The 144,179-nt window shown below is 40.3% G+C and overlaps 1 protein-coding gene across 3 annotated transcripts; it reads left to right on the top strand.

The window, feature by feature from the left end:
• The first annotated feature begins 69,802 nt into the window (after positions 1–69,802).
• Positions 69,803–143,330, top strand: Cep162 (centrosomal protein 162). 3 transcript variants are annotated; one of them, XM_048435802.3, is made up of 27 exons: positions 69,803–70,066; positions 71,215–71,330; positions 74,646–74,757; positions 77,682–77,828; positions 78,100–78,283; positions 79,978–80,045; positions 86,288–86,406; positions 87,844–87,874; positions 88,295–88,411; positions 90,944–91,141; positions 91,989–92,064; positions 95,685–95,967; positions 97,760–98,021; positions 104,880–105,010; positions 105,288–105,515; positions 106,005–106,145; positions 107,902–108,014; positions 109,940–110,045; positions 116,123–116,249; positions 117,346–117,509; positions 118,262–118,366; positions 121,790–122,002; positions 126,668–127,320; positions 129,624–129,765; positions 131,375–131,473; positions 140,611–140,745; positions 141,860–143,330. In XM_048435802.3, exons 2-27 carry the CDS (start codon positions 71,274–71,276, stop codon positions 142,064–142,066), a joined length of 4,218 nt encoding a protein of 1,405 aa, XP_048291759.3. In that variant the 5' UTR covers positions 69,803–70,066; positions 71,215–71,273; the 3' UTR covers positions 142,067–143,330. The 3 variants fall into 3 exon arrangements, with proteins under 3 accessions (XP_048291759.3, XP_085545620.2, XP_048291758.3); XM_085689494.2 differs by having other exon boundaries at positions 71,211–71,330; positions 90,944–91,135; XM_048435801.3 differs by having other exon boundaries at positions 71,211–71,330.
• Positions 143,331–144,179: the final 849 nt, after the last annotated feature.

Below are 144,179 nucleotides of genomic sequence, written 5' to 3'. Positions count from 1 at the left end.
GTTATTCCATGAGCCTAGCATAAAGGTGGGACTGTAATCGGTACCACTTACAGAGAATTTGTCCAGTGGTGGGCACTATGCCAGTTGCTTTACATGAATTACCTCATTAAATCCTCCCAGTAACCTTACAAAAGTGATCATAATTATCTTATAGAATAGTCTAGAAAAGAGGGCTAAAGCTTAGAAATGTTTGTGTTTGATTATTTCCCCAACTATAAAATACAAATCTGGAATTGCAACCCTGAAAGTGTGATTTGGGAGCATGCTTAACTTCTGAAGCTGACCTTCAACAAATGTGAACTATTTGTTTTTTTTATTAAATAATTTTTGCCTTCTCCTTTTGTATTCATCTCGCCATTCCAAACACAGAAAACAGACAGTTATACTTGTGTTTGATTTAAATACATTTTACCACCTTAATGTAAATAATAAGTTATACATTACATTAATTAAATAGTGGATCAATTACACAGCTAAACACTGTAGTCCTATGGATAATACTTGAATTTAGGTGGTAAAAGAAAAGAAAGCCCATTCCTAGATTTGAAGACTTCAGTGAAATCTCCAAATGACTCTACCTCTTCAAGTGCTCAGGAGTTCTCATATTTAAAACTAGATGGGCAGTATTTGGCTTTTGGCTTTCCAATACGAAGTGGTCATCACTAAAGTCAACAAGTAATGCTTATATATTTATGCTTTTTTGTTTTCACAATAATAACAGCTAAAGAGCATGGGTTATAAATTTGAGTGGGAGAGAAGGACATGGGAGCAGTTGGAAGGAAGAGAGGAAAGGGAAAAGTGATATAATTATATATTTTGAATTAAAATTAAAATACTCCAAGGGGAAAACATTTTCCACTCAGCACAACACTGTTTCACCCAGCTTCCCCATAGATATTCAAAGAAAAAATCCTACAGGTACTATTAGTGAATAACAAATTACCAAGAGGAATGAAGGCTCCCAAAGTAACTTGATTTGTAGCTGTTGAAAGATAAAGCAAGCACCATTGCTAGAGCAGGTAACACGATTAACAAACAGTTGATGCTTTGCTTTGTTAAGTCATGAGGGAAGAGAAGAGGTGGCAAAGCTCTGTTCTAAAAGTCAGGAGTTAATTATGAGTAGGCATTGCTGTGACTGGATTTCAGGAGAACATACAATTTAAATAAACATAAACACTATATTCAGAACTTCTTTTAGCATATAATAATTTTACAAAGTAAGAGGATTCATTGTCATGTTTCCATACAGAACTTGATGAATTGTAAGAACCCTTTAACCTTAGTTAGTAAGCCTTAGGAATTTCTATATGTCCAACAGTGGGTTCTGCAGGATATGATGATGGTTACTGTGGACTATTCCTTTACACTGTGTGAATATATGTCATTGTGATTGGTTTAGCAAAGAAGCTGACTGGCCAACAGCTGGACAGGTAGAGGTTAGGCAAGACTTGCAGGCAAAAAGAGTGCACAAAGAGAAACAGGTAGGATTCTCAGAATTGCAAGGAGATGCAGAGAAAAGAAGACTTGCCATACTGAGAAAAGGTATCAAACAATGTATCAGAGTGTACCTAAGAGATATGAGTTAATTTAAGTTATAAGAGCCAGTTAAAAACAAGTCTATGCTATTGGCTAAGAGTTTATAATTCATGATTAGTCTCAGTGTGGTTATTTGAGAACTGGTTGGTGGCACAGAAAAGTCACCCTATATGATGTTCCAACTTGGGGTTGGAATTTCTACATAAGACCTAACAAAACTTAAGATTCTAAGCACACAAAAGCAGAGTAAAACATGACTCCCTGATAATCATCTTTTCTCAGGTAGGCTCAGTTCTAGTGACAGACAGAGGCATGGCTCCTTTAAGAAGCAACTTCCTGGATCAGTGCCAGTGGCAAGCATGGGAAAAAGCTCTGTTACTAAACACTTAAATGGGGTTTATGAGCAGTGATTGAGCACTACTAGGTGGCAGCATGGGCCCAAAAGCTCCCCAAACTTGGGGAGGTCAACAGGGCTCACTGATACCTCCACCATGAAGCTAGGCTCTCAGGGAACCAAGGGGAAAGGAGCTAGCTGCCAATGCCATTCACCAATGTGTGTGCCAAGATGAGCCATGCCAGAAACTAACATAGTAGTTTAATATTCATCTGATGTGATAAAAAAAATACAGACACTCAGTAAAGACAGACCTAGATGGAAAAAAAAACTTCTAAACAGATAACAGTGTGTTTAAAAATATATATAGACTTGCAAGAGAAAAGAAAAAGGATATATACAGTTATAGAGTAAAAAGTAGCTTAAGACTATAAAGTCATTTAAAAAGGAGTAAAGTAATTAATAATAACAATAATAAGAAGAAGCCACATAAAGATGAGAAATATACAGAGTCTGGGTCTTGTATGTTATTGTGATGTCTTTTGATTTTCTGGTGGCTGTAGTATGAGGGCCGGATTGTTGGGGTATCTGTTCCTGCCCAGTACCTCACAACCAGCAAGTCCCAGAGAAAATCAATCACACAAAGATCTCTATAAGTTATAAACTGATTGGCCCATTAGGTCAGGCTTCTTATTAGTCCTTGTAACTTATATTAATCCATTATCATTATCTATGTTAGCCCACGGCTCAGTACCTTTCTCAGTGTGACAGCTCACATGTTGCCTCTTCAGTGGTCTGGGCAGGAATGGCAGAGGGAGCTTCCTCCTCCCGAGCCTTCTCCTATTCTCATTGCCCCGCCTCTTCTTCCTGCCTGGTTGACCCACCTATACTTCCTGCCTGGCCAATCAGCGTTTTATTAAAATACATGATTGACAGAATACAGACAATTCTCCCACACCATTTCCCTCTTTTTTTAAAAACAGAAAAATACCCATAGTCCATTTGTTGGGAATATGGGCATAGTATTTCAGACTACTTCCTGCTGGTTGGGGACGCTGATAATCTTATGGGGAACTAAAGAAAATTTAGAGTTATAATCAAGTCCTGACTGGAGTATCCTGTGAGTCTTGATCATCTCAGGCAGGTGTCTTGAACCAGTTCTGGATGAAGAACTCAGACATCTGGGCCATCTGTTCCTATCGGAGATTTCTCAGGTGGTCTTCCTTTATCGAACCTGATTTGTCTTAACTCAGAATGAATCCACAGCCTCTCATTTTCTGTGGAAACAAAAGCAAAATCTCTTCTCCAAAGTAACATACCTTTTGACTTCAGTTTTGAAGCCAAGGTATTTTCAAAATACCTATCTTGGGTTAGTTCAGCAGCATTTATAAACAAAAGTCTTTTAGCAGCTGTTGCTCCTTCTTCAGCATTCAAACAATTCAAAGAGAGCATAATAGCATACAGTATCAAGATTCTCTGTGTATTTTCCATCTTTATGTGGCTTTATTTCAACCTCTATTTCTTTCATTTTTACTTTTACTTTTTGAGACAGGTTCTCTGTATATCTTTGTCCTGAATAACTCCTAGACCAGGCTGTCCTTGAACTCACAGAGATCCACCTGTCTCTGCCTCACCAGTGCTAGGATTAAAGGTGTGTACTACCACACCTTGAACTCAGAGATCTGTCTGTCTCTGCCTCCCAGACATTGGGATTAAAGGGATGTGCTACCACACTTTGAAGTCACAGAGGTCAATTTACCGCTGCCTCCCAAGTGTTGGGATTAAAGGTGTGTACCACCACACCCAACTACTCTCTTTCTTTCTTTTTAACTTTAAGAACTTTAACTTTTATCCTGCATATATTTTTAACACACTGTAAACCATTTAGAGGTTTTCTTCCTCTTTGAATCTCTCTTTACTATATATCTCTCTTTTTCTGACAACATGAATCTTTAATTTACTAAGCAATATGGAGTGCCATAGCTTTGATGGCTGGATCCAGCCCATTCCTTAGCTTTCCAGGCTCATGGCAGAGAACCGCTGGAGCCATTTTTATTGCCACAACTCCTGTGGCGTTTCAAGGTCACTGCCAGCAAGCAAGCTACAGCATTCTCCTCACAGACCACACTCAGTCGGACTGCCTGCCTGAAAGAGTCAGAGATTGCCCTGGCAGGACAGCCCAGAAAACCGGCATTTTAAAACAGCATGGCTTTTTTCCTGCTATGACTGAAAACTGAAAGGCATGCGTTCAGCTTTTCATCAACACCGTTTAAGTGTTTTGTGGCAGGACCTTTTAAAAGAGCTACGAGGTTTTGCAGCTAAATCTGAGTCAGGAAGCCTCTCTTAGATGAGAGCCTTGTTTTCCTCTAACAAGCAAAGTAGACCCGAGAAATTGCTGCTACCAAGAAAACATGATGTACTCTATTCTGTCCCAAGCTTTCTCAAACTTTCTGTGGATTCAGTTATCCACATGGGCGCCATCTGTAGCGAGGGGGCCAGCTGTGGGGATTTCCATCCACCCCAGTACCCCACAGCTGGCAGGTCCCAAAGAAAATCACACGGAGTCTACATTAGGTTATAAACTGATTGGCCCTTAGCCCTGGCTACTTATTAGCTCTTATAACATATATTACCCCATTATCCTTATGTACATCAGGCATATGGCTTGGTACCTTTTTCAGCTGTCAGCGCAAATGTTGCCTCTTCGGTGGTCTGGGCAGGAATGGCAGAGGGAGGCTCCTCCTCCCTAGCCTTCTCCTATTCTCATTGCCCCACCTCTACTTCCTGCCTGATTGCCCCGCCTCTACTTCCTGCCTGACCAATCAGCATTTTATTAAAATACATGATTGACAGAATACAGACAATTCTCCCACACCAGTTGGCTAATGAAGGAATGATAGCTGCTAAAACACACTTGAATATGAAAACTGCTAGATTAAACCAGACTAAATATTTCAAAAATTTTAGAAATTCAAAATTGAAGTTGAAAGATACGTTACTTTAGGGAAGAGATTATACTTTTATTTCCACAGGAAATGAGAGACTATTCATTACATGTTGATATGGATCAGGTTTGATCAGGAAAGAACCTCTGAAAATCCTGGCTAAAGTTTTAAAGAAACAAACCTAGAAATACTAAAAAACATATAACATATAACAGTATATTTTTACCTTCTCAAAAATAAAACAAAAAAAATCATCTTTGGTTAACTTGTGTACAACACACAGTCTATACTTGTATTAATATAGAAATGTATGTTACCTTTTAAAGTTTATGTATTTTCAGAACAAGGAGACCAGACACCATGAAAATGGATGGCCAAGGTGATTCAGCATTTCAAAATGCCTCTGCTATAGTCTCCTCAGAATTCTGCATCTGAAACAGCTAAAAAGCTGCTGACTAAGGTTGTCCAGCCTCATAAACTACTCCAGCCAAACCTTAACATTATCTTGTTTTTCTCAAGTTTCCCCCAAAGATATCAGTATCCACAGACAACAGGAAGTAATATAGAAAGTAACACCCACATTTCCAAGAGATGGAATATAGGTTGATTTTTGTTATTCAATGGATTATAGATTTTTGTCATTGTTTGGGGGGGGGTTACTTAGAAGTTGTTTTTGGTCATAGTCAGAAAAAAGCAAAACAAAAGAGTTAAATTCAAAGTTCTCTTTCTAAAGAAAAAATGGGAAATGTAATATAGAAATGATGAGACAAAAGAACTGCTTTAATTAAATTATTGGATCTGCTTTAATAAAAAAACAATTAATTACAAAGTATTTTACATTGGTTTGTTGATACAAATTTAAAGCTAATTTTTATATGTATGTTTCTACTCTTGTTTGGGGTATTATGTTTATACAGCTCATTCAAAATTTAATGTATAATTAACATATACAGATTTATAGTCATCTACAAAAGTCAAACTTTTTATATTAGTAAAACTTATATTCATGTTAGATATGTTTTCAAGGTCATACACAGATATATTTTGTCTTCAAACACTTAAAACACCTACAGAATATGTCATTTAATATGCTTAATAACATATTATGATAAAAATAACATTTTTATGATAGTGAGACACATCTGCTCCTGACAGTACCAATTTACTTCAAAAGAGGATAAAGGGTATTAAAAGAAATCCACATGGTGCTTGTTTTCTTTATGGAAAAAGTTAGTCATTTTGACAAAGAAGCTTCCCTTGCCTCAATTGCTGATAGTATACTACCCAAACTGGACTAACAGAACTCAAAAAAAAGTGACTACCAAACTTTACCAAGACAAGGTAGGACAATTCTTCAAAGCTCGCTGCTTCTCAAAACTGTCTGTCTGTTATACTAGACCTATAGTTCAAAGATAGATGCTCCAACATTACAGAAGAATTTTGGGTGACTGTCCAGGCAGCCAAATGCCCCATCATTAGGTAACATTATACCCTTCTGGGGTATTTGATACAGTTAAAGACTAAATAATAAGACTCAAAGTTTTCCTTAGTTATAATAAAAAAGGTAAATTAGGTATAATACTTTAGATTCACAAAGGTAAGATAGATAGTATTTTATCTAAATTTGACAAATACAAATGGACTAGATATTGTACCTGTAAATTTTACTTGATAACTGTTTTGTTTTTTTATGATTTTACTATGTTAAGGTTAAAACCTCCCTTTCTAATTAGACAAAAGGGGGAAGTGTGGAATATTACTTTACATTGTGTAAAAATATGTCACTGTGATTGATTCAATAAAGAAGCTGACTGGCCAATGCTATGGGATAATGTTTTTGTACACTGTAAAGATTTGTTATTTGTATTTGTTTAATAAAATATTGATTGATCAGTAGCCAGGGAGTAAGTATAGGTGGGGCAACCAGACTAATAGAATTCTGGAAAGAGGAAAGGCAGAGACACAGTCACCAGCCAGACACAGAGAAAGCAAGTTGAGAACGTCTTACTGAGAAAAGATTCAAAGCCACATGGCTAAACACAGATAAGAATTATTGGTTAATTTAAGTTGTAAGAGCTAATTAACAATAAGCCTGAGCTAATAGATCAAACAGTTTATAATTAAAATAAGCCTCTCTCTCTGCTTCTTTGGGACTAAACAGCTGTGGGACTAGATGGGACAGAAACTTGCATCTACAGGCCAATAGATGGACAGGGAGAAGTTAGGCAGGACTTGCAGATGAAAAAGACAGCATAAAAGAGAAAATGGTAGAAGTCTCAGAATCATGAGGAGATGCGAAGAGAAGGAAATAAATTGAGAAAAGTACCAAGCCACTTGGTAGAGAATGGATTAATTTAAGTTATCAGAGTTAGTTAAAAACAAGTCTAAGCTATCGATCAAACATTTATAATTAGTAAGTTTCAGTGTGATTATTTGGGAATTGGTTAGTGGGACAGAAAAGTCTACCTAAAGGTTACATCATATATTTGCTATGACATGTATTGCTGTTAACTGTATTAGAAAACAATTGCTTTTTGTTATTATTGTTGTCATTGGGTTCTACCCAGTAAAGTTCTGTGTGAATTTTGTTACTGCAGTTTCCAGATTTTAAAAATTAACTTGACTCTCTGAAGACAGAGACAGGTGGATTTCTGTGAGTTTAAAGCCAACCCAGCCTACAGATTAAGTTCCAGGACAGCCAGGACTACACAGAGAAACCCTGTCTCAGGGGGAAAAAATTAACTTGACTCAAAACATCAGTCTATTACACCACAATTATTTTTTCTTAGTTTCTCCCTTTCTGCATCCTTTGCTTCCTCAATCCCCCTCTCTCCCCCTCTTCTCCCTTTTTGCCTCCCTCCATCCTTTCGGTCTTTCCTTGTTCCCTCCCTTCCTTGTTTCTTTTCTGCTATTGAACAGACAACTATTTTGTCACAACACAACCAAGAAAACTCTTCCCTCGTGTTGCTGGACCTTGAGGGAGCCATAAACAAGGCCCCAGTGAACGTCACACAGTAGGATATTTGCTAAGGAGACACAAGTATCGATGGCTCTCGAACACAAGCAAGAAAGGTGAGATCAGAACACTGCGCTGAACATCAGCATCATTGTCACTTGAAGCCACTACTCCAAAGCCCGTAAGTGGGATCTACCATTTCCCATAGCATTATCTGCAACCAGACCAGTTTCTTTCCACAGCCTTCAGCTTAAAACTCTCCTGAGCTCATCTCCCTTACTTAAAGCACCTCTTTACAAATGTTGCCCCTATAGGACTGGGATCAGGAAACTGACAGCTCACAAAACAGCTTGCTGGCACAAGGGTCTAAAGGAGCAGCCGCTAGAGCAGAGGCTCTACTCGTAGTCCAAATACAACTTGCTGTAAACCCTCTGCCTTCTGTGTGTTTGTAATACAGGCCTTCTTCTATTACGAGACACTTTGAAGATCTCACCTTCTCCCATTACTTTGTCTTCTACATAAAATGCCCACAGATGTGAGACTGTTAGAACGTGTGAGACCTGCAGCTGATAATTTATAAACCAATTGGGCTCAAACTTTGTTAGGATTCCATGTTGGTAGGAGGGCCTGTTGCTGCAGGAGCAGCCCCTGCTGGCTATAAGGAGAAATGCTATGAACTGGGGACAAAAACTGACAAGCTTGGAAACATCAGTCAGCCCATACCATCTAAGTAAAAAGCAGTAACTGTTGATGCTCTTCCAGAAAAGAACAAGTTTGTGTATTCAAATGGTCAAACTAGGTCTCTTAGTTCTGTCACTTTTCAAACTAATACATTTAATAATTTTGCATCTTGTAAAATAATTATCACCAACGGATCCGAGGTTTGACTAAATTCTAAGGTCTTGGAGGTATTTCACCTTGATTTTCTTGTTTTGGTTTGGTTTCAGTTCTTCAAACGCAGTTAAAGTTGACTGTGTAACAACTGAGCAAAATGAAATGATGCAAAGAAAGATTTAGACAGATGCTGTTTGTACATAAAAGGACTCAAAGATGTGAAATTGGCAATTGTCCCAGGTACATCTATAAGTACAAATACGCATAATCAGAAACAAATTTGGTTCCTTAAAGAATATCAGTTGATGCGAAGCTCATATCTAAAGAAGTAAGCAAGACTTGTCTTGTTTGATATGTCAAATATCAAGCGCAATACAAAAGTATTGTAACTGAAACATAGCAAAACAGACCCAGGTGTTTCAAGGGAGACAGAATTGGTAAAGGCATCTTGGAAGTTAATTGAAAGAAGATTAAATGAAAGATGTTGAGAAAATCAACACAATGCCTTTCTTAAGATCTATATAACAAAAAGTTATAACTGGGGTAACAACCTAAGCAAAGGAAATCATAAAAGCAACAAGGAGAAGTGTGGGGTGGGATTTTGGTCATTCTAGGGAAAGTTAAGTGTTCCCAAACCAGACATAAAATGAGCCACATAGTTGGGAAGAGAAAGGGGATTGGTGAGAGGGGCAGGGGGCAGGGGGGAAGAGAGGGAGCTAGGAATCATACGGTGAAAATATCTTAGAGACATGTATAAAAAATGTTGTGACTAAACCCATTATTATGGATACTTAACATATGCCAATAAAAAATACTTTAAAGATTTCTTTAAATGAGCCATAACTTTAGGCAGCAAAAGGAATGCATTATCTTACCATTTTATTTAGCATGTTTGTGTTCCTCCTGTTTAGTTCTGATTTTTCAACTACTCTTAATCCATACTTTGTCATTGTAACTCAATGCAAAAATATTGTAACTGAAACATCACAACATTAGCAAAGTGAAGTGGCCAGAAACAGACCCAGGTGTTTCCGGGGGGGGAGGGAGACAGCAGAATTGGTAAAGGCATTTTGGAAGTTAATTGAAAGAGGATTGAACGGAAGATGTTGAGAAAATTTTATAATTTTCTCCTTTTTTTGAAGGTAGGGAAATTGAGGCATGTGGGGCTAAAGTTACTTGGCTCCCTGGAGAGAGTGTATGGGGGGTAAAAGGCCCTCGCTGTAGGAGAATGGGTTTCAAGCTGGTGGGGACAGGTACATTACCAGCCAGGCTGGTCTGTGGAGAAGACAGACAGATTCCACACCCTGTTGAAACTGGAAAGGAATCTGCTGAAGATGCTGCTGCTTGCAATTTAATGCTCCAGTAATTGTTCCATTAAAAAGACCCATGAGCCTTCAGTGTATGAAGGAAACGGTCTAGACACCAGTGGTCCAAGAATGTGCCCTTATGTGGATAGCCAGCTTCGTTTACACAGTCCTCCTGAGTCACAAAGGGGATCCAGAGTGCCAGTGGGGCAGAGCCAGGATGTGGTGGTTAAACATGGGCTCTTAGAGGGACTCTCCTGGCTGCCACCTCATGGCACCAGCTGATGAGCAAAGGCAGAAGTTCTGAATGAAGTTAGACAAGAAGATAAATTGGCCACATTCTTTCCAATAAGCAAAGGGTGGCACCCACCATACTTCCACATTTCCCCAGACTGTCAAATTTCCAGGCAGTCCTGAGTAACTACCAGTGTTTCTTGTGAGCTTCGCATGGGAAAGACCTGTCTACACCAATTATCCATTGGAATTTTTGACTACACACACACTACTGTACTTTCCAAACTGCCTTTGTGATTTGACTGCGCTTGCAAAGCTGCCACTGCATTCCACTTACGGTCAGATGGGAGGAGGGAAACGGAAAGCGGAAACAATCTACATGTTTCTCCTAGATTTGCAGGGTAGTTTTTTTTTTCCCATAATGGATGACAAAGGTGCCTTAAAGCCCACCTCTTTCACAAAGAACTTCATTGCTTAATGAAAAACAGTTGTCAAATTTTCCACACCCAAAGCTGTTCAAACTCATTTCCCATGATTGTCTATTTGACTATCACACGTATGTAAAGGGATGTATTATTTGCCTGTGAGTAACGTGTTTTTCTATCTAGGTGTTCAATCATATAATATCCATTATAATTTTCATACTGCACCAGAGATTTTGCAAAAGAAAGTGAAAAGTATTTATATAAAAATCTCTCCACAGTTTACCTTTCTGTAGCAATCATGCTGACATCACAGGCTTGGTAATGTAAAGTTTGCCTCATCAGGATAAAGAATTGGATCAAAGGTGTTAACTTGGCAGCTTGCCTTTGGCTGGGACAGGAAGAGGAGAAGCAGGCAGAGCTTACTTTTGGACCCACTCCTTTTATCTTCCAGCCAATGCCCCCCCATGTCCATCTTCTCCACATGTTTCTCTCCTACCCCTTTCATGGTGTATACATTACTAACATTCCATCGGTTTCAACTTCTTTATTTCCTACAACACACGGAGTACATCTCTCACACTTTCTACCTCCTGGAAATTAGGTGTGTCCGTGTGACTTTTTCTGAACAAGGCAATATGAACAGCGGGGATGCCGAGACAAGGGAGGACTGGCCCTACAGCTAATGTGATTCTGAGCATAGACCTTATGTTGACCTCACTCTGCCTGCCAACAGTCAAAACATTACCAGTAGACTTACCTTTCACCTAGAGTGAAAGAGAACTGTGCACTGTCTCAGTTGGAGCTCAACCAGAGAGACAGAGCCCCAAAGTATTATGAGAAATGACAGGTATATATGTAGAAGATAGGTAAGTAGGTAGATGATAGATAGATAGATAGATAGATAGATAGATAGATAGATAGATAGATAGATAGATAGATAGATAGATAGATGATAGATTAGATAGCTAGAAAGATGGTAGGTAATAGTTTCATTGATTCATAGATATACATATGGAAAGAGGTATTTGCTACAGACTCAGCCTTAAGCAACAACGGGAACTGATAAGGCTGTCTTTGAGGAGCTGCTGCTTGCAGTGTGATGTCGGATCTTGAAGAGCAAAGGATGGACCGTCAGAAAAGGAAGACAAAAGATGAAAAGGAACAAGACTCACTGAACTATAAGAACAAGCTACCCTCCCCAAACAGGACTGATGCCCAGGTCAGCTCGCAGTGCCTCTGTCCTTGATCACAAAGGTACTGTGGTAGGTAGAATCACAACTCCCAAAGATGCCCAGTCCCTAAGACCTGTGAATATGTTCCACATGTTGTGAATGGCAGTTGGGACGTCAGATGGAATTGGAAACAGTCAGGTTGCTTTCAAACATGAGAGTGATTTTTTATTTCCATGAAAGATAGAAATTGTCTCAACCTCATTATACATAAGAGGGAGTTCATATGTTCAGCATGTGGGTCTGGTTTGAGTAAATTTGTCCTCTTTGGATAGAAATCATATGTAGTCCCAGGCTGTGGCCTGCACCATTTGCCTGTATGAATTGGTTTTCACTGAAATCAGCTGACCATAAGATAGGAGTTTATCCTGGCATCCATGGATCTCCCATAGACAGGCTCCTTGAACATAGAATAAGAAGGCAGAAAAGTGAGGGTCAGAGCCACAAACTATAAGAGAGATCCATCATCCATGGCTAACACTGGTGGAAGAGGAAGGAAATCTTGAGCCAAAGAATAGGGAAGCCTCTCCTGAAACTGGAAAGGATCTAAAAAGCAAGGAGAAAAAGACAAGATCTCCTGAGTAAATTGGGAGCATGGAGATCACGGGAGAGGGTAGAAAAGGAGAGGGGAGGAAGGAAGGGGAGCAGAGAAAAATGTATAGCACAATAAAAACAATAAAAAATCAAATCCGAACTTAAACATAAGAAAAGAAAAGAAAAGAAAAGAAAAGAAAAGAAAAGAAAAGAAAAGAAAAGAAAAGAAAAGAAAAGAAAAGAGTCTCCTTCTAAAACTGAAGGTGAATTTGTGAATAGCTTGTTTTTCCGTTTTCCCCAGTGAGAATATTTGTCAAAGAGGGCTTGAAGCCGCATGACAAGCACAATACTAGAGTGGCAGGAGCAGCTTAAACAGGTGCCTGCTGAGGGGGCCAAGGTACCAGAGACACTGAAGGGGGGCTAGGGAGAGGTGAAACAGTTTCAGGCCAAACGTCTTTGCCGAGACAATGGGATGGATCAGAGAAGGTAAAGGTACGTAAGGCACAGAAGCAGCGCTGTTTCCCTGATAGTTCTAAGAACTTCCCTATGGCCCACACTGTGTAGAAAAGAGGACTGTGAGACCTGCCGTTCGGCTGCACCAAGCTAATACTCTGCAAAGCCATGGCAGAGCCTTCCAGCCCTGTGGAATTCACATCTGATCTTATTTTCTTCTTTCTTCTCAAGGAAAATAATGCCAAACTGACTGCTGTTGAAATTTCACTTAATAGTAAAATGTCTGAGTGTATTTAAAATAATTTCTTTAGGGTGCATGTATAAAACTGCAAAAAAAAAGTAATCTTTATAGCTAGAGTTTCGAGAGTATCTATTACTTTTACATGTACATTTATTTGTGGCCTAGGAAGGGAATCTTTATTAGATTAACAATAAGCTCCTAACTGGGAGTCATGCAGTTTCACAGATGAGCAGTTTATGAACGTGTATGGAAATACGAAAATTGTTCCTACCACATAACAAAGAATTACTCAAAGGGTCAGTATACCTATTGCAATATGGAAAAACAATGAAGAAACTTAAAGGCTTTTACACCGTCTCCTCTAGGCATGGTCAGGCTTGAGAACAGCGCCTATTCCTCTGTGCTGCATTTGCTTTATCAGTGAAGAGAAATGATTTTTCAGCTACCTTCAATTCCATAGCAATCACCTGAATTATCTATGACTTTTGGAGCCAAAGTATACGGAAGCAATTGTTAAAATGAGTGTATTCTTGTCAACAGATCTCTTAACTAACTGATAAAAATGGCTTGTACCCACAAGGAAAACAACCCTATGTATGAGTAGATCCACAGATGCCATCAAGACATACTTTTAACCTACCAGAGAAGCATTCATAAGGCTCCCAAACATGCTGACATAGTCTCTCTTATGGGCAATCCTAAAGCTCTGAAAACACATGAAAGAGAGCAATACCCTGTCTTCCTGAAGAATACTTATCTTAGAAAGTAGGAAACAATATCGACAATGCAAAACGATGCGTCACCAAAACAAAATGGGGGAGCACCAGTTCTTTGCTGTATAGTCTCAGTCAAGGGCTTTTGTCATGCACAATCTCAGAGAACAAATTTTGGCTGTGAAATGTATTAAGAATTTAACGTATTCACCACGTGTTACCTGAAACAAAGAAGAAAACAAAAAGCTGCTGTGAAAACATTTTTAAAAAAGAAGTGGACCACATTAAGAATGAGACTCCAAAGGACTCAGGGATAGTGACTGTCCTCCCTAACTCCTGGTCTGAAGATAGTATCCCAAAGGTTCCTCTTACAAAAGTCCCAGATGGTTAACCCAGCTGAGGGAAAACAGCCAACTTGATTTCAAATGTGAGAGTGTCTTTTTTTTTATTTATTTAAATGAAAGATAGAAACTGTCTCAACTTCATTATACCTAAGAGGGGAGCTCAAATGTTCAGCATGTGGGTCTGGTTTGAGTAAAAGTTTGTCTCTTTTGAATAGAAATCATATGTAACCCAGGCAGCGGCCTGGGCCATTTGCTAATACTAATTGTTGTCGGTTGAAAGTGGAGTAGGGGATTGTTAAAGTCTTCCCTGGCAGAAACCCGATCTGTGGAAATGTACTTCACAGGAATGGTGATGAGGTTTGCAGCTGGCAGGAGAGTGTGACAATGTGGCCACATGTGTCTCCATTTTCTCTTTTCCAGTGGCAGAGAAACTCACACGAAAGGTGCAGGGAGTGAGGTGCCTCAAGTTCAGATTTTGGCTTCCTCTGCCTCCTACCCCAACCCACCTATCCAGGTCACGACTCGACAACAAAAACTGAATCAGGCGTGTTCACTGGTTCTAAACACATGTTTGTTTGTTTAAAAAAAAAGATTATTTAATGATGTGACTATTTTGAATTATGATTAATATAAGTACATTTAAGGTAGAACATTGGCAAGGTAGAAAACCACCAAGTGAGGCCAGATGTATAAACTGGCTTGATGTTTTAATTTAAAACAGTGGGACCAAGTTGAAAGGCCTGTTATAATATGAGCCAAAGCATTGCAAATTCACATACGCTGTTTATCTGTTATGTTCATACCTGAACATCATTGCCTCATACATTTATTACTAGCTGATCTATATGTGATCAAAATAAATGTGTTTTTGAAGGATAAACAAGCTAGATGGGCGAGCCTTTGATCTTAGCTTAATCATGAGAGTATTTGAGAACTCAGTTGGGTTTGGTAAGCTATAACATGAATTATCTTGTGTTTTAAATGGTTATGGGTGCACCAATGGTAAGTTGTTGCTGCCTCTTTTCGGGTCTATCATTCACCTCTCACCATCATTAGCACTGCAGGACCTGGCATGAACTGGCATATCAGTCAGTTTTATCGGGCATCGCCGCAGCTCATTTCCAGTTGTGGAAAAGGGTATCTGAGCAATATTCCATCTGTAAGAAGCATCTACACAGGGGCTGGAGAGATTGCTCAGTGGTTAAGAGCACTGACTACTCTTCCAGAGGACCCGGGTTCAATTCCCAGCATCCACATGGCAGCTCACAACTGTCTGTAATTCTAGTTCCAGGGGACCCAACACCCATGGCAAAACACCAATGTACATAAAATATAAATAAATAATTTTTTTAAAAAAATAATCATCTACACAATATCATATCAGTATTCTACCTCTGCCGTAGAGGCTAAAGATTGACGCAATGCCTACACTCCTCATATGCACGTTAATCATTTGTTTAGTAAGCATAAATCCACGTATGATTCTTCCCCTGTTTTCTAGAACCTAATCCTCCAAAGACTTCAGTCTCCCAACCAAGCGTTCACTATTCCCCTTGCTCAGACATGGATGTCCAGGGCTCAGGGAGCCTAAGCCAAGCTGACCTTACCACCTGCTCTCTCTCCATGACACCCAACCATGCAACGGAGAGAAGAAAACACAGTCACACATTCTAGTTTTGGGAAGGTGTAAAAAAGCATAGCCCATGGAGGAAACATAAAGTAAGTCTCCATGTGGCTAATCCTCTGTTTTCCAGATATAAATCTCAAGTCTCCTACTGTCTTCACAGTATTAGGTTAAAGCCCCAGGGCTAGAGACGTGCCTCAGCAGTTAAGGAGCACTGACTGCTCTTACAGAGTCCTCAGGTTTGATTCCAAGCACCTACGTGATGGCTCACAATTACCTGTAACTTTAGTTCCAGGGATCTGACTTTCCCGGGCATTAGGCATGTACATGGTGCACAAATACACACACAGGCAAACCACTCATACACAATAATTAAAATAAACCTAAAATTCTAGTTAAATGCTATAGATTATTACCCCGAAAGTCCAACTTGGTAAGACAATGAGTTTATTGGGTTACTTCCAAGTTTATGGGTGAGGGGGTTCCTTATGATTCAAAGAGAACTGTATTATCAAAGTCCCCCTGCCCTAGCATGGTTGACAGCTCACAAAAACTGGGACCCTGAAGCACACTGCACAACCATCAGGCACTTCAACAGCATGTGAGTGTCCTTTCCTGATGACCCAGTTGGTCTAAACCTCTTCCAGGCAGCTTGACTCTTTTCTGCTTCTTCCAACCAACTTGTCGAGTCTCAGAATGCTCTTTACAGCTCGGTAGTTCTGGGTTCCGCCACGCCCCAGCACGATGGTAACAGACTAATTCTCTGAAACTCTACGCCACCCCACAATTAATTCTTTTTAAGAGTTGCCTTCATCGTGGTGTCTCTTCACAGCAATAAAACAGTGACTAAGATATTCTCTGAAGAAATTTTGAACTGAACAGAAACTTGAGTGATTGGCTCTTGGTGTTTACATCTGACAATGTCTGATAAGAATGGGATGGGGTGTCAGCAAGCCCTGAAATGTTTTATTTGTTTCTGTATTCAGTGAATTACTTGCCAGTTTTGTAGATTTAAGCACAAGACTGAGACACATACACAAGTGTTTCTTCTCAGCCAAGAATAGCTTCTAATTCCATCTGGAACCCTACACCAAACACAGAGAAACAAATATGCCTTTTTATTCTTCTAAGACCTTGAAGCTTGTAAATCTGGGGTCTGCAGGGTAGTAAGAAGAGAGATCCAAAAATTAAGGCCCTCTATAAAACTCAAGTCCTCTGCCAAGACTTCAGATCACAGAGACCGTGTTGACCTGATCTGTGGCCCAGGCACAAAACACAGTTGCTGCAAGTTCTGAACAAGCCTTGCTGTGATACAGTTTAAGGATCAATGAGGCCCTGTAAATGACTGTGATATTTTCAGCGATGCTGTGTCGGTGGATCTACACTTCTCCATTCGAACAGAAGCATGTTGTTGAAACGCCTATGATGCTTTGGCACACTTTAAAAGTGCTTTCTAGAAAGGTGACGTGAAAGTAATGGTGTGTTTCAGTCAACACATCCTGCATGATGTGTTCTCTTCCCTTCATCAAAGCCACAGAATTAAATAGAGTGGGGCCACAGGAGACCCCCAGACTTCTTGCTGACGGTAAGAACATGTGAGTAGTGAGGGATGAAGCCAGTGTCATGCTCCAATGTGCACATGGCCAGCATTGAGTAATCCTTTATCATCCAGTTTCATACTAGGAAAGTTTTAGGTATGAGCGCCTCTAGAGTCATTTCTGCGGTGTGCTGGGCGTGGGGTGTGGTTTTCTTCCTCTTTCTGCACCCTAATCTTTGTCTGGGTGGGCTCCAGCCTGCCTCTTTCCACCTCTCTTCGTGGCCCATTCAGAAACTCACATTGGCTGTGCCTACTCCCCTCCCACTCCACCCACAGCGTGTTTTCAAGGCTGTTTTTCTACCACACAGCAGTTTCCAGGCATCCAGCTTATAATTGTAGGTGTACATTAGCTTGGAAACTCATACCCCGCCCTTGGTTATCTTATCCATAACATGTATAAATATTACCTCATTCATACTTCCCCTGGCTCCAGAGATTAACTCTGAAGTGTCATGATAAATGTACAATTTAAAAAATAGTCATTTCCTCAAACTTGATCAGTCTCATTTCAAACTTCATCCCTGTCGTGATGTGGCTACGAGAACTTGTCATCTTTTACGCTACTCCATTTCCAAAGACTAGAGCCAAACATGATGTCATATGTTCTGGTAGCACGGCACTTATCTAAAGGAAAAAGCTTACCCAGGGCTCTTAATAATGTTTTTATTTGTTATAATAACAGAGAGAGCACACATTGGAAAACATATTTTTAAGGGAAGTCAGTGAGACAGGCTTTAACCTTTAGCCATGAAAAGAGTTTTTTTATAATATTTCCAACATAAGACAGATTGTACTTGTCAGATGGAATGAGCATCGATTGGCAGGGGTTTTAGTCATTAGCTTTTAATGTTGGAAAAACATTCTGGCCAACGTAGCACTGTGCAGAGGTCACTGAAGGCGTCAAGAAGTGAACTATTTGTTCCTACCAAACATACCTGAATATTTAATTTTTAAAAGGGAAATAAAAAAACATTAAGATTCTCTTCAGTTCTAACTAGCACTCGTGGTGTAGTTAGGTCACTTTAAAGAGAGGCGATGTCATGGGAAACAGAGCGGATTTGCAGAGAGAGAACAGGGCGCAGACTTGGAGGGCAATGATCCCGAGAAAATATCTTCCTTGAAGATAATCAGCTCCCCCTCAAACCTGGGGATCCCCAAACCATTCATGTGAAAGTGCTTGGAAAGCATGAAGAACAATGCAAATACATCGTACAGTTTGGCCAGTTCCATGTCCACTTTTATTGATAATAGATTCTTTTCAAATACACTATATCCCGATAATAGTTTCCCCTCCTTCTGCTTCTCCAACTTCCTCCCTGTCTCCCCTCCCACTGGATCCACTTCCTTTCTGTCACTCATTAGAAAAAAAAAAGAACATGCTCTTAAATGATAAGAACAAAACATAACAAAATATAATAGGATAAAACAAAGACCATCATATCGAAGTTGGATAAGGCAAACCAACAGAATAAAAGAGCCCAAAAGAAGGCATAAGAATCAGAGAGCCATTCATTTATACATTCAGGGGTCTAATAAAAACATTAAACTGAACCCACTGATACAAGGGAACGGATCTAATGAGAGTTTACCAAGGCCAGTTGGACTGGGACTGAACGAGGACGTGATCTAACCAGATTCTCGGAATTTGGCCGGATTCTCTGAATGTGCCTGGCCCGAAGTCTTTCTGAAAAGCCATTGACTATGATACTGGGACTTGTTTCCTCTGCATATACTGGATTTTGGGGATCCAGTCTGTTTGGATACTCACCTTCCTGGACCTGGAGGGAGGGGGGAGGAACTTGAACTTCCCACAGGGCAGGAAACCCTGACTGCCCTAAGGGACAAAGAAGGAGGAGGAGAGGGAGTGGGGGAGTGGGAGGGTGTTGGGAAGAGGGGCGGAAATGGAAACTTTTATAATTTAATAAAATTTACTTTCAAAAAAAAAAAAACATTAAACTGAAAACCTACTGCAGACCCGTGAGCTTGCTGCTTCAGTCTCTGTGAGTTTATATGAGCCTTGCTTAGTTGTTTCAGAGAACCTTGTTCTCCTGGTCTCCTCCAACCTTTCTGGCTCTTACACTTTCTGCTTCCTCACCTGACAGGTTCCCTGAGCTCTGAGGGGAGAGACTTGAGAACATCCTTTTGGTATTGTCACATTTCATACTGTTTACACCTCCCAGCCTCTCCTCCCTGACCAGCCTGTGCTGCAAATAGATCTACAGAATCGACCCCAGGAAATAGATCTACAAAACTGCCCTCCCCCACTCATCTGCAAGTTTCTGAAATTCAATTCATTATTCTATCTCCAGAGTCTAGGACAGTCCTGGGCTGCAAGCCTGTGAATGATTTATTTGTTAAGTGAGTATGTTGTTGGTCCCTGAGTTTTCCATAATTCATGTCTCATTTCCTTTCTTCCCTGGAAGCCCAGGCTTATTGTCCTTGCCTCATTACTATCCTGTCTACTTAACATAATGTTAAATTTTGACCAATGTACTAGGGTTTCCATTACTGTTATTTTTTTCCCATGAAGTGTCCACCTTAGACAGGGCATAAGAATGAATACTATACATAAAGAAGTTACCAAAAACAGAAACTTTCTCTTCATTCTTTGGAGTTAATCTTTAACATCATGTACATTTTGATAGAAACCTACACTATAGCTGCATTTAACTTAATCAAAACAATATTCTCCTAAAATCCTTAATTAAATAAGTGCTCCAGAAAAGGAACAGATTCATCTTGCATAATCAAAGACCCAATAATTATAAAAACATGCTCCAAAATCCAGCAATAACTTATATTGAGTTTTATTTTAATATATTAAAATTAAGGGGGAATCTGACCTCACAATTTAACTACATCTTGTGAACCTCCCATTACCAACAAATTACTGTGATTAAAAAGTCCAGAGGCCATCCTCATTGTGCCTGGACTTGATACTGGTTGGGGTGACCTGAGTTTCATTTTTACATTGCCTAGGGAAGTGTCTGTTTCAAACAAGATTCAACAAATCCATTGTTGAACATCATAACAGTAATTTATGAGCTCCCAAGATGCTTCTACTGTTCTGACAAAGTTGAGAATTTCTGAAATGTTTTCAGTTAAGACATACCAAAGGCAGGATAGCTGGAAACCTTAGAAATGAAGAACAAAAAGCATCTTCTAGAAGTTAATCCAAAAGCAGAATCCAAAATCAGGTCTAGCTTTGCTATCAGAACACAAATGTCTTGCTTCATTGAAAATCAGCTAAGGAGCATTCTGCCTTTGGAAGTAATTCAGTCTCAAAAATAAGGGAAACACCCAACATTGACCTCTGGCATTCGTATGCACATGGACAAACATGCACACACACACACGAACATGCACACGTGTACACCCATGCACATACACATGAACATGCATACCCATGTACACATACACAAACATGCACTCATGTACAATCATACACATGTACACCCTTGCACACACAAACATGAACATCCACATATGTATACCCATACACACATACATGAGCTTGCACACATGTCCACCCATGCCCATGAACATGCATACATGTATACCCATGCACATGCACACACAAGCATGTGCACGCACATGAGCAGGCACACAAGTATACCCATGCACCACACACACTTACATGAACATGTACACAAACACGAACATGCACACAAGTACACCCATGTGCACGCATGTGATCATGCATACATGTACACCCATGCACACACACACACAAACATGCACATGAAGAATTCATTATGTGCAGAAGAAATATAGTGCAATCCTAAGAACAAAGATGAGAAAGATGACTGAGGCATGACAACTACACTGTTGTTCAAAAAATTACTCTGTCCTTCAGACAGTGTCTTGTGGAAAGAGAATCACCATTGGGCAAGGCTGTATAAAGCATACCAGTATTAGATTCAAAATGACCTTTGCTTAAATCCTGACTGTGTGTCAGCTGTGTGACCTTATAGAAGTCATTGAACCTCTCTGATCTTCATATCTCCATCTGTAAAATAATATAACATATATTAATACAAATATATCTAAGTAAGTACAATGCCTGCTCTGGACTAAAAGCTTGATGTTATCATTATTATTAGACATTAGATATTAGCTCTACTATTATTATTAGATAATAGACTATTCATGACAGTCATTAAAATTATTCAATTCATACTCTTTTTTTTGCACTTACTAATTACTTAGAAATTACCTCTTATAAAATGTATCTATTGAGAAAGAATATAAGGGTTAGGAATCAGAAGTGTATGCTCTACCTCCAAGCTTTGATCCCCATCATATATAAAAATGCCAGAATCACTATTCTTATATACAAATCTTCTGTTAAAGGCATTGGTCAATTCCTTGAAATAAAACAACTGCACTTATTTAACTTCAAATGCCTCTTTAATGTTGGGTTCTTCCTTACAATCTTCCAGGGATACCAAAGCAATCAGGAAGTAGAGAGATCAGGAGTTCAGGGTCATCCTCAGCTATACAGTGAGTTTCAGGCCAGCCTGAGTTAGATGAGACCCTGTCTCAAAACAAAACAAGAAGGAGGGGAGAAGGAGAGGTAGAGAAGGAGAGAAAGAATGATTAGCCCTTCTAACGGACTTCCTGCAAGGCTGTTTGGCCTGTGCCAAGCAATGACTCTTCTCTTCCTAATTTTCTACTCTCCTAGACAGTAGCATAAGGGCTTCATTGATTTTCCTTTTGAAAGGATTATATGATTATATTTTTCACTGACAAAGACAATAAAGAAGGTTTCAGGGTAGCTTATATCAAAGTAGTTATAACTTGAAAAGTGGTGTTGGGTATAATTGAGAGCCCGTATGTGTCAGGCATTGTCCTCAGCATCCAGCAGTACAGGAGAAAGAACCCTTAGCATCACTCTGATGGAGATCATCAATAATAATAATAATAATAATAATAAACACTATTGTAACATAATCTAAGAACTGTGAAGAATAATGGAGTTAGTTGAAGAGGATTTCATGACGATGACATGAGAAGACCAGTCAACGTGATCCAATCACTTGAGCAGACACCTGAAGAATGAAAGAACTGAGCATATACATGCAAGAACAAAGCAAAATCTCAGTGCCAAAGACCTAGGATTGAAAGCCAGTGAGTCAGCCAGCCTAAACACTGACTTAGGGAAAATAAGAGCAACATCCAGAAGTATCCTTGGAGAACAGCAACAATGAGAAAACACTGCACCTTGCATTTTATGGCAGTGTGTGTTTGTAGAAGATATCAGGAAAGCAATAAAGACCGAGCTAAGGGTGAGGATGTGACTGCAGCTTGAGAGACCACGTGGTTTACAAAGAGACAGCACACAGGGCAACCATGGCTTTGATCTAGCTTCCTCTTCCTCATATATATATATATATATATTACCCCTGCCCCATGGACCAATGGACACTCATCCTAGGGAAGCAGAACTTGGAGTATCAGGCCTGCCATACAAGTGGTCACAAACATCTGACATGGGTAGGAAAGAGACTGAGGGAGGCAAGGGCTGGCTGCCATAAAGAGAAAGGACAGTTGTTGGTTGGTATGCATCACTTTAGCTACTCCTGTCTAGTCATTTGTATGTACACACATCGAAAATGATAAATTATGGCATGTGACAGGGTTTGGGGTTTGCTGGATTCCTTCCCAAGTGGGGGTGCAATTCTTGAAGATCAGCATTTAATGCTGCCTTGGGTGTGTGTCTCTCTGTGCCCGTCTGAGAAGGAATGGTGTTTTCTCCCAAGTGGTGAACTACATAAATAATATGAGTTAATTCTGAGAACTTCAACAGCAACTATCCATTTCCCTCTTTGATAACACACTATGAGAGTCTGAATGACTTTTGGGCTGAGAACAAGAAGTCCAAGCAGCCTGGTGTGCCACTGGCTATGGTGAGGGCCTTTTGACAAACAGCTACGGTGGGACTGCATACAAGACAGCACATGGCAACGAAGGAAGCCAAACTCTGGGAAGACCTCAGACTTACCCTTCTTTAACAACTCTCTTCCCAATGCTAGTCAGAACAACTTTAATCCCTTCAGAGAGCTAAGGACCTCTCACAAGCTCTGCCTCCTTTTTTCTCTAATTATTCTCTATAATATTATGTTTGTTTTCCATTTGCTAAACTCGTGTGTGTGTGTGTGTGTGTGTGTGTGTGTGTGTGTGTGTGTAGTACTCATTGATCTCTTGGTAATTTCTTTGGTTCTGGAGCAGTATACAGAACAGGAATATGAAGACAATGTAGAGTCATCATAGATATTACCTGCATGGTTGTGCATGGTATCTTCAGAGTCGTGCTAAGGTATCTTCCTTTTTCAAAATACTTTCATTCTTTGAGAACTTCATACAATGTGTTTTGATCATATTCACCCTTTACTTCTTCTCTAAATCTTCCCAAGTCTACCATACCTTCCTCCTTCTCAAAAATTTGTGTCCTCTTTTTTGTTCTTTCTTGATAACCCACCAAGTCCAGTTTGTGCTCCCATTGACTCCAGGATATGTGGACATCTACTGAAGTATGGTCTACCTACCAGGGGCCACACCTTTCTGATTTTCCTTTCCCAAGAAGCCATCGAGTGTCGATAGCTCCTCAGATATGGGGGCACTTATGAACTCCACACCTATCCATGTTAGAACATTGACTGACTTGTCAATATTGACTTCTACAAGTCATGTGTAAGCAAACACAGGTGCTGTACGCTATGGGAGAATGCTCTTGGACACTGTAAAGATTTGTCACTCATATTGGTTTAATAAAGTGCTAACTGGCCAGTAGACAGGCTGGAAGTATAGGTGGGGCAACAAGTCTAGGACAATTCTGGGAAGAGGAAAAGCAGAGAAGCAGTCACCCACTAGGTGCAGAGGAAGCAAGATGACAACACCGCCCTGAGAAAAGGTACCAAGAATTATGGGTTAATTTAAGTTGTAAGATCTAGTTAATAATAAGCCTGAGTTAACAGGCCAAACAGTTTATAATTAATATAAGCCTCTGTGTGTTTCTTTGGGACTGAATAGCTGTGGGACCTGGTGGGACAGAAACTGTGTCTACGGCTGTGAATTTATGGTTGCAGAAGCCCTGTCATGTCCACAAGACACTGGTCACTCTGGTCCTCCTCTACCTCTGACTCTAGACTATCTCCACCCCTTCCTCCACAGTGATCCCTGACCCATGTAAGGGGAGGTGCACATCACAGATGTACTGTTTGTAGCTGAGCACCCCACTGACACAGTTCCTATACTTCGGTTGATTGTGAGTTTCTTTGTTAACCATCATCCACTCCAAAAGACACTTCTCTGATGAGAGCTGCACTAATCTGTGAATGTAAAGATATGAATGTAGAGGTCAGCTTGTTACTGTGTCCATTTAGCAAAATAAGAATAGTAGATTCACCTTTGGCAGGCCAAGCCTCTTAAATATTCTACCCCATCGTAATATTACCATACGGAGAAACAAACTTCTCATGTGTGAACCCACAGAGAATGAACCACATTCAAATCATAGCAGAATCTACTTATGAATGATATGTGAATCATTTGAATTTTCTCTGGAAATATCATATCATTGGGTGTGCTGCATTACTTGTTAAGAAGCGGCTGAAGGAGTCTATTATTCTATGTACTTATTTTAAGTATACACAGAATCTAATCTTGTTAATCTTTGGACATCAAAAGGAAGTGGCCATCTCCATATTGATGTACAACACCCTCTGCAGGCAAAAAGAATAGAATTATTCACAAGGAAAACATTTTAAAAAGGAGTTTGTACATGAATTTCTTTATTATTGTGTTTTTTCCTGTCATTTGACAGATAATAATCATTTCTGAAGAAAGGAAAATGGCAGCATGGAAGGCAAGTCAGGCATCTCTTAACCGTCTCTATTGTGGAGTCACAGACTCTGATGAATTGTTCCTTTCATCCACAATTAACAGACACAAAGGTTTGTGGTCAGTTTCTGGGCTTTATGAACCTTAGAGTCTATGGATGTGCAGTAAAGCTAATGTTAAACATTTCTGCCCTAAAGGACTTCGGGCCCAGCCAAGGCAAGTTCGTGATCTTCTATGACAATGGTATCAGATTCCCAATACTTAAAAACTCATATATTTTTATGGGACTCAACATGTAGTTAAAGATACATAACATGACAGAAGAGATAGTCACTGAATGAGATGATTTCTCCTAAGAAGTTCAACTACACTTAGAAACCATCGAGTGCCCATGAATTTGGAAAAATAACAAAAGTCTGTGAGAACCATTTGACAAGAGATACATCTGTATTTACAAAACTATATGAATAGACCTAATAGATTGTATTTAAAGAACCTTTGATCATTATAACCCCCACATTGGTAGGAAATTCCATAATATAGAAATATTGTTATCTAAAGACAAAGATTTAAATTGTGTTACACAAGAACCAGGTGATGGTTGCTGCATTGGCCCTTGCTTATAGTTTAATCATGTTCATCCAAGACCTGAAGAGATACAGTTAGGACTAGAGAAAAGAGAATTATGAGATTGTGGGGTGTAACTTCCTGGGAAGCATTCTATTCTCATACACCCTGTGACCTTATAGAAATGGGAACCGTGAAAATATTTTCTAGCTTGGGGGTTAATCTTATAGTTCACTTTCTCCAATGTGCTCCACCAAAGGCCAGATGGGATTCTAAAATGAACTGGGCTCTCACTACAAAGCACCCTTGTAGCCTGAGGCATGAAGAGGTATTGCAAATATGCATGCTATGTGGAGGTCCCAGCAGGATTTCCACAGAGGGCCCCTCTGAAGAGGCATGGCCACTCTGGGAAGTACAGCACTTTGAACTTCTCAGTTCACTCTGAGCACTGACCCTGCAGCACGGGTAAGGAGGCCAATTCAAACCATGTGTACAGAAAGAGGTCAGGGCAGACCCAGTACTCCCACCCCTCCGCCTGGTCAAGGGCCCAGCTTCAGACACTTCAGAGATCCTTGCTGGCAGGCCATGCCCTCTAAGTGCACTGACTTCGTATTGTGGCAAAAGCGTACTTCTCACAACGAGAAAGCATGAGGAGTTTGGGCATCACTTGTCCCTGGATTGAGTTGTGGCACGACCAGAACTCTCCCAGAACATCTCCACTGCACAACTTTAGACAAATTGCTGAGTCTCAGAGCCTTAAGGGCCTTCACACATATAAGAGGATGCCTCCACCTAAGTTGTAGGATGCTACAAATACTATGTAAAATAACAAAGCACACGGGGAAGCAGTCTAGTGCCAAGATCAATATCTGTCAGCTTCAGTTTCCTTATCTGTTCATATCAACAGCAGAATATTTTCCCAGTGAGATCCCCATGAACACCCAGCAAAGGGCAGCAAAAAATATTAAGCACAAGATTGCAGTCCAGTGGAGGCCCCAAAACATCTGTGCAATTTCCTTTCTGTTTTTCCTATATACAGCACACAGGAAAAAAACTATTTCTTCCTACTGTCCTGTGGTCAAATTAAGAATGCTTAGTGCTTTGGGGGCCAGTGAGTTGACTCAGTGAGTCTTGACGTGGACCACCAGAGCCTGACTGCCTGAGCTCAGCCTCCAGAATCCACACGGCTGAAGGAGAGATAACCTGACTCCTGAAAAGTTGCCCTCTGACCTCTGTAGGCTGTGGCGTGGGAGATCATAGGCACAAGCACGAAGCAAGCAAAGAGACGAACAAACAAACAAGCAAATGGAAAAAGAAATGTAAGAAATAAGAAATATAAGAAAGATAGTGATCTCAAAACGGTATTTCTACATGCCCTGACCATTTTTGCACAATGTCTGTATTCTCTAAAAAGTGCTAGCACATGTTGACTACACATATATCCTAGGACTACAAAGCAGAGGCGGGATTATACGGATTCTGTGACACCTAAAGAAACTCACGCAAGGAGAGTGTCAGTTTGGGATCAATTATGTGGGATAGAAAAATCTGACAATCTTACCCCAAACATATCCGGGTACTTTTTCAAACTCTCATCTCAAGTGGTGTTTAAAAGAAAAGTTTGGTCATCAAAGGATTTATGTAACATTTTCATACAGCAGTTTTCGTCCTGCAGCCAGGTTACCCTAAGGAGGAGAAAGCCAAGTGTGCATGCTACCGTGAAAATAATTCCAGGAGCAACCAGACCTCGGGATTTAGAGAACTCAGCTTACAATTTATTTCCACTAATCCACTTGATTTTCTCAGCATCTCAATTGCCAGAGCATGTGTCTCAATAAAGGCTGTGGTTCCACCAAAAACTCAAATTAGGGGCCGGGCATGTGCCTTCCAGGTGCCCAGCAGAAAGTGGTTGGCCTCTCTAGAAGATTTATCTTCACTTGACAGGTGCTAATGTTCTGCCCGCGTGTATGGACGTGCACCACGTGGGTGCCTAGTGTCCTCAGAGGGCAGAAGAGTAGTTACAGATAGTTGTGAGCTACCACGTGTGTGCTGGGAACTGAGCCGGATCCTTTGCAAGACTAGTAATAAGTGTTTATAATGGCTGAACCATTTCCCTAGCCTCACGTAGAGCTATTAGTAATCATCTCCCTTGTGATATTTCCACTGAGAAAGCAGTAGGATTTTAGGGCTCGCTCACTTCCAACTACATGAGACTGTACATGCGCATGCGGTCACTAAAAAGCAGCATTGCCAATCTCTGTTGTTACCTTCACTCCTGGATTTGGGCACAGGGGAAGCATTGATGGCAGGAGCTGCTGTGTCAGGTGTCACATAAGGGACATGGGTGACAGCTGATGACTCAAAGCCCAATGCATCTCCACAGAGAGATGCTTCTTTTAGAAAAAAATGACATGGGAATATTGCCAAGAGGTTCAGGGCTGTCATGGTATCCACGTCAGGAGCAAACCAAGACGAAGTCGTCCCAGTGAACACCAGGAAAATAAGGTAAGTTTCAGTGAGCAAACCTTCAGATTCAGTCACTAAAAAATCAGTGTTTTTGAAGGGAGTAAAGGCTTCCTGTAACAGAAATCCTGCATATACACAGGCCTACTAGTATTTCCTCACATGGAAAAATTATTTCTTGCAAACAACTAAGCAAACAAAAAGAACTATGCAAACAGAATAGTCTCCATTATATGTTTAAAAGTATATTTACAGAAAGCAAACTACATGAATACACAATCAGATTGACAATATTGCCATGTTGCTTTAAGAGAACTGGGTAAGTCTCATACAAGAAAACAATGATAGAGATTTTTTCCCTTTTAATAGTAAATAGTAATTTAGGCCTTTCTCTCTTAAAATAGCAACCTCTATCTATTCTGCACCATTGGGTACCACAGAAAAGCCCATTCAAAGTCCCTTCGTTACTTCCTGGTGACATCTTTGAGCCTTTGGAAATACAAGCAAGAGTCACTTCTCGTTGTACAGTCGGTGATGATAATTGACTTTCTAGGATAGAACATCCATCTTAGCAACTTTGCACACAATGTACAGTGATCTTCATGTCAACATCACGCAGAGGAAACATGGCTTATAAGCAGGGGTTAAACAACAGCTAAATCATGTCCTGCACAGCGCACGTGAAATGCTCCACTTTTCATGTGCGATATTGGCTTTGTGCTGTCCCGCCGCTGCTGCGGCTTAAGCCGTCTTTCTTCCCCTTTCTTTAATATGACTGCCAGCATTTTGATGTCATATGTTTTGCCTTATTGAGCCATTTGGGCCACAGGTGTGCCACTGTGTTTTTGACGGAGTGTTGCTATTCCAGAGTGCTCCATCCAAAACACAGCCCCACACGTGTAATCCAAGCCCAAAGATGAGTCAATCACTGTGTTTGCTGTGGTACTCACGAGAACTTTCTGCCAACTTTACAACCCTAGTAACATGTATACTAGCAAAAGGACAAGCCTGAAACTTTAAAGACTTACTCTCATATGAATTTCCAAGAGGGAATTTCCTTGTGTGCATCCACTCTCTTGGAGTTAAACTGTTGTCAGATTGCAAAAGCCTTTTTTAATGCCTTTTCCCACCCCTTAAATAGGAACATTCCAAAACGCCATGTGAACAGTCTTGTAAGTCAGGACCAAGAACTTTAAAAGAATTTCTTAACATTGAAAATATTCGCTAAAATGCCAGTCAAGATTCTAGCAATCCTGATAAACACAAAACAAGCTTCATGAATTGCTTTCAAAAGGCTTTGCTTTCTTACTGCATTAAGGAAATGCCCACTCTGAAAAGGCTCGCAACAAAGAGAACAGCCCGGCTGGGGAGGTTTAATCTGGGTATTATGTTCAAGGCACACTTTGAAGAGAGGATTTACACACTTTGAACACTCCATCAGATGCATAGACGTGCCTCTGCCAGTGTTTATTTCTTGAACTGATTGCGGTTACAAGATGATTAGTGGGAAAGATGCTGGGAGAGAGGGAGTAAATCGAAGGACAGGTGTCATATCCTCGGCACGCTTGCTTAGGGCTTGCATAGCCAGTTCCACGGTGGCACATTTGGCACTATGTGGGTGGCTGCCTGATTTCAAATGCTCAGCTGCTCTGGCTCCCAGGGCACTGACAGTCTGTCTCCTCCACTTCAGAATCCTCCGGTGATGAGTCTCCGGCCCTTTAAACAGAAAAATCTGACAGCCATATGGTGATTTAAAGAGTGCTATCTAGCGATACGAGGGCTTTATGAAGCACATTCGTACGTCACTCCACTGCGTGCGGTCAGGATTGTCTGTTGTTCTGGTGAGAAGCCACCTCCCGGTCTGGATCCTTTAACAAAAGCATTGGCCTTCACTAATGGAAGGGGGTAGGGAGGATGTGGCTTGCAAAGCATCTATCCCAAACTCCTTAGAGGGGAAAATGATCATGTGTGTAAACAACTCATAATGTTAAAACTTCTTCCTCCAAAAGCAATTATTTTTTATCTCAAAGAAGGGGGTAGCTACCAACAAAGCTGTGACTTCTCTGTTGTACCTTTGGTTGGTAGACAGCCACATAATCAATCCTAATGCTTGGTTGAGAAGTTTTAATTACAAACTCTTACCGTGTTTGGAATGAGTTCATGAGTTCTGTGCCTTCTGTTTTGGATTAGGGGTCCAGAGACCAGTGCACATAGCTGGCCTGGCCATACACGATAACACTTTAAACAAAATAGTTGTCAGCCAGATAATGTCTCTGCAGAGGCAGGTGTTCATACAGCCAATATCACACATCTCCCAGGACAGAATCAAACATTGAACCAAGTTGTTTACCTTTGGGGAAAGCAATGAGCTTGGTGCAAATTCCTGGGTCGTGTTTTAATACCCGAAGTTTCCCACCGTCATTCAGAGCTATTACTTCCGGGAAGCAGAAAGGCAGATGGAACCGCGCCTTAGGCCCCTCTAATTCCAGCCTGGTTTCAAGCCTCCCAAGGCTGGCAGACCCAATGTGGGAATGTGGTACCAAGCAAGTACCAGGTTCATGTGACATCACACAGGGAGGCTCCAGAGAACTGTCTAAGTCAAGTTTGCTTCAAGTGGACATATTGGAAGCTTCTCCGACATGGAAGTCAGGAAGTGTGCCTGCCTCTACCACTAGGCCCTTGGCCGTGGCATTCACAGGTTTGAGAGAACTTCTTAGTTCATTAATTCGGATGTTCACAGCACCCTCAGTTGCTCCAGCATAGGGACAGTGCACCAAAACCAGTGGTGCCCCAGGGAACTGCCCAAAGAGGTCTAGGTGCCCACAAGGGAATCAGGGCATCTCAGGTGCACTGAGATGCCGGCTGAGCCCCCCTCTCCATCACTCCTGTATCCTCAGGATGCCTGCAGCCCTCTGCAGACTCCAGGGTTGCCTGGCCTAAGCACATCACACTTCTTCTACTGGAACCTTCTCTCACATCTGCTCCCATGCCTCTCAGCTTCTCATAGCAGATTAAAGAATGTGCATGTTGTTGGAAAAGGAAGGAAGCTAAAAGGTTCTGAGAGAACATAGGAAAGACGTTTAGCAGGGTTGACTTTACTCGGACCGAAGAAACAAATTAAAAACCTGCTTAGATTTTTACCACTTTGTAGTTTCACAACAAATTTAAACATGAACACTGTCAATGTTGGAGAAAATGGGTAAGAATTCGGAGTGATTTCCGAGTTGGAAAATGAATGTGACATGTAAGATAATCCCTGTGTCCTAAAGAGTGTGGCTGGAATACACAGTATATTCCAGCAACTTCCAAAGCAGCAGAGATGCCAGATGTCCACTGTCTTGTATTTCAGAACCTGGGGCCTTTTTTATTTGTTTTCTTTTACAATGTGATGATGCTGGAGATGCATCCTGTTGTATGAATTCTGTCAAAAGCCACAGACACAAGGGTCAGTACTGCCCACTCTCGCCTTCTTAGTTAGACTGTGCCTAGTACTGGCCAAGCAAAAATCTGGTATGCTGTTCTCAAAATTCAAGCAGTCAAACAGGGATGAGCTTTCTTTCCAACTGGGGAGGGGGAGACAGGGAAGTGTCAGTCCGTGGGCTTATTCCCATGGTTCTCTTCTGTCTTAGCTAAAGGAGAAGCTTGCAGTACATTACCCCAGTATTATACTGGGAATTTTTAAACAAATAACCATTTTTATAACATAAGGTGTGTCCCAATCCACCCCCTGAGCCCATAAGAGAAATGAAAACGGCTTAGTAGAGAGGACAAATGCTACTAGAGAAAGAATCTCCCTCCATGTGCTGCTGAGAGCAAACACACATTCACATACTGTTTATTATACTTTGGGAATTAAAAAAGTTTCATGGGGGGAAATTTTTTCTAGCTGTATTTAGAGAGTGATCTGAGATGTGGGAAAGTTGTCTATTGCTTATGTTATTTTTTTCACCCACTTTTGAATTCTTTGAGGCTCCATTTCCCCTGAGTTCAGCGGATTGCCACCCACCTTGGCTCTTCCTGCCTCTGCCCCAACAGAATTTCTTTGTTGTTTTATCTAATCAGATTCAGAGGCCCTGCTAGGGTTGGCCCACTTGGACTTTGCAAGGAGGTTATATTTCTGATTTCCCAGGCTTCAGAAGAACTAAAAATAACTGAGTTGAAATCTGAAAGGCAAAGCTGTTTTATCTGCCAGTATCATCAGGAGATAGAATTGGGCTGAACCAACAGAAAGGGGCTCTCTCTGCTCTGTGCAAATTGTAGCTCACAGCAGCCTGCGTGGCTAGAGCCCCAGCATGTCTCATGCTCATATGTGATCTATTTTCCTTACTTTCATCCATTAAAATTATCCATATTAGGAGCTGGGGAGAGGGTTCAACTGTTAAAAAGTGCCTCTTGCTTTTCCCGATGACCAGAGTTCAGTTCTTACCATCAGTGTAATGCCCCACAACCACCTGTAACTCCAACTCCAGGAAATCCGACGTTCTCATCTGGCTCTCTTGATTATCAGCACCCATGGTGGTACACGTTTGCACAAACATATACATGTTCTCATAAATACAAATAAATCGTTTTCAAAGCACCTATGCTTCTATGACCATCTTAAAAATAAAATTATTCGCGGATCATACTGACCTTTCTCCTAATTGAGTCATTAGACTTGGTAGACAAGGTATTCTCCATATATGAGCTAAGCCCCCACAAAAAGCTAGTCTTAAATGACACCAATGGAATGATTGTCCTCTGTCTGAAGGATTAATATTGCCATCTAGAACCACTTTCTATGTTTTAGTCTCACATTAATTCTTTTCTTATTTAATGTAGAACCTCACAGAGAAACTTGAACAGTGTGTGCCCCAAGACTCATTTTGAAGGATTTGCTAATCAACACAAGCAGGATTCATTTCACAAGCCCCTCCTGGCCAGGACTTCCAACCCTGTGTTCTCCAAAGATGGATTATGCCCATGAAACATGGTGAGGGAACATCTGTCATACATGAAAGATAAAACATATCTGGCTTTGCTTTTTCATGTTTTATTTTTTAGACTCATAAAAATGGAAGAGACTAAGTCAGGGGGAAATTTAAAAGGGAGTGGGAAGTGGAGTTTGTACTGTTAACTCTGCTAGGACTTCAGAAAAGATATAGAATTTCAGTTCTGAACGCATATGTGAAACTAGAGATTGTGAAAATAAATATTTAGCCATATTCCTAGTTACACTTTTGTAAAGGTTAAGAGTTTCAGATTAGATTAAAAGTAACAAACAAACATTGTTGGACCTTCTTTCTCTGTCATGTTGACTATGGTAGTCCTGTCTTAACTAAGCAATAAAAGAAAGTGACAGACACTCAAGATAACATTAAATAGTATCATTATTATTAATAATTGAAAGTATTGAAATGTTACATGGAAATTTTAGTAAGTAGGGAGTAACCGGTGTCCTTGGTGAATGTGTACTGTATGGCATCAGCGTAGCCATGTAAAGGACTCCAATGCCTCAGACTCATGGGAATGACAAAGCCCAGAGTTGGGGAAGACTCAGAGGGGTGGCAAACTATTCCTCTTGTCCTAGGGAGAATGTTGACAGTGTGTGCAGAAAATGTCCATCATGCCCAATTGTCTGGGGCCTGAAGATTACTTTCCTACAGAGTTGGCTATTACTAAGATCAGCTAAACCTGCCTCTTTGTTCAGTTGTGCAGAACCCTGCTTCCCTGTTTATCTGTATGCACTAACTTCTCCCTCCTGATCAATTGTATCTAATAAACACACCGAGCTTTGACAACCCCCCACACACACACATACCTAAGAGTCAACTGACTGTTGTTTCCCCATGTCTGCGCTAAGTCCCAATAAGTCCGCTGAAATAATAAAAGTCGCTAGAGCGGGAGGACACAGATAAAGACTGTCAGTGTACAGAAACAGAAGTGAAATTTCCCACGTTGAATCATAAAGCTTTAGAAGAGATTCCGCGTTCTCTGTGTGATTTTGTAAACATTTTCCCAGTTCTGGCGGTCTTTCAGCAGCACTAGGACAAGGATGATATCTAAAACAGTACTAACTGGCCTCCAAGACCCAGCAGCACACAGTAGGTACCTGCAAAATACTGCTGAATGATGAAAAATAGGTGAATAGACACGGTCTCATTTCCATGATCCTTTTGGTGGGAAATATGAGATACACCAATATTTCCTGTGAGCCTTGGCCACGTTTCACTTAGCTCTTTGCTAATAGGGCTTTCCAATGTAAAACTGTGCAAGGGTTGAAATAGAAATCCGGAGTCCTTTTCCTGCAAAACTGAATCCTCTGTTACTATATAGCTATTCCAGACAGAATTTTGTTTGAAATGAAGAAAGGCTGAATAGATTAGGGAGGAGCAGGAAACCCCTTTGAAGAAGAGCCTGTGGTACAAAAAGGCCACAAGCCACAAGCATTGGCATTTGGTAAGAAAATAAAAATGATCAATATCTCCACTCTCTTTCCTGCTCCAGTAGCTTTACTGTTTCTTTTCAGTCCAAAAGCTTCTTTCGCTGAATGAAAAAAAGAAATTTTAAATATACAAATTTATCTCAACCATGTTAGATGTTTGGAACATTAAAAAACATGAATACTTTTGCAAAAGTATTTTCATAGGTCTGGACTTTCTCACACAATAATATATACATACATATGGTAATAACATACATATTATTAATATATTATTATTATTTATAATAATATATTTAATTTTATATAGTATAAATTACACAGTATTGCTAATAATGTATTCATTGTTGTTACATAGATAGCTAATATTTTATTTTATGTAGTGCAAGTCACTTTGAAGTAGAATCTTGCATGTGTAGAATATTTTGAATACTTAATCTCCATCATAAACAGAAAAAAAGAGATCCCCACATATATTAAACTTCACACATTCAAAACTTCTTTCTTTTAGGCTTTTGTATGAATCTCTTGTATAAAACACCTATTAGCATAGCAGAAATCTATCAGAGACAAATGTGAACTAGGGTACCAGAGAGAGACAAAGAGGTGCCACAGATGAGCACAGGAAAGGGATTGATGGACCATACTGAATGGGAGCTGTGTGGATCTGCTGGGTAAGTAGAGAGCAGTTTATACTTGGAATCTTAAACATTTTAGGAGGTGCCTACGGGCTAACTGGGAGCCAGGGAGGAGACCAACAGGCATATCCTGGCTTCTTTTGAAAGTTTCTTTATTTGTATGCATTGGTTCTACATGTTGATGGGGTACAGTGTGGTTTTCCTGTACATGTATAAAGGAGTCTGCATGTTTCAACAAAAGCACACTCATTTTCCAGGGCTTCGATAAAATGGGTCATTTAAAGAATTAACAAAACTAAAGTTTAGTACCTTTTTCTCCCATTAAAATTACACAAAATACTTTACAATGGATGTAGAAATTTCAGAGTAACTTTAAGACTAGTTGCTAAGGGCAGTGTTATGGAATTTCTTAAGTTACTTTCAAAAGATGCACAAATTCAGTTATCCATATGAACCTACACACTCAACATCTCCAACTGGTACTTACATCCAGTAACTCAGTAGATGTAAAACTTTCTGGATTATGTGGTCATTGACTATATCATCCATCTACCCACCCCTCCCTCCACCCATCTATCTGTACATTTATCCCAACTACAAATCTTCAAGTTTTCATCAACTTCTCTCTGTACCCCAGCCCACAGGTCACCAAGACCAATACAGTTTCTTCTAGACAAGCTCGTGAATTGATTTTTCTCTCTCTTTATCAATATCCCATTCTTTTCATATTTCTTGCTGGACCATCAAGGTACCTTCAATGTGGAATTTTTGCCATCATTCCCATTTTCCTAACCAAGCTCAGTTCAAGCACAAGAATTCTCAAACACAAATACAGTTATATAATTCATTTAAAGACTTCTATGTGACAAATATTACCAAGGTTTATTAAGTCTTTCACATTCTACCCCTAACATTTTCAACTAAAATATGAACATCTGCTGATCCATACAACATTTTTAATTGAAAGAAATATTGCTGAAAGGGCAGGAAAATAATCTGTGACAAGATATATTCTGAGTAGCTCACAGAAATTTTGTTAAGGTTGGAAAACCAAACTGAAAAATAGGTGGCGGCTAAGGGAATTATCTGGGGAGAAAAAGGAAAACAGCATCCATAAAAACCAGCCAAAAGCAGAGTATGCAACCAAGCTGTGTAAGAACACCATAGCTACCATAGTAGAACAATGGTCCTGAGCTTCAGAGACAGCACTGCTAGGCTCTCTAGACACAATCTGTGGTCTAGTGCCACCCATCCTGCCATGACCAGCACCAGAAAGTGAAAACCCTGTGACACCATGAACATCAGAAGATTATTTCTCTTCTATGTGCTTTTATTCTTTTTTGTCCCGTTAAATTAGCAGACCTAGCTATAGGACCACCCTTTGCCTAGGGAGGAAATCTAGGGTGTGCAAACAAGAGAGGCATTTCCCTTTCATTGAGAACATAGAAAGGCCATAGAAAGTGAACTCAGATGCTCAATGGTAAAGCAATCACTGCTTCTACTACTCAAACTATGCAACGCCCCATCCCCCCAAAAAAGACATGCTCCTTTTGCCCTCTTTAAATGGCAAGACAGGTTCTATTGGGTAGTGTGGGGCAGCAACCCATCAGTGACCTAGTGCTGTCTCCTCTGTGGAAACACTGATTGGTACCTCTGAGCAGAGCAGGCACCTCCTTTGGTTTTGGACCATGGCACTTAAATACAGCACTATTTATAATCAGTTGTCACATGTCACTCCATGTGTTTTCCTTTTCTGCAATGAGTTCCTCTCTCTAGGGATTATGTGTTTCATCTCTGAATCATCAAAAATCAGCCTAGTTCTCTGAGCTATATATGCCCTCCGTTACATTTGGTGAGCAATTTTGATGGAAGTCCTTAGAAAAATACATTGGACTCTGTGGTCCAGAGCCCTAAAGACATTGATCTTAATGCTCAGTAGCCAAAGTACCATAATCTTCCTTTTACCCAGTGACAGAAACTAATGGTTCACAAGACAACTGCAAGATGGAGGTGCTCTTGTTCTGAAATTGACCCTCAGCCTCTTAAACAGCACTCCTCCACTCCATTCTCAGTCCTGCATCCATTATAGTATGTTTTTGTGAGACAGTTGACTGCACTGTGTAAAGATGCATCACTAAATGGCCAATATGTAGGCAGGGGGTATAGCAAGGACTTCTGGACAGAGAGAGCTCTGGGAAGAAGAAAGGTGGGGTCACTAGTCAGATTCAGAGGAAGCAGGATGGGCAAAATGGAGAGGAGGCAATGAGCATGTGCAAGAATGTACATTAAAATATATGGGTTAATTTAAATTAAAAGAGCTAGTTAGAAACAAGCCTAGGCTAAGACAGAGCTTTCATAATCAATAATAAGTCTCTGTGATGCTTTTGGTGAGCTGGCATCCCAAAGAAAATTCTGTTTACAAACGGCATCTAATGGGTTCAAGTATCCAAAAATAGGGCCTGAGAAAGCTAAGGAATGTTCTGGACAAGGAGCCGGATGTGACTTTCTCATATTATAGTCTTTCAGGTGGGCCAGGACTTGGCGTACAGAGGCATCATTACTGGTCACTGCCTGTGGGTGGGAGCCAGAGACCAGTCCTAAACTAAGCTGAGCCACACTGGCAAATAACATAGCAGTTTAAGATTTATCTCAAACCAGGTAGTGGTGGCACATGCCTTTAATCCCAGCATTAAGGCAACAGAGACAGGCAGATCTTTGTGAGTTCAAGGCCAGTCTGATCTACAGAGTTCCAGGACAGGCTCCAAAGTTACAGAGAAACCTTGTCTTGATAAACAAATAAACAAAAAAGATTTATCACATGTAATCAGGGAGAGCTGCAAATGCTCCATAAAATAAGAACAAAACATCTAAACACTTTATGTGCTGTCCTGAGGCTTGTTGACCTCATCTGCATACTACCCGTCCTGCTCATTCTGCATCTCATGGCTTCTCCTTTAACTCTGCTCTCCTTCCTGGCATTCTCTCTACCCCTAAAACCCTGCATAGCTATCAGCCAATCAGCATTTTAGTAACAACAGAGCAGCACATCTTCACAGTTTACAGAAGGATTATTCTACAGCAAGTCTGAATCCTTTATGGTATCCTGTTAACTTCACACCTTTTGATTGCTAGTGAGTGAATAGTTGCCTAGGGACATTGACTTATGGAAACTACTAAAATAAACCAACCTATAAATTTTTTAAATGACTTAACTTTAAAATGAAAGTCAAAAAATATGTTGCATTAGGGAAGAGGTTATGCTTTTGTTTTTACAGAAAATGAAAGGCTATGGATTTGTTCAACATAAAGAGGATCAGGTTTGATCAAGGGAGATTCCCTGAAAATCCTGGCTACAGACATAAAGAAATAAACCCACAAAAACTACAAGACAGGTGACATATATATTTACCTACTCTAACATAAAACAAAAAGAAATCATCTTTGGCTGGCTTGTGTATAACACACAGTTTCATACTTGTGTTAATACATATATAAGATATATATGTTACCTTTAAAAGTTTGTGTGTTTTCAGAGCAAGAGGACCAGACACCTATAATAATGGGTGGCCCAGGTGATCCAGCTTTGCAAAGTGCCTCTGTTGCAGTTTCCTCAGAGTAATGCATCCAAACAGTTTCAAGGCTGCTGGCTGAGATGGTCCAGCCTCACAGACTTGTAGCCAGGACTACAGATAAGCCTTATGCTTTTCCACTGCACAGATTGGACAACTAATGTTATGCCTAACTCTCACAGGACTTGACCATTTTCTTAGTCTTCTCAGGGTCCCACAAAAAAGCCATTGCCCCAAGACAGCAGAAAACAGTCTAGAGAACACAACACCCACATTTCAAAGGTATAGTGGGTGGTTTTTGGTCATTTGGTGGGTTATAAATATTTGTCATCATTTAGAGTAGTTGCTTATAAGTTATTATTGGGAATGATCAACAAGAAAACTAAACTAAGGAGATTAGATTCAGGGATCTCTTTCAGAATGGAAAAGGGGGATATAGTATAGGCATGTTGGGATAAAGGAGTGGATTGTTGAATCTACTTTTGAATAACCATTAGCCTAAAATACTTTACATTAGTATGGATCTTTATATATTGATACAAATTTAAGGTTTTGTTATACTGTATATATGTTTCTATTCTTGTTTAAGGTAGTGTACTTATGTAACTCATTTAAAAATGTAATGCAAAGTTTTAGTCCTTGAAAGCTATTTAGGATAATAAAAGAAGACAGGTTAATAGTTAGTCATCTATAACAATCAAACGTATACTTGCGTTAAGAATGTTTAAGGTCATACAGTTGTATGTTTTAGATATATAGGTGATCTTCAAACATGGCAAAGACATATAGAACATGACAATTAAAATGTTTTAATAACATAGGCTTTTCATGACAATGAGACATGTCTGCTCCTGGCAGTACTAAGTTACTTCAAAAAAGGATGATGGACATTTAAGAACATCCATATGGAGTTTACTTTCATTGTGACAAGGCTAGACATTTGGACAAGAAACTGCCCTTAGCTCAATGGCTAAGAGTATAGTGTACAAACGGGACAAGTAAGATACAAAGGAATATGACTGCTGAACTTTGCCAAGACAAGGTGGAACAGTTCTTCAAAATACCTGCTTCACAGAAAAGTCTGTCAGATATTATAGGTAGGCCTGTAGGCCAAAGATGAATGCCTCAATATTTCAGGGGAACCTTAGGGTGACTGTTCAGGCAACTAGATGTCTCTGTTGTTTCTTAGTTTTGGAAGTTACTTGTTCAACACTTCTTGTTTACTAAGATAATATTATATCCTTCTGGAGATTTTGATGGAGTTGAAGACCAGATAGTTATAGCTTTCTTAGTAATGATAGAAGGTAAATTAGGTACATAATTTTGGATTCACCAAGATAGGACTAATAATGGAGTATTTTCGCTGAATTTTCCAATGCAAGTGGACTGGACATTATAAATGTAATCCTTACCTCATAATTGTTCTTATTGCATAGAGTTTTACAATGTTAGAGTTAAAACTCTTACCTATTTGCTTAGACAAAAGGGAGGAAATGTTGCGAGTTATTTGAGTACACTCTGTAAAGGTACACCACTGTAATTGGTTTTTTAATGTAAAACTAAATGATCAATAGCTAGACAGGAGGTATAGCAAGGACTTCTGGACAGAGAGCTCTAGGAAGAAGAAAGGCAGAGTCACAAGCCAGACTCAGAGGAAACAGCATGGGGAAAATGGAGATGAGTTAACAAGCACATAGAAGAATGTAGTTTTATAATATGGGTTAATTTAAGTTATAAGAGCTAATTCGAAAAAAGCCTTAGCTAAGGCCAAGGTTTCAAAATTAATAAGTATCTGTGTCATTTTTCTAAACTGGTGACCCAAAGTAAAATCTATTTTCAGTATGTACTTTGGTATGCCATGAATGTCATATCTACACCAAGATTCTGGGTATTTATTTTATCATTTCAAATAGTTATGAACTGGGTGGTGAAGCATCTTGTGAAAAGTTTTTCCTCATTTCACAGGTGACACTTAAAACAATTTCCAAACTACTCAAATCCTGTTGGATAATTCACATGCTCAGTAACATATTGTTCTTCTTGTGGTATGAAAACAACAGCCTGCTGTTTTTACCCATAATTCACAGGAAATTAGATAAAATTTTAAACTCTTTAAAACAATATTTCACTATACCAGTATAACAACATGAGTGTGTAACTATTTTCAGGATGTTATATGGCTTCCAAGTTTCTGAAGTTAATAAACTTTATGGTAAACATTGAAATTTTATCAATAATAGAGACCAAATCCCCCAGTCTCATCCCTATCTCTATAACAGAATACCACTGCAACCTTCCCTCAGCCTTCCCCACATCTCTTGTGGATCTCATAGACCATCCCTTTCTACCTCCCTCCCAGTCCCCAACTCCAGCAGGGACCCCTGGCTAACCCAAGGGCAGCTCTTCACAGGGCAAAAAGTTGGCTGAAGGCAGACTTCCTCCCCTCCTCCCACTTCCCTCTCACTCCCTCACTCACCCTTCTCCCTCCGCCTCCTTCTTTAAGAGAGAGCAGGGAACCCTGCCTGTGGGAAGTCCAAGGTCCTCCCCACTCCATCCAGGTCTAGGAAGGTGTGCATCCAAATAGACTAGGGTTCCAAAAGGCCAGTACATGCAGTAGAAACAGGTCCCAGTGCCATTATCGATGGCTTCTCAGTCCACCCCCATTGGCAACCACATTCAGAGAGGCCATTTTGATCACATGCTCATTCAGTCTTGGTCTAGCTGGATTTGGTGAGCTTCCATTAGATGGGGCACACTGTCTCAGTGGATGGACCAACCCCTCACAGTCCTGACTTCCTTGCTCATCTTCTCCCTCCTTCTGCTCTTCAACTGGACCTTGGGAGCTCAGTCCGTTGCTCTGATGAGGGTCTCTGTCTCTATCTCCGTCCATTCCTGAATGAAGATTCTATGGTGATATTCGAGATAATCATCAATGTGATAGTGGGGCAAGGCCAGTTCAGGCACCCTCTCCTCTCTGCCCAAGAACATATCTGGGGACATCCCCATGGGCACCTGGGATACCCACTAGAGCCAAGTCTCTTTCCAACGCTAAAATGGCTCCCTTAAAGTAGATATCTTCTTCCCTGCTCCTATATCCACCCTTCCTCCACCTCCACCCTCCTATTCCCCCAAGTTCTCCCCAGTCACTCCTCCCTTCTCTCTCCCCCTCTCCCCTTCCTCCAAACCCACCCCCACCCCACCCCTATCCCCACTCCCATGCTCCCAACTTTTGCCCAGCGATCTTGTTTGCTTTCAATTTCCAGGAGCATCTACATATGTTTTTCTTTGGGTTCACCTTGTTAGTTGGCTTCTCTAGGCTTGTGAACTATAGGTTCAATGTCCTTTGTTTATGGCTAGAGTTCACTAATGAGTGAGTACATACTATATATATCATTTTGCGTCTGGGTTATCTCACTCAGGATAGTGCTTTCTATTTCCATTCATTTGCATGCAAAATTCAAGATGTCACTGTTTTTACCACTGAGTAGTACTCTAATGTGTATATATTCCACACTTTCTTTATCCATTCTTCCTTTGAGGGGCATCTAGGCTGTTTCCAGGTTCTGGCTATTACAAATAATGCTGCTATGAACATAGTTGAACAAATGTTTTTGTAGTATGATTGGGCATCTCTTGGATATATTCCCAAGAGTGGTATTGCTGGATCCCAGATATTAACCCACAAACCTATGAACACCTGATTTTCGACAAAGGAGTTAAAATTATACAGTGGAAGAAAGAAAGCATCTTCAACAAATGGTTCTGGCATAACTGGATGTCAACCTGCAGAAGAATGAAAATAGATCCATATCTATCACCATGCTCAAAACTCAAGTCCAAATGCATTAAAGACCTCAATATAAACCTGACCACACTGAACCTGATGGAAGAGAAAGTGGGAAGTAGACTGCAACACATGAGCACAGGAGACCACTTCCTACGTATAACCCCAGTAGCACAGACAATAAGAGAATCAATGAATAAATGGGACCTCCTGAAACTGAGAAGCTTCTGTAAAGCAAAGGACATTGTCATTAAGACAAAATAGCAACCTACTGAATGGGAGAAGATCTTTACCAACCCCGCATCTGACAAAGGTCTGATCTCCAAAATATATAAAAAACTCAAGAAACTAGATATTGAAACTCTAATTAACACAATTAAAAAATGAAGTACTGAACTGAACAGAGAATTCTCAACAGAAGTTCAAACAGCCAAGAGACACTAAGGTCATGTTCAATTTCCTTAGCAATCAGGGAAATGTAAATCAAAACAACTTTGAGATACCATCTTACACCTGTCAGAATGGCTAGAATCAAAAACACCAATGATAGCCTATGCTGGAGAGGATGTGGAGAGAGGGGAGCACTCATCCATTGTTGGTGGGAATGCAAACTTGTGGAACCACTTTGGAAATGAGTGTGGCGGTTTCTCAAGAAATTGGGAATCAACCTACCTCAGGATCCAGCAATTCCACTCTTGGGAATATACCCAAGAGATGCCCAATCATACTACAAAAGCATTCATTGTTCTTAGGAGTAAGACTTTCAAGGAGTATTGTGAATGATCAGGATTATCTCTTAGGAAGGTCTAGGCATCTGATAAATAGTGGACTTGGTACCTTATGCTCCCTATAGTTTTAAAACTTGATAAAATAAAATTGGACTGAAACAGCTGACATTGGCATAGAAAGAATACAACAGTTGAAATTGGAAGACCATGTGAACAACAATTATGCCTAAATTCAGGGGGAATGTGATAGTTCTTCCACGCACTCATGTTATCTCTCTTTTACACACACACACACACACACACACACACACACACACACACACACACACACACTTGCTGCTTTATTATACAAATTACAGATTTCATCAGTATGCTTAGAAAGCATTGGCATCAAGGCCTAGAAATTTATTACAGTATTTCTGAAGTGGTGTTCTGGGCACCTTTATATTGCGAATATTCTGGCTCAGATCTGTCTAACTTTGTCCTGCTGATGAAGATGCAGATAGTATTTTGATAAAACTATTAAAGTATATTGTTTACTTTAGTGCATGGGGCCTCCTGAATTAGACCCAACACACCAAAAAAAAAACCCTCAAGTTCCACTTTATGACCTAGATAAATTTTGTTCTAATCCTCAGTTGATATCTTTACCATTCTCACCTTTGTATTTATTTCATTCTAGGCAGCTATTATTTTAGTTTTTTTCCACAACATGAAATCTTTATTACTAACACAAATAACTTACTCTATCTTCATATATCCTAAAACAGCTCTATAAATTACTTATAATTCCTTATTCTGAAGTTTCCAATATAAAACCCTAACATTTATGATATATCCAAGGAGTAGGGCATAAACATGAGTGCAGCTCTGTTGGTAACATCTCAGAAAAAGCTGTTGTTCTTTTTATGATTATGAGAGGAGTTAAGTGGCTGGATAAAGGGCTCAGCAGTTAAAACCATGTACTGCTCCTGCAAAGGACCTAAGTTCTGTTCCTAGAATCCGTGGTCAAGTTACTCAAGGGGACCCAATATTCTCTTCTGCACTGGATGGGCACCTGCACACATGCACACACAATTAAAAAATGAAACAAATATGCTTTAAGTAGGTGTATTTGTGTGGAAATAAAATTAGAATGCTTAATTCTTGTCTATTTTTATTAATTTTATCTCTAATAATTGATGCTACCAAAAATAAATCTCAACCAAGAATAATACATTGTTAACCAAGGGTTTATCTATACAGTGGTAAATTGTGTTCTAGTCTCAGTGTTTTCATTTTTTAAGCTTCATAAAAGGTTCTGGATCAATAGAGATAGCTAAAAAATGATAAAATACAAATAAATTAAATATTGTTTCCCATTTCAGAGAGTCTTGATATATACTCCATGCATTTTCCATGACATTCTACATACATACTTAACAAAAATTGGAATTATAATTCTAAATTTAATATTTGAAATTTTGCCTTATTCTCAGGTTTCATTTCATAAGGCCTGGGGAACTTTTTGAAAGAGAGAAACTGCTTTTCCTCCCTTGAAAAGTTGCCATCGCTAAAAAATGTAAGATGGACACCGAATGCTATATGTTGATGGTATTATCCAGGCTTTAAAAGGCTGTTGATTTGAGCCAACACTATTCGATCCTCTGAAGTTCAAGAAGCTACTGTTCCTGGTAGCCTGCTCCTAACTGGCTCGCATCCCATTTCCTGAGAATTCCTGCCAACTTGACCCCTACCCACATCATCTACCAGGCTGTGGCCTCCACAACAGGCAATGCTGGGAACTCTCAGACCAGCCTACTTAATCCTCCATGACAGCCCACATCACTGGAGGCTTGTCTGCCACTACTGGTACCAAAACAAACCCACTAGATGTTTAGGTTCACACAAAGCATATGCATGATGATGACACATCCACGCTCGATAAAACGAGGTCTGTGTCTATAGCTAAACCACAGCTGACACCCTCCCCTAAAAGGAACCCACCGTCGGCACCACAGAGCTGCACAAAGGAGTGAGTTTCCAAACCAGGGTTCAAGTCTGTAATGTTATTATATGATTGTGCTTCTTTTTTCCTTTTTCTGCAATAGTTCTGTTTCAGATTTTTTTTAATAGAAACTCTGTTTAAGGATAAATAAAATAAAAATGTCAAGACTCAGGAAACACTTCTAAATATCAAAATCTCGGTGTTTTTATTCTATTTTTGAAAGAAAAAAAAATGAAGTATTGGCATCTCTCTTGTTTGGGGGTAAAGAGTGGAGCACAAATCTTGCATGTTTACATAAAGTTTCTAGAACTCAGATTCACAGTATAGTGGCTGTATTTTTCAGGACTTAGAAGGATGCTGTTCTGAGCCCGAATTAAACAACGGTTTTTCTGATATCCAGGCACTAGTGTTTCTGGTAGCCTGGTCCTAGTTTGTTCTATTTCATTTCCTGTGAACTCTTGCTAAGTTGCCCCCTACTCTGCTAACCTGTCTCCCACCCTGCCACCCTGCCCTTGACCTGTGTAATCCACCAGGTTGAAGCACTACAACAGGCAGAAATGGGGGCTCTTAGGCCTTTCCTTTCAATCCTCCTTGTGTAAAATAGCTTTCAGAACAGGGGCTTTGTCAAATCGTGCTTCCTGTAAAGAGAGGAAAAAAATGAATCTGATGAAGAAATTTGTTTTTATTCAAGTTACAATCACTTTTAAGAAAATCATGACATGGGGCTGGAGAGATGGCTCAGTGGTTAAGAGCACTGACAGCTCTTCCAAAGGTCCTGAGTTCAATTCCCAGCAACCACATGGTGGCTCACAAACACCTATAATGAGATCTAGTGCCCTCTTCTGGCCTACAGGCAGGATACTGTATAAATAAATAAATAAATAAATCTTTAAAAAAAAAGAAAAGAAAATCATGACACAAAGAACCTTCTTCAAAGACACAAGAACCTTAGCTTGAAGGCCATCACGAGCAGTTATCCTTACTTGACTCTGAGAAACTCTCTACAAGAGTAGTAGAAAATTAGTTAATTTTTTAAACTTATTACATGCTCTTCAGAATCAAGGCCCAAAATGGAAGAATCTTACCATTGCTAGAGCATTGCTCAGAGTAAAAGAATCATCTTTATTTGCATATTTATTAGATTTTGGAAATTAAGAGAACTTGTGGGTTCAGAGACCTGAGCAACTACAGAGCAGGTAAAATAGATTCTATGGTTCCTTCCTCTCTCATTGTTCTACTTTAGATGGCCATCACTGCTAACATTGAAATTACGGAGAGTGGCAATAAATTAAATTATTTATAATGCAGCTCAGACTCTCAAAGATCAAGGTCTCCACCTATACACAATGATGGTTGGAAAGTAGTAAGGAAGAGAAAGAAAAATGGAAAGATTATTCCATAAATAAGACATTTGGTCAAGATGTAAGAATATCTTTGAAGTATTCATTTATAACTTAACCTATCAAGTAATAAATATTCGGCCAACAGACAATGAAGTCAACAATTCCAATAAAATTCTTCTTATATAAAACACTGGTGAGATACAAAATACAAAAATTAATAGCACAGTAGCACTCTGAGAGAATTAATGATCTGATGAGAAATGAATAAAATAAATAAAGACAGAAGTTAAGTAGATACATAAATAAAATTTGGGGAAAAAAAAGAAAGAATTTTTCTACCTGCAGTGGAAGCAATCAAGTGTCGTCTCCAACTTCAGGAGTCAAGAGGACACTGAAAGAGTAGCGTTAGCACAGAATGACCCCAAACTGATTAGTTCTTTTAACTGTTTAATCTGTGTATATGTTCACATGAGTATGAGTAAACTTGGGGTGTCATTCCTCATGACCCTATATTTTGACATAAGTCTCTTACGGGATCTGAGGCTCACCAGTTTAGCTAGGCAGAGTGGCTGCTGCACCCTGGAGATCCTTTCCTCTTGGCCTCCCCAGCACTGGGGTGCTAAGCACATGCTTCCGCACCTGGGTTTTTACGTGAGTGCTAGGGATTTGAACTCAGATCCTTGTGAGTACCTTATGGACTAAACTATCTCTGAGTTGCTCTCCAACCCCTTCGGACACTTTCCCAGTGTCTGGATGCCTCTAACAGTCAATGGTGTCACACGGCAGGGCTGCTCTCATCATTTATGACGGTTGGGTATGGAATAATGGGAGTGATGGAGTACTCAGAACTTTTCTTCCTTTGGCTGCCACCCTGAGCACCACTCCCTGGCTCATTAAAACCTCCTGCTGAGGGCAGAGGAAGGATGGAGATGAAATTCATTTTGGAACTTGTTAGAAGCACTGATGAAAGGTTTGCTGGAATTGTGGAAACAAGCCTCTTTACATTTCCTTATTCTTTTAAAGAAACCTTGCTTTTCATCAGTGAGATTTATATGGTGACTAGGGAACACATGTGTGCTTTGGATGTCTGCTTAAAGTAGTCCTTCAAAGACTTCCCGGAAAAGTTCAAGTTTTCTCTCAATCCATATGAAATATTTATTTATACTTTTTCTGTTAAAATTGACTGCATAACTACAAACAAATACCTGAGCAAAATGTTTCCAACCAACTGAACACACCAATATTTGTGTAGGTAGAATCTGCTTTCGTGTTTAAATGGAATGCTTTCAATGCCAGAATAGATGGACTCTATATACACTTTTTAAAAAGCCAAGCAGGTATGAGCAAAGCAGCTCTAAAACTATTTTGTAAATAAATACACAAAGAATTAAGAACAGTTGTTACTATCAAGAAAAAGCCATGAATTAAAATGATGAAGCCTGCAGCCGAGATTTTTTTCAATCCTAGGTCTTGCCGGGAGGTTATTGGCTTCCCTACTGTACCTATCTGAGGCAAGGAGACCGACTCCAGATATGAGTAGGCTGCCCCTAGAAACAAGATGAAGGCAGCCCAGACCTGAGAACTGTGATCTTGGATAGTAATCCCAGCAAGACAGGGCTGACTGGAGGATGAGGATGGAACTTGGAAAGGGGATATAATCACATGGATGTTTATGATGACTAAGTTTTGACTGTTTAGGCAGTCAATAAAAATTAATTCCATCAAGTTTGTCTCTGAGTTGTTATGAAGGTTTTTTGATACCCATGAGGCTTCCAAGACACAAACATTAAAAAGTCTTTTATAGCACTTATTAGAAAACAATAATAATAGGGGTAGTTATCAAATCATTGATTCCACATACACTATGGGGTGTACTTCACAAACAGTAACTTTGTTGTACAACTTGTCAGTAGGTACATGGTTTTGTTCAAAATTTTTATGTGTTTTAGGGCATTTAGAGCTCACAATAGGGTCGTGTAGATGGTAATCTGCCTGATGAATTCATGAGGAGTTTGGAATGGTCTCAAATTTCAGTCTAAATATCTTTTCTAGATCAAACATAATTTCTTTCAACCAGACCTCAGCCCTTCGGGGGTTCCTATGTCTACTGGTGGCTCCTTAGTATGGACAGAGTTGAGCTAAACAGAGCCGGTGTTGCTGAGAAATACAAGCAGATCACAGGCAGTAAAAACAATCATAAAATTCTAGACAAAGGGTTCTGGTAGTCCAATATCCACTCATAGCCAAACTCTTACTAGAGTTTGGTTTTTGTTGGTTTTAGATTTCTTTATTTTATGAGTATGAGTATTTGCCTGAATGAATGTATGTGTGATATGTGTGTGTATGGTACCTGAGGAGGCCAGAAGAGGGCATCTAGCACCCTAGAACTAGAGCTACAGACAGGCAAACCACCATATGGGTGACTAGGACCACATCCTCAGGACAAACAGCAAGTGCTTCTAATCACAGAGTCATCTCTCCAGGCCCTCCCTATTCAGCAGGGTTTTTTTAAAATGAATTAAAACATGTATCAGCTAATGTTTGCCATATTGACTATTTTTAAGTTTGCAGTTTGATAGAAAGTTATTTTCACACAACTATGAAATTGGTCTTCAGAAATTGTTTAATTTTGCGAAGCTGAAATTCTACATTCTTTAACAACGCTATAATCTCCCTATTCTAGTTCCTGTCAATCACCACTCTGTTCTGAGTCCACTACATGTACTTCATAAAAGTGGAATCACACAGTAGACTGTTTGTGACTTGGTTCGCGTACCACAGTATTCTTGAGTACAGTATCTTTGGATGCACAACAGACTACACTAAGAATAATCTCATAAGGTTTTACAATACTGCATAACAAAGAGCAGCACCAATGGATGATCTTATGATTAAGAAAAACAAAAGTGTAAATTGTTTTAACTTGCTTGGGCTTTCATAGTTCTAATAATTTATCTAAAGCAAAAGAAAAAAGCTTTAAACCAATATGTGTTGCCTATAACTTAACCAAAATACTTATCAATAAAGAATCTTTGCAACTGGAGAGATGGCTCAGTGCTTAAGAGCACTGACTGCTCTATCAGAAGACCTGGCTTCAATTCCCAGAACCCACATGGTGGCTCACAACTGTCTGTAACTCCAGTTCTAAGAGACCTGATACCATCACATGGACATACATGCAGGCAAAACACCAATGCACATAAAATAAAAATAAATTATTAAAAAATAAAGAATCTTTAAATTATAATTTATTATAAATAAGATAATACATTTTACATTATCAGTTTGTTCAGTGGAAAGTATGAGACACATTTTACCATGCATCATGAAATACACTAAGAAATATATTCAAAGATACTCCCAAACTTTAACTTTACTTGCTTGTGTCTTATTTTCAAAGATTTCTTTTTGCCCATTTTAGAATTACAATACCAACTATACTTAAGTTACAGATTTATGTTTTCAATCCAAGAAGTTACTGGTAATTTTTTATTTTAAATATTATTCTTAAAAATAAAAGTGAGTACACGTCAAAAAAACCAGCTGATGTTCTTATAACCCACCAGATAACCCCATTACTCAAAAAATACATCTTTATTTACAAATGGCATTGTGCTGTGATGTTTTCTTCTGAAGTGTTCTTTTAAATAACTAAAATTTTAACTTGAGTTTATTTCCCACAAAACTCCAACTTTCTACCCTGCATTGTCCCTTTACAACCTCTGATGGTAAAAACAGAAAATGACATCACAAACATTACCAACCAAAGTACCAAAAATCCCACTCACCTCAGTGGAGAAGAACAGCAGACTCTTTCTCGTGTTCACATACCTTGACAAGAGGATACCCCTGATGATCTAGAAGTAACATTGGGCGATTTCAAACTACTACAAGTCTTCCTATTTGAAGCCTGTAGGTAAGAGAATGGTTATCTTAGTAACCACTATGACTACAAGCTACAAAGTATAAATTAAAATAAATATATGTAGAATAAGCACTGCCTATATCTACATGTGCTTAAATAACAATAATGATGCATGACTATATATTAAGAATTGAATTGAGTTTATGTATTATCTCAACTTAGTTAAGATTACTGTCAAAGCCTGGGTTTCTCTATCCCCAAAAGCTTCCCCTCATTCAGTTGATCTGGAACTGTAATCCCAGAGAATACAATCCTGGGAATAATGGAAAAACAGGAGTTAAATCAGGAAGAAAGAAAATACTGAGGAAAGAATGCATTGCCAAATGATAACTGATGTGGCCAAACTTTGCCGTTATTGCAAGTCTTCTACAAGAGTTTAATGAAATGCCTGGGGCTGAGGAGAGTATCATTTCTTCATGGACTGCCACTCACCATGGGCAAAGTGGCCTTGGGACTGTGACTAATGCATAATTGTTTGTCAGTTGCATGTGTGTAGTATATCAATGGACACTCTACACTGAATGCCAAAAATTCCAGGGAAAGAAGCTTCCACACTGGCCAGAGGTGAAGCATTTCCCAATTACACTTAAGGGCAGTTGGCCAAAGTTTGTGAGAACCAGTTGCAAAGTGATTGTTGTGTGTGGCTGAGGGGACTTGTGAGGAAGAGTGGAATCTGAGTCAATCAGCCCTTTGCACTTCTCCGATCCTTTTCTGCTCATTTAATCCAATCTATCACAGAGACTCCTTAAGGAATTGGTCAGCCATGATCTCTACAAGAGGTTTTGTGACATTAGCCATCAGCACTGCTGTTCATGGTGGTTCTAAGGCACTGCTGACACCATCGTCTCTTTCATCTATTATTATGCTAATGTCTCTTACCTTTGGCCAGCACTCTGCTGATCTTCCATTGTCTGAAAGAGGGACCCAAACCATCCTTCCTATCGCAACTATCTGTCCAGTTATCACCAGCCATAAAACCACTTCACTTGCATGGTGAAAGAGCATTTGTGGGACTTGCATTTATTCCTTCCCAATACAATGGCTGTACAGATATAGGAACCGAAGAGCTGTGCTGGTTAAAAAGAACACTTGTAAATTGTATACATCCCAATTATTCACTTAAAGTCACAGGGTGAACCAAAGAACCATTGTGGCCTTTGGGAGATATATCTGAACTTGGGCTTGAACCTTAATTTCATAGAACCTCCAAAGGTTGCGTCAAAAGTCAAGAAGGCTTTTCTTGTCCTTGTCTACAGTGTCAGTTCAGAGTCCTGAGCAAAGAGTCCTTAAAAGATCTAGCAACCTTTCTTTGGTGTGTTATGGTCACAGTATGGCCTCCTTGTGGGAAAAAAAGAGATTGTCTGATATGAATCCTCACTCATAACCACTCATCTTTCCTCTAACTGATGCCGTCCGGGTCTGTAAAAGCATACAGATCTATAAACTAGGCACCAGCCTGGGATTTTCATTGTGATAATATTAAATTGTCTGTGTGTGTGTGTGTGTGTGTGTGTGTGTCTCCCTCTCCATGTCTCTCTGTGTGTCTCTGTCTCATCTCTGCTCTTCGTGTCTGTCTCTCTATGTGTCCCTTCCTCCCCACCTCTCTCTTTCTCACACACACTCCCCAAATAATCACTATCTATCTCACTATCTATCTTCATAATAACATGATCTGCAGTCTTCTCTACAGGTTTCTGAAGGTCAAGGGAGCCTGATTTCTCTGACAGACTTGTGCCTGTTTATATAGTTAGAACCAGTGCAATATGTGTAAATGAAGTCTGCCATTCAGGAATTCTAAAACTTAACTAGTACTAAGGAGACTGGCTCCATGGAATCATTTTCCATCAAAAACTTTGACCTATAGAAGGCAGACATCATACAAATGCTTAAATGTTGACATTCTCCTCACTGCAAAGAATTCCCCTTAGGTCTACCCAGCGAAGAAGGTGAGAGGTTTTAGACATCCTACGTCAAAGTTACTTGATTCTTGCCCCATTCCAAGTCTCTCATGTCTCTGTGCATTGTCTCTCTGACCCTTCTCAGGTTACCCTTAATACTAGGTTAAAGTAATTTCATATCTCTTTCTCATTTTTCTATTGGTTATTGTCATATTACAGACTTCTAAAAACTTTCTGGCTGAATATTAGGCCTATCTCCAGGTATCTTTCATAGGATATTGAAAGCTAAGATATGAGTCTACAAATGTCAATAAATTCTTCTCTACCCACACTACCATATTTCTCCTACTGGCCAAGACCTTTAACATCCATTCCTACACATTTTCCTCTGGTATATAATCTAGGACCTGAAACCCCAAGAAACCATTTCCTCCTGGGGGAAGAATATGTCCTTTACCAGGTATTCTGAGACCTCTGCTGGGGGAGGTTGCTTGTTTGTTCCTGGATGCTCAGCCCCAAAATAACCGCACAGAAACTGTATTATTTAAATCAATGCTTGGCTAATGACTTAAGCGTATTGCTAGCTAATTCATATATCTTTCGTTAACTGATTTCTACTAATCTGTGTATCGCCACTTGACTGTGGCTTACCAGGTAAAGTTCTGTCCCCAGAGTCTGTCTTCTGCAGGGCTACAAGGCTTCTCTCTGACTCTGCCTTCCTTCTCCCAGCATTCAGGTTAGTTTTCCCTGCCTAGTTCTGCTCTGCCCTGCTATAAACCCAAAGAAATTTCTTTGTTCATTAATCAATAAAAACAACATAGACAGAAGGACTTCCCACACTAGACCTCAATGGAATCCTGGTCAGAGGCAATGAATGTTTGCATGACAGACCTGGAGAAAGACAAACATCACCTCGCAAATTTCCCCACATGACTCCATAGGTCTGTTCAAGGTCTCTAGGCAAACAGAGGATGGAGTCCTTAATGAGAAAAATGGGGAAATGTGAGTAATTCGGGGAAATCTGCAAGTTCAGTATTGCCAAATATTGCATAATCAAAGGTTTACCATTGCCCATCAGGGCTGTGATTAGGACACCAAATGAGATCATATCTTCAGTATCCTTTGCAACTGTGCCCTCTTGTGATTAGACTGGGATGGACTTTTACCTCCCTCCTTTGCAGATGCAAAAAAAAATGATACCCTAAAATGTCAGAAAATGCCTTGTTTTTTATAGTGTTCCATACATTGATTGTAACTGACATAGACCAGTCATTTTCTTTATTTAAAAGCACCTAATTCAGCCATGGTATCATCCTTACGGCTACCACCAGCACCACATCCAAATAAAGGAGTGAGAGTATGAGTCAGTCCTTTGTCTCTGCTCTGCTAACCTCAAGTGAGACTCTTCATAAGTGATGCTGCTGGTTGGTACCACCCCATTATCCTTCACAGTCGGTTCTTCATGGCCACGTGAATGATGAGCTATCCGATCTCCAAATCCTATCATTAGAAAATCTGTCTCTTGACAAACTCTATTAACAATACCACTTATTCTTCCCAGGGTTCCTCAGACAGAACAAAAGACACAGATATGAGTAAAAGTAATTACTTGGAAATGAGTTGGCAAGTAGCAGTGGGCATTGGAGGGAGACAAGCTAATACAAAGATGTGCTCTTAAGACAGTGCTATGAACAACCAGTTCTGAAACATGCTGGATATCCTCAGAAGTCTTAGGAATGTTCATAAATATTGACAACCCCCAAGACTGAATGGGTGAGCGGTCACTCATTAGCTCCAACCACAATGATCAAGAATGTGCCTAGAGAGGCTTAGACACATGCACTTCTAAGAGCTGTATGGGCTCTCTCCGGGATTAGAGAAGTCCCTGGGGAACAGAAGAAAGGGTTCATGGGAGAACTCTCAAGGCAGACATGTTGTTGAGTTGCAGCTGTGTGAAGCTGGCCAAAGGCTGATCCCAGCAGCAGAAGTGAGAGGAAAGAGAAGAGGCCAACAACATTGTGACTATGATAAGTGATTGTGAATATGATAAGTGAAGTCTATGCATCAGAATTTGAACAAGTTCTATAGCATGGGTTAGAAAATGATTCCATACATGGTCTAGGTGTGCTCAAGACTGCTGTGCTGACTAGGCTTGGGTCAACTTGACACAAGCTAGAGTCATTCCCAGTTGAGAAAATGCCTTTCAGAGAAGTAGTAATTCTTGGCAAGGAGTTATCATTACTTATGGTAATTCAAGCAGAGACTAACGCTGAGTTAGCAAAATCCCTTCATAAGAGTTTTAAGACTGGAGAGGGCTATTAAATTTATTTTCAAATATTTTATTTTTAATATAATTTTAATATAATATAATACTTTAATTCTTTTAAAATTTCACACATGCATATTATGCCTTTTGGTTATATCATAAGCTCCTCCTGCCCCTCACTCCCCCAAGTTCATACTATACCTTTCAACTTTGTGTTTTCTCTCTCTCTCTCTCTCTCTCTCTCTCTCCCTTTCTTTCTCTCTCTCTTCCTTACTCTTAAAATGTAAATTTTAAATGTAGAGGATTAAAGGAAACACACTACTTCCAAAATAATTCTCTGATTTACTTTTAATCATAAAATGAATTTGCATCAAAAAAGGAACTATATATTAGATATTTGAAAATAATTTTATCTCTAGTCTTCTATTGCTATATCAAATTTTTCATTATAGATAGAAATCAAAGGCTAGTTTTGATATGTATTGAAGAAACACATCTTTTCGTGTGTGTGCTGGTTAGTTGTCAACTTGACACAAACCTAGACACATGTGGGAAGAGAATCTCAACTGAGGAATTACCTCCATCAGATTAACCTATGGCCATATCTGTGAGACATTTTCTTAATTGCACCAGCCCACCATGGGAGGTGCCATCTCTAGGCAGGGTGACCAGGGCTGTACAAGAAAGGCAGCTAAGCAAGCCAGAGGAAGCAAGTCAGTAAACAACGCTTCTTCGTGGCCTCTGCTTCAGTTCCTGCCTCCAGGTTCCTGCTTGAGCTCCCTCAATGATGAACTGTGACATGGAAGTGCAAGCTACATAAACCCTTCATTTCCCCAACTTGCTTTAGGTCATGGTGTTTATCTCCCTTTCAGAAATCAATCTAGAAAAATGTACTTATTAGCCAGTCTCATATCCTCTTTCATGAAATGCCTGTTCCTGCCTTTGCTCCGCTTTCACATTTTGTTTTTACTGCTGAACCTGGAGGGTTCTCTACATATACTAATATTCAAATATTTTCCCTTAGTCTTTAGCTTATCTTTTCATTCTCTTATAAAGACTTTCATAAAATAACACTTTTTTTAACTCTACAAATCCCAATTTATCAATTTTGTAATTTTTCATTTGAATAATGAATATAAAGTCATGTTAATTATCTTATTTAGAAGTGTAGTCAAATTGTTATGGTTACTGGCACCCCCAGTGGCCATTTACAGGACTTTTGGAAAATTATTTTTAAAAGTTTCATAACTGAATCATAATCAGTGTCATCACAATATAATTGTAAACTGGTAGCCCTGCATGCCCTAGGGAAAGAGCATCTGTCTGTGTTTCAAAAACATTTAAATGATTATAAAGACAACCGCACAATGTCTCAAAATTCTATTATGAATAATTATTTTTATTTTTCTTAGGGAAAACTATAGCATCAGCTAAAACTTTGAACGCCAGACTTCATATGTAAAAGAATTAAGAAAAATTTTAATTAAAACAAAAGCAATCAGAATAATGGACGAATGGAGAAAAGTAACAGTAACAATAAATAAATAAATAAAAACAACACTCTATGGTCTTTAAACTTAATTTTCTTGTAACCTACATTCAGAGTCTTTCCTATTACCTACCCAAGTAAAGGGAACCCACATCTGAAGAAGAGGTAAAGAAACACAACTTTGTTAAATTTAGCTATTGTATAACTAAGTAAATTTGCTTCTCCTTAATTGAATCGCAGGATGCCTCTAGTCTGCGTCCCTCGGATGCTTCAGGTCCCAGCTGCAGCTGTGCTGTGGATGCTGACCACATTGACCACATTCTCACACTGTACAGTGTACTGTACTGCGCTTTTGCGCTTTTAGAAAATGAATTGAGGGCTACTTAGTGTTCTTATCCCGGAGAGCTCAACTTGGAGCTAAATATACATTATATATATATATATATATATATATATATATATATATATATATATATACAGTCCAAGAATCACTCAGATAAAAAGCACACATGAAATCTTTAACAATTAAGAAAAACCATAAATGTAAGATCCTTTGATCTATCCCAAATAGTGCTTACTGGTATTGGCTACTTACTTTTCCATTTCATAGAATTTCATAGATATTTTAACAAGATGTATGCTTACCATGAGAGTTGGTATTATGCAGTATTTAAAAAGAGGCTTCTTTCAGTCAGTATGTCAGAGCTGGAATCTTCAATAGGCTTGTTTTTAGTTATGTGAACTTCAGAAATTTATTCTTTAAATGTTAGTTTCTCTAAGGTGTAATCAATACTACTTACTTTAAAATGGAGTCAGGAGATCCAGACGAGGGAGTGTGTGCCATCCCAGGGCCCGGTGGACAGTCCTGAACGGAGCACAGGGCCCCTCCAACTCCTGCTGCAGGGGCTTTTCTGTTCCACAGGACCCTGCCTCCCCAAAGCCTGCCCTATTGTCTGCGAGGTCCTGGGCCCAGGAATAGTTCCTGCTCCTGCACTGATGCTCTCCACCCAGAGGGATGAGTGTGTGCCCCCAGCTCGGAAGGGAGTGCAGGGCACCTCCAGCTCCTGCTGCAGGGGCTTCTTTGTTCCACAGGACCCTACCCTCCCCCCAAGTTCGCCCTTTTGTCTGCGGGGGTCCTTGGACTTCCAGGAGTCCCTGTTCCTGTGCTGAGGAGATCCATCCAGACCGGTGAGTGGGTGCCATCCCAGGGCAGACAGTCGGGGAACAGAGCACAGGGCCCCTCCAGATCCTGCTGCAGGGGCTTCTTTGTTCCACATGACCCTGTCTCCCTCAAGCCTGACCTATTTTCTGCGAGGTCCTTGGCCCAGGAACAGTTTCTGCTTCTGCACTGAGGAGATCCACCCAGAGAGTCAGTCACAGCAAAGATTGGACCAAGACGCCAAGACTCTCCTGGCTGCATTTGAAGGAACAGATGGACAGGCGCCAATGCAAGAATTCCTCCAACAATCTGAAAGGCAAGATGACAACACCAGATTCAAGGGATCATGCAACAAAAAGACTTGAACACCCTATTCCAGAAGAAGTAGAAGAAATCGACTTTGACATAACATTATGAAAATAATAGAGGACCTTAAACAGGATGTGAAAAACTGCTTTAAAGAAACAGAGAAGACAAACAAAATGGTAGAAGAAATGAATAAATCTCTCAAAGATACCCAAGAAAACTAAGAAAAAGCAATTAAACAGGTAATGGAAACAGTGCAAGACCTGAAAAATGAAATGCAGGTAATGAAGAAAACACAAAACGGGGGAAGGCTGGATATGAAAAATTTGGGTAAACGAACAGGAACTACAGAATACAAGAGATAGAAGAAAGACTCTCAGACACTGAAGATACTATAGAGGAAATAAACTCACTGATTAAAGGAAATAATAAATCCAACAAATTCTTAACACAAAACATCCAGAAAATCTGGGACACCATGAAAAGACCAAACCTAAGAATAATAGGGGTAGAAGAAGGAGAAGAATTACAGTGCAAAGGCCCAGAAAATATATTCAACAAAATTATAGAAGAAAACTTTCCCAATCTAAAGAAGGATATTCCTATGAAGATACAAGAAGCATACAGAACACTGAATAGACTTGATCAAAAAAAATCCCCTTGCCATATAATAATCAAAACACAAAACATACAGAATAAAGAAAGAATATTAAGAATGGCAAAGAAAAAGGGTCAAGTAACATATAAAGGGAAACCTATCAGAATTACACATGACTTCTCAATGGAAACTATGAAAGCCAGAAGGTCTTGGATAGATGTGCTGCAGACACTAAGAGACCATGGATGCAAGCACAGACGAATATATCCAGCAAAGCTTGCATTAGACATCAATGGAGAAAACAAGATATTCCAGGACAAAAAGAGATTTAAACAATACATAGCCACAAACCCAGACTTACAGAAAATACTAGAAGGAAAACCACAAACCAAGGAAGCCAACAACACCTATAATAACACAGGCATCTGACAACCCTCCACCAGCACAACTCAAAGAAGGGAAACATACAAACACTACCACCAAAAAAAATAAATAAATAACTGAAGTTAACAACCACTGGTCATTAATATCAATGGACTCAATTCACCTATAAAAAGGCACAGGTTAAGAGAATGGATATGAAAACACTATCCAACATTCTGCTGTTTACAAGAAAGACACCTCAAACTCAAAGACAGAAACTACCTCAGAGTAAAAGGTTGGGAAAAGGTTTTCCAATCAAATGGACCAAAGAAACAAGCAGGTGTGGCTATACTAATATCTAACAAAATTGATTTCAAACTAAAATCAATCAGAAGAGATGGAGAAGGACACTTTATACTCATACCAGGAACAATTCATCAGGAGGAAATCTCAATCCTGAATATCTACGCCCCTAATATAAAAGCACCCACATATGTAAAAGAAACATTACTCGAACTCAAAGCATACAACAAACCCCACACTCTAATAGTAGGAGATTTCAACACTCCTCTCTCACCAATGGACAGGTCAACCAGACAAAAACTTAACAGAGAAATAAGAAAACTAACAGATGTAATGAACCAAATGGACTTATCAGACATTTATAGAACATTCCACCAAAACAGAAAAGAATATACCTTCTTCTCAGCATCTCATGGAATCTTCTCAAAAATTGATCACATAATTGATAACAAAGCAAACATCCACAGATACAAAAAAAATTGTAGTAGCCACCTGTGTATTATCAGATCACCATGGAATAAAGTTAGAATTCAACAACAATTTTACCCCCAGAAAGCCTACAAACTCAAGGAAACTGAACAGTCAACTACTGAACCACCCCTGAGTCAAGGAAGAAATAAAGAAAGAAATTAAAGTCTTCCTTGAATTCAACGAAAATAAAGACACAACATACCCAAACCTATGCGACACTATGAAAGCAGTGCTAAGAGAAAAGTTCATAGCACTAAGTGCCCAATTAAAGAAAACAGAGAAAGTTCACATTAGAGACTTAACAGCACACCTGAAAGCTCTAGAAAAAAAAAGAAGCAGACTTACCCAGGAGGAGTAGAAGACGAAATAATCAAACTGAGAGCTGAAATCAATAAACTAGAAACACAGAAAACAATCCAAAGAATCAATGAATCAAAGAGCTGGTTCTTGGAGAAAATCAACAAGATTGAAAAACCCCTATCCAAACCAATCAAAGGGCAGAGAGAGAACACGCAAATTAACAAGATCAGAAATGAAAAGGGGGACATAACCACAGACACAGAGGAAATTCAGAGAATCATTAGATCTTACTACAAAAGCTTGTATGCCACAAAATTTGAAAATGTGAAAGAAATGGACACTTTTTTAGATCAATACCATTTACCAAAATTAATTCAAGACCAGGTGAACAATTTAAATAGACCTGTAAGTTGCAAGAAATTAGAAGCTATCATCAAAAACCTCCCAACAAAAAAAAAACCCAGAACCAGATGGTTTCAATGCAGAATTCTACCAGAACTTCCAAGAAGAGCTAATACTCCTTAATGTGTTTCACAAAATAGAAACAGAAGAGTCATTGCCAAACTCCTTTTATGAAGCTACAGTTACCCTGATACCAAAACCACACAAAGACTCAACCAAGAAAGAGAATTACAGACCAATCTCACTCATGAACATTGATGCAAAAATTCTCAATAAAATACTGACAAACTGAATTCAAGAACACATCAAAACAAATATCCATTATGATCAAGTAAGCTTCATCCCAGAGATGCAGGGCTGGTTCAACATAAGAAAATCTATCAATGTAATCCATCATATAAATAAACTGAAAGAAAAAAATCATATGATCATTTCATTAGATGCTGTAAAAGCATTTGACAAAATTCAACACCCCTTTATGATAAAGGTATTGGAGAGACGAGGGATACAAAGTTCATACCTAAATATGATAAAAGCAATATACAGCAAGCTGACAGCTAACATCAAATTAAATGGAGAAAACCTTAAAGCCATTCCAATAAAATCAGGAACAAGACAAAGCTGTGCACTCTCTTCATACCTCTTCAATATAGTGCTTGAAGTTCTAGCAATAGCAATAAGACAACATAAGGAGATAAAGGGAATTCTAATTGGAAAGGAAGAAGTCAAACTTTCGTTATTTGCAGAGGATATAATAGTGTACACAAGCGACCCCAAAAACTCTACCAAATAACTCCTACAGCTAATAAACACCTATAGTAATGTGGCAGGATACAAGAGCAACTCCAAAAAATCAGTAGCCCTCCTATACACAAAGAACAAAGAAGCAGAGAGGAAAATCAGAGAAACATCACCTTTCATGATAGCCACAAATAGCATAAAGTACCTTGGGGTAACTCTAACCAAGGAAGTGAAAGATCTATTTGACAAGAACTTTAAGTCTTTGGAAAAAAATTGAAGAGGATACCAGAAAATGGAAGGCTCTCCCATGCTCTTGGATTGGTATGATTAACAAAGTAAAAAATGGCAATTCTACCAAAAGCAATCTATAGATTCAATGCATTCCCCATCAAAATCCTAACAAAATTCTTCACAGACCTTGAGAGAACAATAATCAACTTTATATGGAAAAACAAAATACCCAGGCTAGCCAAAACAGTCCTATACAATAAAAGTACTTCCAGAGGCATTACCATCCCTGACTTCAAACTCTATTACAGAGCTACAGTAACGAAATCAGCTTGGTATTGGCATAAAAACAGAGATGTTGACCAATGGAATCGAATCGAAGACACAAACCTATGAACACCTGATTTTCGACAAAGGAGTTAAAATTATACAATGGAAGAAAGAAAGCATCTTCAACAAATGGTGCTGGTATAACTGGATGTCAACCTGTAGAAGAATTAAAATAGATCCATATCTATCACCATGCACAAAAATCAAGTCCAAATGGTTTAAAGACCTCAATATAAATCTGACCACACTGAACCTAATAGAAGAGAAAGTGGGAAGTAGACTGCAACATATGGGCACAGGAGACCACCCGCTACGTATAACCCCAGTAGCACAGACAATAAGAGCAACAATGAATAAATGGGACCTCCTGAAACTGAGAAGCTTCTGTAAAGCAAAGGACATTGTCATTAAGACAAAAAGGCAACCCACTGAATGGGAGAAGATCTTTACCAACCCTGCATCAGACAAAGGTCTGATCTCCAAAATATATAAAGAACTCAAGAAACTAGACATTAAAACTCTAATTAACCCAATTAAAAAATGAGGTACTGAACTGAACAGAGAATTCTCTCAACAAAAGAAGTTCAAACGGCCAAAAAACACTTAAGATCATGTTCAACCTCCTTAGCGATCAGGGAAACACAAATCTAAACAACTTTGAGATACCATCTTACACCTGTCAGAATGGCTAAAATCAAAAACACCAATGATAGCCTATGCTAGAGAGGATGTGGAGTAAGGGAAACACTCATCCATTGTTGGTGGGAATGCAAACTTGTGCAACCACTTTGGAAATCAAATGTGGTATTTTCTCAGAAAACTGGGAGTCAATGTACCTCAGGATCCAGCAATTCCACTCTTAGGAATATACTCAAGAGATACCCAATCATACTACAAAAACATTTGTTCAACTAAGTTCATAGCAGTACTATTTGTAATAGCCAAAACCTAGAAACAACCTAGCTGCCCCTCAATAAAAGAATAGATAAAGAAGATGTGGCACATATACACATTAGAGCTCTACTCAGCAGTAAAAAACAATGACATCTTGAATTTTTCATGCAAATGGATGGAAATAGAAAACGCTATACTGAATGAGGTAACCCAGACCCAAAAAGAGGAATATGGTATGTACTCACTCATAAGTGGATTCTAGCCATAATTAAAGGTCTTTGAACCTATAATTTGTGATCTCAGAGAAGCTAAATAAGAAGATGAACCTGAAGAAAAACATATATTTATCCTCCTTGATATTGGAAGTAGACAAGATCACCAGGAAAAAGTTGGGAGCATGGGGGTGGGGTGAGGTGGGGAAAAGGGGAGATGGGGAGAGAGAAGGAAGAAGGGGAGGATTGGGGAGAGCTTGGGGGAATGGGATGGTTGAGATTAAGGAAGAGTGGATATGGGAGCAGGGAAGAAGATATCTTAATTAAGGGAGCCATTTTAGCATTGACAAGAAGAGAATTGTCTCTAGAGGGGTTTCCAGGCGTCCAAGGAGATGTCCCCAGTTTGTTCCTTGGACAGCAGAGGAGAGGGTGCCTGAACTGGCCTTATCCCATAGCCACACTGATGAATATCTTGCATATCACCATAGAACCTTCATCCGGCGATTGATGGAGATAGAGACAGAGAACCACACTGGAGCACTGGACTGAGCTCCCAAGGTCCAGATGAAGAGCAGAAGGAGGGAGAACATGAATGAGCAAGGAAGTCAGGATTGAGAGGGGTGTGTCCACCTGCTGAGACAGCGTGACTGACTGATCTAATCAGAGCTCACCAAGGTCAGCTGGAGTGGGACTGAAGGAGCGCATGGTCAGACCGGACTGTCGCTGACAATGAGCGATGACTGAGAAGCCAATGATAATGGCACTGGGTTTTGATTCTACTGCATTTACTGGCTTTTTGGGAGCCTAGTCTGTTTGGATGCACACCTTCTTAGACCTGGATGGAGGGGGGAGGGCCTTGGACTTCCCACAGGGCAGGCACCTTGACTTCGCTTAGGACTGGAGGAGGAGTGGAGGGAGTGGGAGGGAAATGGGAGGAGGGGAAGAGGTGGAAATTTTTAATAAATAAAATAAAATAAATAAAAAAGAAAGCTGTTCTTGCTTCTAGTTCCCACACTGTCACAAACTACTTGAATTATCTTCAGCAATTTAATGAATCTGTCTAATCTATTTCCCAAAAAGTACACCATTAACATATTTCCTGAAATGTACTGTTACAAAAATCTAATGGTTTTGTAAAGCAAAATGCCAGATAATACATGTTGAATTTTGAAATAAATAAATAAAATAGAGTCAGGAAAAATGAGTAATATGAGAATGTATGCAGTCATGCCCAACACAAAGCTCTCAAAACCTAACTAAAAAAATAATGAAGTCTAACAATTAAACAGAATTCTCTCTCTCTCTCTCTCTCTCTCTCTCTCTCTCTCTCTCTCCTGTCCCTCCCCCCACCTCTGCCCTGGCAATGCTGAGCATTCGTGGGCAGCTTCTGTTAAACTTGTCCATATTGGGTAAACTTAGTGAGTGGTATACCGTATAAATCAGTATGGCAAACATTTGAGCCTTTTAAAAATGTTTTTTAGGGTCAGACCTTGGTTCAAAACAATGGCTATTCACTCCGTAGACACAGTAACATTCATTATACATCCTCTACCTCAAAACTGTAATTATTGCCTCTACAGGACTATTAGTAGACTATTAGTGTAATGGAAGAACTAAACTCCACAATTGAACTTCAAATAATTGTGTCCGTCTTAGTGAGTGCAAATGAGAAGAGTCTATGTTGATAGGTCACACCAAATGCATCATACAAGGCCTTACAGGTGTTTGTAGATGTTTAGTACACTATAAAATCATTGAAGGCTTCTGAATAATGAACTAACCTGATTTGTGCTGTCAAACAATGCCCTCTTAAATTATATAGACAATGGTCTAGAGGAGGACAAGTGAAGATGTAGGAGGCTAGGAAGGAAGTTCAGTAAATAACGTTGTGGGTCAAGACATCAGCACTTGAAATTTAGAGAAGCAAATAGAAAGGAGACATGTTGTGAAGGTAGTACTGACATTCTCAACCATAGAGGGAAGAGAAAACTCCAAGATTTCTGTCAGGTACATGCTGTACCACATAGTGCAATGAGACACATCAGCAGAAGAAATAGGTATAGAAAGAGAATAAAAGCGAGGCTTCTGGGACTGAGGGGATGGCTCAGTATATAAAGCGCTTGTGATGCAAACATGAGGTCCAGAGTTCAGATCCCCAGTGCTATGTAAAAGCTAGGTGGGAGTGGCAACCTGCCCGTAATCCCAGCACTCAATAAGACAGAGACAGGGAATCCTCAGAGCAAGCTGGATAGCTAGACTTGTCACATTAGTAAGCTCTGGGTGAGAGTGAGAGGCCCTACCTTGATGTATAAGGTGCAGAATAGTTGAGGAATCAACCTCTGGCCTCCAAATGCATTTATACATAGGTTCTCTCATGCACATGTGAATATGCATTTACACATGCAAAAAAGCAAGGCTTCCATTGCAGTAGAGATGTTTCTAGAATATCATGTGAATGTATATGAATTGGGTAATGTAACATGAGGGGGCCGCCTTGTTGGGGTATCTGTCCCGCTCAGTACCCCACAGTTGGCAAGCCCCAAAGAAAAATCACACACAGAGTCTACATTAGGTTATAAACTGATTGGCCCATTGGGTCAGGCTTCTTATTAGTCCTTGTAACTTATATTAATCCATTATCATTATCTATGTTAGCCATAATGGCTCAGTACCTTTTCCAGCGGGGGCAGCTTACATGTTGCTTCTTCAGTGATCTGCGCAGGAGTGCCGGAGGGACCTTCCTCCTCCATAACCTTATTCTATTCTCTTTGCCCTGCCTCTACTTCCTGTCTGGTTGACCCGCCTATACTGCCTGCCTGGCCAATCAGCGTTTTATTAAAATATAATTGACACAATACAGACAATTCTCCCGCATCATTTCCCTCTTTTTTTTTTTTAAACAAAGAAAAATACCCATAGTCCATTTGTTGGGAATGTGGGCGTAGTATTTCAGGCTACTTCCTGCTGTTTGGGGGCGCTGATAGTCTTATGGGGACCAAAAGAAAATTTAGAGTTATAATCAAGTCCTGACTGAAGTATCCTGTGAGTCTTGATCATCTCAGGCAGCAGTCTTGAACCTGTTCTGGATGAAGAACTCAGACATCTGGGCCATCTATTCCTGTCGGAGATTTTTCAGGAGGCCTCCCTTGGTCAAAGGTGATTTTTCTTAACTCTGAATAAATCCAGAGCCTCTCGTTTTCTGTGGAAACAAAAGCAGAATCTCTTCTCCAAAGTAGCATACCTTTTGACTTCAATTTTGAAGCCAAGGTATTTTCAAAATACCTATCTTGGGTTAGTTCAGCAGCATTTATAAACAACAGTCCTTTAGCAGCTGTTGCTCCTTCCTCAGCATTCAAACAATTCAAAGAGAGCATAATGGCATACAGTATCAAGAGTCTCTGTGTATTTTCCATCTTTATGCAGCTTTATTTCAACCTCTATTTTCTTTTTTCTTTTATCTTTTGGCTTTTTGAAACAGGTTCTCTGTATATATCTTTGTCCTGGAATAACACTGTAGACCAGGCTGTCCTTGAACTCACAGAGATCCTCTGTCTCTGCCTCCCCAGTGCTGGGATTAAAGGTGTTTGCTACCACACCTTGAACTCAGAGATCTGTCTGTCTCTGCCTCCCAGGCATTGGGATTAAAGGTGTGTGCTACCACACCCTGAAGTCACAGAGGTCAACTACCTCTGCCCCTTGAAGTCACAGAGGTCAACTACCTCTGCCCCTTAAAGTCTCAGAGGTCAACATACCTCTGCCTCCCAGGCATTGGGATTAAAGGTGTGTAACACCACACCCAACTCCTCTCTTTTTACTTTAAGAACTTTAACTTTTATCCTGCATTTATTTTTAACACACTATAAACCATTTAGAGGTTTTCTTCGTCTTTGAATCTCTCTTTATTGCATATCTCTCTTTTTCTGACCACATGAGCCTTTAATTTACAAAACAATACGGAAAGCCGTGGCTTTGAAGGCTAGATCCTTAGCTTTCCAGCCTCTGCGGAGGTACTGGCTGTAGCCATTTTTGTTGCCACAAACAAAACAACAAAATGGCGTTTCAAGGTCCTCGCTAGCAAGTAAGCTGGAGCATTCTGCTCACAGACCACACTCAGTCGGACTGCCTGCCTGAAAAAGTCAGAGTTTGCCCTGGCAGGACAGCCCAGAAAGCCGACATTTTAAAACAGCACAACTTTTTTCCTGCTACAGCTTAAAACCGAAAAGCATGCATTCAGCTTTTGATCAACACCGTTTAAGTGTTTTGTGGCAGGACCTCTTAAAAGAGCTGCAGGGTTTTGCAGCTAAAGCTGAGTCAGGAAGCCTCTCTTAGATGAGAGCCTTGCTTGCCTCTAGCAAGCAAAGTAGACCTGAGAAATTGCTGCTACCAAGAAGACATGCTTTACTCTATTGTTTCCCAAGCTTTCTCAAGCTTTCTATGGATTCAGTTATCCACGTCTGGGTGCCATATGTAGTATGAGGGCTGGCTTGTTGGGGTTTCTGTCCCACCCAGTACCCCAACAAGCCAGCAAGTCCCAAGGAAAAATCACGCACAAGACTCCATAAGGTTATAAACTGATTGGTCCATTAGGTCAGGCTTCTTGTTAACTCTTATAACTTATATTAACCCATTATTCTCATCTATGTTAGCCATAATGGCTCAGTACCTTTTCCAGCGGGGGCAGCTTACATGTTGCTTCTTCAGTGATCTGCGCAGGAGTGCCGGAGGGACCTTCCTCCTCCATAACCTTATTCTATTCTCTTTGCCCTGCCTCTACTTCCTGTCTGGTTGACCCGCCTATACTGCCTGCCTGGCCAATCAGCGTTTTATTAAAATATAATTGACACAATACAGACAATTCTCCCGCATCAGGGTAATTGTATATAGTTCACTAGAACTCAAAAGGAAATTTAGAACAAAAACAAACAAGATTTTGATATGGACTAAGCTTATGCAGTAGAAACCTTTTTTTTTCCTTCAATCTAGCAACACTCAGTGATAAAATTCATGATACTACCAAGAACGGTTTTAGTAGACTGGTGTGGGAGGATGCAAAATTGGAAAATCTAACAAAAGAGGGATGAGGTGGCAACAATTCCGCAGGATAAACTAATAGGGAGAAAGAATACACTCAAGAGCAGATAAATACAGAACAAGGTGCGTATTTTGAAAGCGGCAATGTTAGACAGAGGATCCCCAGCATGTTTAAACTCCCACTGGCAGCTAGAGTGAGACATGAAAACAGCTCATAAGGTTTAAGGTCAGTAAGAACGGGTGAAGCTCCAAATCCTACGCTGGAAGAGAGATAGGAGAGTCATTGAAATAGACAAGGCAGGTCAGAATGGTGCAGGCCCAGACACGGCTTACAGATTTAGTGAGAAAGGCATGAAGACATTACAGCCTCACGAAACCTATTCTGAAAGACAGACAAGGACATCTTCTCATAACAGTTGTGTGTCTATCAGAGGATGGATCAAGAAAGGAAGAAAGAAATGGGGTAGATGAGACAACTATGGGTTTGCAATGGAACTAAAGTTGTTCTCATGACTTGGGTGTGTCTTAGGGTTTTTATTGCTCTGAAGAGACACCATGACCATGGCAATTCTGATATAGAAAGCATTTAATTGGGGTGATTCACTTACAGTTTCAGAGGCTCAGTCCATTATCATCATGATAGGGAGCATGACGAAAGGAAGGTGCTGGAGAAGTACTTGAGAATCCTGCATCTTGCAGGCACCAGGAAATGGACTGAGACACTGGATTGCATCCTGAGCACAGGAAACTTCAAACTGCTCCCACAGTGATATTTCCTCCAACAAGGCCGTACCCACTCCAACAAAGCCATACCCACTCCAACAAAGCTGCACCTGCTAATAGCTCCACTCCCTTTGAGATTACGGGGGCCAATTATATTCGAACTACCACATTGGGAGTTTCAGTGACTCAAACCTCCAGCAAAGTCTCAGCAAAATGGTGAAGTTTGCTAATTTCAGAATCTGCGCAAGGTAAAGGTGATAGAATATGGGCCTCATATGCGGTAGGGGGAGCAAAATCTACAAGTACAAAGAGTGAAATTACTAGTTGAATGTTCAGTGGATGGTGAAAACTGTGTGTTGAGTGAGACTGGAGTTAGACCACAGGCGGAAACTCCCCAAACTTTCTCAGTTTGTCTACATGAAGTGTCCCCGAAACGCTTTTCCCTGCACTCCTTTAGCCGTTGCCTGGGCTACTTGTCTGTTTCACAGTGCCAGTGTGACACATAGGACAGGGACTGGGCTCACTCAGAGCAAGACTAAAAACAGGACCATAAACTGAATTAAGTTAACTTGTAAATTGTAAGAATTTCAAAATGCACGGAAAGTTCCCACCAAGTGCTCAAAAAATGGTAGCTTCGAACAGGTTTCTATTTTATTTTTAAAGGAAAGGCTCTGGCTTGTAAACACTCGGATGGCAGTCCGTACTGTTGAGTGTAACTTTCAGAATTTTTAGAAATTTTTAGAACTTGAAAGGAAGTACAGGATAATGTCTACCACAAGCCCCTCTACTGTTTGAAGATTTTACTTTGATTCCTAAATCGTGTTCTCTGAGATGCAGAACGTGTCTGTGCGCGTTTGTACCGAGAGGAAAAAAAGGGGGATGAGGAGAGGGAGTGGGAGAAAGAGAACGCAAAAACTCAAGTAAGTCACCAAAGAAGAGAGCTTTGAAAACCAGGGCAGCTCTGCAAGTGCGGCTCTTACTGAAAATCTTGATATTGTGTGCTTGTCCACTAGGTGGCGGACCTCTCTTCTAACACTAGAATTAGCTCTACCAGGTTTGTGTTCCTCACACAACACCACACATGACTTGTTACGTGAAGGAGATGCAACCTCGTAAATTATTTGTACAACTTTCAACCTAGAAGCAGGGCGGTGGTGACGCACGCCTTTAATCCCAGCACTCGGGAGGCAGAGGCAGGTGGATCTCTGTGAGTTCGAAGCTAGCCTGGTATACAAGAACTAGTTCCAAGACAGGCTCCAAAGCTACAGAGAAACCCTGTATCGAAAAAGAAACAAACAAAAAAAAAACCAAACCAAAACAACAACAACAACAAAAAACCACCTTTCAACCTAGAAAACAGCGTTCAAATGCAAAGGGTGGGAACGACTGGAAAGAAGAGGAGTCTCTGCGGAAGGAGCAGCACCGGGAGATTAAACTACAACTCCCAGGAAGCCTTGCGCTGGCTCGGGATTGTGCGCTTGCGTCCCGTCCTCGCGTCATGCTTGCGGTGCTGGGATTTACAGAGAGCGTAGGCAAAATGCGGTGTGCGCGCTGCTGCGTTGCCTAAGTCCTCCTTTCCCGACCGTAGCATCCTGCGGAGCCCGGTGGTTCCGTTCTTCATTTGTAAAGTCTCCGGGAAACTTAGCTTGTGTGGTTGCTCAGTGTGTCATGTGGCCGGTCACGTCACGTGACTGCGAGAGCCCGCCCGCCTGTGGAGGTCTGTTGCCCGGACAACAGCTGACTGCCGGGACTTTCCGGGAAAGCGCGGGCTCTTGGTAACAGGTAGGTCAGGCGCTGTCGCTGCACACGACCCTGTCGATGTTTCCAGGTTGTACCTTAGGCCGGGCCCCAAACTTTTATTTGAGCCTTACTCCGCTCCTGTGCCCGAACTCCAAATCGGATGCTTCTTTGCTTCGCGCCAGCCGCCAAAATCTGCACTTCTTGCAGCCTGAACACCACCAGTCCGAGGGCCCTTTCGTGGGGTCCACCTCTGACCAAGCTATTTGTGCAACTCCTTATCCTGACCGTTGGCCCTCTTGGTCAGAAATGCAAATAAAGGCATTAGGTGTTGCCCTGCAGGTTGGAGTGAATATTATACATTCGAGTCCTCGCCCCAGTCCCTTAGAAAAGCAACCAGGGTTTGTGCTGCCCCCAGAGGGTTAAATCCAAAAGCTAGGACAGATCTGAAGATGGGCTCACCCAGGGGAAAGAGTTGAGCCTTGAGCTACAACTTGGCTAGATCACCCTCAAGATGTTCAGGGCATTGTTTCTGTTAGCCTGCCTTTACTTCCAAAGAAACACTTCATAATAATTAGTGTATATCATTAAACTAGGCATTACTTAATTGTGCCTGTTTGGGGTGTTTTAAGGCAGGGTAGCACCGTGTAGCTCAGACTAACTTGGAACTCAGGCCGTAGCCCAACTAGAAAGCCTTATGTCTCCTTATTGTAGGGATTTCAGGCGTGCGTCACTAAATCCTTTATTGTATTCTGAGTCTTATAAATTCACTTTATGCCTGGAAACATCATCCCTGCTTGTAGGAAATCTGTTTTGCAAGACCATTAATTTGGATCAAGCAGCACGAACCGTGCTGTCCTTTACAAGGAGAAAGTACTCCACTTCCTGCTTTTTTTTTTTAAACATTCTCTGTGAGGACCTGGTTTTTGAGAGCTTTTAGTAGCGACAAATACTAACACAGTGGAAAGTGTGGAGCCCTCCTCTTAACAGTTGGATGAAATGTAATTACGGACCGTGAGGAGAAGATAAACTTCACCAGCTACTTTCTCAAGTCAGCTGCTCCAGTGAATTAGGACTCCACTAGCATATCGTAATTGTGATTTTTATTCTGTCTTGATGAAATTTTTCAGACATTTAGTGTTGTTTCAATGATGATTTCCTCAAGAGATTTATTTTTCTGTTTTGTCAGTTAGGGTTTCCAGTGCCTTAAATACTTCTGGATGCTTTCTTTGTGAAGTGAAAATTACTAATTATGGCTCACTATTCCAAAGAAGAGCTTGATGAAGAATTTGAACAATTTATGAAGGAGGTAAGTTAAGCCTTCTAAAGCTTTATTGTAAATTTCTCACCTAAGATCCCTCCTTAAGTACTTTCATTTAAAAACATAACCACCGCATCAGCAAGCACCTCCCTTCATCCCTTCAGCTCCTCCCTAAGAAGATACCCAGGAGCCCTCGGTTCCTTTTCATTTCAGACACTGGCATCTGTTAGCACAATGCCATCATCTCACCTCCAGAATATACCCAGGAGCCCTTGGTTCCTTCTCATTTCAGACGCTGGCATCTGTTACGCAATGCCATCATCTCGTCTAGTCTACCCAAGCATTCCCTCCATGCTCCATGTGGCACGCATATGCGAACATGGATGTACACACACATACACACACACCACATCATGGTTTTATAAGAAGCATGCTAACTCCCTTGATCATCACGATAAATTGTTAAACAAACATTTTGCTCAAAGATATGCTTCAATATCTGGTTTTAAGAGAGTAGTTAAACCCAGTTTTTTAAAGTTGACTTTCTTCAGTCATAATTCATAAACCATACAACTCGCCTGTTTAAAATGTATATAACAACTGTTTTAGTATATTGTAACCTTTGCCATAGTCAACCGTAGAACGCGTTCATCACTCGTCCTTCCCCAGGCTGGGGTAACCACTATTGGCTTTTCATCCCCTGTTTTGGCTTCATAGAAATGGAGCCCTACTGGTCTTTGGAGTCTGGCTTCTTTTACTTAACATAGTGTTTCCAATGAAATATTCCTATGTTATAGCATGTCTTGGCATCAGTTCCCTTTAGTGAGTAGCTTGCCATTCTGTGGGTATACTGTATCTTGTTAAGTTTACAGATGACAGACATCGAGATCTTTCTACTTTGGACAGTCATGGATAATGCTGCTATGAATAACCACACAGCTTTGAGTGTGGATGGATGTTAATTTCTTCTGAATATTTGCCTAGAAGTGAAATTGTTGTGTCATACACTATGATTCCCTCTAACAGTGTATTCATTTATAAAGGGCCCAGTCTTCAATATCTTCCCTAATACTGATCCTATGTGTGGGCCAGGCTTTTTATTTTTGTTTGATGGTAATGCCAGCGAAGCCGTGTAGAAGATCTTGAAAGGCAGAACACTTGCAGTGTTTTGGAAGGGTGGGCCGTCATCATTTGTCTCTCTGTCTTTGCCACCGCTCTGAATGGCAATGGTCCTATCCCTGTCTGTAGACAGAGAAACCATGGAGCTGAGGGCAAGAGGTGGACCGTTTCAATATGGTAGTAATGTTTAAAGACAAACTGGAAAGTGATAGAGATACCAGAGGTCCAGGTTGAAATAAAGTGATATATTTTTTCTTACACCTTCCCCTTTTCTTACTTGGAAGACAATGAATTCTTTTTAAGCATTTTAAAAATTAAAACTCCATCAAGTTGTTGAGATAGCATTTTCTGTGTGGCAGGTGAAATCATCATCTTGGAAGTTTAGTCACTCACCCTGGTACTGTCCCAGTGGATAGCTGTCTGCAGTGGTGGGAAGTAGACAGCCCTCGGCGGAGTCCTGAGTTAGTTTGGGTCCCACTTGTTATCACTCTTTAATGGTTGCAGTGTGGCAGTCGTTCCCTCTGGGTTTCAGTTTCTCATCAGTAGTCTCTGCAAGGTTGTTTAAAGATAAAGTAAGATGAACCAGGAGCAGCCCTGACCCTAGGAAGGCACGTGATAAACATGATTCCATCCTAGGGCGTGGGGGGGTGGGTGGGGAGGTGAGATGCAGAATGAGAATGGAAAAGGAAGAGGAACGTAGTGTAGGGAAGATCTCATGTTGAAGGAGTGGGCTCAGGAGCCCCTAACTGTTAACTAGCTATGTGTGAGGCCACAGAACTGAAGAGGCGCCTAGAAGAAGGATTCACCTCAGTTCATAGCTAGAACCTTCTAGGAAGGTGTTGGTTTCCATAATGTAGTCAACGGATGACTTGATATCATTTTCTTTGCAGCAGACATTTAGAAAGCCTCCTGGTCCCTGAGGGAAACCATTTTGGATGAAACCACATTTTATGGGACTGAGCAGTTAATTCAAGAATTGCTCTGTAAAGGAAAAGCTAGATAGAGTACACGAGAGGTAGTGATGAGGAACTCATCCTGTATCCCCCCACCCCAACATAAAGTAGACTCTAGTATTCCTCCCTTAATCCCACATTTGCTCCAGGTACCTCTTGCTAGGTACTGAAGATCTGGTAATGAGCAGGTTTATAATCAGGAAAGTGGGAGGAAAGGAAGCTAAGGAGGTGACAGTTCAAGTGGGTTGCTAAGGAGCAAAGAAATGGGGAGAAGAAGTGACCCCTGCAGGTTCTCTTGAGAGCAGAGGAAAAAAAATGGTGTCTCTGAAGTGGGGGGAAGGACCTCCCAGCATAAGGGCATGGAGGAGGCTGAGGAGAAGGACCTCCCAGTGTGAGAACATGGAGGAGGTGAGGAGAAGGGTGGCGTTTAGTTCTGTTCTCTCAGAAGAGGGAGGCTACCTTTGTTGACTAGAAGGAAGGAGGTGTTAGGGTTAGAAAAAGGGATTCAGAATTGTAGTTAAAAAAAATAGCTAAGGAGTAGGAAGGGACAAATACCTGTTGGTTAATATCTGGGACAGAATGTTTATTTCTGTGATCTCATTTTTCACTCACAGAGACTGTATTCTAGAGTCATTGTAGTAAGTTTTCTAAATTGCCAGTTATTCTTAGACCCTAGAAAATGTCCAGAATATGGGGTCTATTCTTTGTTTTCTAAGCAAGTGTGTATATCATATTTTGTTATTTTGTTTTGTACCCGTCTTAGGGTTTCTATTGCTGTGAAGAGACACCATGACCACAGCAACTCTCTTAAAGGAAAGCATTTAATTGGGGCTGGCTTACAGTTTCAGAGTTTTAGTCCATTATCATCATGGCCGAAAGCATGGTGCCACTCAGGCAGACATGGTGCTGGAAGAAGTTGCTGAAAGCAGGAAGAGAGAGTGACGTGGAGCCTGGCTTGAACATTTGAAACCTCAGAGCCCACCCCCAGTGACACAACTTCTTCCAACAAGGCCACACCTCCTAGGAGTGCCACTCCCTGTAGGCCTAGGGGGGTTGTTTTCATTCCACCCCCATGATACCTCACTTGTTTAATTCCAGATGTGTTGTCAGTATTCCAAGACATACGCTTGATTTTGAAGTTGACCACCTATGTCTGGAAATGGAATTTACACATTGTTTTTGTGACTTTTATTCATGTGATAATTGAACTGTGAAAGAGCTAAAGGAAAAACATCTGGGATTTTGTAATTTGAACTGTATTTTAAAATTTAACAATTTGTATCTTATTCAGCTTTCAGATGATTCTTTTGAAAATTCAAGCAAAACACCAACACAACCTAAAAGAGAAATGAAGAAGAAAGATACAGTGCCTTGGTGGATAACTGAAGATGATTTTGATGACGGTAAAGACTGATAATTTTTTGTTGTTTTAAATCATTTGACCACAAGAGGTCAGTCAAGACTTTTAAATTCTGTATTTACTAACTAAAGAAAACTGAGGTTTGAGTTGATTTTCATACTGTTCTACTTTGTTGCACATTATGTAATTCAGAATATCTTATTGCATTAATTTGCACTGAGATCATTTAAATTAAGATTAGTCAAATAATTTACATATTTGGTTTACTAATCTGCCACTATATTCATGTAACTACATTAACAAATAAGTAGGATTTGGAATCACAGTTTGCTACTAAGTAATGCCTCAACTGTAGCACATGCCTTTGTCTTCTCTGACCTGTCTTTATACTTTCCCCAGGATATTCCTGGTCACATTTTATAACTGCAGTGTGACTTTAGTGTTGCTCACACATGTAATAGGTGTGCATCATGCGTAGTGATATCCATGCTTCAGCAAATCACACTATGTATGACGTGGACTTATGCTTCTGCTGCTGCCCCAGTTGTGAAGAACCATGACTGCTCCTGTGTTCTCCGTACTTGTGGGTCAGGGTTAAGCACAACTATGGTGATGAATAGCATTTCTATTTCTCCTGCCTAGGGGAGGATTTTACCTATGGCTTTTATTGCTGTTTGTGGGGTTTGTCTGTTTGTTTTTCTTTTTCCTTTTTCGCCAACAATATTGAGCCTCGATTCTCTCAAGTGACAGTTGAAGTTCCGTATACCCTCCTCTCTACATGTGTGATTCTGCCACACTTATGAAACACCTTTGGATCCCAGCCTCTATGCCTTGCTTAACCCTTGCTTCCCTGCTGTCATAGGCCTTCGTCTTAACATCCTTGTCCAGTAAGGCTCATGTCACAGCTTCCCACAGTCCTGAAGTAACCTTCCTGCTCCCTCTTAACACAAGGGTTTGCTCCTTTGGGCCTTGAACATCACAGGGCACCTCGCCACATCGTATGGCACCCTGGACTTAGGAGCTTTGTGTGGATGGGAAGTGCTCCTTTCCTGCATTAGCATAGATTTCACAGTGCTCCCTTCCTGTGTCAGCATTGACTCGACGGTGCTCCTTATTCCCTGTGTTAGCATAAACTCCACAGTGCTCCTCCTTCCCTGTGTTAGCATTGACTTCACCGTGCTCCTTCCCTGTGTTAGCATTAACTTCACCGTGCTCCTTTCCTATGTTAGCATTTTGTGTTAGCATGGACTCCACAGTGCTCCTCCTTCCCTGTGTTAGCATGGACTCCACAGTGCTCCTCCTTCCCTGTGTTAGCATAGACTTCACAGTGCTCCTTCCTTGTGTTAGCATTGACTTCACAGTGCTCCTTAGATTTTTTTGTTATTGGTGATGATGTTATTTGTTATTTGTTAGTTGTTTTTAACTGTGATACATTAGGTGAGTTTCTCAGTGAAAACTTCAGGTGATTTTTTTCATGAATTCCTTAAACCACATAACAATTAAGTATGCTTATAAAGAAATTTTTTTCTAGAATTAATTTTCCCATAGTGTTCAAAAGAGATATCATAGGATAAAAGTACTTTGGAAACTGTTGCCAAAGATTTGGGGCTTAATTAGCATGGAAGCCTTTTGTCTAGAAAGAACTAAACCAGAGCAGAAATAAGCAAATATTCTTAATGGAAAGAATAGCTCCTAGAACAAAAATACTTACCTGTAACAAATAAAACTGTAAGATGTTCAAAGTAGATGCAGTGAATAAAAGAAGCAGCAAAGCTAGGTGAAGCACAAACCCTTAGACTTCTGTAGCACCTGAGAACCCCACTCCACCCCACTCCACTCCGAGTGCAGCCTGCACTGTTCCCAGTCACAAGCATTTAGTGAGTTCAGAGTGCATTCTGTGTACCAGGCTCTGTTGTGTTCTCTAGGTGGGAGTCCTGACACAGACTGAAGCAGCTTCTGAGGGCCCTGTATACCCATCCTAAGGACAGGGATTCATTCATTACCAGTCTTGAGTAGCTACCAGTAAACATTAAAACTGAACAAATTCTTATAGAATGTTGGTTTTTGATTTTTTTCTTTCATTTGTCATAAGGCTAAGGGTCTGCCTAGTGAGTGAAGCTGGGATTCTCTGCTGGTCCATAACTAAGTTATCTTTGAGTTTCTCTTGTTGGTTGTTGGTCAGGGTCACCTCTGCTGAGCCCACGTGAGCTGGAGTGAGGAGTTGACACAACAGCAACCACTGTGGTTTGCACTCGGTCATCTGCGGGCTCCGGGTAGATCCTAACTTGGTACAGCTGTGTGGAAATTACTGTGAGTTCTAGTAAGGCCACTGTTCACATAAAGCCAGGAAAAAACTTGATTCTGGAGCCCGAGGCTTTTTGTCAGGTTGATAGCAGAGACTGACCACGACACAAATCAATCATGAAATACATTTAATATCTCTATTATAATTTAGTTTCAGAGAAAGGGTGAAATTCAAAAATGTTGTTAGAGACTGTGATAGCCTTGCCTCTCCAAAAAATGCTACACATACCTTGGTGTGAGACTTTCCCACACCAAGTTTGAGAAATGATGACTTCAGAGATGTTCTGGTGTTTTCTTGAAATTGTATTTACAAGGAACTTGTCTAGCCTCGTATGTGTCCTTGAACCTACTCTCCCTGTCTTGAATTGTGTATGTTGGTTCATATTTTTCATAGTCAGTGTCAAGCAGCAAAACTGGGTAAGGAATCTTATGCAAACCTTTAAAATGTTCTTTTTAAAGCAAAGGGTACTGTAATCAAGCAGAATTACAATTTTTCTTTTGTAAATTCTAGTTCTAGTTATTTTATTTTTATTTAATATGACAGATTTGTAGCCATTATGCACAAAATCAATTAAGACAGTTTCCTTACATTGATATAATGATCATAACAGCTCTCTAAACAGAACCAGCTATGAATATCAACTTATAAAGTCTTGTTCCTAGGAGTGCTTGGGACAAATGTGAGCTATTTGAAGACAAAGAAGGCTTCCCAACCTATTGTGGACACAGAAGAGGAGTCTGCTGATAAAGCTCAATTTCTTAAGAGCAGTGGAACCTCCATCTTAAGTGTTGACAGCCTAGAAGCAAATGGTGAGAAGGGAGTTGTGACTCGGGAAGTCACTGCTACTGCACTGCAGACTTTGTAGCAGTGGACTCAACTGTCCCCTAGCTTCCGTCACATATCATATTATATGATTTCCCCATAATCAGGATCACAACTTAGACACAAAGTTACGTTACAACCTTTCATTGACCTGCTTGATGGGTGGGGGTTTCCTCTATAACATCAGCAAAAGAATTGTTTAATTTTATCAAAGTTGTACATGTTAACAAAATGTGTTTATCATTCATTTCTGTGTAGAATTAGTCATTTCTGAGCTCCATCATAGTCCCCTGGGGTTGGGGTTGGACACGTTAGAAGAACAAGAAGAGAAAGAGCAGTTCTTTGCCAGACTTGAAAAAGGCTTGACGTCTTCTATTGATTATTCCAAATTAAATCAAGAACTAGATTCTGATGACTCTGCACAATTCAGAGCTTTACAGAGGTAAATATAATAAAAACATTAGCTAATTTTTGTGCTTTTCTGTATTTCTGTATGTGCATGAATTCTAATAGGTAAATATATAACAGACAAATCCCATTCTTTGTGTGTGTGTGTGTGTGTGTGTGTGTGTGTATGTATGTATGTGAAGGCCAGGGTTTGGTGCCAAACATCTTACTTAATTAACCGTGTGGCTGTTTTTCTTCTCATAAATGAAAATCGAATCATGGTCTTATCTAGGATCTTAAAAACACAAAAATAAAATTGAAAGAGTTGGGAGAATCATGGCGTGTGGCTCATTAGAACTGAGTCTCAGCAGATGGAGTAGACAGGTGTGGGCTGTGGGGTTCTGAGATGGCAGCACACTTAACCAGCTGCATCCAGCATTGTAGAGGTGACAGTTAACAAGAGTCTTCAGTCAGAAGCAGTGGACTGTATTTCTCACAGCCGTACCAGGTACTGGTTTAAGGCCCTGTCCTAGTCACTTTTCTATTGCTATGATGAAACATTGAGACTGAGGCCACTGATAGAAGGAAAAGTTTACATATGCTAAATATTTCAGAGGCTAGAGTCCATGATGGTGGAGCAAAGGCGTGGCACCCGGCAGCAGGAACCCCTAAAAGCTCCCATCTAGATCCACAAGCCCCAGGCAGGGAGAGAAGTTGGAAGGCATTGCTGGCTGATCAGAGGTTACAATCTACCATAGCCTGGCAGCTTTCTCTAAGCTCGGCAACTGGAAGACCCCCTCTACCCAGCAAAGCTCCTTGCAGTCTACTTAACCTTATCTGGAGACTGTCTCTGGGCCTGGAGGACTGACCTTATCTCAAAAGTGATCCTTGACACAGTTCCCTGCAAACCCTCTTCCCTTGATGACCCACAGGGCAGGTAGGCAAGTGTTCCAGCCATTTTGATAGGACCCTACTGCCACATGCTAAGCCTTGTGATAGGAGCATGCCACTTAGTGAAGATCATGATCCTTATATTCTACAATAAAGTCGAACTGTCTACTGAAGTCTGTCTCCCAGAGGGCTATCTCCACTCATGCTCACAGGCCATGTACAAAGCTTTCTGTCCCTTTGCCCTCTGGAACTGATGAGTGGGAAGGAAAAGAAGACCCCCATAAAGAGCTAGCTGAGAATCCTTTTGAAACCTTAAAGACCACCCTACTAACATACCTTTTCTAATCCTTCCCAAACAGTTCTACGAACTGAGGAACAAGTATTCAAATATATGAACTTACGGGGTCATTATCATCCAAATCACTGCAGGCCCCTATCAACTTCCATTAAGAGTTACATTGCTTATTATCATATAAATGCTAACTTCATTTTGTGGAGTTTGTTGTTGTTTTGACCTTCCTATAATTTTCCTCATAGCTCATAATTCCTAATCTCTAATGAAGAGATACCTGGTTCATGGGATGAGGTGTGTTCATATTAGTGTACACACATAAAATTGTGTGTATTTATATATAAAAAGAAATGGCATTTTCTTTTGATTATTTGCAGCTCAACTTAGTTTTAGGCTTTAAGAATCTTGTTTTCAAAACGTTTTCCTTCTGTCACCCTAATTTTTTGCTTTGGTAGAACAATGTTGCTTGAAAAGACATAATTTTAGAAAATTTGAAACAAATAATACAACATATATTGTATGGATACATATTAACCTGTGATATTGCATGTTAAATGTTTTTCCAGTTATCAAGCTAACATGGAACCAGATGAAGATGGGCATAAGAATGAATCAGAACATGAGGGACTGCCAGGTAACTTCACTGAAGAAATAATACAATGTATAGTACAGACGCTGATAAGAATAGTATTGAAAAGGTAAACCGCATTGTCTTAGAAAGTGCTGTGAGCAGAGTGTACAGTGCCTGTGTTATTATCTCAATAATTAAGAAATTATTAAGAAGGACCCACTGCCTCATATGGTGAAGCTGGTGGTGAAGTTCTGTGTGAAGACAGTGAGGATCCAAAGGCAGAAGAAAGACCTCCACTGGGGTGCCACAAGTGCTCCTTCTCTCCTCCTTTACCCTTTTTTTTTCTTATAAAGATAAAGTCTTGCTTTACTTTGTTCGTTGACCTTGATGTTACTCCGTAAAGCAGGCTAGACTTAAACTCACTATGCAGAGCTGGCTGTCCTTGATCTAAAAGATCCTTCTACCTTTGCCTCCGAAGTGCTAGTATTAAAGGTGTGTATGTCTGTGTTTACATTTAAAATGGTTTGCTCTGCAGGGCTAGACTTTGCTTTTCTGAATAACATGGCCACCTCTGGTGTGCAATTGATAAGTATCTAGCATAAATTCTAATTGTTCTTAATAAAAACCCAGACTCAGATGTTAGGGGGTGAAAACTGAAGGATCAGAGAAGCAGAGCAGCCAGCACTAGAGAGACCTTTTACTTCTACCACTTCTCAGACAGAAGGGGCGATCCTGTCTCAGACTGCATCCTCAGACCACATTCTCTGGCTGCTGCCTCAGACTGCACTGAGCTCTTGTCTCCTCCCACCTTGTGTGCTTCTCTGTCCAGCCACATCCCTCCTGCCTGCACCTTCCTAGTGCTGGGATTAAAGTGAAATCCCAAATACTGTGATCACCTTTAAGTGAGCTCTGGTTTTCTTTTAGACAGATTCAGTCTGCTGTCGCCCAGGGTGGCATTGAACTAACAGAGATCCCTTTGCCTCTGTCTCCCCAGTCCTGGGATTAAAGGTGTGTGCCACTGCTCCCTGGCCTCTAGTGTCTTAGCTCTGCACTCTGATATTCAGGCAAGCTTTATTCATTAAAACACTACACACCTACCCTTTACAAATGGTGTTTACTGATATGATTGTGAACTGTTTTCATTCTTAGTTATTTGAAATAATATTGCTGTATAGCTCATACTTGCCATGCGCGCACACCAATCATTGTGCCTCAGCTTCTTGAGTCCTGGGATTATACATCTAATTTGTTTTCTGTTTATCTTTTATTATTTTGCTCTGCATTCTCCTAGTTTACTTGTAAAACTCAATTCTGTTCCCTCTTGGCTTTTTAGTTAAACCTTTTTGTTGTATTTTTGTCTGAATTGATACAAATCATACATATTTCTTACCTTATTAAAGGGTATTCAAGTGACATTCTACTTTATATGAATTATTATTCGTATACAATTTATATGAATATGTGAGCATCAAAACCTGACTCCTCAGTGTCTATTTTTAGGTATTTTTTGTTCTACTTGTCTTAAAATACCAGAATATGTTGTACTGTTGTTGAAATCTTTTAAGGAATGTGAAGTGTATCCTTGTAAAGACTTGTGCTGTTCCTCTGCTTCCTGACAGATCTGTATTCTGCTCCTGTGTATGGATTTCAGTTTCTACACATGAAAGAACCCTCTTTAAACCATCAAGTTTAATGTTGCTAAGAACAAAGTCTCCTAGCTTTCTTCGTTTGAAAATATGCTTTATCTTTATTATTAAAGAATATTTTATACCAGGTATGGTGGCTGACATCAAGGCCTGGGAACCTAAGTCAGGAGGATTGAGAATTTTTATTATTATTGATTTTTATTGAGCTCATTTTTCTCTGCTCCCCTCCCTGCCTCTCCCCTCTTCCTTCAACCCTCCCCCAAGGTCTCCATGCTCCTAGTTTACTCAGGAGATCTTGTCTTTTTCTACTTCCCATGTAGATTAGATCTATGTATGTTTCTCTTAGGGTCCTCATTGTTGTCAAGGTTCTTTGGGATTGTGGTTTATAGGCTGGTTTTCTTTGCTTTATGTTTAAAAACCTGAGTGAGTACATGTGATAATTGTCTTTCTGTGTCTGGGTCACCTCACTCAAAATAATGTTTTCTAGCTCCATCCATTTTCCTGCAAAATTCAAGATGTTGTTATTTTTTTCTGCTGTGAAGTACTCCATTGTGTAAATGTACCACATTTTCCTCATCCATTCTTCAGTCGAGGGGCATTTAGGTTATTTCCAGGTTCTTTGGCAAACAAAGCTGCTATAAATGTAGTTGAGCACATATCCTTGTGGCACGATTGAGCATCCTTTGGATTTATACCCAAAAGTGGTATTACTGGGTCTTGAGGAAGGTTGTTTCCTAATTTCCTGAGAAATCACCACACTGACATCCAAAGGGGCTGTACCAGCTTACATTCCTACCAGCAATGCAGAAGTGTTCCCTTTTCCCCACAACCTCTCCAGCATAAGTTGTCATCAGTGTTTTTGATCTTGGCCATTCTTACAGGTGTAAGATGGAATCTCAGAGTTGTTTTGATTTGCATTTCTCTGATGGCTAACGATGCTGAGCATTTCCTTAAGTGTCTTTCAGCCATTTTAGATTCCTCTGTTGAGAGTTCTCTGTTTAGGTTTGTGTCCCATTTTTTAATTGGGTTATTTGTTTGTTGATGACCAGTTTCTTGAGATCTTTGTATATTTTGGAGATCGCTCTCTGTCTGATGTGGGACTGGTGAAGACATTTTCCCATTCTGTAGGCTGTTGTTTTGTCTTGTTGACCTTGTCCTTTGCTTTACAGAAGCTTCTCAGTTTCAGTAGAAGCTTATTTATTGTTTCTCTCAGAGTCTGTGCTACTGGGGTTATATATGCCAATGTATTCAAGTATACTTTCCACACTCTCTTCTGTGAGGTTCAGTGTGGTTGGCTTTGATCCACTTGGATTTGAGTTTTATGCATGGTGATAGATATGGATCTATTTTCATTCTTCTACATGTTATATCCAGTTATGCCAGCACCACTTGTTGAATATGCTTGCTTTTTTCCATTTACTATTCTTTGCTTTGTTTTGTTGGATGTTGTAGATTTTATGATATCTGGATTTTATTTTCTTCTTTAAAAAGGTATTCAGCCTGTTCTGGTAGACTTGGTCCATTGAGGCACTTCTTGTCTCACTTAGGGGTGTCTAGAGCAGCCACTCTGGGCATCGTTTTTCTGCTGACCTGTGGCATGCCCTCTAATAATCCACAGTACTCAGTGAGGGCCTTCTGCTCATAGGTTGGGGTTGAAAAGTCTCCCTGCCGTGTGTCTCCTGAAGGAACTGTCCAAGCTGTAGTTTCCCAGTTCCTGACACAGCCTTTATATTAAGGGTTTAGTATTTTGTCTCAACTCAGAAGGACCCTCATCCTCAGGGACCCATGCAGATTCCCCTGGAACTCCTGCTGATTGTGCCCACCTCCTTACTGCCCCACAGCTGCTGCATGGCTTGGCCTCTCAGAACTCTTCATTTTCTCAGTTCGTTGAAATTGCCTCACCTTCCCTCATACTCCAAAAATGTATTCACCTTCAGTGATTATGGAGCTCATGTCTCATTTGCTTGTCTTTCTTCGGAATTACATTTTTCCCTGCCAATTATCTGATGTCTAAAAACAATTACTTCTTATATTTTGTGCCAGAGTCCAGCTCCAGCAGGTCATAGAAACTGGAGAGAAGATGTGGGGTCAGTAGCTATTACAAACACACAGGAAACTTATCTGAGGAGGCAAAACTTAATTCTTCTCTCATTTATTTTTCTATTAATCCTTTTATACTAAGACAAAAATCTCTATGCAAGAAGGAAATCACCTCACAAACACAAGTTACATATTTTCCAAAAACAAAATCTTTACATAGGAAGAAATCACATTATGCTCACAAGTTACATGTTTTTCTTAGAAGCCCATGTAATCAAACGTTTTTCTTTGTATTAGTTTTTCCACTGTAACAGCTTCACTCCAAAACAATGATTTTTTTATTATTGTTGATTAACAAAACTTTATTCAAGCCAAGCGTATTTCCGCCAGTTCTTTCCTCCCTTGGTTTACAGTTTCGGGGTAGCAGATTCCTGTCCTAGTTCTACTCTCTAAAACCCCAGTAAGCAGATGGTCTAGCTAACCATCTACTTTTCTTCACAAACGATAGGGTCATTTAATTTCTTTTCACAAGTTTGGTTTTACAAGGTACACACTGAAGCCTGTGATTAATTCTGTAAGCTACATGACCAAAGAACTCAGACCTAACCTTGGGTACAGGGACATAATTGCCTTTTTTGGTCTCAGCCTGTTTTTTTCCACAGGCAGAATTCACAGGTCCGTAATGCTTGAAACTTGTTATTTTCCATCCTCAGCAAATCTCACATCTCTAAGTGCTGTTGCTCTATAAAAATCATCTTCATTATGATTTGCATGTAAATTGCCCAGTGAAGAGTGGGAATTTTTCCATAAAACAATCATACTGTACTAGATACAGTGGGACTCTTTCACATAATAGTCCCACCATGCCAAATGCAGTAAGAATGCAGTAGCAGCAAGCAGAAGATGTCACAGCAGAAGCAGGGGACATTCGGAGACAAACCCCTTGGCCTTTGCCTCTCAGAGGTGTGCTCATCGTAGCTGAGTAGCCGTGCTAACCAATGACATGTACGCCGTAAATTCCGTTGCTGACTGCAGCTCCTCTGACAGCCCACTGCCAGTGTTGTCTAATTGTTCACAGTGGACTTTAAATCCAGTTTCTTCAGTCCTTGCATGACAGGGGGTTTTTCAGATTTCATTATACTCAGAGATTACAGGTAAATTTGCCAATAAAGGATGGAAATATCTCCAAAAAGGAGCATTTAGACTTTAATTGCCTATGGTTTAGTTTCTTGTATTTTAAGAACATGTTCTTGTTTGAAAGTCATAATTTTGAAGTTAAGCATAGAGAATATTTTGAATATGTAATTCACTACAGGCAGCATTCTCAGTGTCGCTGTGGCTGGAAGACGGGGCACCAACCCAGATGGGTCTCAAAATGGCCACCTGTTTGGTTTGCTCCCTCATTTGTGTGTCAGCTTAATTCACGTTGATGATTCCGAAAGCTCTAACATGTTTTCCTTCCCTTTACTTTACTTTTCCTTTCACTTCTGTGTCACTTGCTAGTGACTTATTTCCCACCAACTCTGTTCATGACAGATTCCTAGGAAGGAAATTGCCATTCATATGTTATATGGGAATATTTTCCTATAATTTGTTCAGTTACTAAATGACATTAAAATATAGTTTAGAATAATGTGCATTAGCAATTTTCCCATTTAGAAGGCAAGGCTGACTACTTGATTGGCATGTTCAAGTTCATTTCCCACTGCAAAGAGAAAAAAGATAAAACATGATATGTCTTCATTAACTTTTAATGTAGATTAGCAAAACTAGGTCTAATACTGCCAATCAGTACTATTACACATCATATTTGTGCATGTTATATATGAAATACTCCTTAGATACTGCTTAGCTCTCAGATCTCAGTGTTCCTTGAGATAAGTGCTGTTGTCATCTCTACAGGTGAGAAAAGTAAGGCCAGGGGTTTTGTGATGGTCTGTCATTCTGAAGCTGGAAGTAGTGGGGTGAAGAATTGAGTCTAGCCTTCTGGTTCCAGGTCACATTCTTAAGCCTTACTTTCACATACATCTCCATACTATCTCCACACTGTAACTCTTTGCATTCTGAAAAAGGGTTTCTTTCCTTTACTCCACTGATCTCAGTCAGCCTCTTGATTTAAAAATAATAAACAACTTAAAAATTGATGAAAGAGATGTTGACCGTATAACTCCTGCCCCCACCTGCCCCATGAGTAGACTGATGAGATCAGTTAACTTGGAGATGCCTTGTTCTCCCACTGCAAAGGCACTAAGACATAGTCTAAGAGCTTTATGCCAAGAATTATTCAGGACTGAAGAACAGCAAAAGCCATATAGGGCTAGTATTTATGTAAGGATATGTCAAAGTACAGAAAATAAAGTAAACCTAAGATTGCGTTCATTTTAGTTTGAACTTATTTGTTAGAAAGAAAGAAAAAAACAGAAAGGAGGAAGAGAGAAAAGGAGAGAGAGAGGATGGAAGGAGGGAAGGAAGAGGAAGAAGGAAGGAAGGAAAGGAGAGATTACCCGAGTGCTATTACCCCAGTGGATTATATTTGGAGATATTTTCTTTGTAAGCCAGTAGTACTTTCTTGAAATTTAACTCTGACAGTATGATCTTTCTAACAATAATCTCCATCAGAAACATACAGTGATGATTTTGAAGATGCAGAGGATGTTGATGTACCTTTGATTACTAAAGATGAAGAGACCCATCCCAAAGAGACCCCTGAGTCAAGAAAAGCAGATGTTCCCACACAGGTATATAGCAGTTGTCTTTTAACAGTTTTGTGACTGCCTTTATCAGCTTGGCAAACTCACCCTGTGAAGACTTGAGGTGCATGCAGAGTTCCTCGTGGCCTTGCTCATTGCTCACCTAAAGTCTCAGGGTATCAGTATACATTAAACAATCATAATAGTCGATGCTTTTTTATAGGATGACCTTTGCTGCATAATTTCTTTAAGGTAAGCTTTAGCAATTGAACATAATTAAATATTGATACTATTTTTCAGTTAGTCTATGGACAGACATCAGTGTAAGAACTGATCTTGTGGAAGCTGGAAATAGCTCTTCTCAGGATTGGTAAAATTGGCAGTGTCTGGAGCTCCTGTAATTAAGATAAAAAATCACACTGCTCCGTTGTTCACATACAGGCTGCTGCTCTAGTTCTGTCATTCTCTCAGTTCTTACCAAGGTGTGTTTAAGGCTGCCGTTAAATACTACCTATGTACTATAATTTGTCATTAAAGCTATATATTAGTAGTTAATGGGATCTTTACTATTTATTATTTTGGTCTTCATCTGGGCGGTTTTTTGGGGATCTGTTTAGGACAAGATGGTTTTAAGCTTATATAAAGCCATAGATTATCTAAATAGAAACACATTGAGGTTATACATAAATGCTTTGGTTTTTTAATTTATATAATACATTTCCTCGAGTGTATATACATATATCGGTTTTCAAGAAGCAAGATGATTTTTAAATTAACAGAAAAATTAATGTGACCTCATGACATCTTTGGAAATTCATGGTATTTATGTTTGAAATTTGGCACTCCCAATATTTTATGAAAATTAATAAAGAGCAGGATATTACCATTTATCAAGAACGTATAATCTGCATAATAATATGGAAACCTCCCAGAGAGCTGAGTAAAAATGAAAATGATAAAAAGCTAAAGTGTTAACTCTAGAAGACCCTACACTGCCTGCCCAAGAAGGGAATCAAACGCTATGCTACATAAAAACCTTAGTACTGAAGAACTACATCTCTCCTGCCATTTGGTAGCATGCCTGTCTGAAGGTATGTCCTTCAGACTGTAGAGGAAGTGGGGAATTGAATGTATATTTGGTAATTAATTTTTGAACAATTGATTGATGTTATACTTGTAGGCTCCTGTGTGACATAGCCCTGTTACTTTGATATTTAAAAAAAGACATTATTTTTGAGACATGATTTTTGAGCAGATGACTTCTAGGCACTTTAGGCAAATCTTCTTAAGACCTAAAACAGGTTTAGCAATTGCCCAGGTTTAGAAGGAGCAGGTAGAAGTTCCTGTACAGCTTTGGCTCAGACAAGTATTGATGAAGACATCTAGAAAATGTTGTTTCTGGTCCTCTCATAGCTTTTGCTTTTCAGAACTGTGGTCATTTCATATAATCTTGCTTTCAAAACATGTAATTTTCTTTTAATTTAGGAAGAAGAGAAAACTGGCATGCTGGCTAATGGTAAATATTAATTGACAAGTAAACCGTTCAGAAATCTCATCTAAATAATTTTGAATAAAATGTTTTTATTTTGAATATCTTTCTCAAAAAGAATTAAAATTCTTAACCTTTCTTAGTCATTTGTCCTTTATTCCTTTCTTGACTCTATTATGTTTGAAATATTTCCTTTTCTGTTTTTCTCAAGCCTTTCACCTTTCAAATAAATGTCTAGATATGTGGAATCACTTATGTTTGTTTTGATGTTAGCCTATTATCTTGTATATACCATTAAAATCATGTGTGTGGAAACACATGTGATTATGCACTAACAACATTTATATGTAAATATTTGTTTTTAAGCATTGCTTGTGCCTTATTTTATTGAACCAAGAAGCACACAGAGTTTCCTACACTCCTTGTTTTTTGTTTATGTTCCTGCAGTTGTGCTGCTTGATTCTTTAGACTCTGTTGAGGATGTTGACCTTGCTGATCAAAATAAAGCAACCTCTAAAGCAAAGGCCATCCCAGAAATGACTGATGGTGAACTAGTGGGAACAGGTAACACATGTGAAAACTTGACTCTTGCCTAACTTTTGAATGCTCTGTGAGTAACTGGCTTCTTTTCTAGAAAACTTCATGAAATAACCATCTGGACATTGAAGACATTCAATCTCATAGATTGACTATGCTGTCAATACAAGGGGAGGCTGTAGGTGAGGGGTAATTAGTTGTTATACCATCCATGGTTTTCTGTTGAATTCACCAGGTGTAGGAGAAATGGACATGGGTCCTGGCTGTACTTCACATTGTTCCCTCCTTAGGAAGAGGCTATGTTACACCCTCAGATTCTGAACTGTTTTCCCTAAAGCTCATAACAGTTTTGTGATACTGCCCTTTCAAACTGTAAAGCAGCAGAACCATCATTGTCATTTGGATCTTCCATGAAATTAAGGTTGTACCAGGCAGCATATTTTGTTTTGCTATAGAATATAATATCTTCTTGATTTCCCACATTAGTAGTTGCAAATGGGAACTTTTTAACCGTCTTGCTTTGGGGGTTCAGAGGACTTATATTAGTCAAGTAAACTGAGACCCTTGAATAAATAACAGTAGAAATCACAAACCAACTCTAAACATCTTGTGTGTTACTTATGCTAATTTTATACTAATTATTTTCTTTTTTTGAGACAGGGTTTCTCTGTAGCTTTGGAGCCTGTCCTGGAATTAACTCATGTAGACCACGCTGGCCTCAAACTCACTCAGATTCTCTTGCCTCTGCCTCCCGAATAATGCTGGGATTAAAGGCGTGTGCCACCACCACCTGCCTTACTATTTATTTTCTTGTTCAACTTTCAGGAGTCAGCTCTCTTCTGCCATAGTTTCTGAGGGTCAAACTCATATATTAAAGCTTGTGTAGCATTGCCTTCACTTGCTGAGCCATCTCATTGGTCCCTGGCTTGATGAATTTTTAAATACTGAACACTCCCATGTAATCAGCATCTAGATCAAAAATCAAGAAGACTCAAACTACATTATCTTGTCATAACTCTTATTTTTGGTCAACATCTTCCAAGCATCGTTACTTCCAAGGGTCTAGTTTTCCTCTCCAAATAGAGAATAAAAAATTTCTGGGTGTGGTGGTGCATGCTTGTAATCCCAGCATTCAGTAAGCTGAAACAGAAGGATGGCAAATTTAAGATCAACCTGGGCTATATAATAAAATCCAGTCTTGTAGCTGGCAAGGTGGTTCAGCCAGTAAAGGTAGTTGCTACCAAACGTGGCTACCTGAGTTCAGTCCTCAGAACCCACATGATTGAGAATGACTCCAACAGGTTGCCCTCTGACCTCACATGTACCATGGCAAGTACACACAAATAAGAAAGGAAGGGAAGGAAAGAAGGAAGGTAACTTTTTAATTTGAAAAAGATCAGGTCTCAAACAGAAAAAAAAACAAAAAAACCTTGAAAGACAGACATTTCATCAAGACATAGTTTTGATACACAAACCGGGTATCTACCAGGATGACATGTTTGCAGAGCATGTCTCATGATCTTACTGCTATTACCTGTGCAACCTTTTTCTCCTCCATGCTAGCTCAGTCTGTCTCCTTGCAGTGTTTGGTAAGCAGTAATGAGCTCTTTAAAGGTGAAGGTAGAACTGCAGCTTTTCTGGTCTGGGTATACTCTTGGTTTGTGGGGGGAACGATCAGAGTAGTATTGAAATGTGCATGTTACAAAGAAGGCAAGAATTAGTACATGATTTCTACAGAGTACTACAGAATTATGGAAGTTGCACAGTTGATTGTGCAAATTGGCTTTTATTACCTCCATGACACTCATCTCCGGCTACACTTTTAAGTGTTTACATAATTATTCTCTTATCAATAAAACCTCGGGAGTCAGGTATCAGGGTAAAAACCTGATTGATCAGAGAAGCTGTGGAGAGGCAACCAGTGACCTGCTCTCTCTCTCCTTCCTCAATCCAATAGCCAGAGAGTCTTTCTAAACACCTCCCTACTGCTTCCTGTGTTTCTCTTTAAATCCTGGGTTCTCCAAACCATCTTTTGCTAATTTTGGTCAGCTAGGAGCTAGCTCCACCCTTTGATTCAAGGTAAGCTTTATTGGCAATCTCAGGAATGTCAGAATGCAACTAAAATATCCCACAACAACATTTAGTATGAGAGGAAAATCCCTTACAGGCTGTGTTCTATACATTTTCTGTTGTGTGTAGAACATAAGGTTATATGTATTGTTTTATTTTAAAACATTAATCATAGATAGCAAAAGAGGAGATCCTTCAGAGGAATGTGTCCATCTAGGAGGTATGGGAACAGTTTTACCTGGCACAGAGAGGCTGGTTCAGGACAGTGAGACAGCAGGGACTGGTAACGTCAGAGTTGACAGATGCCATATCAAGACTGTCTTTACTTGCTATGAGTTCATACTCATAGCCTACCCAGGTTTCTGCTCGACTCTTCTTTAATATTGCCATTGACCTGCACCCTTGTTCACCATTCCTAAGAGACTAAGAAATGACGTCAGTGTTTCATCTGTCTCCTGTGACACCTGGGAATTGCGTTTATTTCCACAGGTGTGTCTTATGGACAGAGCAGTGGTGACACTGAAGCCCTGCATCAGGCTTACCGTCATATAGCTCATTCTCTGGGAGACACAGGAGAACCAATAATCAAGGCTAGCACTGTGGAAAATGTCAAGAGCTCAGTAAAAGATTATCTTCAAGAAAATGAAGAGTCTTCAAAGAACATCTCTACCACAGAATCTGGTAAAGGTGATAGCTTTGGTAGAAGGATGATGGATGGACGGATGATGGATGGACAAATTATCTTTACTATTTACCCTCTTTAGACAGTGTCCGTTGGAGTATATTCTGCATACAGTTTTCTGTGGTGATGACCTCTTAGTGTTTGAATGTAAAGGGTGTTATGGTAAGATGCCACAGCACCCTGAGTGGTGGCAGAGGTCCCAGGCAGGGAGCCATGCAGCGAATGAGAAGTGTGCCATGCAGAGAAAGTGGGCATTTATTTAGTGGATTATGGAGGGGAAAGGGAAAGAGGGAAGGGGAGAAGTGGAGAGAAGGGAAAGATGCAGAAGCTGCCTCTTTGGGAGAGAAACAGAAAGGAAGGAACTTAGAACTCAGGCTGGAAACTGAAGGAAGATCTGTTTGCCTCAGCGGACTGGAGAGGGAGTGGGCGGGGCCTGTCTCTTAAAGGGACAGGACAGACCATTACAAAGGACATGATCAAAGGAAACCCCACCTAGATTAACTCCAAAGTTAGAGCTAAACACAGAATACAGCTCACCTTCTAATGAGCCTTAGCCAAATTAAGCAACAAGCTTGATGTATATATGTATGTGTATTAATGCTTTTTAATAGAAATAGTATTTTAAGATTAAAAAAATTACATAGCAAGTGTGTATATGAGATCTAGGTGTAGATAATGGAGATATATTTTATAAGGTCCAAGAGAGGGTTCCTGGTGCAATTTTGTGATATAAATTTCATTTATTGTACATGCCACTTTGTTAAATATATGAAATAGAGGGAAAAATGATTTTTTTTGTTACTTAATGTATAATTTAAGCAACTTAGGCAATTTAACTTTTCTTCTTTTTAGATCTGCCCACAGTAGAGGAGCTGATGAGACCCATCAGGATAGACTCCTTTGGGGTCAGTGGCTTTGACTTGCTCAGGTATGAGGTTTCAGCAATGCCCTGTGCAGGACGGTTGCTTAGCTGAGTGGTGTTTACTGTTTTCGCTTCTTGTTTTGTCACAGGGAACTTACAACCTTCTGTTCTGTGGAACCATTCCTCGTAAATGATTAATCAAAATGCAGGCTTGTTTGTGTCTACCTGTGAGCCCCGGATCTCTTTTTGTTTTTATCCTCCATCCATCAAAATTTTCCCAGTACTAAAAGAAAAGGAAAGTTGGTGCCATTAACTAGTCCTAATGTTTTCACTGAAAATGTGATTCCTCCTCTCTCAGTGGCACAGGGGTAGCCAATTCATCATCAGGGGAAGATTTATTCTATTTTTATATGAACCATAGGTTCTGACTTAGTCACTAGCTGACCATCATCTCACGGTTAGGTGGAGGATATGGTTTTTGATGCTTGTAGAATTTCAACTTCACACAATCAAAGGAGTATGGGGATAAATTTGGTAAAGTTTTTCAAATATATGAACAGATTTTGCCTCTGAAATGTACACTTAAAATGGTTAAAATGATAAATTTTATGTCAAATATACATACTACAAGAAAAAATAATAGAATAAACACAACAAGAAAAAAACTGAAGACTTATATGACCCAAGGAACAATAATTTCAGAAATGTCAATAATGCCATCATTACCTCTTTTAAAATCTCTAGTGAAGTGTAGGTAAGTAACTTAACTGCTGTAACGCATAGTTCTTGGAGTCCTGGTAGTAGACCATCACACAGTTATCTCTTACTCACGCATGGTTAGTGAGACTGGTTGGGCTCTGCTCTGTGTGGGCATTCAGTGCCCAGTGCTCCAGTCCCCAGCTGTAGCTTTGACTGTAGTGTTATCCGGCCAGTAAAGAAGTGGCATGTCACATTAGCTTGCTTCTGTCTGTCAGAACCAAAACTTTTAGGAAACCAATTGGTGGAAGGTGGGAAATATGATTTGCTTGTGCACCTAGAAAGAAAAATGTACTAGTTTGGGAGTGTCTAGTTAGTACCTTCTTCATACCCAGATGGCCAGTGGCTGTCATTTTTCTTTATAGAGTCCTACTCAGAGCTCTTACCATCGGGAAGGCCCTGATATCCAAGTGAAGCACAGCCCTCTCCAGTTTGGGTGTGATTCTTTACCAGTAAATGAATTAAAAGACGGGCATTGTGTGTCCTTACCCCAGCCAACATCAAGTAATGGAACTGACTCCATTCAAAAATGGAAAGTCTGTGGGAAATAGAGCAGTCAGTGTTGCTGCTTCGAAAGAACTGGAAGGACCTTGTAAAAACCTTAAATAACGGGATTGCCCAGATTAGGCCGTTCCACTTTTCCAGAACCACATACGAATATTTCCCTGGATAGCCGCTGTTCCTGTTCCTTGGACAGTTTATCTCAGGTTATCGACATTGGCCAAGCTACAGTAGGTTTTGGAGAAGGACATGCCGTGCTGGGTTCCATGCGTTTTCTACTACCTGCAGGTAGTTCTCAGACTCCCGTTTTCTGGCTCTGCGATGGTTCTACTTTGCTTTCCTTTGCTTTTGAACATGATTGTTAGCCTTCAGTGGCCTTCTGGTCTGTTTGGCTCCAGTCAGCTTCATGTGCCAGAAGCTAGATTCAAAGTTCTTTGCTAGGTTAAATTTTAAATCTACTTGAGATGCTTAGTTCTTGACTATCTGGGAACAGTAACCCTATGTGAAGAACACACAGGATCTATGGCCCTTGTGAGAAACATTCAGCATTCTTTCAGTTGAGAAGTCTAATGACATTCTCTTTCTCATACCATCTTTTCAGAGTGAGCCCTATTACTGATGTCTGTATGCAGAAAGTAAACCCAATAAGTCTTAAGTTTCTAAGTATTCCTTGTCAGTTCTCTAGAAGAGCCATTCTGTCCTGAGTTCATCCAGTTTCTTGTAATACCTTGCTGAAAGCAGCTAGTACTAGCCAGCACTTAGTGTCGTTGTGTCCTCTCCCTCCACTTTTTAATCTTACTACTCCAGGTCTGCCTCAAATGAAGTTGGAAGTGGCAGATTAGCAAATGCTTTGCACTAAAATGCCCCTCTCTAGCCTCCGCCATCAGTTTCCTGGCGCCTGGAGCCCGTCCATGCTGGTGCTCACGTTCTGATGGCAGGAACTAGTAAACGTCAGAGAAATGCAGCTGAGTTGGTGCTCAGCTAGAACCGGAAACAGTTGGATTAGCACCTAGATAGTAAGGAGCTGGTACATTTCCCACGGGCTCCAAGTACTTTAGAAGTTTCCAGCATTTACTGAGTGGCTTGTCTACATAGTATAAAAATGGTAGCCTCTTAAACTGTTCCTCAATCACAAATCATGATAGTCATATTTTAGAGCCTTTGTGGTTTACTGGTGTTTAACCAAATATAAGAAATTCCTTGAAAATATAGTTCCCAAAATGTAAAAATAAATAAATAAATGATGTGGCCAGGCATGGTGTCACATGCTTTTAATCCCCAGCACTAGAGAGTTGGAGACAAGCAGATCTCTGTTAGTTCAAGGCCAGCCTGGTCTACAAAGTGAGTTTCAGGACAACCAGGACTGTTACACAGAGAAACTCTGTCTCGAAAAACAAACAAAAAGGTGTGTATCAATGTTCCCCTGCATGTATTTCAGTGCCCCATGTGCTCCCTGATACCCATGAAAAGCCAGAAGAGGGCACTGCCTTCCGTGGAACTGGAGCCGCAGGCAGCTGTGAGTCACTCTGGGTGCTGGGAACTGAACCCAGGTCCTCTCCAAGAGCAGCAGTGTTCTTCACCACTGGGCCATCTCTCAACCTGTTTCTGACATTTTTAATACTTGTCTAATTTGTTTTAGTTCATTAAATGATAAATGGTTTAATTTTAAAATCCTGGTGATTTTTATGATTTTATTTTGAAATTTTCCTATGCTGTGGTTATTTCTATGCTTTTGGTATTTATACTCCTTGATTTCTTGTCATAAATTATAGTCACTTTAGAGTCTTACAGAATTATATAAAAAATTCCTCTACTTCGAATACATGTTGATATAAGCCAGGCAGTAGTGGCACGTGTCTTTAATCCCAGCACTAAGGCAGAGGCAGATATTATCTCTGTGAGTTCGAGGCCAGCCTGGTCTGCACAGTGACCAGTGTAGCCAGGGCTGTTACACAGAGAAACCCTGTCTTGAAAAACAAAACAAAATACATGTTGACTTAGTAAGAAATTGTGGGTAAATATTATTGTGCTGCGTGAAAATTATCCGAAATTAGTAGGGCATAATGGCACATACTTATAATCTCAGTAGCTATCAGAGGTGGAGGCAGGAGGAGGCAGGAGGACTGAGAGTTCAGGATCATCTACTAATCCCAGCACTAAGGCAGAAGCAGGTATTATCTCTGGGAGTTAGAGGCCAGCCTGGGCTCCATGAGACCCTGCCTCAAAAGAACAGAAAAGTATAAACAGTTACATGATAACCTGTGAGTATCCTAGGCTAACTCATGTTGTGTTGTGTTGTATGACATGTTTAACAGTGTAACTTTATTTGAATAGTTATAGCTCATGTCTGTACAATGTGGGTGGATAACTGAGTAACTTGAGGACTTAGGTTACATGCAGTTTTTACTGTGTTCTACTTTGTTCTGTAGCCTTAAGAAGGCAGCTGACAGTAAAGAAGGGGAATCTATGAGCTCTTTACCTCTTAAGATGAATGGAAACACTGTGTCTCAAGACCCCACTCACATGAGCCAATTTCCCCACCAACACGAGGAGAATGTGGCTTTACCCAAGACCGCGGGTGAGAGCGTGGATGGAGGCTGTCCAGCGTCAACTGCTATGGAAGATCGTTTGGACAAAGTGTACCTCAAAATTTTGAAGAAAAAAACAACTATTACCCCTTCACTATTACCTCAGGGTGACAAAACCAACCAGGTAAGAAGTATATGCTTCAGCTGTGGGGTTGCTGATGTCAGCTGTGGGTGGGGCTTCTTACAGACCTCGGGAGCCAAGGTCAGAACCCAGGGAGCTTACTTAAACATGTGTCCCTGCCACTGTTTTCCCTCCTGCCACTCTTCCCAGCCCCCGCACACACATACTTCCCCTCTCCCCCAGATGCACTTTTTCTCTGTTTTTCTTCTAAAAAGGAGCAGTCCTTCCAGGGGTATAACAAACTCAGCATAACACATTACAATAAAACTAGATACAAACCTTCATATCAGGCTGGATAAGGCAATACAGTAGAAGGAAAAGGGTCCCGTGAGCAGACATAAGAGTCAGAGACACCCCCAGGTCTCACTCTTAGGAGTCCACAAGAACACCCAGCTCCACAACTGTACATATATGCAGAGGACCTAGCTCAGCCCCATAAAGGATGCATGACTGTCTCTTCCATCTCTGTGAGCCACTATGAGTCCCGCTTAGTTGAATCTGTGGGCCATGTTCTCCTGGTTCCCCCCGCGCCCTCTCCAGTGTTCTCCTGACTCAATCTAATATTTGCCTGTGGGTCTCTGCATCTGTTCCCATAGGTTGCCAGATGATACCTCTCTGATGACATTTAGGCTAGGCACTGATCTATGAGCATAGCAGGATGTCCATTTCCTCTTGCCTTTTCCTTCTATTTCCTTTCGGTAAACAGTCTCTGCATCATTGCGTAGCTCAGGGCTCATCCTCCTCAGTCTGCACCATAGGAGAGTTGGCATTTATAGAATTGTGATCAGCAACTGTGAAGAAATGCACATTTCATTGTTCCTTCTTTCTCTGTTTAGCTTGGTTCCAGTAATCTATTTTTACTGTCTAATTTAGTATTTGCTATGAAGCATCTCATTTTTGTAGATGTGCTATGTTACTATATTGTTTCTGTGATAAAATACTCTGAAAAAGCCACTTGGGGAAGAAAGGGTGTGTTGGCTGCTAGTTGAAGATACAGCCTGTCATAGTGGGAAAGTCAGGCAGCAGACATGAGAGGAGGCAAGAGCAATGAACCCCAGACACAGCACAGTTCCTTTCCCCTTCTATAAGGTTAAGACCCCAGTCAGGGGAGGAGAGCCTCTCATCACAGTCCAAATACCCTCTTGTCACAGGTTCCTAGGCCCGTCTCCAGGACCCCAGTCAGGGAAGGAGAGCCTTCTCATCACAGGTTCTAGGCCCATCTCCAGGACCCCAGTCAGGGGAGGGGGGCTTCTCATCACAGTCCAGATACCCTCTTGTCACATGTTCCTAGGCCCGTCTCCAGGACCCCAGTCAGGAAAGGGGAGCCTCTCATCACAGGTTCCTAGACCCGTCTCCAGGACCCTAGTCAGGAGGAGAGCCTCTCGTAGCAGGATCCTAGGCCTGTCTCCCACCCAGATTCTGTCAGGGTGACAATCCACTAACCATCACAAGTCTTGATGTTTTTAATGAAGCTTAAATCCAGAGAAAAGAAGGTACTATTTTGGTTGTCATTTCAAAATACCTTCCTCCTTGATGTCTTGATTATTCCAGCAGCTGCACACCTTACTCTCCAGCTAGCTTATTTTTGCTTTAAAGTACTTTGTGCTAATGCTGACTTTGAAGACAGGCTTCAGAACACTGAAACTCTAAAAAGTCAGAGAACGTTGCTATAGTCGTTTGCCCTTCACAAACCTCGTTATTTGCCAGACACAATCCTGCCATGTGTTAATGTTTTCTTAACAATAGTAGTTGAAGTTCATTCCGATACTAAAGAGTTTGTTCTTATTGTGTGCAGACTTCAAAGACTCGGCTCAGTGCTGGGGAAGAGGGACCTGTAACTGGCAAACAGGTTCCATACAAGAAGGCCAGAAGTGCACCTCCTTTGCTTAAGAGAAAGCCACAGAGTGGACTGTATGTATCAACTCGGAGCTCAGGCTACAGCAAAGCCAGTTCACCACTCCAGTTATTTTCTGCTTTTGAAAAGAAATCTTCAAAGGACAATATAAAAAGTAAAAATGTGAGATCCATTCCCACCTCAAATCAATTCAGGAAAAAAGGTAAGAATACATTCCTTTCGAGGTAGAGTTTGACATGTATATAGCATATTATTTCATTTTCTTTGTTTTTGGAAAGGAGCTATTAAAGAGCTATGTATTCCTTTTAGAATAAGCGTGTAGTGTGTACCTAGGACAGTGGCAATGAAGATAATGAAAGGTGGTTGATGAAAATATGTTTAAAAGTAGAACCGATAATATAAAATCTTGTTTGGGTCGCTGTAGTTTTTGGTTCAGGCAACTGAAGGAATGGAGCAGCCACTCCCTGAGGTCAGGCAAATGGAGGTAAACTCTGGGCTGAGAGGAAGGGGAGATGACGGCTTTGAGATGACTGTTCTGACTTACAAACAGTGATTAAGCGAAGGCATTTAGATTGAAAGTCTGCCGTCCAAGAGGAAGTGTAAACTGAAGATACCATTTGAGAGCCTACTAAAGACCAGAAGAGGCATTTTTCTAAGTACTGACAGAGGAGGAGGATGTTCTTGTTACCTCTTTCTGTTGTTATAATACAAAACCATGACCAAAAGCTACTTGGGGAAGAAGAATTTCTTCTAACTTATAGGCTACAGTCCGCCATTGTGGTAAGCAGGGACTTGAAGCAGAACACCCACAGGTACACAGCTTACTGACCTGGTTGTCCTGGATTTCTCAGCTGCCTTTCTTACACATCTGGGGTCTCCCTGCCTAGGGGTTGCACCTCCCACAGTGGACCCTTTTATTTCTTAGTAGTCAAGGAAATGCCCCACAGACATGCCATCCACAGACCAATCTGTTGGAGGCAACTCCTTAATGGAGGTTCCTTCTTTCCATATGACCCTTAAGGCTGTGTGTTTTGGCAGCTGAAGCTATGACAGAGTAGCTAGAGGGTAAACACCAACAGGCTCACTCTAGCCAACCAGACAGAACAAAAGGCAGGCAGAGGGAGGGAGGAGAACCCTGACAGAACCTTCAGTCTAGGGAAGATGTAGCTCAAGGCAGATCTCTTCTGCCATTTGCTGCCCACAGGGAAAGAAGCTGAACTGAGAACTGCTCTTCAGTTTTAGCAAGTTGGTGGCCATCAGCGGTGGAGGTCAGTTTCCTGGCAGAGCTTACTGCAAGGCAGATTTAATGGGAGTAGGCAAGAATGTGGATAGAATTAGTGCTTCAAGTAATAGGACGTTCTGGAGGAAAGTTCCTGTGAACAGCTGAAGGTGGAGCAGAAGCTGACCTGGAAGGAGTTAAGAGACACTTTGGGGACCACCACAGTAGCACTGTGGGTAAAGACATTAACCACTCCAGCCTTAGCAACCTAAGTTAGTCCTGAAGGATAGAACCAACTCCTAAAAGTTGTTTTCTGGCCTCTACACCTCCACACACTTATACACATACTGCACATGTATGCCCTTAAGAAAGACTGAATGGAAAGAGAAAGAGTGGACAGTGTAGTAGACAGAGGGAGTAATTGCCAGGGCAGTGTCCCTGACTTAGAACTATAATGGAGCACAGTAGGACTTCATTACCTAGGGATGTGGACAGTTCTGAGTTCTAGGAAATGTAGAGAGCACTAGCTGGCATCTGGATGGATGTGAGAGAGAGGAAGTATGAGTGTTACCTCTGTCTGCTTCCGTCTTCTCAGAGTCAAACACATGCCATCACAGCACAGTGAAGAGGGAAAGAAGGGAAGATATGAAGTAAGCATCCAAATGATTACTAAGCTGGAGGTTAGAAGGTCATTGCATAATTGGTAGTGAACCTAGGTCATACCAGTGTGAGTGAGCAGCTAAGAGGCAAGGGACCTTAAGGAACCAAAGCCAAAGAGTTGGCAGAGTCTAAGTATGTTGAAGTCATTGCAAATGAAGACACAAGTGTCACAGTGATTGAGAAACTATCAATGTAAATGATGGGTTGATAGATGAAGGCAATAATATTTTTATGAGTAGAGTTAACTAATATTCTAAACTTGTTTTCCATATTTCAAAATCTTACAGTATTTGTAACTATCAAAATCAAAACACATTACTCATTTTTGTACTAAAACATGCAGTGATGGACTACACCAGGCTTTTTCTTTTGAGCTACCAACCAGTTCCCAGATTATGACACAGAGAGTCATGAATGCTTGGCCTCAGTTTAGGCTCGTTTCTTGCTAGCTCTTATAACTTAACCTATTTTTCTTCATCTACATTTTGCCTTGGGACTTTTTACTTTGCTCTCTGTATGTCCTACCCTGTGTCTGCTGACTGCCAGCTGCCGTGCTGGCCCAGGGCATCTTCCTCTCCTGCTCCCCATTCTCTCCTCTTTCTTCTTATACCTCTCTGCTTGGCAGCCCCAGTTATCCCGCTCCTGCTTAACTATTGACCATTCAGCATTTTATCAGGCCAGTCAGGTGCCTTTGGCAGGCAAGGTGAAACAAATGCAGCACCTCTTTACATCGTTAACAAGGGCAGCAGAAACAAGTGTACCACACCTTCACATAGTTAAAATAATGGTCCACAGCACAGACAAACGTAACACGTCTTTGCCTGGTTAGAATAAGATTCCACAACAGTGGACCTTATTCTTTCACTGAACTACTGTAGTATCTCGTTATACTGTTCAGTATGGTTTTTTTGTATCTGTCTCTTTATTGATAATCTGCCCAGAGTAGCTTTAATTTTACTCAGAGCTGTAATTCTTTTGGAATAATTGTTACAGGTTGGGTTCCTTGGGAAGCACAGTAGGGCGGTTCAGATCATCATTGGTTAGAATAAAAATTAAGCCCAATTGTTTAACCAAATGAAAGCCTTTTGTCTTTGATGTAAGTGTGAGCCTAGAGATAGGGAGCTGAGATATACAGCTGGGAAGGGAACCAGATAGATCCCATCTTTCCTGTTGCAGAATTCATACAATGTCACTTCTCTCTTTTTTGTAAGGCTTATTTTTGAGAGAGGGAGGGAGGGAGAGAGGGAGGGAGGGAGGGAGAAAGGAAGGGAGGAAGAGAATATGCCTATGTGGGGTTATATGCATGTTACACAATGATGTCTGTCTCCACGTTCAGCCCATGAGGTGGAATGACAGTAGAGCAGCCAAATCTATAGTGTTTTCATCAGAATCTCTTCCTGAAACCCTTCACCTGGGAACCTTTTGCTTCCATCTTTTGACTAAAACTTGTTGCCACCCCAGTTTGCATACAGTTTGGAGTGAGTGCAGTCATTGTGAGCTAAGCACACTGCTGCCCATAACAGAATTCGGTGTCTGTTAGTGGGGAGGAAGTGGAGGTTAGTGGCTAGCAGACTTGTCATGTGGGGGCTGCCTGTTTATTCTAGCTACCTTTTATTTAGCATTTCATGTTTATGCTTTCATTTGTAAAGTAATACTGTTTAAAAAAAACTTGCTGATGAGTAAAAATTCAAAAATAGGGGAAAATAGGAAAAAGAAAAGCTAACAAGAAATACTGTGCCGGGCTAAGTGCTGATTCAGGCTTTTCTCTGTGCGTGTCTTAAACAAGAGAAAAATGGGTGGGTGGACAGCAGAAGTAGATAAATGGACTGAGTATTTCTAAGAGTAACATCCGAAAATGCCAGCTGAAACCCTTTAGTTTACACACTGACCTAAAACATGATGTGATCACACTTTAAGTTCTTTTTATTTTTTTAACTTCTTAACTTATTTTATATGTTTAGCCCACATGTGTGCGTGTACACCATTTGCATGCCTGACACATGAGGGGGCCAGAAGAGGGCACTGGACCTCCCAGAACTGCAGTTATAGACATTTGTGTGCCACCAGCTGGGTGCTAAGCATCAAACCTGGGCGCTGTGGAAGAGCAGCCAGCGCTTTTCACCACGGAGTCATCTCCTGGCCCCTACAAGTTCTTAAATATATTAGATGTAGGGTCCTTAAATCTCCAAGGAGATAAACTTCATCCTTAAAAATTACATGTTCTAAGACATCTCCTTAAGAAATAGATTCTGATAACTGCTGAGAGATTGCTAAAGCCACATTATTGTTTCCTGGCTTTATTTTCAATTTTATGTATTGCCAGTCACTCCCTTCCCTTCTGTGAAATATGAAGTAATATATTCTGCATCCCCATGCCAACCAACCAGGGGTTTTACTTTTTCAAGGTTTATTTCCTCTTGCAACCATATCTCTCTCAGTTTGGAGATTTAGTTTTTGCTTCTGGTTATTAAGTAAATTGAATATCTGTTACCGATAATAACGTCAATGTGGAATTACTTTGGTTCATTTCTTTTTGATTGAATGTGATTGATGCATTTTTTCTTCAAAGAGGGCTTTAGAATTCTAATTCTGCAAGGTTTTTCTGTTTGAATTTTCATATTAAGAAATTTTTCTTTCTTTGGTAAGGGGGGAAATAGCAGATAGATGTCTTACAGAGGACTTGGTTCAGTTGCCAGCATGTAGCTCACAACTGTCTGTACCTCTAGTACTAGAAGATTCAGTGTCCACTTCTGGCCTCTTTGGGGCACCAGACACAAACATGGTGCACAGATATCTATCCCATAAATACGCATACCTATGGAAAAAAAGATTCAGGAATGGAAATTCTGTTGTAAAAAGACTGGCAGGCTGAATGTCTACACTCAGAACTACCTGTTTGTAGCCTAGTCCTAAGAGGGTCGTGTGCTGGCAGGACACTCCTAGCCCTTGGTCATGGTATAACCTGCCAGTGATTCGAAGGGATCACATGTTGCATCTGCAGTGAATTCAGTCTTTTTGGATGCTTTAAGACATTTATTATGAAACACACTAAGTATGATGACAACTGTAAGGAAAACCTTTATATGCCTGCAAAAAAGATAGAATTGAATCTTTCTGTGAGGAAGTATTGAATTATTTCTTCTTTTAGCCTTTCTGTATTTTCTAAATATCTGAAGATAGTTTTAATTTAAAAAATACATTTAAACAACTCTTGAGGAAATAATTGTAAAATAAATGAGGTTATTTATTTACCTTTAAAGCAGCTGGATGACGTTCATAGAGTGTTAGGCCTGACACATTTGAGTGTGGGCTTTAGGATCCACAGAAGCTCTCACCTATTTCCCCTTCCTAGGGCGACGCATTTGCGCCCCTCTTAGGGTCCTCCTTGCCACCTAGCTCCCCTGGAGCTGTGGATTGTAGCCTGGTTATCCTTTGCTTTACAGCTAATAACCACTTATGAGTGAGTACATACTGTTTGCCTTTCTGGGTCTGGATTGTCTCACTCAGGATGATTTTTTTCTAGTTCCATCCATCTGCCTACAAATTTCATGATGTCATTGTTTTTTACTGCTGAGTAGTAATCCATTGTGTAAATGTACCACATTTTCTTTATCCATTCTTTGGTTGAGAGGCTTCTGGTTGTTTCCAGGTTCTGACTATTATGAATAATGCTGCTATGAACATAGTTGAGCAGATGTCCTTGTATGATTGAGCATCCTTTGGTATATACTTAAAAGTGGTATTGCTCCTGGGTAAACTGGGGGTGAGGGGAGAAGAGGGAATGGGAGATGGTCGAGTTGGGGGAGAGACAGAGAGGGGGAACAATAAAAGAGACATCTTGATAGAGGGAACTATTGTGGGGTTAGGGAGAAACTTGGTGCTAGGGAAACTCCCAGGAATCCACAATGACCCTGACTAAGACTCCTAGCAATAGTGGAGAGGGTGCCTGCACAGGCCTTCTCCTGTAATCAGATTGGTGATTGACCTAATTGTCATCATAGAACCTTCATCCAGTAACTGATGGTTTCGAAACACATGCAGAGATCCATAACCAGGCACTGGGCCGACCTCCTGGAGTCCAGTCGAAGAGAGGGAGGGGGGATTATGTGAGCAAGAGGGGGTAAATTAGATCATGATGGGGAAACCCACAGAGACAGCTGACCTTAGCTAGTGAGAGTTCATGAACTGACAACTGGTACATCTGCGTGTGACCAAACTAGGCCCTCTGAATGTGGGTGACAATTGTGCAGCTTGGTCTGTTTGTGGGATCTCTGGTAGTGGGACCAGGGTTCATCCCTGAAGCACGAACTGGCTTTTGTGGAGCCCATTCCCTATGGTGGGTACTTGCTCAGCCTTCATGCAGTGGTGATGGGCTTGGTCCTGCCTCAACTGGCCTAGGCTTAGTTAACTCCCCATGGGAGGCCTTACCCTCTCTGAGGAGAGGATGGGGGATTGGGGAATGTGGGGGGAGTGGGGAGAGATGAGGGAGGGGAACTGTAGTTGGTATATAAAATGAATTTTTAAAATATCCCACAGAAGCATCTGCCTACATTGCTTGTTGCTAACCGAATAGTATATACTGGCTTCAGAATTTCATCTATCTTTGGAGTTTAGAAGTTACTGTAAAAGCAGAAAATTAGGCCAAATATATATTAGTCACATTCTTTTCTAATTTGTTAGATGATGCTACTGGATTAGAACAATATTGTTAGTCTTTGAAATCAGACTTAGGTTAGCTGTTATGGTATCCTCTGCAATGTACATTGTTCCATTGATGCTGTGATATCCTATCACACACCGAGTATCAAGTGTGCTCAAGACACAGTGACTCTGAACTAAATGTCTTCATACTTACCAGCTGCTCTTTCTGATCCATATGTGGCCATCCTGACTGTGATCCTCTTACAACATAATTTGTTAAAAGTGGTAAAATCTTGAAGTTATCCTGATTCATTGTCTCCTCACACTTATTTAGCTCCATCTGTGGATGTTGATTGTGGGTGACTGCTGGGGTGCAGTGACCACAGCGAAAGGACCGTGGTGTGGTGTGGTGCCTCAGCCTGTGTTGCAATCTATGTTTTACCTCCACATTGCCACTGTCCTCATTTATTTCCCATCATTGCTGAATGCACATTCAGCCTTGCTTTTATGATGCTTCCTTCTGTTGTCTATAATATTTAGAAATATTATCTGGAACAAAACTCATCAAGCCTGCAGTTTTGAATAAGCCATCCCCCCAAAGTGAAGGTAGCCTAGCTACACCTAAGAGGCCAGACGACTCCACAAAGGACTCCTCTGTCCAGTTCCAGACTGTAAGTATTGAAGTTCATATTAATATTTATAATTTTCATATTTTAAAATCATTTTAAAACTAGATTATAAATGTGTTAATTACATACTTAAGAAAATATCATAATTGAAGTTGATTAATGTGTACAAATATGAAATTTCTTTTCCTTATTCACATCATTCCCACTGCTTTCTCTGTACTAGACACTATTGCCGTGTCATTGCCAGTCTCTGTCTTTCTGTTTGGGTTCTGGTCTTAACCATGCAGCTATGTAGTGAAGTCATGCTTCTCTTTTAAAGGAGCCTTCAGGATCCTCTGGTGAGAACAGAGAGAAAGAATTACTTATGTTGAAAAGAGCTCAGGATGCAGAGGAAAAATGGAGGGGCGCACAAGCCCTAATTGAGCAAATTAAAATCACATTCTCAGAGAAGGAGAAGGAACTGGAGAACACCCTGGAAAACCTTAAGAGACAACAGGAAGGAGAGCTCTTCAAACTGAATCAGGAAAATTACATTCTTCAGGCCAAGGTACCAAATGTACTGTTCTGTTTTTCTTTCTTATTTATTAAAAAAAATAAGTAAAATAAAATCAACTATGCTTCCTTTCAAATTCCTTGTTAGCCTGGTACCAGGAGCTGTTCGCCTTGATGCATTTGCCATATACAATACAGACTTGGTTCTTGGTTCTCTCCAGAGTGAATTGAAATCAAACGTGGCCCATTTTGATGATTTTCCTGTATTAGCTGTTCTTTTAGAAACAAGTCAGTAAGTTCCTTATGCCCTTCATAGAAATGGGAGCTCTAGCAAGAGCTGCAGTAGAAGATCCAGAACCAGAGTCACAGCAGTGTTCGTGAGTTCTGCTCTCACCGGCAGAGCACTGTGCTGACTTGACAGTGCTCATAGCACTCCCCAGGACGGCCATAATGGAGGTTTTGAGGGTCTGAGGATCTCTCTATCTGCCTCACTTCTTTCTTCATTCTCTGTTTGCAAATAAAGCAATTTATTCATTTTTTAAAGTTAAGTAGCTTTGAAGAAACAAGCAGAAAACAGAGGTGGCTACAGCTTGGAGAAACATCTGATCCCATCACTGGAGAAAAACTGAAACAAATCCAAAAAGAAATACAAGAACAAGAGACACTTCTTCAGGGATATCAGCAGGTGTGACGCTTCTTCCGCCTCTGACGGCTTTTCTTTTGCCTCTTTTTTTTTTTTAAATATTTACTTACTTATTATATATACATAATTCTGTCTGCATGTATACCTGAAGACCAGAAGAGGGCACCAAATCTCATTACAGATGGTTGTGAGCCACCATGTGGTTGCTGGGAATTGAACTCAGAACATTTTGAAGAACAGGCAATGCTCTTAACCACTGAGCCATCTCTCCAGCCCCTGGTTTTGACTCTTTAATTATAAATGTAAGGTATATTAAAATACTGCTGTGGTCATTTAACATGCAGATATAAGTAAGAAAATAATTTGACCAGTGTTCTTTCCTCGACCTTTTCCCTCTGCTTGTCCTTCCTTCCCGCCCTCTGTCGGGTCCTCTGGAACTCACTGTATAGTGGTCCTCAAGGTTGTGATCCACCTCCCAAGTGCTGGGTGCAGGCATGCACTATCTTGACCACTTGGCCTACACATTTATTAGCCAGAGTAAAGTAGCTAAGAGCATCAATTCTGGTTTAAATAAAAACCTAGTTTTAAGTCTTAACTCTAATACCTACTATGGAGCCATGTCCAACCCTCTCACCGGTGCTTCCTCTGTATTTATGAGTAGGGATAATAAGACAAGGGAATAGTGAAATTAAAAATAAAACAATACAAACCAGCCCCCTAACCTGGAATACAGTAACTAGTCAGAAACTGTTGCCTGCTATATTAACAGCCATGTTCCTTAGGAATGCGCATGCTTCCCTTAGCTTCTACAAAATTTGTAATAGGTCTTGACTAGTCTTGCTGTTGTTTTCAGCGTATCAGTCTGCTCTCAAGTGCTGATGCCTCAAGGATGAACTTGTTTTTGTTTAGTGTGAGCTGTTTGTTGAAAGTGGCAGGTTTAAAATGTAGCTTCCTTCTCTGCCTCCTCTCTTGTCTTCCACCTCATTAAACTTCCCTTTTACAACTATAATCTGAGCTCTGTGCCTCTCTTTATCAGCCAGAGAAGCCTGGGGAAAGCATTTTCACCACACCAGATGCTCTGCCTCAGGTTAGGGAGACCACTGAGATCCCCTGTCTCATCCTGCCGTACGGAGGGGGACTTTAAGATTTCTCAGGCCCTAAGGATGTCAGCGATCCCCTCAGAAGACAATACACAGTTCCTTGTGTGTGTTGACATGCCATCTGCCAGGCACTAGTTCACATGCTGTGATCATCCTCCATAGTTTTTGTTACCACCTCAAAAGCTTTAGTTTTCAGAAAATTCTCAATATTAAGTGAGGTCAATATGTCAGAGCTTTAATCACAGATTCATTTGTTCCATATCAAATTACCCTACTGTTAGAAGTCAGGCTCCTAGAATTTTCCTCTAGTCCTCATGTTTTTCCTTTCTGGCCAAAACCAGAACTGGTATATAGTCCTGCTGGGCTTTCTCACCCCTGGCCCACACGTAAGTGCTAGGCTTCTCCACTCTCCCTTTTGCCTTCACTCTGGTGAAATTCAGTGTATCGCTCTGACATCAGACTCTTCAGTTTGGGGGAATTCTATAACTTCTTTGCAAGTTTCTAAAATTTTTAACATTTTAGATAGAGTTATGTCTAGAAAAGTTGCCTTCTAAGATAATAAAAGATATGTGAAAAGGGTTTTATAAAATTAAAATCTAAGAAAATTGTAAAGACCACCTAAGTGACTTATTTACTCCGTTTCATGTGACAAAGTACTGCTAATTTTTAGCTGAAATCATTTTTCTGTTTTTAAAAAGGAAAACGAAAGGTTGTATAATCAAGTAAAAGATCTCCAGGAACAAAATAAGAAAAACGAAGAGCGAATGTTTAAGGAAAATCAGAGTTTATTTAGTGAGCTAGCCTCTTTAAAGTAAGTTCTTTTGAATTTCTGACCCTTAAACATACTTAACCCTTTCTAAGCATATTGTTACCATATTAATAATGAGGTTTTTTCTTAAAAATGGTAAATACTTACCTGTTTTCATTTGTACACTAATTCCTGTCTCGTAAATGTTACATTGCATATCCAGAGGACTTTTCTTTCAGTAATTGATAGCTAGTATATACTCCAGTATTCTCAGTGTATCCATATGTGAGTTTGACGTTGCTTTCAAAGAACTGAAAATAGAGCACTTGCCTTTGTCGATAGATAACTGGTCCCTAAACAATGATTTGATTAATAGTACAAAAGTAAAAAATAAATCCACAGTATCAGCTTGGCCTTAGGTTCCGTAGAAACAGAATAACTGTAGAATAACTCTGGAAAGAGAAAAAAATCATAATTCTAGAAAAAGAGAAAGAAAGTAAAAAAGGAGAGGGAGAGGATGCAAAGGGTATGATCTCAGCTGGAACCTGGCTTCACCCTGAGGCCATGAGGGAGCCCTAGAAAATAGACGATGCCACAGTTTGTACCTCTGACTGGGATGTAGCTGGGAGGGAACTCAGAACATCTTCTGGGTCAAAGGCTGTGGTTTAGATGAACTCAGTTGTTCCAAGTTGGTGTTCCAACAATCTAACACTCACCACAGAGCCGTGGCCACCAGAGCCTGCTTACTCATGCCCAACCCTGGTCCATTACCTTACTAGTGGACGAACAAGCACCAAACCTACAAACAGGGACATATGAGGGCACTGTCTTCCTCTAGGAAATGACTGTTTAGTACATCATTCCACATAAATGTACAGTTATTCAGGATGCTACCAGAAGTTTTGGTGACTATGAATATCATAGACACTAACCATATTTATTGACAGCCTCTCATTTTTAGATGACTTATAACATGAAAAGTGTAACCATTCACATATACTGACCTTCCGTGTAAAATAGAAAAATATACACCCTGTAGTAGAGAGAAGTGACAGCAATACAAATTGATGAACAGAGAGAAGGAGGGAAGGAGAGAGAGAAAGAAAGAGAGAGTGTTTTAATGTCCCTTTCTCTTGGTCAGAGTGGCCCCAAAGCCAGGTATATTGATCTGATGCTTGAAGATACTTACATCTTCTTTTAAGATGCTTCTCATAAGTATTTCTGGCAAAGATCCGATCTGAACTGGAGATGTAGCTCAGTTGATGAGGTCTAGGTTGGGTTCAGTCCCCAGTACCACATGCACTAGTCCTGGTATACATGCCTGTTGTTGCAGTACTCTGGAGGGAGGCAGGAGGCTTGGAAGTTCAAGCTCATCCGCAGCCATACAACAGCTTAGTCCAGTTTGAACTGTGTGTCAGATATTAGATAAGTAAATATAACTTTTAAAATACCACATTTTTATTACCTGGCTTCTGGAAAGAGCTATTCCTAAATCCCAAATTAAGTGAACTTCCATGATAAAATAATTAACAGATAATTATTTAAATAATTTATTTAAAACAATAGGACTATATTATCTTATAGAGATTTTTTGAAAAAAAGTACCTAAAATTTGAATCTGAGGTCCAGATATGTTTCTGGTTTTGTTTCTATGTATAAAATTGAGATTTGTATTTGTCAAACCAAAGGAATCAGTCAGCAGCAGTGAGACCAGGAGTACAGAAAGCTCTAGAAAAATGGTGACACTTCAATATTTTTTAGAATTAAAAGCAAATATTTTTAAATTTCAATTAAACCAAAAATCTTAGTATTTCTGTTCTTCTAAAGTAGAAAGTATAGGCATTTCTCTCAAGTCTGTTTTTCTTTAATATGCCCATACTTTTATCTTTTTCCTCTAGTGATGCATGTAGTGTGAGTTCACTAGAATATTATGTATTAAAGGAATACCTTGTCTTATAAAGTCTTTCTTTTTTAATTTTGAAAATCAGAGAACAGGTTCACAAAAATCGTTTCCTGTCTCAAGTAGTTGAAAATGTAGAACCCATCAAAAACCAGAGTTTCACAGATCTGCTAGCAGAATTACGGGTGGTGCAGGTAAGTTGAATAAGGATTTAAACTACTGAGGTTGGTAAAGTTATCATAGAAATTCCAGTGTTATAGAAAATTACGTTTGTAATAAATATATAAATAAAAATATATTTAAAGATGTTTACAATTAAGAATATCTAAGATTAGCACTTAGTATTCCTGTGACTTTAGTGTACAGAAAACCTTGGAAACCAGTTGAAATGGACCCCACTCTACAGTGTAACCTCTCCTCAGGCATTTATCACATAGAACCAGAGCAGAGTCATTGCATTTGGAGCACGTATATACTTTATTTCAAACAGATTCCTAGGGCTGTAAAGATGGCTCAAGTGTTGGTAAAGAATATGTGGCTACTCTTGCAGAAAACCCAAGTTCAGTTCTCAGTGCCCACTTCAGGCGGTTCACAAATCACCTCTAACTCCATTTCCAAAAGATCTAGTACCCCTGCCATCCAAGGGCCCCTTCACTCATGTACACACACACTTATACATGTAATTAAAAATAAACCTTAAAAAACAAATTCTTCATTGTGGTAATACACTGTGCGATGAAATAGGAAAACAGTAAGGAGGTAATTTCATTTTCATCTTTTTTTCAAAGTACTCAGCGTACATCTAAACAGCAGACTGTGTATTATAAATATTGTATCCCAGATACCCAAGGTAAAGGTGGAGACTGGTTGGTGGTCTTAATTCCTGTACAGTCTCATTCATGAAGTCCTTTCCTGTGCCTGTATGCTGAAGAGTACTGCCCATGTTTTCTTACAGCAGTTCAGTGTTTTGGGTTTCAGACTGATGTCTTTGATCCATTTGAAGTTAAGCTTTGTGCAGGGTGGAAGATGGGGTCTAATAGTTTTTGTTATTCTACATGTGGACATCCAGTTTTTTTAGTACCATTTGTTGAAAGCACTTTCGTCAGTGTGTATTTTTTTACATCATTGTCAACTACAAGAAGGCTCTAGTTATTTGTATTCAAATTTGGGTTTTTTGTTTTGTACAGTTGGTCTACTTGTCTGTCTGTTTATGCCAGTAGCATGCTGTTTCTATCACCATGAATCTGCCGGTGTTTTGAAATCTGGAATGATAATCCCTCCATTCTTCTTTTTGCTCAGAATTGCTTTGGCAATCTGGGGTCTTTTGTGGTTCCATGTGAATTTTAGAACTTTTTTCTATTTCTGTAAAGATTGAGTATAGGCGAAGACTGCTTGTTCATTTCCCAACTGCTCAGACCTGAATTATCACACAGAAACTATATTAATTACAACGCCGTTTGACATATTAGCTCAGGCTTCTTATTAAGTAACTCTTATATCTTAAATTAACCCATTTCTATTAATTTGTGTATTGCCACAAGGCTGTGGCTTACTGGAAAGTTTCTGGGTCCTTCTCCTTCAACAGCTACATGGCGTCCCTCCATTCTGCCTACTTTATATCTCTATCAGATTTCCCACATGGCTAAACTCAACTAAGTCATTGGCTGGAACAGCTTCTTTAATAACCAATGGTAATAAAACATTCATAACAAGCAGAGGTCAATCCCACATCATCTCCCCTTTTCTGTCTACATAAAAGGGAAGGCTTTAACTCTAACATAATATAATTACATATAACAAAACAGGCCTAAAGCAAAAATTAGAGTTACAATATTTATATCTACTTTCATTTTCATCATAACTAAGGAAAACTATAACTATCTATTCTTCAACTCTACCAATAACCCCAGCAGGATATAATATTACCTAAGTTAACAGGGAGTGCATTGTAAGCTACTTCCAAAATTCTAGAATTGACAGAGACATCTTGCTGCCTGGACATTCACCCAAAAGTTCTTGCGTAACATTGGGGCCTCCATCTTCAGCCTTCAGGCCCATAGTATCCAGCAGACATTTCCATGAAGCAGGAAATTTGAAAGAGTGTTTTTCCTCTATTGGCACCTTATCAGTCATTTTCTTCTGTATCCTACAGAATGTCTGGCAGACTCATGAAGCAGGAACCCTGAAGGACTGTCTCATCTTCTTTAGGAAACTTTAGCAGTCATTTTTCTGTTAGTCCTGCATGTCCACTTCATACAGCGTACCAACAAGCAGTCCAGGCAAGAGCAGTTTCTTGCCCAGATGGCTAGCCTTTTCATGTTAAAAGCAAATTTCATAACAAGTTTCTCCAATGCCCATAACCGCTCTGAAGTAATTGGTGCTACCAGAAGCAGACATGTCTCACTGTTGAGAAAATTCTAAGTTCTTAAAACGTTTTAAATGCCATATTCTGTAGGTCTTTGAAAGGGCTGAAGAATACCTGTCTGTCTGAAATATATCTCTGTACATCTAGAAAACCTAACTAATATGACTTACAAGTTTGACTACTATAGATGACTATTAATCTGTATTTCTTAACTATACATTACATTTTTAAATGAGCTGCACAAACATAATACCTTAATCAAGAGCAGAAACATACATGTAACAAAATTGACCTTAAATTTGTATCAGTAAGCCAAGATCCATACCAATGCAAAGTATTCATCTCTATAGCATAGCCTTCTTATTTTTTTTATAGAAATTGACTGTGGCCATTAATCACTTACAATCAACCCCCTTTAAAACGATGAAATATAAATGAAAACAATCATTTATAAACAATATTTGGGAATTTGAACATAGTTTTTTAGTATTTCCTGCTAATTGGGTACACTGTTAATCAGGTCTTTCATGGGATAACCTGTGTGCCAGGTCCATCTCAGCCAGCAGTCCTGAAGCTGTCATAGATGTTGGACCATCTGGACGTTTGCTTCAGGGGTCTTGTTTGATCAAACCATATTAGCCAGTAAGGAATCCTCAGTTTCCTGTCCTCTGTGGAAACAAAAGCAGAACCCCTTTTCCAAAGCAACATATTTTAGACCCAAATTTTAAAGCCAAGATACCTTTAAAATATATATGTTGATTTAGCTTAGCAACCTGTACAATGAAATGTCTCTCTGTACTTAGCTCATTCATAGTCAAAAAATTCAAAGAAAGCACAATAATATTCATCTTTACATGGCTTATTTTTCTTTATTCCTTTAATCTATGACTGTCTGTACTTGTCTCTTTAAAGACTTTTGTTTTTTTAAACTATTTCTTTTTCTAACTGTCTATACTCTTTCTTCTCTCTCTCAAGCCTATGTACATTCTTTAAACACACTGTGATGTGTTCAGAGGTTTATTTCTGTCTGAATTTGTCTTTATTGCATATCTGTAATCCTTTTCTGACCAGGAGTGCTTTAAAATGGTCAGCAGTGTGGTCACAGCAGCCCTGGGTGCTGTCTCCGCTTCTCAGCCTTTCAGTATGGCGGAAGTGCCCTTACTACCAGCTCTGGAGCCTTGCTCACCACCTCAGCTCTGGTAAGCAGTTGACCTGTGCTGCCCACAAACCCCATTCATGTGCTCAGCCTCCAAGCCAAAGCTGTTCGTGCAACTACCACAAACCAGGAAGCCTTCTTAAAGGAGCTGCACAGTTTCTGCTGCTACCACTGAGTCAGGACACCTTCTCTTAAAGGAATCATGCCTCTGCTTACTTCTAACAAATAGAGCCTACCCAAGATAATACTGCTCCCATGAAGCCATGCTTAATTCTGTTTTTTTGTGTCTAGAATTCCTTCCCAAGCACTCTCAGGTTTTATGTGGATGTGGTCGGCCCACATTGGCATGCCATTTTGTAAATAGAGACTGCTCGTTCATTTCCCGGCCAATAAGACCTGAATAATCACACAGAAACTATATTAATTGCAACACTGTTTGGTCTATTAGATCAGGCTTCTTATTAAGTAACTCTTGCATCTTAAATTAACCCATTTCTATTAATCTGTGTATTGCCACGAGGCTGTGGCTTACTAAAAAGTTTCTGGGTCCTTCTCCTTTGGCAGCTGCGTAGTGTCCCTCCAAATCTACTTACTTTCTCTGTATATCTGTGTTCAGATTTCCCGCCTGGCTTCACTCTACTAAGCCACTGGCCAAAACAGCTTCTTTAATAACCAATGGTAATAAAACACATTCGTAGCATACACGGGGAGGGAGGGGATATCCTATATCAATTGAGATGGAGATTTTGATTGAGATTACACTGCATCTGTAAATAGCTTCTGGTAAAAATAGCCATTTTCACAATGTTAATGATACCAACCCATGAGAATGAGCTGTCTTTCCATTCACTAGCATCTACCTCTTTTTTAGAGGTTAAAAGTTTTCATTGTGTGCACAGTAACTGACAGGGAGGGAAAGTCCTATTTGCCAGGTAGAACCCCTCATACAGTGTACTGACATGACACAGGCCCTGTTTCTGCATCTATACAAACCCAGAGCAGAGTCCTTATCCATTTAGGTATTTACTGTGTGGTTGAATTCAATGACACTTTAAATTCTGGACTACTATAATGAAGTAGGCACTGCTAGATAGCATTTCTAAGTCAGAGTGATTAAACACACAGTATTTTCAGAAAGGTACATGGATTTTGAAAACTTGAAGTTCATACCCTTGAAAAGACATCCATGGACCACACAGATTAAGCAATGAAATGAATCTGAGATGTCTATAAAATCCAAAATGACATGATGCTTTATGAACATATTTATTTTCTTTTGTCAGACTTAATTTAAATCATAACATAGTGTAATACAGGATTTGTGAGAATCTGTAGTTTCATTACTGTGAGTGCAGGACTTTCTTCAGCAGTTTTAAGTCTGGTGTGTGTGTGTGTGTGTGTGTGTGTGTGTGTGTGTGTGTGTGTACACAGAGTCCATGCCATGTGCTTATACCATAAAGTAAGCAGAAATTATAAACCAATTTCACAGAAAGTGAGAAGAATCCATACATGGAGCAGTGTTGTATAAAAAGTTTGTGTGGGCATAGAAGGAATTACTAGGAATCTCTTTCCTGGCTACACACGGGACTCAGAAGGGTAGGCGTGAATTTTGCAAACCAGAAGAGCGGACATAGTCCAAGTATTGACAATGGTGTGGAGCATAGGGTAGTTGGGGATTCACTTAGCTTTTATTTTAATTTTTAAATTATTCTTATTTTATTTGCATGAGTATTTTGCCTGCATGTATATCTGTATACCACACTTATATCTGGTGCCTATCGAGACCAGAGAGAGCATGAGACCCCCTGGAACTGGAGTTACAGATTGTTGTGAGCCACTGTGTGCATACTAAGAATCAAACCTGGTTTTCTGGAAGAGCAACAACTGCTCCCAACCATCGCACATCTCTTCAGCCCCTTAACCATTGTTTTAGTGCCCAACCCTTTTATGTAATTGTAATAGGAGTTATCAAAATAATTCAGGCATGGTGGCAAAATACTTTAATCCCAGCACCTGGGAGGCAGAGGCAGGTAGATCTCTGAGTTGGAGACCAGCCTGATCTACCTAGCGAGTTCTAGGGTTACATAGTGAGAGTTTGCCTTTTAAAAAAAAAAAATCTGCTTTTAGTTAAATAGGTAATAGGTCAGGTGGTGATGAGTTTCAGTCAGAGGAAAAGCTTACATTTTTCAGAGAAAGTGACCAGGCGAGGTTTTCCCGAGGCTTCTTTGGAGCAGTCATGACAGGAAGGAGCAAGTTACCTTGCAGAGGGATACCTGGCAGACGTGGGTAGGAGTGCTCTAGAGGTAGACGGTGTTCAGAGAGCAGCAAACAGGCCTCTGGCTAGTGTACTCAGTCACAGTCACAACCAGGTTATGTGACACTCAAAGTCGTGGTTCACTTAGGATTCACCCTAAGAGAAGAACCACTGGGGGTTCACCGGGAGCACTGTTTCTAGTCCAGCTAATTGCTGCAGGAACAGGCCTACAGCAGTCCAAGCAAAGGCCTTCAGAAAGAACACATTGGGATAATAGAGTGCGGATCTCCAGTGCAATGGTGAGAAGACAGGAATCAGTACTAGAGCCTGGGAAGTTAATGGTTTAGGGGTAGAGTACCCTCTGACCCTTTTACATAAAATGTGACCTGAAATTCAGGAAATTTCATAACAGTATTTTTGATGGCTTGAGAAGAGAGAATCCCATGATTTATTGTGTTTGAAAGTAGCCCACTTTTATATTCCTTCAAATATCAAGAAAGAGAAAAACCATCTGATGGAAGACATCAAAAGACTGAAGCAGGACAAACAAGCTCTTGAAGTGGACTTGGAAAAAGTGAAGAAAGAGAGAGACCAAGCCAAAGAACAGACTGCTTATGCCACGGGTGAGTGCGGCTGGGACTGCTCCCTTTTGGTTCCAATCATGAAGTGAATAGAAATTGAATGGTATCATTAAATACTTACCTGCAGGTAACTTGTAATCTTTGAAACATTTTAAAATGAGTGATATACTTCTTACTTTTAACTAGAACAGTTGTAACATCAAGGGAGAACTCATAGCTTTGTGTTGAGTTGTTAAAGGCCTGTGGTCTTAGTCTGGCTGAGAGCTTCCTGCCTGAAGGCAGGACTGAAACATGCTTTGTTTGTTTGTTTGTTTTTGCCACATGAACACTTAACACTGCATTATTTTATAGGAATGAAAAGAAACATGGCATGGCACCCACCAGTAAACATTTGGGGAGAAAGATAAAGATAAACAGAATTTAATAGGGAGGTGGGGGTACAGACAACAAGAATTTGGAGAAAAATGGCATTGGAGTCAGGCCCAGACAGTGCGATCTGGAAGTAGAGGAGCAGAGGGAGGCTTGGGGTGGCCTTGGGCACACTGCAGAGTAGGGCAGAACACAGCCTCAAAGGTCGGAAGACTTAGGCTTTCTGCCAAAGTTAGTCTTCTATCCACAGTGCCGTCAGCGTCAGGGTAAACGCCATACAAAGAAGCCATTAACAGTGTATAAGGAAACAGTGTTCCCCTCCCTTATCTCTAAAGTGGAGGAGTAAACTACTTTTCAAAAGTTCAAAAATGTTTTCCATGTAAATTTGTTGTGTTAACTAAAATAAACCACTTACTAATGTATGCCATTTTTACTAATTATAAACATTCCTTATTTTTATTTCTTGAACCTATTTTTCCACTGGAAACAATTTGATTTTCATAATATGTCAATGGGAAGCAATCGCACATTTCTAGATAGCCATCCTTGTTAATGAAATCGAAGCTTTGGATTATAAATACAATCTCTTGTCTCTATTACTAAAAGATTCAACTAGACACTGATGTATATATAGATTATTTGTTTGTTCCTCTTTTTTAATAATGCTTTCATTAGATAGACATTGGCTTTTTATTTAAAACATTGGAATTTTGTTATTTCCATATTTTGAAAAATTACCATCAGGTTATTGAGTTACTTTATTATTTAGGTGAAAAATTATATGAAATAAAAATTTTGGAAGAAACACATAAGCAAGAAGTCAGTCGTCTGCAGAAGCGGTTACAGTGGTATGCTGAGAATCAGGAGCTTCTAGATAAAGATGCAGCTCGTCTCCGAGAGGCCACTGAAGAAGCTGAGAAGCTGAAACTAGAGGTACTTTTTACATGAGCCCTCGCGCTGTGGTGTCCTCGTGTCTAATTTTGTCACTGCCCCCTTAGTCTTTGTGCTTTGTCTCCTATCCTGGAGATGCGTCCAGAGCCTTGCACGTGCACTGCTGTGCCACCATACCCCTAACTCTCGGCTCCTTACTCATAGAGTCTGAATTTATAGCTAGTTTGGATGTTGGTTTGAGTTTAAATGACTAGTCTTTTTAGATAGACTGTAGATAAATGCCAGCTGCTTATCACAGCCTGTAGGGACCATCTGGCCTGAGCCTCACACCTCTTCCGCGCCACTGGGTGAGTAGACACACGGCTCCTCCAGACTCATTCCACTTGCTGCCTTGTCCTTGGATTTTCACACGCCTTGCTCCCTCTCTTCCTCGTCAGAACTCAGCTCCAGTTTCTACTCTTCAGGCTTCCTCCCCAGCCTGACCCTGCTCTTTGTCCTTCACTCCGCTCTCTGGTTGATAGCACTGTCCCTCTGTACAGTGATTTTCTTCACCCGTTGATTTACGTAGCTGGTCATCCATCTGTCTCTACAGCCAAGGACCCGGATTCTCTTGTTTGCTGCCATCTTCTGCCTCCAGTACTGCACTTTGGAGACACTAGGAACAAAGGATTTGCTCAATCAGTGTCTGTTACAGAGTGAATTAATGAATTAACATTGTGCAGCCTCCACTGTTGGTGCCTTCCTGTTGTTGTAAATATATTTCTTACATCACCATGTTCTTCCCTTGTCAACAGATCGAAAAACTGAAAACTGAGTCTGGGAGCCCAACTACTCAGCAAAGGTTACGCTCAAAGGAAAGAGCTCTTGATGCCAAAAGAATTCAGGATCTGGAGCGGCAGGTAAATGTCAGAGACGAATTTTTATTGAAGCACCTTAAATGTATACAGACTGAATTACTCAGGAAATCCTTAAAGTGCCAGCAATAAAGTGTATAACAGATTGCATAACGCAGGTCTCAGATCTGCAGAACCTTAGGCTGGTGTTCTCTGTCAGAAGACGGAGATCTATTGATGAGAGATCCTTCTGCTGCCCAGCTTTAGGAAGACAGGAGCAGAAATTTGAAACATTGGGTATTGAGTTTTAATTTTTGTTTCTTGGGAGGCTGAGGCAGTAGGATCACTCGAACTCAGGAATTCAGGACAATCTCAGAAACATAGCAAAATCCTTTCTCTTTTTTTAGATTAACCCATAATATCCTGACCAAAAATAGGTGGGAAGAAAGGGAGTACAGGAAGAAAGGGCCTGGAATTTGGATTATGTGGTAACACTGGGAAATGTTACAAAACAAACACCGTACACAAAGAACATTCAGTTTTCCCATCTGCTGGCCATCAGCCTGAACCTTGCTCATCACGTGTTCATTTCAGGGTGGCTATAGCAAAGAGACTTCATTAAACCCTTTTTTATTGAAGTACTTTTTGAGGGATACAGACAATTTCCTTTTATTTTTAAAGCATTCTATGTAGCATTTATATTCATAACTGAATATTAAAGTATGATTTTTTTCCAACCTTTGAGGGAGCAGGACTTTTGTAATTGCCTGCAGGTACTTAAACAGAGAGCTATTATTTCATCACAGATCCAAGACTGTGAGGTCATCACAGAGCTGAGTGGTTTTAGGAGGAAGTAAAATTCAACTTTGTTACCTTCACAGGACCTTTTCTGGTATTAAGAGGTATGATTTAGTAATTTGGCTAAAGAAAAGACCAGGACAGAAGTGGCTTGAAGAGTGAGAAGTATTTGAAATTGAGTGTAGTGTGGGATTGTGTTCAGGTTGTCTTCAGGGCTTAGGGTTTATGTTGCCCAGTATAGAGACAGCTGTCCAGAACTGGGAGGGGATAGAGGCAAAGGAGTAAGTCCACTAGATGATCACCTAAAGAGAGACCATGTCAAACTGGATGTGTGGGCGGAAAGGCATGGTATACTTGACGTGTGTGCGACTTCAGAGGGTGGGGCTGGAGATGCGCAGTCGTGACAGGGCTTCCTGTGCAAGCCTGAGGACCTGAGGTCAATCCTCGGGCCTCCAGAAACAGTCAGCATGGCAGCATACGCCTGTCGTCCCAGTTCTGGAGGGGTTTACTGGGCATCTAGCCAGCCAGCCCAGTCCACAAGCCTCAGACACCCGTAAAATATCCTATAAAAATCCCGTCTCCTAAGACTCCACCTGAAGACCAGCACTCAAGGTTGACAAGGCTTGTGTTTGCCAGTGCAGGTCTATACATGCACACTCTTTCCCTACCTCCCCATCCTCAGGTGGGGCTCCATATTGGCCAGAAACACACTGTTTATAACAGTCACACTCTGATTGAACATTTGTTGATTATCCATCTTAGGGTAGATCCTTGAAAAATACTCTTTGGTAATATTTTTAGTTAGGTTGCTACCTGTGCATATCTGATATACTTACTTATTCTGTCTCTTTGAACACTTCTTTTGTAATGATTTTATGCTTGAACATTTGCTTTAGAACCAGAATATATCACAGTATAGTTAGAATCATTTCAAGTCATGTTCTGAAATGGATTAGCTGTAAGTAAAATGTACTTTCTAAATAGAACATAAGTAAGAATGAGGCTAATTGAATGTACCTTATAAGAAAATTTACATTATCTCTTCATACTTTTATTTAATGGACTATTTCATAGTTTAATTGTCTGAGATCTTTTAAAAAATTGACCTTGTATAACCAGACAGACATTAACCAAAGAATAAAATTTTCACTCAAAATTAAAGAAGGTACAGACAAAATTTAATTTTTTCCCAAAAAGTAATATGTATTTCATGATATGACATTTTAATATTAAAATAAATCAATTAATTTAAAATAGTTTAATCTAGTTCTCTTTTAACATATGTGTCATGTATACCTGCCCTAATTAGTAATTCACTCCGATTACTAGATTGTTAATACCAGAGGAAACAGCTCTGAATGCTGTCCTGGTAAAGTAAATTTATGATGTGTATCTGGATAGAGCTCAGTTGATAGTGTGCCACGAGCAGGTAGTTTTAAGAAATAGAAATGCTTACTGCTGGCTTTGCAACCAGTATGTCCCAGAATTTCTACTGTGAGTTGTGTTGTCTGCTCTTAGGTTTTTGAGCTTCAACAATTAAGAAATTTAGTCTTTTTTTAGACAAATTCATTCTAAAAGCCAGCATTTATCAGTGCTAACTGTATACTGATACTCGGCAAATGCTTATCAAGATAGAAGTTAGTTGATCCTCCCTGTTTGAATCCTGGGAGTTAATATTGTTGATATCTTTGTTTTACCCATAAAGCAAGAAATTTGGATTGAGGAAACCAAGTCTCTCTAGTGAGGAGCACAGTAACCAGACACGACCTTAACCACTGTGCTCTATTGTGTCTCGGCTTTGTATTATTGCATGCTTATGAGATAGGAAAGTGTTGAAACAAAGACTGTTGGGTTTAATATATAGTTTACAGAATGTCATGGCTGTCGTAATACCATTTTAAAGTAGGTGCAGGCTCTGGCTTCTGTAATACCAAGCTGCAGTTTCTGTGCATTGAAGCACAGCACTCTCTTACAAAAAAAAGTCTTAAAATACATCATTGGTTTGTAGACTGAGTGAAGGTAGTCTTTTATGGAGACTTTAAGAAGGTCATTTTAGGAGAAGGAGACATGGTTCTGCAGTTTAGAGCACTTGCTACTCTTGCACAGGACCCAGGTTTGATTCCTAGCACCCACACAGTAGCTCACAACAGTCTGTAACTCTAGTCTCGGGATTCTTCTGACCCCCATAGGCACTGCATGCACATGGTACTTAGACAAAACACCCATATATTTAATTTTTTTTCTTTTAAAGGATAATATTAACTGTCCTTGGCAGGGAGGGCTAATGTCCTAGATAGGCAGGTGCTTAGGATGGTCTGTGTCTGTGGTAGTGCATTGCCTGCTCTGTGCAGATCGGTACATTTTCAACCAGTAGGTACCAGGAATGCTGTCACATAAAGAGGTCAGTGGGCAGAACAAGAGCTCTGTACTCCAGACAAGCTATTACCAATAGAATAGCAAGGCTGAAGGTATGCTTTGAGTGAGTGTAAGAGATCTCTGTAAGCTGAACAAGCTAATTAGATGTTAGAGGGTAATCTTTTGAAATGACTGCATTCCTGTGTCTTTGATTCAGAATGGAGGTTGGATGTAAACATCCCTGACGTGACTGGTGTGGCATGATCTAAGCTTAGACATTAAACTGCTTCTCTATGCATATTTGTCAACTTACAGATATTTAACACATTTTCATAGGTTAAAGAAATGGAAGGAATTCTGAAGAGAAGATACCCCAACTCTTTACCTGCTTTGATTCTGGCTGCCTCCGCAGCTGGTGATTCAGTAGATAAAAATACAGTAGAGTTTATGGAAAGGAGGATAAAAAAGCTAGAAGCTGATCTGGAGGGCAAAGATGAAGAAGCAAAGAAAAGCCTTCGCACCATGGAACAACAGTTTCAGAAAATGAAGGTAAGTGCTTCAAGGTAGCAGAGATGGAGCATGGGAGCAGGTCATTCCCAACCCTCACTTTAACAAACATCTCAGAGCATCTTTGTCCACCAGTGTGATTCCATATAAAAGAAGTCTAGGTCCACTGTGTCTTCTTGAGCTCCATCAGCAACTCCTTTCTGTTTCTGACAGAATAACCAAGTACAAGATATCTTTCTTTTAAATAAATTTATTTTACATTTTGGTCACAGTTTTCCCTCCTCCTCCTCCTCCCAGTCCATCACCTCCACCCTGCAATCCACTCCTCCATTTCTGTTTAGGAAAGGGAAGGTCACCCATGAGCATCAATAAAACATGGCATATCAACTTGCAGTAAGATTAAGCACTTTCCCATGTATTAAGTATGAGCAAAGCGACTCAGTATGAGGAGTAGGTTCCCAAAAGAGTCAGAGACAGCCCCTGTTCCCACTGTTTAGAGTCCCATAAGAGCACCAAGCTACTCAACTGTCACATATATACAGAGTTACTAGGTCTGTCCCATGCAGTCTCCCTTCTTGTTACCTAGTCTCTGTGGGTCTATGTATTATGGCATCACATCTAATATTTTATTTACATCTAATATCCACTTATGAATGAGTATATACCATGCTTGTCTTTCTCAGTCTGGGTTACCTCAGGATGATTTTTTTCTAGTTCTATCCATTTGCCTTGTTTTTAACCATTGGTTGAGGGACATCTAGGTTGTTTCCAGGTTCTGACTATTACAAATAAAGTTGCTATGAACATAGAAGAGTAAGTGTTCTTGTGATATGGTTGAGCTTTCTTTGGGCATAGGTCCAAGAGTGGATCTTATGGTATATTGATTCCCAGTTTTCTGAGGAAACCATCATACTGATCTCCAAAGTGGCTGTACAAGTTTATACTCCCACCAGCAATGGAGGAGTGTTCCCTTTACTCCACATCCTCTTTAGCCTGAGGTGTCACTTGTAGTTTTTGGTTTTTGGTTTTTTGAGACAGGGTTTCTCTGTAGTTTTGGAACCTGTCTTGGAACTAGCTCTTGTAGACCAGGTTGGCCTCTATCTCACAGAAATCTTCCTGCCTCTGCCTACCGAGTACTGGGATTAAAGGTGTGCGCCACCACCGTCCATTGTCAATTGTGGTTTTATTCTTAGCCATTCTGACAGGTGTAAGATGGAATCTCAAAGTTGTTTTGATTTGCATTTCCCTGATGGATAAGGATATTGAACATCTCCTTAAATGTTTCTCAGCCATTTGAGATTCTTCACTTGAGAATTCTCTTTAGATCTGTACTCCTTTTATAAATTAGATTATTTAGTTTGTTGAGATATAGTTTCTTGAGTTCTTTATATATTTTGGAAATCAGCCCTCTGTTGAATATGGGGTTGGTGAAGATCTTTTCCCCTTCTATAGGCTGCCACCGTTTTGTCTTATTGACAACATCCTTTAACTTACAGAAACCTTTCAATTTCATGAAGTCCCATTTTTTAATTGTCAATCGTAGTTCCTGTGCTATTGGTGTTCTGTTCAGAAAGTTGTCTCCTCTGTAGGAGAAGGGCCTGCATGTTCATCCCAGTGCCCCGAGATAATAACACTGAAACTATATTAATTAAATCACTGCTTGGCCCATTAGCTCTAGCCTCTTATTGACTAACTCTCACATCTTGATTTAACCCATTTCTGTTAATCTATACATCGCCACGTGGCAGTGGCTTACCAGCAAAGATTCATCTTGTCTTACTCTGGTGGCGGCTCCATGGCGGCCCACTGTTTGCTTTCTTCCTCCCAGAATTCAGTTGCATCTTCCCCACCTACCTAAGTTCTGCCCTATCAAGGGCCCAAAGCAGTTTCTTTATTAACCAATGAAAGCAACACAAAGACAGAAGGACATCCTATACCACTCCTCTGCCAGAGCATTCAAGATTATTTCCCACTTTCTCTTCTATCAGGTTCAGTGTATCTGGAGGAGGTCTTTGATCTGTTTGGACTTGAGTTTTGTACAGGGTAATAGACATGAGTCTATTTGCATTTTTCTACATGTTGATATCCAGTTGTGCCAGCACCATTTGTTGAAGATGCTTTCTTTATTTCCATTGTATAATTTTGGCTTATTTATCAAAAATCAGATGTTTATAGGTATGTGGATTTATGTCTGGGTCTTCAATTCCATTGATCCACCTATCTGTTTTAATGTCAATACCATGTGATTTTTATTACTATAGCTCTGTAGTAGAGTTTGAAATCAGGGATGGTGATGCCTCTGGAAGTTCTTTTATTATACAGGATTGTTTTAGCTATCCTGGTTTTTTGTTTTTACATATGAAATTGAGTATTGTTCTTTCAAGGTCTGTAAATAAATGTGTTGTAATTTTAATGGGGATTCATTGAATCTGTATATTGCTTTTGGCAAGATGGCCATTTCTGCTATGTTAACCCTGATCCATGAACACAGGAGATCTTTCCATCTTCTGACATCTTCAATTTCTTTCTTCAAAAATTCGAAGTTCTGCACAAGATATCATTATGCAATCCTGTCAGTATTAGAGTCAAAGGAAAATAAGTCAGGAAAAATAGATTAAAACACCTCTGCTGTGTGTTCAGAAGCAGAGGAGAGAAGGCACTGCCATTGTTGACGTTCATCTAGTAGTGTGTATGGGTAAGGAGATGGACAGAGGCACCCATCTTGGAGGTGGGAGGGGTTATTAAAGAGCATCCTTGCTCAGAAATTTTTTATTTCCTAAATTTTCCATTCTTTAATGGAACAGAAATGAATTAAAAGGTTCACTCCAGCTCCATCAGGTTCCTCCTGCCCCCTCACACCTCCCTTCTTTGTGCATGTGCACATACTACCACCATCCCTCTTTTAAGTGGTAGTTCTGGGGTTAGACTCGGGGCTTTGTGTGTACTAATCAGGTGCTCTACCACTGAGCTACATCCCAGCCCCATGCACATCCACGTTTGTTGATACCCCTTGAACAATTTCTGTGTGATCACATTAAATATCCAGACTAGATATTTAATAACTATTTAATCAATTAGCTACTAATTAATTATAAATGCTAGAAAATTAAGTGTCACCCTACCCATAGGTGCTTAAAAGTACATTCCTACCACCACACAAACATTTGACTAAATGATTATAATTACTGTTAACAGTTCACTGAACAAGTAGGGACTCTAAAACATAAACTCTAGCTTAGTACCGTGTTTCTGTATCTATAAATCTACCTACACTAATTTTCCTCCTCTTACATCTCCCTACCACCTTTCCACCCCTCCCCTTCCTCACAATACCTACCACTTCCTCCTTTCAGTTCTGATTTTCAATAGACACTAATATTCTATAACCTTTGTCTATCCCCCTTCCACTCCTAGGTAGCCTGGGTCTACTTACCCCATTTCTTCTTCTTTTTTTATTGTTTTCATTGAGCTATAGATTTTTCTTTGCTGCTCTCCCTCTCCCTTCCCCTTCTACACTCTCTCGTGGTCCCCATGCTCCCAATATACTAAGGAAATCTTGTCTTTTTCTACTTCCTGCAAAGATTAGATCCATGTATGTTTCTCTTCGGATTCTCTTTGTTGTCTAGGTTCTCTAGTATTGTGAATTGTAGGCTGGTTTTTCTTTGTTTTATGTCTAAAAGCCACTTATGAGTGAGTACATTTGATATTTGTCTTTCTGGTTCTGCTTACCCCATTTTTTACTCAGCCTTGAAGACTAAATGTAAATGTGATGTCTCTGTGCAGTCTTCCTGCCTTCCTTGGGTCTCCAGGCATCAGCAGTGCCTCAACCCCTGTACTGTGTGTCTTTACTGCAAGTGTCCTAAAACATGGCAGCTGTCATGTTGTTCTCCTCCTCTAGACTGTTATCTGTTTGAAATCATAGCTAAAGGTCATTAGAACCAAGCACAGTACTTGGTTGTAGCTCAGTAAATGCTCATAAATGAGCAAACACTGGTACCTGACTCCAAATAGAATAAACTATTTATTCTTTATATTTCATTTTGCCCTAAAGGTCCAATATAAAAATTCTAAGCTGTTGCACTCACAGTTTTGAAATGTACTGTTCTCAGGAGGTGGAAGCAAGAGGATGAATCACAGGTTCAAGGCCAGCAAGACCCTCTCTTTAAAAACCAAAGCAAATAGAAAATGTACTGTTTCTCAAACACTTCAGTACCTCCAGTTGCTTTGCATGTTTATCTTCAGGGTATAACAGCTTGAATGGAGAAGCAGAATTATAGGCTAACATTAATTTAATTAGTTTAACAGTATAAAGTAGCAATACTATTATTTTATTAAGCCTCAACTATTTTCTTTTTGAGACAGGGCCTCATGTATCTCAGGATGCCCTTGAGCTCACTGTGTAGCCCCAGTAGATCTTAAACTCCTGACCCTCCTGCCTCTGGGGTTGCAGGCATGTGGCACTATTCCCAGCTCTTAAACTTAAATTTTAACACCTGGGGGCTGCATAACTCTGAATCAATGTTTAAATGATATAGTTACACCTTTCAGAGACTAAAGTCAATACATCTGATTTGCAAAGAAGACTGAAGACATAAGAATATATGAGTGTTTGGACAGAGGACTCAAGTGAACACAACAAAATGCACAGTTTCAGTAAGTAATGGCGTGTTTAACGGGGTTTTGATAGGACCTGAATTCTCTCCTCAGATCCAGTATGAACAGCGGCTGGAGGAGCAGGAGCAGCTGCTTGCACACAGACTAAAGGAAGCTCCACAGAGCCAGCGCAGCAGTTCATCCAGGCTTAAGGCACTTGAGGCAGAACTTGGGGAAATAAAGGAAGCCCATCAGGTCACTGTAAAAAAGCTAGAAGACGAAATTGATGTTCTTAAACATCAGAATGCTGAGTTAGAACACAAGAAGAATGACAAAGAGGATCAGGATCTCCAGTCTATAGAATTCCAGGTAGAGCAGGCACATGCTAAAGCAAAGCTGGCAAGACTCAACGAAGAACTGGCAGCAAAGGGGAGAGAGATACAAGACCTTACAAAAACTGTGGAGAGGCTCCAGAAGGAGAGAAGAATGATGCTGTCTAGGCAGAGCCCTAGGAGCAGAGAGGAAATGTCTGCCAAACGGCTGAAGAAAGAGGCTTTGCACCCAGATAGAGGGAATGCATATTCCTTCCCTGGAACCCTAGATGCCAAACTGTACCACCCACACACCTTTACCGACTCCCATGTTTCAAAGGTTTTACAAGAAAACTACAGATTGAAGAAAGAACTAGAGGGATTGATTTTAGAGAGAAGTAAGCTGAAGATGGACTCTGAAGCAGCAGTACAGCAATTTGAAAACTCCATGAAAAGGTAAAAGGTTAAATTGTTCATAAATATATGGGAACACAGTTTAATTATAAGGCATATTTTCTATATAATAACTTGACTTTGAAACATATTCATACATTGTAAGAAACTAGAGTTGATCAGCTGCTAGAATGCCTGCCGTGTACATGGAACCGTGTGTTTGATCCCCAAAACCACAGAAACAGCGTGTGTGGGGAGCATCCACATCCTCCTAACACGCAATCACTTGGTAAAAGCTGGAGGATCATAAAAGTCATTCTTTGCTACATAGCAAGTTACATGTGACTGGTCTAAAAAAAATAATATTTATTGTGTGTATGTAGTGGAGTGTGTGAAGATAAAGGATTTTCAGTGTAGGATCCTCTACCTGATGAAGCACCAGATTCTGATGAACTGAAACCTCCATGCCAATCCAAGCCATGTCTTTGGGGTGAATGGCAAGTTTCCTCTCTTTATTCATAAATTAGTTCTCCCTCCCCACCAGGCTTTCATCCCTGCCCATGGTTGCTAACGGTTAATTCTAGCTGCCAGTCAGTTTTATCTCCTTTATTGCTTGAGTTCATTGTCTATAGGACACTGTCTATCACTGTTCCCACCTGTACCACCCTCCTTTCTGTACCTAACACGACATCATACTTCCCACCCCATCATCCTTCATTTCCTTCTCTCCCAAACATCTTGGGGGGGGGGTGTCTGTGTGTGTATTTAAATGTTCTCATTATCATTGGGTCATTATGTCTTTTAGTAACTACCAACTTCCTTAACTATCAATAATAAATTTTTCTGCCTCTCTTTTCAAATTCTGTGGCTACTCTCATATTAATCTCTGTGCCTAACTGCCATGTGATAGGGGAGTTCAGCCAATCATATTCTGTTTTCGGGGCGTGCCGCCCTCAGGCAAAAGCCTGCCTATAAACCTTGCAAACGCGCTCCGCTAGCCCTCTTTCCGCCTGGCTCCTGTGTCCGGACGGGTTGGATTCTGGTGTAAGCTGTTGTAAGTCTTACTTCTGTTTATTAAAGCTATATATTTTGTATCAAGATAGTCTGGGGACTTTTCTTTACCAATCGCCCTGCAGCTTCAGCCATGTTTCTTTGTGCTTCTTGCTCAGTTGTGTTTGAAGTTCTGCTTCTTCCACAAAACATTTCTTGGCCTATCTCAGAAAATTGCTTGCTCCCACCCACAACGCCTACATAAGCATTAATCAGCAGCAGTCTTGTAGCTCCCAAAGAACAGAGAGAAGATCGCACTGCTTTTGCATGCCCTTGCCTGCAGTTACCTGGTTTCACTCAACAGGATGAGCATGGCAGTAGCACCCACAATGCTTATTTTATTTTTTAATTGACAGCAATGCTGGCAATTAAATCAACATGGCAGCACCATATTGAAATTGGTTTCTCCAGTACTGAACCTAGTCGTTATTCTTTCCTAGAAACAACTTAAAATTCAGGTTTGTAGTTTCAGGTTTCTTGCAGGAAATTTTTCTTTAAGTTTTTGCTAGTATTGTTAGTCTGTTTCTCTGATGCTGAGTTTTCCTTGTCCCAGATTGAGGCTGTTCTTTACTATAACTGAGTTATATTATGAGTGGTTTTGGTTTTAATCCTTTTCCTAGAATGCTAACTATACTGCTTCCGTGGAGAAATAGCAACTGATGCTTGTCTGTCCCTTGTAGATTGCCATATTAGTTTTTAGCATCAGTGATTCATAGCCATACCACGTACTTAATACCTGAAATGCATCACATGTACCTTCCAAGTGAAGCAAATAATTCTGAGAATTACCATAAAATTAATGTATTCTCATAACATGCAACTGTCCCGGTAATCATTTGCATGTCCAAATATTGATGAGCTGCCAATAAAAACCAATGAAGATTTTACAGACTGTGGTTATCCAAACAAGAACCCAAGTGAGTATACCTTAAAAAACAGAGTGACTAAACATTTGCTTGAAATCCAGGGAGGTGCATTGAAACATTGGAGAATACAGTTTCAGATAGAGAGAGTGAAAGGCCCACATTTTAAACTCCATTTGTGCTTGACTTGATCTCAGGCTAGACAGCTTGCAGGTCTGCACCCTTGGCATGGCCTGGGTGTCACTTTCCCAAACCCAGTACTCTTACAAAGCCTGGGACAGGCTAGCCTGTGAGTGACTGGAGGAGCTCACAACATGCTGCTGAGCACACCCGACATGCAGCCAGGAGTAGCTGCCCTCTGCTGCCTTCTTTTCCAGGTCTTGGCTCCTGTCTGGGCTTTTTGAGTTAGAGGTGTGAGAGCCACTTCACATGTTCTCTTGTGTTTCTTCCCAGGGTCAAGGATGACAGTGCGGCACACATCGCGTCCCTCAAGGCGTCTCATCAGAGGGAAATAGAGAAACTCCTTTGCCAGAATGCAATAGAAAATTCCTCTTCCAAAGTAGCTGAACTGACTCGCAAAATCACAACTCAAGAGGTAGCTGGTCCTTCTCAGACATCACTAGTGTATTTTTAAGACTGATAGAACAGGATTTAATTTGGAAATGTTTTAACTTCATTTTTTTTCAGGTTGGAGATACAAATGGAAAATAATTATTGACTTAATTTTTATAATATAGAGGGGATTATCGTTACCATTTCTTTAACATTTACCTTCAAATTATGTCCTATAAATGTTTCTACAGACCTGTCCCTACACTTCTCAGCTCTTCCTCTATGTAGGCTGTCACAGACAGCTGTCTAGGTCTAGCTGAGTGGACCTTATCACTTGAACTTGCGTGTGTTGGCCTCCCTCCCTCCCTCCACCGCAAGTCCCAAATGATGAGTGCTTATCCTCCTGCTTTCTTCCTGCTTGTTACTTTTCATTGTGGAGCAACTAAAGGCTCCAGACGGTGAGGCACTAGGGATAAAGTAGCGAACAGAGACACACAGCTCCAGCCACGGGAAACACAGCCTTCCAACAGCTGTGACAGGGAATGTTGGCAACCCATCAGCATTTCCTTCAATCAGTGGCTTCCTTCTTGGATAACAGGTACATCTACTCAGACTGTCTGAAAATAACTCCCCTGTGGCCGTTTTCTGTACTGTTAGGATGAAAATAACTTTTGTTAAAAATGGGAAACATAAGCAGTGCTGAATGAAGCTGAGTATTTATTTTGCTCCTCATCCTTCCTAGAGGTTTTTACTTTCATAAGACAAGCTTAAGGGGAGGCTTCAACAAGCTACTACCATCTCTCCCTCCTGTACTATATTACCAGTAGAATTTCAGACAAAGCCTTGGTTGGGGAAATTTAAAGAGGGGTGGGTTATTAAATATTTTTAAATCATTGTAAATTATCAGATGTGAAAATGTTATTATACCTTTTGAGAAATGCCGTGTTACAGAGAGGTACATGTTGAAACGTGGGGGATGAAATGTAAGGAACCACTACAGTTCCTATAATGTAGTTAGGCGTGTCTTAAATTTTTCTGAAGTATTCTTCAGGTTATCACCTGGCCTAGCCCTGAAGACCCTTGCCAGATGTCAGAAGGCAGCTGACATTGCACCACGTGATTTTCGGGGATAACTGGGACAGTGAGGGAGCAGTGTTCTTCTAAAACCATAGTAACGCAGATAGTGTGTTTTCCCAAGATGAGAAATGAAATAGGTTTCATGGAAGTCAGTGCTGCCAGCTCTTTAGAACAGTGAAGGTGTTGCATTGCAGAGAAGAGAGCCGGGCATTCCACACGTCCTTGGAATGTATGATGGAAATCTGTTCATGGTTTCCGTTCCTTTGTCTAAAATTATGATGTGGCATTTTTAGTTCAGAGATTATGACTGTTATCTTTATTTAACAACCTAACATCCTTCTTAATCACAAAATATAAAGATAATACTGTCCACTTCCAAACTTAAACTTTACAGAGGTTTACGTCTAAAGGCTTTTTTCAGTCTTGATTTAGGTTATATTATCTACATAGTATTCAAGGGGAAGCCTTGTTAACCAAATCCATCTCCCACCCTGCTCAGCATCCAGGATAAGACAAGGTTGGCACATCCAGGGATGTGTAGCTGTAGACTAACCCTACTTGTCCTATTTCCCTAGGTACTTATAAAACATTTCCAAGGTCAAGTTACTGAGCTGCAAGGTAAACAAGAATCCCTTGCAGTTTCTCAAGCTCGAGAAGAAATCCTACAGAACCAGGTAAGAAAGTAGAAATAACCAAAATATTGGACTAAATAAGTTTTTCTTAGGGATTTCAATTATGTTAATATTTATGTATCGATTTTTTTCAAACAAATGCACATACTAACATAACCTAGAAGTCTGTCACATACAGAAAAATTATTAGTAACTTAATGTATCAGTCTAGAAATTTGTTTTAATGTGACTTATACAATCAGCATTCATATCTCTCTAAGTAGTAAGTCTTGTAGTTTGTGTTTAGTACAGGCTTCCAGGGCATAACTGCTCAAGATCCAAAGTCCCCTCCCAAAATGGCTGAGCCATCACAGCTGTCTGGGCAGTGACATACTACACAGTTGGTGAGGATGGTATTAATGGAGACATTGTTTCAAATTCCTGCAGAATGTAGGCCACTCCACTCAGATCAGACCTGTAGATGCAGTCCCAGCTATTCCTGGTTGGCAGCACCAACCTGTATCATGTGGGCTGGCTTGTTGGGATATCTGTTCCCGCCCTGTACCCCACAGCTGGCATATCCCAAAGAAAATCACACACCGGACTCCTTAAGGTTATAAACTGATTCACCCATTAGCTAAGGCTTCTAGTTAACTCTTATAGCTTATATTAACCCATTATTCTCATCCATGTTAGCCATATGGCTTGGTACCTTTTTCAGCTGTCAGCTTACATGTTGCTTCTTCAGTGGTCTGGACAGGAATGGCAGAGGGAGCTTTCTCCTCCCTAGCCTTTTCCTATTCTCATTGCCCCGCCTCTACTTCCTGTCTGATTGACCTGCCTATACTTCCTGCCTGGCGAATCAGCATTTTATTAAAATACATGATTGACAGAATACAGACAATTCTCCTGCACCACCAACCAACAAAGACAGAAAAGCCAAGGCCCCTGATGAACCCAAAGCCAGCTAAAGGGGACGCTACTTGGTGGTCTATCCCCAGTCCCTATAGTAAACTGCTTGACACAAGCTAACATGTATACCCCTCTAGCTAGCAGAAACTAGTGTTCTCACTAGTCACAAAAGCCAAGCTGTCAGAACAGAGCAAAGAGGGAGGAATGTGTCCATTTGTAAAAACTGTTAACCCCACAGTCCTTTATCCTGGCTTGAACAGTAAGACTTGTAAGACCTGGTATATGCTCTACTTGTGAGTTCCTTCCAACAGATGGCAAAAAAGACAATGAGTACAGTGGCCTCTGGGAGTCTCAAGGTCCACAGCTGATAACCACCTGCAACTAAATCTATGAGAGACGCTTATCAAGAGCTGAGTTTGTTTTCTGCTGATAATCAGAATTTGTAAAGGAAGGGCCGGGGAAAGATGAACCTTCCTCTCTCTCTCTTGTGGGAAGCAAGTCATGTGGCTCGTGCCTATGATCTTAGCATTCTGTAGACTGAGGCATGAGTTTGAGGTCAGCCCCGGCTACAGAGTAAAAGCCAGAGAGAGAAAGGGACAGATGTGGAGAAATTTGCTTTAGTGAGAATTCTGTTATAGTGGCTACTGCCAGTTTCCCTAGGATCCCATCCCTAGGTTCCGGGCAGGGTTTTCCAGAGAGCCCTGTCAGAGTCTCTAGAAACTGATGTTTCAAAGGAAATGATGCTACTCAGCCCTGAGTTCTCAGTTGGGACAGTCTCCTGTCACAAGCAGCAGATTAATTAGATTTGAATAAAGCAAACGAGTTGATTGGCACTCACGGTGCTCACCACGCTGGAGAAAACTCAGTGGAAAGTGACTATGCAGTGACTTGGACCTCTGCCTTCAGCAAAGAAGAGGAAACCTGTGTGGACCCAGCAGGACACAGGAAAGCCAGAGTTCCAAAGGTGGGAACTGTGGGAAGGAATAAGTGGAAGAAAACTTTCAGAGTGAGATATGATTTTAGATTCATCTGGTGTCTTCTTCGCTGTGCTGATAGGAGCTAAACTGTTGCCAGTAAAGGGCTCTGTCTCCTGCCTTAGACAGAAAAGGATTCCTAGAAAGCTTTTCCGGTTTGTTATGTCACAGTAATCTACAGAAAAACATGTCAAAGCAATAGACAGTCGTGCCGTGTCACCAGCAGCAATATCATTAGACCCAGGCTCCTCTGGAAAACCACCACTGCTCATCAGCTTAAGATCCAGCCCACTGATTCTAGAAAGGGGTGTGTGTGTGTGTGTGTGTGTGTGTGTGTGTGTGTGCGCGCGCGCACGTGCGATCTTTCATTTCAACACTCAAGATGCACACAGAACCTTTTTAGCCTTAATCAAGGTCCATGTTAACCCAAGTTATAGTCTTATTAAAAGCAAACCTTAGATTTGATAATTAATCAAAAACCATTGTTAATTCAAACATTGAAGAACATTATGCCAGTATCTGATGAGGGCCTTCATACTGCATCATCCCATGGTAGAGGGTAGAGGGGTAGGAAAGAGCCAAGCTTGCTTTTCTAACAGCCTATTTCCAGAATAACTCACTCACTTCTCCAGTAACAACTTCAGTCCTAACTTGGGAGGACGTACTGAAAGCCAAACAGCTGCAGTGTGTGTTTGAAGCCTTGTCCCTTTACGACTGTGTAAGCCACTGTCTGCCAAGTAGAGATGTGTGCCTAGTCTGGATACCTGCTGCTTAATACGGCGTTCATTTACAGGAGCTGCATTAGCGTGGCCAATATAGTCCTACCACTGATGGACACTGGCTGCTCCTGGGCATCCCATCTCAATTAGAAGGGAAAACTCTTCCCACTTCTGACCTCCAAGAACTAGTAGTCTGGTTTTTTTTTTTTTTTTAAGCTGAACTGTTGCCATGATAAACTGGGCAGTGACAGAGCCCTGCTCTCAGGAGTCACAGTCCTGTGAGCTGTTACCCAGCATCTGAAAGCAGCTGATTGGTGTATTTTACTTTGTGTTCTAGCTCCTCAGGGAAGGAGTAAATCCCTGTCACTTTGTATAGACACAAATGAAGGTGCATTAACAGTGATGAGTTCTGTTAGATCTTTTGTTTATGCATCTTTATAAGGACCATCAGAAAGCTATGACTTAGAAGTTTTCAAAATTTAGTTAAAGCAAATACCCTCGATGTCCTCGGGAATCTACTTCTCTCCATTGCTGTGCTAATGCTGGGAAGGACTTTTCTGTAGACTGCATGTTTGTCCAAACCTTTTTATCTAAAATGCTTCAAATCACACAGCTCTTTAAGGTCACACCTGCTGGAAAGGGGTGCAGATTTTTTAGTCAACCTCTGCTATGTTGTCAATCAGTCTTTGCAAACTCAAGCACATATTAACTTCTGTCTTGGGATTTATGATACCCTTCACAAAAACGGTTCATTTTTCATGAGTCATTACAAATTTTCAGCAGTTACTCAAGTCTTCATTTATTTCCTTGCACCCTGTAATTGTAGAGAAAGGATTTGAATCTCTATCCAGACTTCTAAAGACAGATGCAGGACTGATTACAAATGTCATCATTGAGAAAAAGTTTTTAGTCACTTCATAGAAACCAAGCTGGGCCTGGTGATGCATGCTCGCAATCCCTCATAGAAGCCACACTGCGTGCAATGATGGCATGAGTGTAACCCCAGTACTTGTGATTCTCCGTCTGAGCTGTGCAAATTCCAAGCTAGCCTACATTTGAAACCCTGTCTGAATAAAAGAACAAAAGGAAAAAGAAATCAGTTAAGACCAGCATATGATTTGAGTCTGAGGACTTTTAAGGCCCATGATTTAAAAAAAAAAATTCTTTTGAAAAATCGTGTTGTGCTTACTGTAACTTATCTTAGATATTCTGGAGGCAGTTGTGGCTTCCTGAGCAAGCAGTGGGATATGGTGGGGTTTATGGTAAGATCTGTATGTAAATCCTTAACTGTGTCATTCGCTTTCCATCACTGTCGCAGTACCTGAGACAGCCAGTAAGAAGGAGGAAAGTTAGTATTGAAGTCTCATCTAGGAGTAGTTGGCCCAGATGCCTACAGTAGGATGAAGTCCATACATGATAGACAATCATGTGTTAGAGCAGTATGAAGTCCGCATCATGGGGGATCATACGTCAGAGCAGAGCTACTACCTTGTGACTAGGAAAATCAGAAAGGAAGGAGGTGCTCATGGTCAGTGCTGACACAGTCTGCAGTCCACTGTGAAGATGCCAAGGACATCTCAGAGACTGCATTTTAAGCTCATCTACAACAGCAACCAAAGCAACTACCCCTGCTGACACTTTATATCACATCTGACTGGAGAAAAAGAAAAACCACTTCCTTATAAAATCTATTCCCCAAAACCGGGGGAACAACCACAATGGGTACAGAAGCATTAATGTCAGAGTATAAGAAACATAAAATCGTATACCTAAAGGAACATAATTCTCCAGTACCCCATGGTGAGGGAAACTTATGAAATGCCTGAAAAGAATTCAAACTAATGATCCTAAGGAAATTCATGCAAAAGAATATAAGAAACCAGAACAAAGAAATAAGAACAATTCCAAATGTGAATGAAAAATTGACCAAAGAGAAGTAGCGATTATAAATGAAAGGGGAAGTCTGTGAAGCCAGTGAGCACCACTAAGTGAGCCAATGTTTGCATGGTGGGAATTGTACAAGAAAAAGACAAAGGCATTAAAAATTTATTTGACAAAATATTTAACTGTGTCCCAGATCTTCCAAGAGAAGGAACATTCCAATATCAGAAGTTCAAAGGACCCCAGCTAGATTCAACAACAGAGACCTTCACCGGGCCATATTACAGTCGTGTACTAAAAGTGCAAAACAGGAAATACTAAAATTCTGAATTCTCCAAGAGGAAAGCTTCAAGTTATATTAAAAATAAGGCCTAGTAGATAGAGTCCATATTTCTGATAAACTCTTATAGACAGAAAGAGAATAGAATGATATGTTCAAATTGCTGAAAAAATTCTATACTCAGCAAAGCTACCTTTAGAATAGAAGAAAACCCATTTTTCTTAGATAAGCAGAAACTTGAAGGGATTCACCACCACCAGAACAGGCCTACAAGAAATGCTTAGTATTCTACAGTAAAAAGAATAATAATCGTGCTATTTACAAAACTTATCAGGAAAACATACCTAAAAGAGAATGAGACCAAACCGCTAAGGTAAATAATTAGAGGTAAAAAGGAACAGACTACACAAAGCAGTTAACAAAATGACAGGAGGAAGTTGATACCTGTAATTAATAATCTTGACTTTACATACATGGAATAGATTCACTAATCAAAAGACACAGACTGACCCAATGGACTTTTGCGGGAGCACTCATGTGCTGTCAACAGAGCATTTATCTTACTAATAAAAGATACACACACACACACACAAATGCAAAATGAAAAACTTGGAAATGATATACAATTGAAAACTAGAAGCAAACAAGACTAGCTGTGCTTTATCATAAAGCACTTTAAGTCAGTAACTAAAGAGAGACCAAGGGGTCATTGCATGGTATAGCAGACTGGCTTACCAGTTGTAAAGGTTCAGGTACGCAGCACAGTACTGCTGGAATACATAAAGCAAACAGTATCAGCTCCAAAGGGACAGACTCCAATACTGACAAGTCATGTAGGCAGAAGACCAGCAAAGAAACATGAACTGAAACGCCATGGAGCAAAGTTATCTCATCCAACAACAGAAAGAACATTCTCCAAGGTAGATCATGCATGAGGCCACAAGTCAAATCTCAATAACTATAATCTTACTGTATATCTTTAGACAACAGACAGGATAAAACTATGTCAACAAAAAGAACAACAGGAAATCTGCAAAATGTGGGAAATGAACCACCTTCTCCCCAGCAACACATTGGAAAGCGAAGAAGTTAAAGCAGAAATCAAAAACTCAGTCTTGATCAGGAAAGCGAAAGGACAACATGAAAGCCTGCAGCCGCAGCAACACCACCGAGCAGAGCTTATACAGCAGCAGATGTGTACATCAGAAGACAGCATGCAAACCCAAGCCGGAAGATCAGAGTCTGCGGCACAGCCAGAGCACTGAGCTCGTAAGAGAGAGCGAGACCAAGACAAGATTCAGAAGTGCTTGCTTGGCAAAACACAAAATTGTCAAACCTTTAATTAGACTAGTCAAGAAAAATAATATCCAAAGACCAAAAGGATTTTTACTGATCTGACTCAGTTATAAAGGATCATAAGAAATGGTTATGTATAATTACATGGGAAACTGGTAAGCCCAAAAGAAATGGATAAAATCCCACATGCACACACAGCAAAATTGAATCAAGATGTATGGAATATAAGTAGAACAACAAATGGTAATACAACTGGGGCAGTAATTTAGTCTGCTGTCTAAAATCAGAACTCATTGACCAACCCAGATTTCTACAAAACCTTTAGAAAGAAAATTATTCCAGTTCTTTTTAAAATAATCCAAGAAACTGAAACCAAAAGAACTCTGCTAAACTTGTTAGAGGCCACCATTACCCTGATACCAAACAGATGACAAAATATGAAAACTGTAGCCCTGTATCTGCACTGACTGCAGATTCTCAACAAAATACTGACAAACTGAATTCAAGAGCACATCACAGTGCTCATTCACTGTGATCAGCTAAAAACTTCTACCAGAGATGCAAAAATGGTTAGGCTTGATTCAAAACAGTAAACGTGATCAAATACCCCACAGAACAAAAGGAATACCCATAAAGCTAGAACAGCAAAGCAAAAAACAAACAAACAAACAAAAAACCATAGCCACTGTCACTACTCTTGTTTAGTACTATGATCTTGACAAAAGAAACAGAAGGCATCCACATTGAAAAGGAAGAAGGTAAATGATTTATATTAGCAAAATTTTGGGGCATTATATGTTAAAAACTCTAAATTCTCCATTTTTAAAAAAGCAGTTAAGTGATTTAAAAAAATTCAGAAAAATGGCAGGACACAAAAATCAGCATACAGGGACTGAGGGACTGGAGTTAAGAGCGCTGACTGCTCTTCCAGACCTGAGTTCAAATCCCAGCACCTACATGATGGCTCACAAGCTTGTGTAACTCTACCTCTGCATGAAATACCTACTTTATTACCTTTATTAAAGTAACTACTAACTATTAAGATAGCTGAGGCTTCTATTGATACTATTTAATACCTACTGAGCATGGATTTAGTAGTCAGTGTATTATACTAGTATTAGATGTTAGAAATTAGAAGCTGTAAAATCAGCTGTAGTCCCACTACCCCAAAATATATTTTGCTATGTCTTTTCCTTTTCACACAGGATACAAACAGTATGTAGGTGTAGTCACTTGTGTGTGGATGCATGTGATTTTTAAACGTTTAAAAGTCTTGCCTAAAATGTATGCTGAGATAGGTTTTTCTGTTGGTGTGTAGCTCCATTAGCTGTTTCTTACACCATTGAACAAGACTGACAACAGTAGAAACAAGTATGGAGAGTTGGGTCTGAATGGACTATGCTAAGGAAATGGATTAGTTTATGTGATTCTAACCATATCCAAGGAGTGGGTACTGTTTTTCCCATTTATATCAAGAAAATGAAATAACTTTACCATTGTTACTAACCAGCATACAAAAAGAAATGCCAGCGTTGGACCCATCAGTAGTAGAAAAACCTAGGTTCTAGAAATACTAAGGACAAAGTAATCAGCAAGTCCTGCTCTGTGATCCTTAATTTTGTGGAATAACAGAGTAAACAAATGTAAATATAATAAGATGCTGGTATCTATAAAGTTCTTAGCACTAACTCACTGCAGTTTGTCCACTAAGACTTCTTTAAAACTCAAGCCAGTGGCATCTGCCTTTGCATCCTGCCACCCACCTCTTAGGAGTTCTCCCCACCCTACAGATCCTTGGCCATGTTAGAATTCTCATTTACTTGTTGGCTTCAAAAGACCAGGAATGCGCTGTGGGTGTTTACACAAGACAGCAATAACTTAAAATGACAAAATTATTTTCCAACCATGAAAACCTTATGAGGAACTGGTGGTGTAGTTCAGAGGTACAGTATACAGCAGTATACATGAGACCCGACTCATTCCTCAGAACTCACTCCCAAAAACAAGTTTACAAAAATCAAAGTATTTGACCATCCGTTCTGTATGTGATTATGACTCCGTCAGCTTTTTGTTTTGTCACCGTGCCTGGGTTTTTCCTAAATAACTTTTAGTAATCATTGCATAGTGTATACCATCCTCATCTTCATGCCCAGCAATTAGGTTCTCCCTGGGCTTTCTACAAACCACCCCAGCTCAAGACAGCATATTTCTGTAGTGACTGTGATAGCATCAGGATGTTGCTCATTTAAAACAGTTTGATTGCCGCTGATTGAATATGCTTTTGTATTCACTTTCCCCTACTAATTCAGGTAAGATTGAGAGAGTAGCATTGTAATTATTAGATAGTGGGTATTTCGTATAAAACATGATTGAATGTGGTAATGTATCCATCTTCATTTTCTTATTATTGCCTTTGATACAGCAATCGTTGGAATCAGATCTCTGGTAGAATGACTCACTATATGATAGAAAATGTAGTTAGTTGCTTCACTGAGTCTAAGATGACAGTTTCTCAACCCCTCCATTTTACTCCCAGTGCTATAAAAATAGCTCCCTTTCCCTGTGCTGAGAAACAGATGCTGCAGTACTAACCCAAGAGGGCAAAGACTGTGCCTTTCATCTCACTGCATCCTGGGGTCCCAAAGAACAGTCAGCCAGGAAAGACATCTTTCCCTCCATCTTCCCCACCCTGGCTCTGCTCTGTTCTCCTCTGCCCAGCAGCCTGTATCTGTGGAGCAAATTACTGAAATTCTAAGTCGTATAGGGGCCACCAGAGAATCACCAATAAAATGAGTTCTTTCTGCGCATTGAACTCAGTGCTGCGTGGCTGAGCTGTACTGCAAATCCTAACAGCGGTTACTGACACCTTGAAGCCAAAAAAAGCACCCACCTCACTTGAACCCCGAAACAGTCGTGGGAGGAAGGTGGTCTGAACATCTGGAACCAATTCGAATGTGAGGTCAGCCCAGCTAGAGCGACTCTTTCCTTCTTAGACATGAGAACGGAAGCTGTTAATTTCTAGATGAGTCCAAGCTGCCACTTGAGAAGTTTTATACAATATTCTTGATTTTCAAGATTATCTCTGAAAATAATTGTTTCCTTGTGATTGTGGTTTTTCCATTCCAACTTCAATTTTAGATTACAAAACTCTTGGAAGAATTGAAAGAAGCCAAAGAAAACCATACACCAGAGATGAGACATTTCATGGCCTTAGAAAGGAAAATTCAGCAGATGGAAATGAGGCATAAGCAGAGAGAGCTGGAACTCCAACAGGTAACACAGCAGGGCTGGGTGCATTACTGCAGCCCTGTACTCTAAACACCTTTTGTTGCTGCGACTTCTACATCCCTACCAAGCACTCTTCAAGTGTTCCCATTATCTTTTATTGGTGTATTTTATCATATGAATATTTCATCTGTATGTATGTCTGCACTCCAGGAAAGACATCGGATCTCATGGGACCTCAGTTATAAGCAACTATGAGTCACCATGTGGGTGCTAGGAATTGAACTCGGGACCTCTTGAAGAGTAGGCGGTGTTCTTAACCACTGAGTCACCTCTCCAGGAACTTCCCCATTGTCTTTTTAAAATTTCCTTAAAAGTATAGTTTTGGATTAAATATAAGACTTAAAATCTCAAATACTTTAATATTGATTTTCCTTATATTTTGAGAGGAAAAACTTTTATCATGTCCTTAAGCACTGATAGGCAACTAATAAGTTTTATGTTTTTTACCCTGGGAATAGTACTTGATATTCAAATCATTTCATATATTTATAAAATTTATGTTAAAAGATGGTCATTGATGTGTTACATCCCTAGCACTAGGAACAGGCTTACTGCATTGAAAGGCAGAGACTGTGATGTTCTAGGGCTGGCCTCCGTGCTAATGCACAGCTTTCCACAGCAGCTAGTCAGCTCAAAGCGCCGTAACAAGTCTCCTAGATAGACGGTTGTCAAGTCAGGATGATGGCTTTTCGATTTCTAGTGAGGCTGTCTTCCTGGCTTACAAGCTGCATTCTTGAATGACTTTTACTTGAGGCAAGAAAGCTCTCTGATGTGTCTTTTCTTAGGAGGACACTGCTCCTATGAGCTCAGGGCCCCATCAGTACAACCTCATTTAACCCTATTTCCTCACTCCAAATACAACCACACCAATGGTTAGAGTTACAACATGTGGACATTCAGTCCATAACAAGTAGTAAGAAATTTATGTAAACCTTTGAAGGAAAAAAAACACATAAGCTTGATGGTTGATCTGAGTTTGAGTTTCCCCCAAGAAGCCCTGGGTATACCTATTTAATATTCTCCTGTTCTTTAAAACTGTTAAATGTTTCTCATTTCCACTATGAATTGGAGTAATATTCTAATTTTTTTATGTTTTCAGATAATACAGCAAACACGCCAAGTAGTAGAAACTGAGCAAAACAAAGAAGTTGAAAAATGGAAGAGACTTGCACAGTTGAAGAATCGGGAGCTGGACAAGTTCCGCACAGAATTGGACTCCATCCTAGATGTCCTGCGAGAGCTGCACCGACAGGGGGTGGTGGTGCCTGTTGCCCTTGCAGATGAAGTAAACACAGCAGGGTTTTAGTCGGAACTTGAATCTGAGTGACCTCACTACAAGACCACTGAGGATGTGCCACTGTCGGGACAGCTTTGGAAAAATGGTTCTAGTACAGATGTGTGTGCACAGCACCGGAGTTACGTCAGAATAAACCACCTGGAACCAGCAAGGAACAAAGAACAGTGGTCATGGTGGAGTTTACTGAAAACCCTTAGCTAGCACATCGGAGATGACTCGGAGCAGGCTCCCTGATGCCAGAAGGCCATGACTCGCGAGGTTTACTGCAGGAGGGCTTGTTCCCAGGCCACCGTGGAAGGAACACAGTGCTCATCCTCAGCCTGCTTTATCCATACATGTGTACTTTCCGTTTTCCATATGACAGAGCATCTGCTCTTTCTCATGTTCTGGGAAATGTTCGGGGACAGGAATATGGGCCGAGTGCTGGGGACAGTCTCATCAACTGTCAACTGAGATAGAGCGTCCTCGGTAATTTAGATGACAGTTGGAACTTCTGTACAGGGAAGCAGCAGGTTTTCTTGGGCTTTTTGGACCTGATTTAAAGTGACAACTACTGGCACAGTTTGATGTGTCCATTACTGTCAGGTCTGGAAATGACAGTCCTGATTTTTGGCAGCTCTAAAGTTATAAACAATTTAAGAAGTTTTACTTTTTCTGTTGAAAGAGAGCAATTATGTCCATTAGGGAAAAAAATCTGATAACAATAGCTAGCTTATTTTATAATCCCATCTTTAAAAGCAAATCAGGGATATATAACATGTGGTTAATCAAAGTCACAGCCAATTGGCTTTCCCACGTCTCTCCCAGTCTGCCATACAGCCCTTGCTGGAGAGTGCTATCCATGGAGACACACCTGGTGTCTGTACTGGGTCCTCCCTGATCATCCAGGACATCTGGTTGCTCTTACTAGCCCCAGGCAGCATAAGAGTTGCATAGTAAATTTAATTTTTAGTCACTTTAAAATGTAAAAACTGTGAGCTAAATCTTTAGAATATAATTTACATTAGTAGCACATTTTGACTTGGACTACATTCCAACTGCATGTACCAGTAACTGCAGTTCTGAGTTAATACTTGCTAAGTAGAATGTTCCATAAGGGACAAGAGAGCAAAGGTTGTGAAGTATATATAGCACCTGCTAAATAGAAGAAGTGTAATCACTGTCTTAATGCCAACATTTTGTAATGTTTTTTGTTTCTGAGAGGGGAGTAAAACATTTTCAGTTTTTTCTTGTACAACATTTCAAAGTTATAATACAAATAATTTATTATTTATGTGTTTTGTGTTTATCAGTATACATGTCTATGAATACATAGCTTCCCACCCCATCCCAGGTTTTTTTGACTGATTCTATATATGAGCCTGAGCCACTCAAAGTATAAAGCTGGTTCTAAAACAAGGAAATTGTAGAAAAGGTCAATGTTGACTAGTAAGCCAAGTTCAAACTCATTATTTCTGTTTGTATGTGAATGCCCTGCACGAACTTGAGAAATGGGGACCAGCGTATCCAGGAGCTGTAGCAATCCTGCTGGCCGCATCCAGTTTCAGCATCCTTGCCTTGTAAGGTGGGCTGCTGCAGTGGTCTAGAGAATGCACAGTGACTCTTAGTGAAGTAATGGAGTTCAGAGGGCCCTATTTACTACTGTGTGGTCCTTAAAAGTCTAATTATCTTTTTAAGCTTCGTCTGGGAAACATAAAAGTAGAGGCATCCTGGCTTTATTGGTCCGAATGTGTTTAGAGGCTACGATGGCTTAGGAGAGTGGGAGAGAAGTGAAGAGCAGAGAACACAAGTTTTTAACGCTAGGATGGAGGTGTTCCTTGGAACAGAATGTGACCCTACAGTGGAATGACCTGGTGTGAAGGCTGACTGGGCTGGGCATGTGGGGCTGCAGAATTCCAGTGAGCTTTTTTCCCTTTGAGACAGTCCAGGTTTAACTCAAACTTGAAATCCTCCTACCTCAGCCTCCTCAGGGCTAGGACTGCAGGGTATAAACATCACCCAAGTGGGCTCCTAATGGTTCTGTTTCTGATGGTGCTGGCAGTGGTGTTTTAGTTTTGAGACAGGCTCTCATCTAGTCCAGTGCTGGGATTTGAACCCTTTGTGCATGCTAGTCAAACACTCT

This window comes from Myodes glareolus, chromosome 4 (genome assembly GCF_982192425.1).
Source record: "Myodes glareolus chromosome 4, mMyoGla1.1, whole genome shotgun sequence".
Classification (NCBI taxonomy): Eukaryota; Metazoa; Chordata; class Mammalia; order Rodentia; family Cricetidae; genus Myodes; species Myodes glareolus.
The sequence above is the reverse complement of the archived record's forward strand: the minus strand, read 5'-3'. Positions and strand labels throughout refer to the sequence as shown.

Bases quoted from the DNA above. Each gene is read 5' to 3' on its own strand.
- Cep162 (XM_048435802.3), top strand. From the start codon at position 71,274: ATGGCTCACTATTCCAAAGAAGAGCTTGATGAAGAATTTGAACAATTT. The intron at 88,412-90,943 runs GTAACACATGTG...TTATTTCCACAG, and splicing joins TGGTGAACTAGTGGGAACAG to GTGTGTCTTATGGACAGAGC. The intron at 118,367-121,789 runs GTAAATGTCAGA...ACATTTTCATAG, and splicing joins TTCAGGATCTGGAGCGGCAG to GTTAAAGAAATGGAAGGAAT.